This window comes from Schistocerca nitens, chromosome 3, assembly GCF_023898315.1.
Source record: "Schistocerca nitens isolate TAMUIC-IGC-003100 chromosome 3, iqSchNite1.1, whole genome shotgun sequence".
Classification (NCBI taxonomy): Eukaryota; Metazoa; Arthropoda; class Insecta; order Orthoptera; family Acrididae; genus Schistocerca; species Schistocerca nitens.
In genome coordinates, this window is record NC_064616.1 from 710873085 (window position 1) to 711017263 (window position 144179).

At 40.8% G+C, this 144179-nt stretch overlaps 1 protein-coding gene across 2 annotated transcripts; it reads left to right on the forward strand.

Moving 5' to 3' along the window:
* Positions 1 to 30668: 30668 nt before the first annotated feature.
* LOC126248685 (uncharacterized) lies at positions 30669 to 118929 on the forward strand. 2 transcript variants are annotated; one of them, XM_049949961.1, is made up of 7 exons: positions 30669 to 30757; positions 41283 to 41438; positions 59280 to 59402; positions 78403 to 78519; positions 91700 to 91839; positions 116602 to 116781; positions 118371 to 118929. In XM_049949961.1, the coding sequence occupies exons 2-7, from the start codon at positions 41289 to 41291 to the stop codon at positions 118480 to 118482; spliced, it is 822 nt and encodes a 273-aa protein (XP_049805918.1). In that variant the 5' UTR covers positions 30669 to 30757; positions 41283 to 41288; the 3' UTR covers positions 118483 to 118929. The 2 variants fall into 2 exon arrangements, with proteins under 2 accessions (XP_049805918.1, XP_049805919.1); XM_049949962.1 differs by having other exon boundaries at positions 118376 to 118482.
* Positions 118930 to 144179: the final 25250 nt, after the last annotated feature.

Genomic DNA, 144179 nt, shown 5'->3' on the forward strand with positions numbered 1-144179 from the left:
ACGACGAACTTACTACGTGCATTACCTATCTGACGTAATAATGAGGGTGGTGACATTTCAGGTATGTCATTTATTGTACTAAATGTGAGCTTACAAGCCTTAAGGACAGTCTTACCTGTGATAAGGTGTTCCCTGATATTTGTAGTATCGTAGTATTACTTTACATCTTGAGTTATTGCGATACAGAGCAGTGTTTTCTAGTGGTGACTTGTTGGAACCATTTTCAATAGTCAAACGACTGTACCAAGGAGCGATTAGAGGACCTACTTGACAGCTGCGTTATGTGGGTTGCATGCGAATCAGGCGAAATGCAGGTCATTCGGATACTTTTGAGCACGACTGTAGATGCGTCGTTCGAAGAGCACGAGAATCAGTTTACTGTGCTTCCATGGCCACCTAACACTTCGCATTTAAAACCAATGGAGAATCTGTGTGACCATCTCGATCGGGCTGTACGCTCTATGGATCCTCAACAAAGAACCGTAGCGCAGCTGGGCAATGTACTGGAGTCGGCATGCCTACGCACCCCTGTCAAGAACCTCACTGACTCTCTTCTTGCGCGCTTGCAGTGATCCGCGCTGCAGAAGGTGTTTATGCAGGGTTTTATAAGATTGTAACATGTTTTGATTGGACAGTGTATATATGCACTAAAACCAAACATACAGCTCGAGAAGTATCGCAGCAGTTTGAGTAGTCTACTCCTTAAATTTTTCATCAGTGAAGGAAAGAATTCTTAGTACAGCATTGTTAATCAGAGAATCGTAACAAAGAACGTCCTAAGTAAGTTACGTTTTACGTCCAGTACCCAATACAAAATTGTTTCATTACCCGCACTGGAGAGTTTAAATTAATAATGTTAACGAGATTGCCGATTAAGCAGGTGGAGTAAGAGACCGATAGAAAACTGAAAAATCTTGTGCAGCGTCCATACGTACTCAAATTTGAGGTTATTTCGCGAGCTGACAGACCACAAGCGCCATTTATTAAATTTTGCATCTCGACTTCCCCTGCACCAATGTGGTTGTTGTAAACATTTATCGTTCACACCCTGTATAGCTTGGTATACACTTTTGCACATGGAGAACATTTGAAGAACTTTTTATGTATCAGACATAAGTCCGCGATAATGGAGAGGACAAAACTATCCAACACTGAGATTGTCTTAAAGCAAACACTGAAACGTTTGACTGTACTAAAAAGCAAGAGAACACTCGCCCCACTGTTACTGATGTACTTTAAAGACCGATCCAAAATGTTTATCAGAATAAAAAATCAAACTAAAAATCCATAAGGAAATTCTTTGTCCTGAAGAATAAAATGAGGTAGAGACAAAAAGCAGTCATAGTGTGTTTGCTTGATATTAACAAAGTCTGCTCCTGAACAAGGACACCTCTACCACACTGTATTACCAAATTATTAATATGACACCGACTCACGGGACTAGGACGATTAAATGTATCAGTGGGAAATATACTAACTGATTCTGCAAACTGAAATAACACTTCTAACAGAGTAAGATGAGTCACTTGTGATTAGTATGTAGACAACAACATGACATGTGGTCTTTGTGATAAGGAAACACGCGCTATAGGAGCGTAATACGTATAATATGGAGAGAGTGAGAAACCATGAGACCAAGCAGACTTGCATAAGATGATCTGCAGACAGCCATCAGCGTCCTGCAAATTAAGGGCATACACTATCGGCTCATAAATATCCGTACACTTATTAGTGCCTCTTAATGTGAGGTGTGTCCACCATTGGTCCTCACGACTGCTTGAACTCTGCCGGAGACGCTTTTAGTAAGGTGTCTGGATGTCTGTTAAAAAATGGCGATCCATTCTTTCTACTGGCTCGTAATGATGGATCCATGTTCCGTCACCAGTGATGATCCTGTTTAAGAATTTGTCCCCTTCGTTACCATAGCGATCCAAATGTTTTTTGCACATGTCCAAGTGCGTTTGTTTATGCAACTGTGTAAGTTGTTTTTGGACGCATCTTGCACAAACTTTATGAAACCCAAGTCTGTTGTGGATGATCTCGTAGGCAGAACCGTGACGTAATTTGCAAACGATGTGCCACTTCGTCAGTAACTAATCCTCTGTCTGTCTTCATTTGTGGCGGTAAACGGTCGTCCGGCTCCTTCATCGCGTATAACACTTGTGTTTTCAATCCATTCGTAGACACTCCGTTGTGGCAAAACACCGTTCCCGTGCTGTATCGAAAGTCTTCGATGAATTTCGGCCACTGATACGCCCTCCGACCGCAAAAAAGAGATCACTGAACGTTGCTCTTCTTTCGTGCAAATAGACAGCGGAGCAGCCATGATTAACAGCACAGCAGCGATAACGAAACTAACCTAGCAGCTTGAAAATTGCAAAGATATAACAACAAATAAGCAAAGCATGCGTCATCAACGTAAGACGACAGTTTCACCCAAATAAACAAAATATAACTAAATTGCGGATAATAATTGACTTACCCTCGTATATGACGTACATTCATTTTCTATGTGGGATTCTAGCAACTGCTTATCTGCTCTTCGTAGTAAAAAGTACGCTCCTAGCATTCTTGGCGGGTTTATTAACTTTAGTAACCGTCGACGCTATGACTGAAATCATCTCTGTCACAATAGTGACATTATCGCTAAGGTCAGGACTGTCCCTAGCTGCAAGATCTAAAATATTTTCATTGCGTGTGGGCTGCCGAACTAACAGCTCTACGCAGTTTCCGGAAAAGTGTTCAAAAGTACTTCGTAACACTACCTGTCTTCATCACCAGCATCACCAGCAATGAATTCATAGACGTCGCAGATTATAATTGGTAGGTTAAAATCGCCTTTACCTAATATGCTCTTTGTGTTTCCGCCCTACCAACGGTTAATTTTCATTGACTCATAATGTGCATCAGATCATAAATGTAATAAGGAAAAGAAGAGACGTTTCTTGACCGGCACACAAAATGAATGCCTATTGGCTAAGATAGCCCGAGAGCAGCTCGATAACGCGTGGCGAGGGCGTGGTCTGGGCGGCGCCTCGGTTCGCTCTCTCCTTCAGCTTTCTGCTCTCCTAACACCGCCGGGCGAGATCAGTTCCTGCACACCTCGCCGGCAGAGATAAAGTTATAATTATCACCTCGAAAAAATAAGGGTAAGTAGTTGTTCGTTTGACTCATGTACGGTGACTGCAGATTTACAAACAAAATATTCACCACGTAACTATTATTTCGAGATGATAATTAAAATTTTTGAGTGGCTGCCAGGTGTTCGCGGTCGATTGCGCCCGGTCGGTGTTAGGAGAGCAGAACATTGAAGGAGAGAGCGAACCGAGGCGCCGCCCAGACCACGCCCTCACCACGCCTTATTGACCGCCCTTAGCCAATAGCAATTCATTCTGTATACCTGCCAAAAGCACCTCTTCTTATCTTTATTTCGGTTATGTTCTGTTATGTATCATCGTTTTCCGGTGCTTTACAGGCTTCTCTGCTCTTTATTAGACAAAATTTTCCTCTAAATTTCAACAAGTTTGTTTAATTTATAATTCTGGGAGTCAATATACAAATTATCGCTGTATACCATTGCGACAGCCACTGTACCATCCAGATTCAAATCAATGAGAACTTCCTTCTGTTCATGGAAATCATACCGGTAACATTTGCCTTTGGCGTGACGGATTAAAAATATTATTTCGTAAGTTCCACTGTTGTTACAGAAAAGTGGCAGACAATTTTAAGGAAGAGCATTGTAATGAATGGGACTACACGTTATTTGATGGACAATGTAACTAAAATACCATATTATCAGTCGGCACGTACACAAAAGAAGAAAATCAGTGGAAGGAGGTTCTACTGTATTAAACAGACTGGCCTTGTATGAGGGATAATGGAAACTCCCATCTCCCATCCGACCATTCTGATTTAGATTTTTCCTTTTTTGTTAAGTCACTTCCGGTAAATGCTGGTATGGTTCCTAGTATGAAGATACTGCCAACTACACGGGCGGTCATTGCGAAAATAGATATTTAATACTGGATGTGATTGTATACACAAATTACGTATTTTGGTTCTATAACTAATACTATGAATGCCCACTATCTTTGTAAAAGTGATGCATGGTTGAATAAAACTATTACTACTGATATCTTTCGTTACCTACTCGGCGACCGCGAGTTCACGGTCACTGCACACTAAACAATGAAATGCAGATTAGCAGTCATTTGAAAGATCATTTATTCGAGTAGCTCCTTACAGAGGTCTACGTGTAATAACAGTGGAACACATCTATTTAATATCCCGTTTCTCCCTTTCTTGAACGTAAAGATGACAGTTTTACCACTCTGTTTAGTGCTACAGTTCACCTAGTCGTGTAATCCATTCGGTGGACTATTGTGCTAGTAGAAGTACGATTCAAAAGACACACGATGTCTACGAGCCATTAGTAACCGCCGACGACAGCAGTGCGGGTGTCTGACACGTCTTTTTTTGTAATTTCACCTCAAAAACTCTCGTAAATTATGAAAGAAACACAAACGCCAGTCGTGTCTGCTCAGATGACGCAACAGACAAAGGGTTGGATAACGATCATCAGTTCCACGTCATAATTTTTTAAGTGTTCGTCGACATACCTGACCATTTATTAAACTTTTCCGATTTCTATGTTAAGGAGGCGGCTTTGCTTCTAGTGAATGACATGTATCTCCTTTAAACGAAACCGTTCAGATTACAGGAAAGAAACGTGTGCGCAGTGCACTGACGCTGAAGTAAGATGATGAAAACGTTTATGATCTAGCAAATGTAATTCCCAAACTTGTGAAATGAATTATTTTAATATCGTCACTTAACTATGACACATTAGTTTTCTAAAGTTCCTGTCTAAATTACAGCTTTCAGTTACAGGAATTAAGGTCAGGAAGAATATACGTTTTACTGATTACAGCGGCAGCAAATTACACTGACAAATTAACACATTCTACCCAAACGCTAGAGAAACACCACTAAAAACAGGTATACAGCTATTGTTCACTTCTGCTCAGTGATAATAGCACCGCGAAACAAAATTCTGCCTTTTGGAGCCGACAGTGTTCCCTTAAGTACTTCAAACAGATCGTTAAAAACCATCACGTGAGGGCAGCATCTTAGATCTCTTAGTACCTAACAGACGCGAAATTTTCGAATCAGTTGTTTCTTTCTTTTTAGGCCGGGTGAAAGTTTGATGTTCTCTGAAGTAAGTTGGCCAGTCGATTTGGAGAGAGCGAAATCAAACTGCGCACAAATTAAGACGGTCCGACTACCATAATTTTAACGGTAAATTGTCGAAGCATTCGTAAAAAAGTTCATGAATTTTATTTCACCCTGGAAAGTTTTCAAGCTTAAATGTTTCCCAGAACAGAGATATAGAATCAGAGAGCTTCAAAATATATAGCGAGGCACCGAATGTATATGAAAAAATACGGATTAGACGCCATAGAAGAGGGAGTATTCCTGCTAGTCAAAACAGAAAATTGTGTTTGTCGAGGTTGAAAATGTGTCTGACTATGAAGTTTCCTAGAAGTGTGGAACACGTCTAGGTGAACGCAAGTTAATTATCGGATGTTTCCGCCGGCCATCCGTTTGCGCCGTGACATTTATAGAACCATTCAAACAAATACTACCCTCTGTAGCCCAGAAATACACAGAGCATTTAGTAATATTTGTTGGAGGTGGCTTTAACTAACCGAGCGTATACTGGGACGTCTATGGATTCATGGAGGTAATACAGACGGGCAGTCTTGTGGAGTAATTTTGAGCAATTGTTTCGAGTTACTTGTTCAATAGCCCACTCGCAATGAAAATATTTTATACCTTACCGATAGTGTCGGTATATAGGCAGTGATTATGATGTCATCATAGCGACGATAGTTACTGAACTTAATAAATCCATCAAGAAGGCTAGGAGCTTATTTCTGCTAGAAAAGGCATATAAGCAGTTGCTAGCATCCCACTTAGACAATGGATGGGCGTCATTTAATTCCAGTATGAAGCAGAGAGAGCAACTATGCACAAAATTTAATCGAATTGCAAGTCGCACTCAGCAGAAGTCGGCAAGACAAGGTGGATTAAGTACGGATATGACCCACCGTGGTTTAACATCGAACGTTGGAAATTACTGAGGAAGACGAGACTGTTGCAGTCCCAGTTCAAAAAAGAGTGCGCATACGATGACATGGAAAAGTTAGTAGAAATTCATGCGTTTGTAAAAAGGTGAATTGGCGTAGGATATAACAACTTCCACCGTCATACTTTAGTAAAAGATGTTGCAAAGCTCGCGGGAAAATTCTGCTCATACATGAAATCACTAAGTGGGTCGAAGACTGCTACCCAGTCACTCGCTGACCTGTCTGGACCGGCAATAGAAGACAGCAAAAGGAAAGCTAAAGTTTTAAATTTAGCATTTAAGAAATAATTCACGCAGGCGGATAGTACCAACATTCCGTCGGCTGACCGTTGCAGAAACTCCCATATGGAGGACACAGACACAGGCATCCCTGGATAGAGAAGCAACTGAAAGAGTTGAAAACATATAATTCTCTAGGTTTGGATGAAATACAAATTTGGTTTTACACATTGTGCTGTGCGGAATTAACTCCTCACTTCCCTTGCAACTATCGCGAATCTCTCGCTCAGTGACAAGTTGAAAGCGATTGGAAATAAGCGCAGGCGACTCCTGTATTCCATATCCTCCGATCTCTGGAAAGCTTTTGACACTGTGTCCCAATGCAGACTGTTAACGAAGATCCAAGCATATGTATTAGGTTTCCCGATATGTGAGTGACTCGAAGACTTCTTAAGTTATAGAAACCAATACGCCGTCCTCGATGGCGACTGTTAATCAGACACAAGTGTTACATCAGGAGTGGTGCAGGGAAGTTTAACAAGCTGACTCTTTATTTTCTATATACATAAATGATCTGGTAGACGGGGGAGCAGAATTCTGCAGCTGTTTGCTGATGATGCTGTGGTGTACGGGAAGTTGTCGTTGTGTGAGTGTAGGGCGATACAACATAAGTTAGCCAATATTTATTGTTGGTGCCATGAATGATAGCTTGCCCTAAATGTAGAAGAGTGTAAGCAAATGTAGATGAGTAGGAAAAACAATACTGTAATGTTCGAACACAATATTAGTTGTGAGCTGCTTGATACAACAAAGTCGAATAAATATCTAGGTGTAACTTTGCAAAGCGTTATTAAATGGAACAAATCCATTTGAACTGAAGTGGAGAAGGCGAATGGGCGAGAGTGTTTTCATTGGAAAACTTTAAGAACGTACAAAGGAGACCGCATATGGAAGACTATTTGTACCCATTCCCCACAGTTTTTGATTAAAGAAAGGCATCGAAGTAATCCAGAGGCAGGCTGCTATATTCGTTACCGGTAGGCTCTAACAAGACACCAGTATCGCGGAGATGCTTCGTGAACTCAAATAGGAATCTCTAGAGGGAAGACGACATTCTTTTCAAGAAACATCATTGAGAAAGTTTAAAAAAAGTGGCATTTCAGGCTGTCTTCAGAATCATTCTACTGCCGCCAAGGTGCAGTTCGATTCACGTATTCATTACGAAGACAAAAAAATGGTTCAAACGGCTCTGAGCACTATGGGACTTAACTTCTGAGGTCATCAGTCCCCTAGAACTTAGAACTACTTAAACCTAACTAACCTAAGGACATCACACATAACATTCATGCCCGAGGCAGGATTCGAACCTGCGACCGTAGCGTTCGCGCGGTTCCAGACTGTAGCGCCTAGAACCGCTCGGCCACCCCGGCTAGCTCACGAAGACAAAATACGAGAAATTAGGGCCCGTACGGAATCATATAGACAATTTTTCTCCCTCGTTCTATTTGCGAGTGGAACAATGTTGGAACAATGGGAGTGGAACAATGTTGCCTCCGCCATCCATCAGGTGGTGGCATATGGTATATAAGTAGATGTAGATGTAATTACTGGATGTCTCCCTAGTACCAAATTCATCAGGGAATTTCAACACTCCTAAGCTGTCAAAGCTGACTGCTAATAATGCGACTATCAGCGGACGAGCTAACACCATCACTGTGTCCTCGATGGTGAGTGTTAATCGGAGGTGAGGGTATCATCTGGAGTGCCCCAGGGAAGTGTGGTAGGTCCGCTGTTGTTTTCTATCTACACAAATGATCTTTTGGATAGGGTGGATAGCAATGTGCGGCTGTCTGCTGATGATGCTGTGGTGTACGGGAAGGTGTCGTCGTTGAGTGACTGTAGTAGGATACAAGATTGATTGGTGTAAAGAATGGCAGCTAACTCTAAATATAGATAAATGTAAATTAATGCAGATGAATAGGAAAAAGAGTCCCATAATGTTTCAATACTCCATTAGTAGTGTAGCGCTTGACACAGTCACGTCGATTAAATATTTGGGCGTAACATTGCAGAGCGATATGAAGTGGGACAAGCATGTAATGGCAGTTGTGGGGAAGGCGGATAGTCGTCTTCGGTTCATTGGTAGAATGTTGGGAAGATGTGGTTCATTTGTAAAGGACACCGCTTATAAAACACTGATAAGACCTATTCTTGAGTACTGCTCGAGCGTTTGGGATCCCTATCAGGTCGGATTGAGGGAGGACATAGAAGCAATTCAGAGGCGGGCTGCTAGATTTGTTAATGGTAGGTTTGATCATCACGCGAGTGTTACGGAAATGCTTCAGGAACTCGGGTGGGAGTCTCTGGAGGAAAGGAGGCGTTCTTTTCGTGAATCGCTACTGAGGAAATTTAGAGAAGCAGCATTTGGGACTGACTGCAGTACAATTTTACTGCCGCCAACTTATATTTCGCGGAAAGACCACAAAGATAAGATAAGAGAGATTAGGGCTCGTACAGAGGCATATAGGCAGTCATTTTTCCCTCGTTCTGTTTGGGAGTGGAACAGGGAGAGAAGATGCTAGTTATGGTAAGAGGTACCCTCCGCCACGCACCGTATGGTGGATTGCGGAGTATGTATGTTGATGTAGATGTAGTTAGAAGAATGAGGTACAGTGGTCGAGCAGTTCTTCATAAGCCACACATCTCCGTAGTTACCGTAACGGAATCGCGCTCCAAAGAGAACGCGTAATTGACGACGGGCAAAAGTTAAAGGAGATTCGTGCGTCTGTGAAAAGATGTAAGCGCGAAGTATACAACAGACACTGTCACATATTAGCAAAAGTTATGGCCGGGAACCAGAGAAAATTCTGGTCCTATGTAAAATCATTAAGTGGATCTAAGGCTGCCATCTAGTCAAAGAAAGATGAAGTTTTAAATTCTGCGTTTAATAAATCGTTCACGCTGGAGAATCGTACAAACATACCAGAGAAATAACTGAAAGAGTTGAATGCAAATAAATTGCTAGGTTCGGATGGAATAGTTCCGGATGTAATTCCGATTCGGTTTTATAAAGAATACTCTACGGCATTGGCCCTTATTTAGCTTGCATTTATCGAGAGTCTCTCGCCCAGTGCAAAGTCCCAGGCGACTGGAAAAAAGCGCAGGTGACTGCTGTATATAAGAAAGGTAAAAGAACGAACCCACAAAATTGCAGACCAACATTGTTAATATCGGTTTGCTGTAGAGTGGTAGAATCTATTCTGAGATGGAATATAATACATTTCCTAGAGACCAAAAAGCTTATGTCCACGAATCTACACGGTTTTAGAAAGCAATATTCGTGCGAAACTGGGCTTGTCCCTTTCTCACATGGGAACTACGGATGAAAAGGAACAGGCAGATTTCAAATTTCTAGATTTCTGAAAATCATTTGACATGTTACCCCACTGTGGGCTGTTAACGAATGTACGAGCATATGGAAAGGGGTTTCCAGATATTTGAGTGGCTGGAACACTTCTTAAGTAATAGAACCCATTATGTTGTCCCCGACGGAGGCAAGGGTATCGCCAGGAGTGGTCGAGGGATGTGTGATAAGAACGCTGTCATTTTCTAGATATATATAAACTATCTGGCTGACAGGGAAGGCAGCAATCTGCTGTCGTTTACTAATGATGCTGTGGTGTACAGAAAGGTGTCGAAGATGAATAACTTTAGGATGATACAAGATATCTTAGACAAAATTTCTAGTTCGTGTGATGAATGTCAGCTTGCTCTAAATGCAGAGAAATGTAAGTTAATGCGGATGAGTAGGTAAAACAAACCCGTAATGTTCGGTTACAGCATCAGCAGTGTCGTGCTTTACACAGTCACATTGTTTAAATTTCTGGGCGTAACGTTGCAAATCGATACGAAATCGAACGAGCGTGTAAGGATTGTGGTATAGAAGCCGAATTGTCGACTTCGGTTTATTGGGCGAATTTTAGGAAAGTGTGGTTCATCTCTAAAGAGACTGCATATAGGGCGCTAGTGCGACCTTTTCCTGAGTACTGCTAGAGTTTTTGGGATCCGCAGCAGGTCGGACTGAAGAAAGACACCGAAGTAATTCAGGGTCGGGCTGCTATATTTGTTACCGATAGGTTGGACCAACACTCAAGTGTTGCAGAGACACTTCGGGAACACAAATGGAAATCCGTGGAAGGAAGGCGAAGTTCTTTTCGAGGAACACTTTTGAGCAAATATAGAGAACCGGCATTTGAAGCTGACTGCAGAACGATCCTGCTGCCGCCAACATACTCTCCGCGTAAGGACCGCGAAGGTAAGATATGACAAATTAAGGACCGTAGGGAGGCATACAGATAGTCGTTTTCTCTCGGTCTACCTGCTTATCGAACAGGAAAGCAAACGACTAAATTGGAAATTTGTGCTAAGATCTTATGGGACCATACTGTTGAGGTCATCTGTGCCTAAGCTTACACACTACTTAATCTAACTTAAACTAACTTACGCTAAGGATAACACACACACCCATGCCGGAGGATGGACTCGAACCTCCGACGGGGGGAGCCGTGCGGACCGTGACAAGACCGCGCGGCTACCCCGCGCGGCGCAAACGACTAGTAGACGTACAGAGTACCCTCCTCCACGCACCATAAGATGGCTTTCGAAGTATGTATGTAGATGTAGAATGTGAGTGTTGAATAGGTACGTTCCTTCTATTATCGCTAACTTATATCTAACGCCTAATACGTCCTACAAATTAGCCGGCCGTTGTGGCCGAGCGGTTCTAGGCGCCTCAGTCTGGAACCGCGCGACCGCTACGGTCGCAGCTTCGAATCCTGCGTCGGGCATGGATGTGTGTGATGTCCTTAGGTTAGTTAGGTTTAAGTAGTTCTAAGTTCTAGGGGACTGATGACCTCAGATGTTAAATCCCATAGTGCTCAGAGACATTTGATTTTCGTCCTACAAATTGACCTGCAAATGCCAACTAGGCTAAAGCGCATCCGCGCAATATAATATTATTCAGTTTTCTGCTCCTCTCTTACGCCACCTATATAGTGGTCTATTTCGTTAACATTATTAATTTAAACTCTCCAGTGAGAGTAATGAAGTGAAACAGACTTGTGTAATCGTTATGCAAAACTCATTACGTTATCAAATAGATCTAAACCTAGCTCTTAGAAGCGCAATGGTTTCGCGGTAAGAAGGCCTGACAAACAAACCCATTTACTTGTTAATTTTATACTGTTAAAATTCTTAATGTTTTGAGGCAAAGTCTACACAAACGTCATTTTTCTGTTTTATAAGTTTAAGAACAAGGTTCTTTTAACATTCAGGTACGATTTTAGCCAAAATATCGCGCACCGTGCATGCGAGGTAGCTTGAAGTGGCTTTTGAAGGCCAGTTTAGTCTGTTGCCCGCTTTGGTTGACTACAAGTGTCCTGTGTAGGTTTGCTCATTTCGGCGTCACCTACATTACTGGGGTACGTGGTAAACAGTTATCGTTTGCATAATGTATTTCCCACTGCAAGTTTCGAATTGGGTACTGAACGTAAAATAGCATTTTCTTTGTTGAGATTTCCTAACAGTCTTGTACGAAGAACCCTTCTCTTCGCCGATGAAATATTTAGGGCATAGATTGTTCAGAACGTTGCCCAAGTCTCTTTCACCATATTTTTTTGCGGTGTGTTTGGTTTTAGTACCTATAGAGGTTCCTTGTAAATTATTTTTGTGGTTATTCTCTACTGAAAATTTATTTCACTGCACATGGGACCGACACTGTTCACTAACGCATTTATGTAGTTTAGGTTACAGTGAATGTTGTTTAACCTGGTGGGGAGATATATGTGATAGCAAAATTCTATTAAGTAGACTAACTGGAAGGCACCTCTCATTTCTCACTAACAACGCATTTGCTTTATTTTTCATATGAATTATGCCAATTGCTCCTACTTCTGTGGGTAATAATGTGGTCTTTGTTTTTATTCTCTGTAGGTTTTCATTGCAGAGAAACCATCCCACGGCTGACATGAAATTTTGGCTGTACGTTGTATTACTGGTAACAGATGAGCAATAATTTTTCTAAGGGGACGTTTCATATGTGGACCCCTAGCCGAGGATACCTCACTGGAATCTTCTGATTTTTTCTTGTAGTTTGTGTAATTAGTGTAGCTATTGTTTATTTCTAGCGCGTAATTTTACGGAAACATTCAGTGCAACATGTGAATGCCGTCAGCAAAATGTGTCGCGAATAAATATAGTAATAAACAAGCAATAAACTAAACCGTCATGACCGATTAGGCAGTTTTAGTAAATGACCACAGAATGTGTAGTAAACGGTAAACTTTTTCTCTTTCACCATTTTGCGGGCTTTGACAGCGAGAAAAATTTTCATAACAGTTCGAAATGACGTGTAAATTTTTTTGCAAGTCACTAATTCCATTTATGGTCGGATACTGGATGAATGAAGTTTATTCATTCTGGCGTCCTGGGCTACAATAGGTTTTCACCCTCACCCCTTTGACAGGTAAGTGATTTTACCCCACAGCGATTCTTTCCAGTCAGTAAGTGATATGTGTACCGAGATTGGTTGAAATCGATCCAGTGGTGAAGGAGGACATGTGAAACATACATACATCCATTCATACATACATGATTAAAACTAGCTGAATACCTGCCATTTCCCAATGTTATGAACCTTGCCTTATCATAACTTTCAAATGTTAACCGAAATATTCGATTCTGTATAAATTGTGGCCAGGCTGGGTTTAATTTTCTTGCCTAAATTTTATACTTCTCATCTGAATATATTTTATTGTTAAAAGCTACTTTCCTGATAACATATTTTTATTGTTCATATCAATCCATTTTGTATATCGATCGTGTACCATGAAAATTAGTAATCACAATTGTCAACTTAAATGATTTAAAAATTAATTTACAGTATATTACGGCTTGAAGTCAAGCACCGGCACGTCAGTCTGGAACGACAGAGAAGAGAAGGCTGTGAGAAGACATCAGCCAATCGCTCGCTGACCGACCCCTCTACAGGACGACAACGCGACATCAGTGGCCTCTATGTGAAGAGGACATCGCGCCGCGACCAACTGGCGACGCCCAGTTCAATAGCAGTTTCAAGACTAGCGACTTGGATAGAAGCGTCAACGCTGGTTACTTCGCTTGTATTCTTTATGCTGCACAGACTTGGAATTTTTTAATACTGAAGAAGTTTGGTTATTTTGTATGTCGCCCTTTGCTTGCGACACATCTGTGTAATTGCAAAAGTTAAGTGTTGTCTATTTCCTTTTTGTAATAAAACTCATTAATACGACTTGTTTGGCTTGACTGTCTAGCAAACCGAGTATGAAGGAGTCCTAGACACGCCAAATTTGACGACAAGGCTGAACGTAATATTTGACGACGAGCACGGTGACATAATAACGTAAATAAAATATTTTTATGCTTCAGTTTTAACTTAAACAAAATTTCTGTCTTCGTTTATAACTTTTCTAATTTTATTATCGCTGCGCGGGATTAGCCGAGCGGTCTAAGGCGCTGCAGTCATGGACTGTGCGGCTGGTCCCGGCGGAGGTTCAGGTCCTCCCTCGGTCATGGGTGTGTGTGTTTGTCCTTAGGATAATTTAGGTTAAGTAGTGTGTAAGCTTAGGGACTGATGACCTTAGCAGTTATGTCCCATAAGATTTTACACACATTTGAACATTTTAATTTTACTATCGATAATGAAATCGATTTAATAGAATAACAGGAAGTTATTATTTTAAATATTGTCAAAATTTGTAACCTTTGTTATTAACCATTAAGCCTATAAATCTTCACTTAAATAATTATTTTCTGAAAATAGTATAAAAATTAAATTTGAAAAATAGTTTCACTTAAGACTAATTTGGCCTAAAACTCTGTTATAGAAGGTACTGAAGCTGAACTCGTAATGTATCAGGTATTTTGGCGACAGGTGCGCCAGAGTAGAGTCAGGCTTGTTCAAAATTGGGTCAGATAGCGAAACAGTGAGTTTAGCATTTATTGAGTTTGGTACATGTTGTTCTCTGATCGATTACGTTCTTTGTATGGTTCAAGCAAGTTGCACAATGCGTATTTGAAAAGTGCCAAATATGTGATGCTAAACTGTGTTTCTAGAACATGCAAATAAGCGACAAAAATGATTAAAAACAACATAATGTTCCACTGGCTTGTGACTTAAACGATCCTGGATGAAATCTCTTCAATAGGTCGTACAGGAACAAAGGAACCAGCCCTGACACTAGGACCAGCTTTGCAAGATAAGTACTAATTATCTGCAAATATAATGCATTTGCTCTTACTAATGTGAAGAGGATGGGAGAGGGAAGAATACCAAGAAGAATGATGGAGTTCAAGATTGAAGGCAACAGGCCAAGAGGAAGACCGAGAGCAAGATGGATTGATACATTAAAGATGAGTTTAAGGAGGAGAAACCTGCTATGGAAACAAATTGTGGAAGAAGAATGGTGGAAAGACAGAGTAAATTGGCGAAGTACCATTGATACCCCAACCTGACCAGATGTTGGATAGAGGAGAAACGAAGATGGTGATGATGAATATATTTTAACGTTGTTTAAACTATGAGATAGTTATTACTGTGTAATAATTGTGCTTCATAATATGGACAGTTAAGTAGATGGGATTTACATTATAACGGGTATGCATATACTCCAACCTTCTATTGGTCTAACTCCTCTCCCTCCTTCTTCCTGTGCATCTGCTCCATCCCCCTTACTATGTCGAGCTCTCTTCCCTTTCTGTCCACCTCCTCCTTCCCCCAATCTGTTTCCATCTCCTGCTTCGCTCTCGAGCCGTCACTCCATCTGACCATCCCCATTCCGACAGGGGTTTCTGGTTCTTACCCCACAGTATTTCGTCCCAAATAGTACGTAATATGGCTACCAAGTTTCGTTGAAATCTATATAGGTGTTTAGGATGAGCTTTTCACACGTGACCTTGCCTGTATATGAATATGTTACATTAATTTAACATATTTTACACATATTTGTGGACATATTTCACTTGCATCTCTAACGAATGTCGCCCTGCAATTTCGTTTTAAGGCAGTAACAAAGAAGTAATAAATTTAAACGTCATGAAACATGTGGCACTTATTCACGGATGTCAATCTTTATGATGTCATATCTCCTAAACTGTGTGTCGTACTATGATATATTTTTGCAGGTACAGACGGTGGTACATCTGAGTAATGTTTGCGAAATGTGTTGTAAATACAGTTAGTAAAAAAATGGCTCTGAGCACATGGAACTTAACTTCTGAGGCCATCAGTCCCCTATAACTTAGAACTACTTAAATCTATACAGTTAGTAGTAAAGAAGTAATAAATGAATAGGTCACGCCACATGATGCAGCAATTTTACTGCATGAACAGCGACAATGTGGTAAGCAATAAATTTCTTCCTTTAATTACTTTGTGGGGGTGTCAGCGTGGAAAAGTCTCGTAAAAGTTTGAAATTATGTTTAAATTTTCTTGGAAGTCACTAAGTGGTCTCATTCTCAAATGCTATATGAATGTAGTCCGCCTATCTGCCTGTCGTGATCTACGTTTCTTTTTCACCCACTGGGTCGCCTCTTTAAGATGCAGGTGGTTATTACCCCAACAGTGGTTGTTTCCCAAAAATAAATATTATGTATACCAAGTATGGCTGAAATCGATTCAGTGATTTAGGTGGAGATGTGGAACATTCATATACACATACATAGAATTTTATAATACGTATGGGTATATATTGTCAACGGCCTAGCCGCGGTGGTAACAGCGGTTCCCGTCAGACCGCCGAAGTTACACGCTGTCGGGCTGGGCTAGCACTTGGATGGGTGACCATCCGGTCTGCTGAGCGATGTTGGCAAGTGGGGTGCACTCAGCCCTTGTGAGGCCAACTGAGTTGCTATTTGATTGAGAAGTAGCAGCTCCGGTCTCATAAACTGGCATACGGCCGGGAGAGCGGTGTGCTGATCACATGCCCCTCCATATCCGCATCCAGTGACGCCTGTGGGTTGAGCATGACACGGCGACCGGTCGGTGCCGTTGGACCTTTCGAGGCATGTTCGGACGGAGTTTAGGTTTAGGTTTATGGGTATGTATAGACTTGCTCTGTTCCAGTTCAGTCCTTGTGTCCATTTATGTCATTCATCTTCTGATGAAAATAGATTTTACTCCAGCAGCATATCCACAAATTTGTGTATCCTTTGTTTCAAGTGGAGTATGGAATGAAAGAATAAACATTACGAAACTAAACAGAAGAACAACAAATGTAAAAGCCGTCTGTTGTGGCGTTATTAGCTTTATCTAGGTGACTGTAACAGATGTTCTCCTCCACATTCTGTCTATCCTACAGCCTTCCAGCATGTGAATTAATGACTATCCTTTCACAAGGCAGCTAGTGATGCCTTATACAATACGTTCCTCAGCCGAATTTGCGCTGCTCCTGGCACACGACCGTCCTATAACAAAATGCAGCTAAGAGTAACGTCACGTCTCACGGTTTTTAGCTGCGGGCGTCTGTACTGCACCCAAATGTTTGATTTCGAAAATAGGCGATTGTCAGATCCCTCAGAATAAGCGAGTCTCTTCAACATGTTTCAGAACCAGATTAGCACGATGCGATGAATGGCTGTGTATGCCCCAAACATACCCAACGATCTCGTTTATCTTAGACTCTTCTAACGTGTGAAATCAAAATCTGATGCTGGGTATCACTCAAAACTGTTTTGCTTCACCCCCTGTACTTTAATATGTTTGGGCCCTCTTTGGCATGCTGTTCACGAGGAGGTCGAGAATCTGCTGCACAAGTCTCTTCCACTTTCGACAGCCACTCTCAAGAGGTCATTCAGTGTGTTCCTGGAGTAGCAGACTGAAAGTTTAAACTGGTCTCAAGTACAGTCGCTTGTGTTCTTGTTAGCAAATATTGCAGGAATTACATTCGGGTGAACCCTGCCACCTGGAGGAAGCTATTTGTATGAAATTAGTGGTGTACTTCTGCATTATCACTTTGAAAGTACACACTTCACTGAAAGTTTCCCTGTAGGGATTTTGCCATCATTTAATATTCTATTGTCTATGGGATTACGTTTCATATTTCTCATTCGACATACGGTGTGTTTAAATGATTTACACCTACAGGAATTGTGGTATCTTTAAACGAAAATTAGAGCTATGTGAAATATTTTGTGAACATTGCACGTCGTAATTATTCGTATGGGTAATGTTTATTTGATGTCACTTTATTCATTTATTTATTCATACAGGGATCATCTCACAATGAAATAGGATTCGTTATCAGGATACAACAAAAGTATGTAGTTCCATTATACATACATCCGGAATATGCAAGTATGTTCACGATAAGGCCTTATTGAAAGAACCATCCAAGTATTTGCCTGAAACGATTTGTAAAAATTGAAGAAAACTTAAATCAGGATGGGCAAACAGAGGGAAATCCATCCTCTCGAAAATGAAGTCAAGTGTCTTAACAACTACACTGCTTCAATCCTTTTCGTCCCTATTGTACAGTGTTCTTCGACCATACACAATTCGCGCCAAATGTCTGATACTTTGCCTGCCAAAAAAATGAAACACGGAGAACAAAAGGAGGGAACTAATGAAACTTCACAGATAAAGAGTTTATGAGATGTTATTGCGGTGATTACAAAATCGAGTTAGATTTAAAAAGAACTTGGCAATATGAGCCCACCTATCAGTCAGATGTATCATCCCCTCTGACCCCGATGCATGCATTAATTCGATTAAAAAGGTTGTCATAATGTCGTTGTAACTCCTTCTGAGGCAAGCTGTCCCACGACTGCTGTAAATGGTTCTTGATAATATGGATGTTGGCAGTGGAACAGAATAGACATCGGAGCTGGTGCCACACATGTTCTACCAAGGACAGATTGGGGACCTTGATGGCCATCGGAGTAGCTCAAAATCACAGTGACAGTGTAAACAGGCACGTCCACTGTGTGGACGATCATCGTCCTTTTGAGAAGGCTCTAAGATACTGTCGCAAGAGAGAAAACACATGAAGATACAAGATGGTCATGGCCTACCGTTGTGGCATCAGAGCTCCTTCAATCACTACCAGCTGTGACCTGAAGTCATACCCAAAGGCTCTCCACACCATGATTCCATGAGTAGCATCGCTATGTAATCGAAAATAATGTGTCCATGTGGCCCCCAGACACGAATACATTCTTGTATTCGTTATTGCACGAAAGCATACAGCTTCTGAATGACATCTTGAGGAATTACTTGCCACGCTTGAATCACATACTGTAATAGATCATGAAAATTGGTGGCTGCTGGATTGTATGAAAGTGTCTTCCCAATACACCATACACATTCACTGTGGATACCAGATAAAGGGGCCAGGCAGACCAAGCGTTTCGTGTGTGAACTACTGCGTTGAGTTTGGCACTATCCTGCTGCCATTTGATATCCTGATCATGACATGACAACACGGTTTGCCATTATAGCCCCATACCGGCGATCATTCAACCTCCCGCCAACATTAACCAAATAAATTCTATTTTCATATCTAAACGCTGCCCATACTATAATTCTAGGAGTCGGGGAGGTATGGGTTTCGAGAATTGCTGTTTTATTTGACCTTTCACCACATCGTCTACGAACACGTTAGCGTCTATCAGACCGAAACAAACACAAGCGAGAGTCTTCGCTAAACGCCACAGAATCTCACGCAGTGTCCCAAGTTCACTCTGGCTCTACATCACGCAAGTCTATGTGCGTGTGATGTGGTGGTAGTGACAAACGACTCATGCTAACTACAGATCCAATCCAGTTTCAGGTAATCTGTTTCCGACGGTTCATATGAACACTTTACTTTCAACCTCTACCCGGATTTCAGCAGTTTTCATCCTTCTATTCGTCAGACCCGAAGAATAATCCTGAGATCTTCTCGTGGTGGAGTCGTTCTGGAGGGACCAATTCCTGCTCTTCTTGCCACAATGTTGTCCTAAGTCCATCTTGTAACCACTCATTCTGCAGTCCTTCTGTCGGTATGATGCTCCCATGTGCGTCATGGAATGATTCGTCCTTTCGATACGTCCTGAACTTGGCGGTCGCCGGTACGTGCACGTCTTCTAGGCATGCCGTGCTGCTCTATCCACCTCAAAAGTTCAAATAATGTTAGACACTACATACAGCCATCATTCATTCACGTCATTCTTCATATGTAGGGATGGTTCGTTATGGAATGAAACTCAGCTCACGTAACAATGAAATTTTTAACAAATCACACAGAAATGGAAGTACTGGAGTTTCATTTTGGTTGCATCCGATCAAGGTATTCACAGTGTAACCTTTTCCTTTATCGTCAGCGTATATTAGAGATTCCGAGGAAAGGAAATGAAGAAGGGCAAATATGCTACAATTATTAGCACGTACATAAGCATAAATAAAAGTGTATTGGAAAAGTTTAGCGTTTGTAAGTATTGATAGTAACCAACATTTTGTTCATCTCTGGACTACCTAGCGAGGCATTATTTCCGCAGCAGGTGTCTTCACTCTTTTATGTGGTGCACCTCAGAAAAATGAAGCTGTTGCCCTGAAATTTGTAGTTGGTTCATCTCTACACACTCACCCTTCAATACGATGAATTTTTCCCAGAACTGTATGGCCTTGGTTACAGAAATGCCTGTGTATTTTGGCTTTTCACGAAACTTTCTTCTTCAAAAGTACATCGTCATCATTCTGGAAATGCCTGCTCCCCGTCGTTTCATCCAAGGAAAGCGAAAGAAGAATGCAGAGAGCGCAGGGGGAGGGGGGGAGGGGGGAGGGGGGGGCGGGAGGGAGGTAGTGAAGTACTTGTCAGTAAATTGCAGTAGTGTGTTCCCATGGCGGTTCGCACTTAACGAGCATAATCCGTTACCACCATAGAATGGTACTTCAAAAACCACTCAGCCTCAATTTGCCCGATGATGATTGACTCTCGCAGTGGGCTGCGACTTTTTTGGTATCCTAAGTGTTGTCTAAAAGTAACTCACAACTGATTTTCACGTTTCCACTGTTTCTTCTATTAACATACGCCTGTCACCTTGACTGATATACGCCGGTCTTCGAACACCAGAACGTCCTCTACTCTTGCGGTCCCGGTCTCATCACAGAGAGGTGGCCTGCCACTTCATAAGACTAGTGTGACCACACTGGAAGCGCTTGCGATAGCTAACCAATTTGTCATATGATGGTACATTTTTAGTGCACACTTCCATTAACATAGCATGGATTTCTGCAGCGTTATACCCCTTCATATACAGAAAAAGAATTACCACACGGTACTCACTGAACCATGAACCATGAACCTTGCCGTTGGTGGGGAGGCTTGCGTGCCTCAGCGATACAGATGGCCGTACCGTAGGTGCAACCTCAACGGAGGGGTATCTGTTGAGAGGCCAGACAAACATGTGGTTCCTGAAGAGGGGCAGCAGCCTTTTCAGTAGTTGCAGGGGCAACAGTCTGGATGATTGACTGATCTGGCCTTGTAACATTAACCAAAACGGCCTTGCTGTGCTGGTACTGCGAACGGCTGAAAGCAAGGGGAAACTACAGCCGTAATTTTTCCCGAGGACATGCAGCTTTTCTGTATCATTAAATGATGATGGCGTCATCTTGGGTAAAATATTCCGGAGGTAAAATAGTCCCCCATTCGGATCTCCGGGCGGGGACTACTCAAGAGGACGTCGTTATCAGGAGAAAGAAAACTGGCATTCTACGGATCGGAGCATGGAATGTCAGATCCCTTAATCGGGCAGGTACGTTAGAAAATTTAAAACGGGAAATTGATAGGTTAAAGTTAGATATAGTGGGAATTAGTGAAGTTCGGTGGCAGGAGGAACAAGACTTTTGGTCAGGTGATTACAGGGTTATAAATTCAAAATCAAATAGGGGTAATGCAGGAGTAGGTTTAATAATGAATAAAAAAATAGGAGTGCGGGTTAGCTACTACAAACAGCATAGTGAACGCATTATTGTGGCCAAGATAGACACAAAGCCCATGCCTACTACAGTAGTACAAGTTTATATGCCAACTAGCTCTGCAGATGATGAAGAAATTGAGGAAATGTATGACGAGATAAAAGAAATTATTCAGGTAGTGAAGGGAGACGAAAATTTAATAGTCATGGGTGACTGGAATTCGTCAGTAGGAAAAGGGAGAGAAGGAAATATAGTAGGTGAATATGGATTGGGGGGAAGAAATGAAAGAGGAAGCCGCCTTGTAGAATTTTGCACAGAGCATAACTTAATCATAGCTAACACTTGGTTCAAGAATCATAAAAGAAGGTTGTATACCTGGAAGAATCCTGGAGATACTAAAAGGTATCAGATAGATTATATAATGGTAAGACAGAGATTTAGGAACCAGGTTTTAAATTGTAAGACATTTCCAGGGGCAGATGTGGATTCTGACCACAATCTATTGGTTATGATCTGCAGATTGAAACTGAAGAAACTGCAAAAAGGTGGGAATTTAAGGAGATGGGACCTGGATAAACTGAAAGAACGAGAGGTTGTAGAGAGTTTCAGGGAGAGCAAAAGGGAACAATTGACAGGAATGGGGGAAAGAAATACAGTAGATGAAGAATGGGTAGCTCTGAGGGATGAAGTAGTGAAGGCAGCAGACGATCAAGTAGGTAAAAAGACGAGGGCTAATAGAAATCCTTGGGTAACAGAAAAAATATTGAATTTAACTGATGAAAGGAGAAAATATAAAAATGCAGTAAATGAAGCAGGCAAAAAGGAATACAAACGTCTCAAAAATGAAATCGACAGGAAGTGCAAAATGGCTAAGCAGGGATGGCTAGAGGACAAATGTAAGGATGTAGAGGCTTGTCTCACTAGGGGTAAGATAGATACTGCCTACAGGAAAATTAAAGAGACCTTTGGAGAGAAGAGAACCACTTGTATGAATATCAAGAGCTCAGATGGCAACCCAGTTCTAAGCAAAGAAGGGAAGGCAGAAAGGTGGAAGGAGTATATAGAGGGTTTATACAAGGGCGATGTACTTGAGGACAATATTATGGAAATGGAAGAGGATGTAGATGAAGATGAAATGGGAGATAAGATACTGCGTGAAGAGTTTGACAGAGCACTGAAAGACCTGAGTCGAAACAAGGCCCCGGGAGTAGACAACATTCCATTAGAACTACTGATGGCCTTGGGAGAGCCAGTCATGACAAAACTCTACCATCTGGTGAGCAAGATGTATGGGACAGGCGAAATACCCTCAGACTTCAAGAAGAATATAATAATTCCAATCCCAAAGAAAGCAGGTGTCGACAGATGTGAAAATTACCGAACTATCAGTTTAATAAGTCACAGCTGCAAAATACTAACGCGAATTTTTACAGACGAATGGAAAAACTGGTAGAAGCTTATTTTAGAAGCTAGATTAAGAAAAGGCAAACCTACGTTTCTAGCATTTGTAGACTTAGAGAAAGCTTTTGACAATGTTGACTGGAATACTCTCTTTCAAATTCTGAAGGTGGTAGGGGTAAAATACAAGGAGCGAAAGGCTATTTACAATTTGTACAGAAACCAGATGGCAATTATAAGAATCGAGGGGCATGAAAGGGAAGCAGTGGTTGGGAAAGGAGTGAGACAGGGTTGTAGCCTCTCCCCGATGTTATTCAATCTGCATATTGAGCAAGCAGTAAAGGAAACAAAAGAAAAATTCGGAGTAGGTATTAAAATTCATGGAGGTTCGCCGATGACATTGTAATTCTGTCAGAGACAGCAAAGGACTTGGAAGAGCAGTTGAACGGAATGGACAGTGTCTTGAAAGGAGGATATAAGATGAACATCAACAAAAGCAAAACGAGGATAATGGAATGTAGTCAAATTAAATCGGGTGATGCTGAGGGGAATAGATTAGGAAATGAGACACTTAAAGTAGTAAAGGAGTTTTGCTATTTAGGGAGTAAAATAACTGATGATGGTCGAAGTAGAGAGGATATAAAATGTAGACTGGCAATGGCAAGGAAATCGTTTCTGAAGAAGAGAAATTTGTTAACATCGAGTATAGATTTAAGTGTCAGGAAGTCGTTTCTGAAAGTATTTGTATGGAGTGTAGCCATGTATGGAAGTGAAACATGGACGATAACCAGTTTGGACAAGAAGAGAATAGAAGCTTTCGAAATGTGGTGCTACAGAAGAATGCTGAAGATAAGGTGGGTAGATCACGTAACTAACGAGGAGGTATTGAATAGGATTGGGGAGAAGAGAAGTTTGTGGCACAACTTGACTAGAAGAAGGGATCGGTTAGTAGGACATGTTTTGAGGCATCAAGGGATCACAAATTTAGCATTGGATGGCAGCGTGGAGGGTAAAAATCGTAGAGGGAGACCAAGAGATCAATACACTAAGCAGATTCAGAAGGATGTAGGTTGCAGTAGATACTGGGAGATGAAGAAGCTTGCACAGGATAGAGTAGCATGGAGAGCTGCATCAAACCAGTCTCAGGACTGAAGACCACAACAACAACAACAACGTAATCTTCCTCTCTCGCATCTGGACAGTTTCCATGTGTTAGGGGGTGCACTTGAGCTTTCCATCCAATAGAATCAGAGTTCAAGTGGTTGATACGTTGCGTTTTTTACGTGCACTAAGTGTTTGTCCACTGCATTATTTTCAGGTGTTTAAGCATTGTGAGCGTGTTTGCATAGTGTTACACATGCACTATTTCGGTGATCTACGAGTAGTTTGCACGTCTGTATGCTGTGTACTGGATTATTTCGGTAATTTACGAGCTGTTTGCGTCTCTGCACATCAGTGTACTGCATTTTTACGAGTAGTTTCCAGGTCTGTAATCTGTATATTGTGACCCCAAGCACATCAGGGTGAGTGTTTTGTATCAATGTAATAAATAAACTACATGAAATTCGCCCCAAAATAAACTGTTCCAAAAATAAATAAAGTACACTCCTTGCTCTCTCCAGCAGCCCAGAACAGGCTGATTCCTTTTCCCACCGATTCCCAGGTGGGGTGGGCCCATCAGCACAGCCCTGGAACAAAGAAATTCGCGCCAAAATTCGAAATTCTGCAAAAATTGGAAATTCCCACCAGTAGGCTGGGGCACAGGTGTAGCTGCGAAAACACATGACGTCATCATGATGCTGTGCTCCTATTGTTTGAACTGCACGATCACGTGACCTATTGTGGTGAACTCGCGAACTAGCTCAGTTCTTTGGTCTGCTGGATTGGAGGCAGTTGTCTCTTGTGGGGTGGGAGCTGAGACAGATGTTTCCATGCATTGTGTAATACATTTTTAATGCAAAGCCTTCATTTGCAGGACCGTATTCTTCCTCTTCATATGTTCAAGCATTAAAGCTCGCTTCCATTCTTCATGCAGTGAGCTGTGGATGCACTCCACGGCTGAATGAGTGCATGTAATACAGCTATTAAACTCCAACTGTCTGGCACCAATATCTCACTAATTCAACATATGCTCCTTCCACACTGACAGCTCAACAAGCACTGATATCTCAGCGTCTTGTGGCGGTAACACCACACTAAGCCGCTACTGCTGTAGGTAGATAATAAATTTAAACAGATTTATACAAATTTAAACATATTATATTCGAATTGAATGACATCATGAGCAGTTTCTAGTGGGGGCAACACCATGCTAACTCCCCTCTGCTGCAGTAATAAGCTCTTAGAGCAAACTTCCCTCCAAAATTCGAAATTCCCGCCCATTTTCCAAGAGGATGATGCCCCATCATGCAAAAAAGTCGGAAAAGGGGGGGGGGGGGGCAGGGGACTGCTGGGTGACCTGTAGAAGCACATAATTCAATTTCCCGCCAAAATTCAAACTTCCTGCCAGGGGGGTGTGGGGCAGTGGGTGGTAAATTTTATTTCTATTGTACTGTCATCGTTCTCAACACAAGCTCTCTAACTACAATGTTGGCAACCAGAAAGTGATTAGAAAAAACATTATGCCTGTAATTAAAGTTCACTTTGCCCACTCTGATGGAGAAATAAAGTTATTGATTATTGAAGTTCATTACTCTGAGGATTTAGGATGATGTCTGGGATTCATAGAAAATACAGTTTACTATAACATTTTTCAATAGATTCTGTGAACGATAAAGCATAAAGTTCCAGACACATGTGTACCCTATCAATTCTACTATCAGCTATTGCACTATCAGAGCTTTTCAGAGTCTATTGCTGATCCTATTATCCCCAGATAACGAAACTGTTCAATAACTGTTATCGATGGAAATGTTCAAAGTGAATGCTCGCCAAAATTTGATGTTAATATTCATGAAACGCCACGCTAGTAATGATAGAAGATCTGTCCTGCGGCGACACGTGAAAATACGACATACGAAAACTGAGAATAAATCCCTGAGGTCGTTCCGCAATTAACACTTTACTCCAATGCGAACTCATTGTTATGTGCATACCGAGTTACGTAATACAGCATCCAAGGCTGTTCCTTGCAACTGCACAAACGTGACGCGGCTTCCGACACGGAGTGCGCACTGATACGAATCTAGAAGAGAACTGGGGCCTTACTGGCTCGCAGTGCTCTTATTTATACACTCCTGGAAATTGAAATAAGAACACCGTGAATTCATTGTCCCAGGAAGGGGAAACTTTATTGACACATTCCTGGGGTCAGATACATCACATGATCACACTGACAGAACCACAGGCACATAGACACAGGCAACAGAGCATGCACAATGTCGGCACTAGTACAGTGTATATCCACCTTTCGCAGCAATGCAGGCTGCTATTCTCCCATGGAGACGATCGTAGAGATGCTGGATGTAGTCCTGTGGAACGGCTTGCCATGCCATTTCCACCTGGCGCCTCAGTTGGACCAGCGTTCGTGCTGGACGTGCAGACCGCGTGAGACGACGCTTCATCCAGTCCCAAACATGCTCAGTGGGGGACAGATCTGGAGATCTTGCTGGCCAGGGTAGTTGACTTACACCTTCTAGAGCACGTTGGGTGGCACGGGATACATGCTGACGTGCATTGTCCTGTTGGAACAGCAAGTTCCCTTGCCGGTCTAGGAATGGTAGTACGATGGGTTCGATGACGGTTTGGATGTACCGTGCACTATTCAGTGTCCCCTCGACGATCACCAGTGGTGTACGGCCAGTGTAGGAGATCGCTCCCCACACCATGATGCCGGGTGTTGGCCCTGTGTGCCTCGGTCGTATGCAGTCCTGATTGTGGCGCTCACCTGCACGGCGCCAAACACGCATACGACCATCATTGGCACCAAGGCAGAAGCGACTCTCATCGCTGAAGACGACACGTCTCCATTCGTCCCTCCATTCACGCCTGTCGCGACACCACTGGAGGCGGGCTGCACGATGTTGGGGCGTGAGCGGAAGACGGCCTAACGGTGTGCGGGACCGTAGCCCAGCTTCATGGAGACGGTTGCGAATGGTCCTCGCCGATACCCCAGGAGCAACAGTGTCCCTAATTTGCTGGGAAGTGGCGGTGCGGTCCCCTACGGCACTGCGTGGAATCCTACGGTCTTGGCGTGCATCCGTGCGTCGCTGCGGTCCGGTCCCAGGTCGACGGGCACGTGCACCTTCCGCCAACCACTGGCGACAACTTCGATGTACTGTGGAGACCTCACGCCCCACGTGTTGAGCAATTCGGCGGTACGTCCACCCGGCCTCCCGCATGCCCACTATACGCCCTCGCTCAAAGTCCGTCAACTGCACATACGGTTCACGTCCACGCTGTCGCAGCATGCTACCAGTGTTAAAGACTGCGATGGAGCTTCATATGCCACGGCAAACTGGCTGACACTGACGGCGGCGGTGCACAAATGCTGCGCAGCTAGCGCCATTCGACGGTCAACACCGCGGTTCCTGGTGTGTCCGCTGTGCCGTGCGTGTGATCATTGCTTGTACGGCCCTCTCGCAGTGTCCGGAGCAAGTATGGTGGGTCTGACACACCGGTGTCAATGTATTCTTTTTTCCATTTCCAGGAGTGTATAACCGCGATGCGGACCGCCGAAGGCGCAGCCGACAAAATTTGATTTCCTAACTAGCCGCTCGGGCTAGTAAAGCACCACATCAAGTTACTAAATAATTAATTGCTTCATTCGCTGAAGGCCAATGAAGCTCTCAGTTTAATTGTGCAATTAGCGCACAGGTTAAGTGTCTGTAATAAAATTCTAATGTGGCTAGGTTAAATATTTTTGGCGAGAGAATTATTTTAATTACACTTCATGCAATAGATGAGCTCTGAACTTGCCCTTTGGAGAGACGCTACAGCTATAGTTTTATAGCTACCTTTTGGAAACTTCTCACATCTTTGTTACTATAATGTATCTCCATTGTACCTAAATCTAAATAATCCTAGCTTTATCTTATCACTTACTTAATCTATCTTGCTTCCATACTCTTAGGACACAAAAACAGAAAATCCTGAATTTCAACCAAAATATTACTTTGTGAGATCCAGCATGCTGTTTCCATTACATAACAATGAAAAAGGAATCCAAATATAAATTTTGAAGTTTCTAGCTCCTTCCTGTTGCGCCGATGATTTTTATGTAAAAGTCCAAATTTCGAAAACTAAATTGAAACTTAACACATTATTATTTTAGCATCATCCCTGACATGCTATTAACTTTTCAGATTAATTACTTTACTTTTAAGGTATTGCGCAACATTTGTGACGTCATAGCTAGTTACAGCAGACTAGGATGGCACACAATGGTAAACATATGAATTCTATATGGCGTGAGTAGGCTGCTTCCCTACAGGGGGCGTGGAACTTTCCCACCAAAAGCCGCCATCTTGGATAACGGTACCCACGTCATCAGCTGACGTCACACCCGCCATCTTGGATTACGTCATGCACTGTTGTCAAATCTACAGGCCGCCATCTTAGTGACGTCATCGCCGGCATCTTGCATAAATTTTTCAACAATGGAGAGTGGGTTGACACGAAAGTTGTCCCGCTACTTGGGTGCTTCAGTAACAAAGGTAGCCCAATGGTTTGGTGTTTCAAGACGCACCATATCGAAGGTTTATAGTACATACAGGGAAAGCGGAAAAACGTGATGCGCTAAATCATAAGGGGGACGGAAGTGTGAGTGTATGTAAGTGAGTGTGTGTTTTTTTGAAAGAGAGAGAGAGAAGGGGAGAGAGAGAGAGAGAGAGAGAGAGAGAGAGAGAGAGAGAGAGAGAGAGAGATCTAGACGGACAGTCATTGAAGAGGATTGTGACAAAAAATAAGTGTATGGCAGCTGCAACAGTCACTACAGAACTGAAAGTCTCACTTGCAAACTCTGTCAGCACCAAAACAACACGGAGAGAGCTCCATAAGCTGGGGAATTCCACAGGGTAACAGGAAAACGTGGTGTCGAATCCATAAATTCTGGACTATGGAGCAATGGGAGAATGACATCTGGTCAGATGAGTCTTGTTTCACACTGTTTACAACGTATGGCCGAGTTTACGTTCCAAGAGTGAAACATGGAAGGGGGGGGGGGGTCAGTGATTATTTGGGCAGCCATGTATTGGTTGGTATTCCATGGGCCCTATGGTTACTATGCAACATCTCATTAGTGCCAAGGATTATCTCACCATTTTATCTGATCAATTCCATCCCATGATACAATGTCTGTTCCCAAATGATGATGCTGTATTCCAAGAGGAAAGGGTACCTGTTCACAAAACTCGCATTGTCCAGGATTGGTTTTGTGAGTGTAAGGATGAATAGTCACATCTCTACTAGCCGCCACAGTCACCCCATTTCAGTATTATGAAGACTTTGTAGTTTATTTTGGAGTGAATGGTGTGTGATTGCTATCCACCGCCACCATCGCTATTGGAAGTTCCCACTATTTTGCAGGAAGAATGGTATAAGATTCCCTTGAGAACCATGCAGGACTTGTATGTATCTATTCCAAGACAACTGGAAGCTGTTTTGAATGCCAACAGGTTTCCTACACCGTATTAGGTATGATAATATATTGTGTTTTTAGTGTTTCCATGTTTTCGTCCACCCCCTTTACATTTACACTTGACATCTGAGAGATGATCCTCAAATGGCACTGCATTTCCTCAGTAAATTCTTCCATTTTCCAGCGTAGTATAAGGTTTGTTACGAATGCTGCTGACTGCAGGGGACAGGAAACCTTTATGCTTGCTTATAATTCTGTCTGCGAAAGTATTATTTTCCCTGCAGAATTAGTATTCGAAAATGGCGTGTATGATGCTTGCGACTTAGTGACATCACGTCCCTGTGTGAGTTACCTGCCCATCACATAAATCTTTGCAGATTGACATGTTCCGTAGAAAATTTCATCCAGATCTGATCAAAATGCCGAAAATACGATACGCTTATGATATTGGTGGTTGGGGTTTTGAAATCAATTTTTTAGATATCATCATCAACTTAGTAACGAAACTGGAAGCTAAACTATTCCTGGCACCTCTTACTATTATTACATGATTCTGTTCATCAAAGTCTTTCTCCAGTGAATTGAGATCACACATAACATCAGTCAGTCCAGCACCTGACTTAAAAATACTAGTGACTTCATAATCGTCACCCAGGGAATAGTGTAACAACTCTAACATGCCTTAGCATGATTGCTGACAAGTACAGGATCGTTTTGATCATTTTCATTGTCTTTCTGCCTCGCATGTTTTTCATTTTATTGCCTTGTACATGAGACACAGACTGTTCTATATTTGATCTTTTGGGGAGATTTGCTAATTCTTTAGTACAAGCATAAGCTTAAAAGTTGAGGCTTTCACACTGTCATTCCATCACGAATTTTCCATTACATTACATAGAGCGATCCATCTTGTGACTCCGAAAGTGAAATGTTCTGCTATCGCTGACATTTAATTCCTGATCGTACAATTAAAGAGCACTTCAGACAAAGTTGAAAATCAAAAGCAGTGTCTTCGATAGATGCACTATTATTCTAAAAAAAAACAATAAATACAAAACAGCAACAGCGTAGTAACAGCAGTAAAGAACAATGAAAGAATTACAACAGCAATAATTAAATAACAGAGCAAAGAAAGACTTCGATAGAAAGGTAACATAGCAGAGAGACTAGGGACTAGAACTAGAATGGAAGGTCAGGTGGTGTCAGATTCCGATCTGCAAACCTGTACTTAAAAATGTATAGAGATAATTGCGTAAGGCACTTGCGCTCTCTCTTTGGTTTGACAGCAAGCGCACAATCTCTGTATTTGGTGGACATGGGCATGTGTTTATTATCTTTGACATTTAGTGTAGAGTGTTTTTGTTTATGTATGTCGCAATGACTGAAGTATAAGACTTTGCCGAACATTTGCCGCTTCACACTTGTACGTATGTAGTAGTGTTTAGCATGTAGGAGAGAAATAATCAAGAAAATCTGCATAGATACTGTACTTTTACTGTTTCAGTGATAAATCGAGTGTGTTCACTTTTAATGAGTCTTTGTCCTTTTTTGTTACTGTTTTCCAGTTCTGCATAAACCTGTAGCGCAACAGGTATTATTTTTATCCAAGAGTGAGAACAGCGATTCGCACCTAAAAAACATTTTCATATACATAAGATTGTCTCGCATATAAAATGTACCGCCGAATACCGTTACTGCCGTGTGCCTTGTTGCGCCCGTAAAAGCATGCAGAGTCTTGCACACATTAATGTTAATATAAATTTGTATGAGTTTCACTAGAAAGTGTGAGAACGTTCACACTTTTAAAAAAAGGGAAAATAGTATTAAATATTTCTACATGTAAATCTGCTCGTGTACGAAGTTTTTATAATGCCATGATGATCGGTGTTATTACACCGATCATCATGGCATTATAAAAACTTCGTACACGAGCAGATTTACATGTAGAAATATTTAATACTATTTTCCCTTTTTTTAAAAGTGTGAACGTTCTCACACTTTCTAGTGAAACTCATACGACAACTTATTATGTGATACATATTTTTATGAGACGTGAGGTATAGGATCCAGACAGCTAAACACAATGTGCGCGCTATATTTTATTGGTCTTCAGATTGGATCGACACATTCAATGAATGTTTTATTAAATTAATGATTACTTATAGAGTGGAATATATTACCGTGAGCTGTACATTGTCGGACACCTAGATAACTGTGAGAGGCCAGTTGTTTTCATTTATCGAAAATCATTTGGTAAACCTATGGGGTAACATTAGATACAACTAAAATTTACTCATTATAATATAAGCCTAGAGCAAAATCTTAAAAAATCTTCGAAAATATCTTACCAAAATATAAAAGTGTTGTACTTTGATGCAACCATTTGATCAAAAGTATACAGTTCACTTCCTTAACTGTACAATCGTAGAATACCGTAAATGAACAACTATATATAGGATAAAGCATTCACAGTTAACTCTAGATGTACTTGTGTATGGGAAAACAGTCATGCAATACTCAGCAGTGGATAAGACAAGATCTATGCCATAGACTTATATGTGATATTGAAGACAGTAGCATGACTGCAGCTTTCAGAATATGATATACATATGGCTTATTATTGAGTGCTGTTTGGATGTGTGTGGTTCCAGACAGACTGAAGATTCCACCTCTTCCTCTCCCATCATCCAGCCATAACTCAAAGGAGATCTCTTCCATGATTTCAGACATCACTTAGCTGTTTTTACTGTGTTCCATGCATCCACTTGATATCATTGAGCCCTCTCCTGGATTCTTCCAGTGCAGCTTTTGTGTTGCCAAGGTCTCCAGTGAACCAAGTTATTCGTCTGTATGTTTGAGTTTTGCCTTGCCATGTGAGTAGTCTATTTCCATTCTAGCTGGTAACTCTCTCAGAGATATTTTTTATCCAAAGTCTTCTGATGACCTTGTTCATAATCTGGTTCCTGGGGCAGATGCCCAGTACCTGTCTCTCCATTGACCTTTGCACACACGATACATTTTTAGCACTCCTTTTACAGAGCAGATGTTTCTACATCATAAGTTATTACTGGTAGGACACAGGTATTCTACACTTTAGTGCTTAGGTTCAGTGGAATGTCCTTTTTGGTCTGGATGGAGTGAAGCTTTGTGAATGTTATTATTTGTGGAATTTCTGGATTTTTGTTGATATTCCATAGCTAAAGTTTATGATGAAGGCAGATTTCTTCAGGAAGACTTCAATAGCTTCATGTTCAATTTTAACTGGTTGGATTCCCAGATAAGGTTCTTTTGTTGTCCGTATACCCATCTCCAAACCAGCTGCTGCAGAGGCAACTTCCAGTTGTTGAATCACAGTTGTTCATTCTGTTAAGTCTTCAGTTATGACCATGATGTCAATAGCAAATTAGAAATGATTCAGTGACTGACCATCGATTTTGATCCCTCTACAGGCCCAGTCAAAATTTTTGAATACTTAGATCTTCCTCGGCTAGAGTAAGCAGTTTAGTTGGTATCTTACCCCATAGGCAAACACCTTTAGCTACCGGGATTTTGCCAGTTAAAAAAATCACCATCCACTGCTACCATGGACATTGTTTGTTCACAAATATGTTTTAAGAGATACTTAGTAATTTACACTGCCATTTCTAAGGGCTTTCATTACTGCCCACTTCTCCACTGAATCAAATGCCTTATAATAATAAACTAATGAAAGATATGTGTTGTTGCAGTAGAAATAGAGATCCAGTTGTTGTTCTTATGAGTTGATTGGCTACAAACTTCATTAGTTGCTTATAAAGATGTGCGAAATGACTCACGGGATGGTAAATCTCAAGATTTTCTCTCTCTCCCTTCTTCAATGGTATTATTACTTTAATAGCACAATTCCGCATGTTTGATATCTTCCGACAAAGTCAGTACGCTTATTTGTGAATATGTTTACATCTTCTAGCAGATCTTAATCTCCTAGTTTCAGCATTTCACTTGTTATTTTATCTTCTTCTGGAGCATTCTTGTTTTTAATTTGGTTTTGGGTAACAGATGATATACTTGTACAGATTGGCTACAAACTTTGTCAGTTGGGTTATAAAGATGTGGGAAGAGACTGACAGGATGGTAAATCTCAAGATTTTCTCTCTCCCCCTTCTTCAACAGTATTGTTACTTTAATAGCATTTTGCCACATGAAGATTTTTTTGAAGATCCTGTTTTGTTTTCTTTTTTTATGTACTTCATAATGTTGCTGGCATGAGTAAAAACACTCAAGGATGGATTTTATTTGTGTTTTATAGTTATCAGTGATATATGAACAACTACTTCTAATGGAAATGCTGGGACTGATGAAAGTCGCTATTCCACGAGTGTGCATTGACCTGTTTCCTCATCAAGGTGGTGAACACCTTTATTTCAAGCATATACAATATGGTGACCATGACACCATTCATTACACTCACAAACAAATGTAAATAACATGATGTTGTTGTTGTGGTCTTCAGTCCTGAGACTGGTTTGATGCAGCTCTCCATGCTACTCTACCCTGTGCAAGCTTCTTCATCACCCAGTACCTACTGCAGCCTACATCCTTCTGAATCTGCTTAGTGTGTTCATCTCTTGGTCTCCCTCTATGATTTTTACCCTCCACACTGCCCTCCAGTACTAAATTGGTGATCCCTTGATGCCTCAGAACATGTCCTACCAATCGATCCCTTCTTCTAGTCAAGTTGTGCCACAAACACCTCTTCTCCCCAATTCTATTCAATACCTCCTCATTAGTTATGTGATCTACCATCTAATCTTCGGCATTCTTCTGCAGCACCAAATTTCGAAAGCTTCTATTCTCTTCTTGTCTAAACTATTTATTGTCCATGTTTCACTTCCATACATGGCTACACTCCATACAAATACTTTCATAAACAACTTCCTGGCACTTAAATCTATACTCAATGTTAACAAATTCCTCTTCTTCAGAAACGCATTCCTTGCCATTGCCAGTCTACATTTTATATCCTCTCTACATCGACCATCGTCAGTTATTTTGCTCCCCAAATAGCAAAACTCCCTTACTACTTTAAGTGTCTCATTTCCTAATCTAATTCCCTCCGCATCACCCGACTTAATTCGACTACATTCCATTATCCTCATTTTGCTTTTGTTGATGATGTTCATCTTATATCTTCCTTTCAAGACATTGTCCATTCTTTTCAACTGCTCTTCCAAGTCCTTTGCTGTCTCTGACAGAATTACAATGTCATCGGCGAACCCATAAGTTTTTATTTCTTCTCCATGGATTTTAATACCTACTCCAAATTTTTCTTTTGTTTCCTTCACTGCTTGCTCAATATACAGATTGAATAACATCGGGGAGAGGCTACAACCCTGTCTCACTCCCTTCCCAACCACTGCTTCCCTTTCATGCCCCTCAACTCTTATAACTGCCATCTGGTTTCTGTGCAAATTGTAAATAGACTTTCGCTCCCTGTATTTTACCCCTGCCACCTTTAGAATTTGAAAGAGAGTATTCCAGTCAACATTGTCAAAAGCTTTCTCTAAGTCTACAAATGATAGAAACGTAGGTTTGCCTTTTCTTAATCTAGCTTCTAAAATAAGTCGTAGGGTCAATATTGCCTCAAGTGTTCCCATATTTCTACGGAATCCAAACTGCTCTTCCCTGAGGTCGGCTTCTACCAGTTTTTCCATTTGTCTGTAAAGAATTCTCGTTAGTATTTTGCAGCCGTGACTTATTAAACTGATAGTTCGATAATTTTCACATCTGTTGATGCCTGCTTTCTTTGGGATTGGATTTATTATATTCTTCTTGAAGTCTGAGGGTATTTCGCCTGTCTCATACATGGTAGAGTTTTGTCATGACTGGCTCTCCCAAGGCTATCAGTAGTTCTAATGGAATGTTGTCTACCCCCGGGCCAGAGGTCTTTCAGTGCTCTGTCGAACTCTTCGCGCATTATCGTATCTCCCATTTCATCTTCATCTACATCCTCTTCCATTTCCATAATATTGTCCTCAAGAACATCGCCCCTGTATAGACCCCCTATATACTCCTTCCACCTTTCTGCTTTCCCAACTTTGCTTAGAACTGGGTTTCCATCTGAGCTCTTGATATTCCTGCAAGTGGTTCTCTTTTCTCCAAAGGTCTCTTCAATTTTCCTGTAGGCAGTATCTATCTTACCCCTCGTGACATAAGCCTCTACATCTTTACATTTGTCATCTAGCCATCCCTGCTTAGCCATTTTGCACGTCCTGTCGATCTCATTTTTGAGACGTTTGTATTCCTTTTTGCCTGCTTCATTTACTGCATTTTTGTATTTTCTCTTTCCATCAATTAAATTCAATATCTCTTCTGTTACCCAAGGATTTCTACTAGCCCTTGTCTTTTTACCTACTTGATCGTCTGCTGCCTTCACTACTTCATCCCTCAAAGCTACCCATTCTTCTTCTACTGTATTTCTTTCCCCCATTCCTGTCAATTGTTCTCTTATGCTCTCCCTGAAACTCTGTACAACCTCTGGTTCCTTCAGTTTATCCAGGTCCCATCTCCTTAAATTCCCACCTTTTTGCAGTTTCTTCAGTTTTAATCTACAGTTCATAACCAATAGATTGTGGTCAGAGTCCACATCTGCCCCTGGAAATGTCTTACAATTTAAAACCTGGTTCTTGAATCTCTGTCTTACCATTATATAATCTATCTGAAACCTTCTAGTATCTCCAGGATTCTTCCATGTATACAACCTTCTTTCATGATTCTTGAACCAAGTGTTAGTATGATTAAGTTGTGCTCTGTGCAAAATTCTACCAGGCGACTTCCTCTTTCGTTTCTTAGCCCCAATCCATATTCACCTACTACGTTTCCTTCTCTTCCTTTTCCTACTGTCGCATTCCAGTCACCCATGACTATTAAATTTTCATCTCCCCACACATTTGTCTGGCCTCTCAACAGATACCCCTCCGTTGTGGTTGCACCTACGGTACGGCTATCTGTATCATTGAGGCATGCAAGCCTCCCCACCAACGGCAAGGTCCATGGTTCATGGGGAAGGTAAATAACATATGAAGTATTTAACTCCAGCAATAAAATGAAACCAACAGGACAACCATGGCAAGTGGGGGGTGTAGAGTGGGAACAAACTAAACAAACAACAACAAGAATAATGACGCCTTTCCAAAACAAATATCATATTAATATTGTCAAATCCATTATCCAAACCTTCACTTATCCTAACAACGTAAAACAAAATACACAGTATAACAAACCAAAACTCGCTCACATAATTAATGTGAAAAATGTAACATAACCAATGATAATAAACCAATACCCACAATATGTACCAACTACAGTCCAACACAGTTAGCAATCACTTACAAGAAAAACCCTGAAATCCATGAAAACTTGGAGTCATTGCTAATTTCAGTATACATAAACAACTATAAACATAAATATACATACCATGCATACTGCTGCAGCTAAGATGGATTTATAACTGTTAAAACAGAATTGATAATGTTCTTAGTGCAGAATATAGTTAAGGATAAATTACATAAAGCAAAAAGTAATAGCTGAAAGGACAACAGTGACATGCTGGATGTCAGAATTGAGGATGATATGGTAAAGTAACAGGCAGACTGTACCATGTAGGCAACAAGAGTATATATGACAGTCAAAGAATTAAAATCTTTAGAAACATATTGCTCAGGATGAAAGAGAAAAAAATGAGTTTTCCAATAATGTAAGCCTTTTTCATTAAACATTGGCATGAAATTGTGGAAGTAATTTCTGAAGCTGTATATCCTGGACATAATGTTGTTTATAAGTAAGGTATGGACACCAGGAAAACTATGAACATTTGTACTGTTGTGGTCCAGAAGGATGTAAAAAATTAAGTGGACAAGTATCGTGCAAAATTGTGAGTTGTTAAAAAGAATAGGGGATGAAATAGTCCTGGAATAGTATACCGACATTTGGTCCAGTATGTATGCAGATATAATAATTTAATAATAACAGGAAAAGGGGGAGAACTGGCATTAAATCAAGTTTGAAGGTAAATTAATATTCAACAAAAGGGAAAAAGGACAATAAATAGAAAGGAATTCTCCTTGTATTCCATTAGTGAAACTAGAATTAAAATTAACATTATTTCTATGATCAGATGTGGCTAAGTGGGTGTCAGACTATAAATCCGAAGGTTGGGGTTCTACTTTGTCAGTCAGTGGCTTTTTTCTGTCATTTATCACTTGTTTCAAGTATGGCAATGTTTTCAGTGTGAAAAATGCTGAATCTTGCTGTGGATCAGAGTCTATATTAGGTTCATTCTCCTGTAATTGGAAGTGAGTTATTGCTACTCACTATAAAGATGTCATGTTGAGTTGCAGACAGGCACAATAAAAGGACTGTTATACACTAAACTTTTGGCGAAAGTCTTCTTAAAAAAAAAAAAAAAAAAAAAAAAAAAAAAAGAAACACACACACACACACACACATTCATTCACATTCACACAAGCAGGCACATCTCACACACACATGACCACTACCTACAGCTGCTCAGGCAACACTGCAAGCCTGCAACTGTTGTGTTCATTGCACCAGTTGTGGACTAGCAGTTTGGCCAGAGTGGCTGGAGATAGCTGTTATGTGTACTCACTTGCGTGGATGTTGTGTATGTTTTCCTTTCTTTTCTGAAGAAGGCTTTGGCTCAAAGCTTAGTATGTAACAGTCTTTTCATTGTGCCTGTCTGCAACTGTGTTCCAGTTCCATCTTCATGATGAGTAACAACCTATTGTTTCCTCCCTCTCCCCCCTTCCCCCCTCTCCCCCACCCCCTGCTTCCCTCTGCCCCCCTCTTTCCATCCCTACCCCCTCCCTACTGTCCATCTTTGCCCCCATGTAGTAACATTAAAAGAATTGGGGAGAAGAGGAGTTTGTGGCACAACTTGACAAGAAGAAGGGACCGGTTGATAGGACATGTACTGAGGCATCAAGGGATCACAAATTTAGCATTGGAGTGCAGCGTGGGTGGTAAAAACCGTAGAGGGAGACCAAGAGATGAAGACACTAAGCAGATTCAGAAGGATGTAGGTTGCAGTAAGAACTGGGAGATGAAGAAGCTTGCACAGGATAGAGTAGCATGGAGAGCTGCATCAAACCAGTCTCAGGACTGAAAACCACAACAACAACAACAACAACAACAACAACAACAAACACAACAGTAACATTAATATAAAGGAGATGGAAAAGCATCAGAGCTTTGTGAGACTTTAATATGTGATTCTCATTTAGAAATTCTGCAGACTAAGAATTTTTACACCATCATATCAATATAAACTACTCAAAATAGGTACCATGTACCTCCACTGTATGCACTGTAGCAAACTTGGATCCTCCTTGGTTTGCTGTCCACAGTGTGGTTGAGACATTAAAGCCTGTTCCACTGTTGGGCAATGGCTGTCCTGAGCTAAACCATGAGTTCATGTCAGCAGATACTGCAAGCCATGTGTTCCTTAGAAACTCCTGACTGGTTCCTGATCTGTATGATGGTGTTTTGACTCATACTTCTAATGGGCACTCTGTCACAGATGTCACAAGCCATGCCCCCTCTGCGGGCCATAACAATGGAGCCGTCCACTTTACGAAACAGCTTCTGCCACTTAACCAAGTACCCAACAACGAAAAATCACTGTGTATGGCTTAGTGTGAAGAAGAATTGTAAGCTCTGGAATTGTGTGTACTTTCTGTGACACAATAGCAAGGTATTATGCCACACTCAGCCACACCTAGGTCACTTCCAAGTCCGAAAAGGACATTTTCAGAATGTGCATGCCTATCTCATGGGTCCACTACTTATCTCCAATGGCTATTGGTAGATCCTGTCAGTGACCAACTGCATCACTTGATGGGTAGAAGCGGTATCGCTTTAGGACATTACAGCAGAATCCACAGACAAAGCATCAGTTACCACATGTATTTAACAACCAAACAAGGTTGGCAGTTTAAATTGGGTCTTTTCCCTGAGCTGCGCAACGTGGGTGACACTCATCCATTTCGTACAGAATATCATCCACAGAGCAATGGGCTCACTGTGCAGTGGTGTCACACCTTAAAAAGTCTCATGTGCCACAGCGGAAGCTGGACAGAGGCACTGGCATGGCTACTGCTGAGAGTGTATATGGCCTACAGATGCAATGCTGGGGCATCAGTTGCTGAAATTTTAAATAGCAAAGTACTCTCCCTGCCCACTGACTGTATTCCAAGAATCATCGACTATGCCTCCTGACTTGCCTGACTTTGTTTTGCGAGTAAACCGCCACATCTCCCACTTTCCTATACCACCTTCCCTTCCCCATTCTGCGCCTAAGGTATTCCACCAGAAGGCTCTAAAAGACTATGAATTTGTGATGTTACACAATGACACAATCCAACCAGCTTGGCAACCTCCGCAACCTCCATACACAAAAATAAATATGTGAGTTAACTGTTCTCTGTTACTGAAATACATAAAGTACTAACTTGTGAGACAGGAAGGTAAGTCAGATCTAATTGAACCCATAATTCAGCAACCGAACGGAATGTAAAACCCAGATATGAATTATGAAAAATACTAGTTGTGTACAGACTCCGCAGTAGAAGCTTAGTTTTTATTGGTTCTGTGAAGAGAATGTAGTGAATAAGAGTATCATTTTGGGTATATGTCACTGGAAGTCTCCTGTATGCTTTTTCTAATATAATCGTAAGGTCTCTAGTTAGTTATTAGTTACATGGATCATTTTGCACGATAAATCCTAGTGATGTGTAATGAGTCATTTTACGTTCACAGCACAAATTAATTTGTAAATATGGCTATGTGCTGAACATTTATAAGATTTATTTATTTTTACAGATGTTAGTAATTCCTACCCACCACCTCTTACACAATTCAATAATAGAAGTCCTACGGAATAGGAGTTGTCAAGGAGAAACTTCTTCAGTTTTCAAATTTTACTTTGCTACCTGTCAGACTTTCACGGGGTAAGAGAGCAAAAAATTTAGTTGCAGCGTTGTGCACCCCTTCTTTTTGCTAAAGAGGTCCTTAAAGTGGAGGAATGAATGTCATTACTTATGTAGATCATTGTTCTTCTTGAACTGCAGAGGATTCTTTACTACAGACTTCATGAAAGAATGAATATATTGTGAAGCAGTAGTCAGAATACCCACCTCCTTAAACAGATGTCTAGCAGATGAATGTTGATGAGCATCACATATTATTCTTAAAGCATGTTCTTGAGCAGTGAAGACTCTTTCCGAAAGATTAAACAATGGCAACTCCAGGTTGGAATATCAATAATCTCGGAAAAGATAGATTGTTACTTACCGTAAAGATGACACGTTAAGTTGCAGACAGGTAGAATAAAAAGACACACATAAGCTTTCAGCCAAAACCTTCATCAGGAAAAGGAGAAACACACACCATTCTGTCACACAAGCAAGCACACTTCACGCACATATGACCACCAACTCCGGCAGTTTTGGCATTTTGGTCTTTATAGTGAGTTTCTTAAAGATGAGCTACCCCCAGAACATTATTCCATATGATATTATTGTATGAATATATGTCAACTTATTGATTTGTGTCTCTCCGAGATTTGCAGTGACTCTTAAGTGCAAATGTGGCTGAACTAAGTTGTTTTGAGTTCCAAAATATGTTTTTTTCCAGTTTGAATTCTCACTTGCATTTCATTTTGTACCTATGAAAGCACACATTGTACTGTAGACTTCTTAAGATAAGCTGTGTTTTATTCTTAATATTACTTATACCCAACACCCTTTGTTAATGTATTGAAAGCAATATTTGTGATAGTTATTAATGTAGCATGAAGCAGTGTCTTTTCGTATCAGTGTTACTAAATATCATGATATCTAATTCTGCTTTTTTTGTATTTCAAAACTAAGTTTTTAAATATGTTGTTTTAGGTGCATATGAACAGTTCTATAACTGATATCAAGTTCAGGGTGAGAAATGCCACGTATAACACAACATATTCCACATTCTCAAGGAAAGAACCAGAGTTTAAGTGTTCTTACAGTATGTACAGCACATCAAATACAAGGCTAAGTCCATCATTAAATGTAAGTTAAGCAATATTCTTCAAACAGAGTAATCTATCTTTTTTTGCCTTATAATGTAGAAGGCATAGGAAATAAAATGGATGCTTTGGAATCATTTATCACAGGAGTGGCTCCACATTTAATAGTTGTTACAGAACACCAGAAATCAATAGATAAATTTTGTACTTTGAAATTAGAATTCTATAACCTAGAAACAACTGTAGAGCATATAATAAAAGTGATGGTGTTGCCATTTACTTGAGAAAAAGTAAATTCAGAAAACTGAATTTGTCCTTTTGGAGATCTAAGCATCAAAACTTTCTTTGACTGTCAGGAAAGCAAATGTTTTACAGATTGTTTCCTACCTTATGGGGCTAAAGATCTACTAGACTAATATCCACTAGAATAGTTAACACACATAATAGTTCAGTAGATCATGTTATAACAAATTATGACCACATCACCTCAGAAGACATAATAAATAATCACTTCTCAGGCCAGTAGTTCAGACACTGGTGCTCAAATGCAATACTATAGTCAAAAGAAGAGAAATGTGAGAGCACAAGAGAATACTATCTGTGCAAACAACATGGCTGTGCTAAGATATTGTTTACATCAGGAATCTTATGAATCAGTAATTACTTCCCTTGGGGTAACAATTAATGGAACGTGTTTTTAGAAGTTCTGACTGTGCACATTAAAAACAAGTGAGTATTCATGAAAATCTAAAATTTAAACTTGTGTGGTTAGATGTTAAAACAAAAGATCTGAAAGAAAAAATCAAAAACATGTATAGCTTGCACAGACTGTCTGACTCTTTGTTAGATAAAGAATTCTACAAGCAGTGCAAATATCAGTTGTGTAAGGAAGGCAGGAGGTTAAAAGCAGAAGTATGAGCCAACAGATCTGAAGCTCAAATAATGTTTCAAAGTCTTGCTGTTCAGCTATAAATGAAATCGGAAACACTGCAACAGAAACCAGAATTAATAGTGTAGAATTAACCATGAATAATGACTTTTCTAATCTCCTAGTTGGTAATATTTTTAGTAATTACTTTATAGAGTTTACTTTAAAGAGACTGTCAAAAATGATGTCTGCATGAACCTGGATGCACAGCTTGCATTTTATTCCACTAACAAACATAAATGGTGTACAGTGCTTATGGTATACATTGATGACATTCTGCAGCTTATTGATAGCCTCTTAAATGACAATTCAATAAGATTAGGCAAAAATTTCTTTGCTACTCTTAAAGAAATGTAAACATAAGAAAGTGAAACCATTAGTTCATCTATTAAACTGTATTCTCTGACAAGGTGAAACTGACTGTAGTCAAACCATTACACAAAAGAGGAAATAAAGTATGCTAATAAATACAGACCTATTGCCCTAATCTCAGCATTCAACAAAAAGAAAATAATGTTAAAAGGAATCTTGGAACATTACAACAATGCTGACATATTAGCAGATTTACAGCATTTTAGTGCTGTATCAGCAGCAGTACAATTTGTACTTCAAAAAATAAATGAAAAGTCCCAAACAGCAGGGGAATTCCTGTGCCTCTTAAAAGCTTTTGATGAAAAAAAAATTGTGCTGGATCGAGACTCGAACCTGGATTTCGCACTTTACGTGTGCAGTCGCCTTAACCACTTCAGCTAGTTGAGGATGCTTTCCATCCAACCCAAGTTCCCAACTTGTCCCACACTACTTATCACCCAATTGCAGTTGATGTCAGAAATTTTTTCATTTCATCTTGTATATGTATGGCTGCGGAATCAAGAATGGTGTCTGTCTTTTTTTTTTCTTTTTCTTTTCCAGATATGCTCGAAAGAACAGACATGTCCAAAGAAAGGACAGACACCACACTTATATAAAGAATACATTTTGACACACACTTACCAAAAATGTCGATGAGTGGTGTATGTGTGTAATTTGAAGAGAGTTGGTCAGTAATAAGAAATATACATTGTGGTGATCTTCAGGGCTCCATTTTAGGTCCATTGCTATTCATATATCCTGCAAATTACTTCTCATGTTCTCTAGATAATAGACATGTGATCACTATACATGCCAATGATACATCTGTTATCCGTCGTGCAGAAAGTGAGTCCAGTCTTACTGATGAGATTAAAAATGTTATTGAAAAGGCAGAACCCCACATTGAAAGGAACAATTGAAAAGTTAGCATAAAAAAAACATTTGTTATCCACTTCAAACTGCATAGTAAAAACAGATGAGGGATTATGAATGATCAGATTCTGTAAAAGAAAAAAAAAACTGTTTGGAATGTAAATTCTTGGGTTTTTATATAGATGACAGACTCTTATGAAAGGCGTAAGTTGACCATGTTTGCAAAAAATAATGTCCAGTCTGTGTATGAGGAGATAATCACCACACCTTAAACCCTAAGGACTGTATATTTTGGATTAGTATATTTTTCCTTGTCTTGTTGCATAGTACTGTGGGGGCAGTATCTACCATAGTAATGTGAAAAGGGCTTTCATACTGCAGAAGAGAGCCTTGAGGATCATAACAAGAGTGAACCAAGGAACATCTTGTAAATGCCTCGTTACCAGTTCCAGTACTGTCACCGATTATGCAGTGTATATGCTAGAAACCTTTATGCAAGTGAGAGAAGACACAAACGTCAAAACCAGGAATAATGAAGTTACTAATAAAGTTCACAACCCTGACATAAGGCATTCATATGGTTAATCGGAACATTAACTTCAACAGCAAAAAGCTCATTTATCAAAGGAGCTGTTGTTCATAATTGGCTACCAAATGATCTTAAGAGGTTGACAAGAAATAATTTTCAAAAGTGACTTATGTAGTGGATTATCCATAAATGCCTGTATAATGTGAATTTAAAGTGAATTATAAGTAGGCAACACTCCTGTTCCGGAAATAAGCATAGTACTAAATTCCATATTAAACCAACTCTGCACTACAGAATTAATTATTGCCCTACTGCTGCTGGTAAACCTTTCAGTGACAAGGTTGTGATCCACAAAACTCTTCTGTCCCTAATGTTTTGTTCAGAACTCCACTGGACATCTTCAGAGGTGTTGCTCCTTCACTGAGTCTTGCCAACTGCTGGATCAGATATCTGAGAGCAACATATATACTGTAGAAAAGGAGGCATGACTGGAGTTACATGTTATAGGCAGGGATGATCCTTGTCAAAGCTAAAACATAACTATCAGTTGTTGTCTTGCCAAAGACAAAGTCCATATGTCACTTAGTTTCATGGTCTCTTCTTTCCTATTAAAATTAACCGTATATTTATATATTTCAGTAGCTTCTCGACGTAATAGTTAGTCATTGTAGATACAATTTTTGTTTCAGAAAACTTCAGTTTGTCATTTCATGACAGAAGAGAGTGCTGTGTTACATCTAACTGGTGTATTTTCCCTAGTTAGCAAATACTTTTGTGTTCCTTCAGCCATGTGTTCTTGAGTAGCATGCTCTGCTACAGCCGATTTGTCTGTTTTCCCTAGTTGGCAAATACTTTTGTGTTCCTTTTGCCATGTCTTCATTCTGCTCTCGGTTGTTCCAATATAAACTTTACCACATGTATACAGAATTTTATATACATCACATGCTGACAGAGGACAACATTTACCCTTTACAGATCAGAGGGCTTTACCTATTTACTTTGTTGGTCTAAAAACCAGTCTAATGTCATGTTTCTGTAAAATCTTTCCAATCTGATCTGCTACGTTTTTAATGTGTTTCATGCTTGTCCTTTAGCTTTCCATTATTTGGTCATAGAATTCTGTTTTCTTCTTTCCCTGAGTAGCCATTATTCTTGAAAGCGTGCTTCACATATGTTAATTTGGTGTCTAGGTATTCCAGCGTGCAAATCCTTTTGGCTTTATCAACAACACTTTTAATGACACTTTCTTTTTGTTGTAGATGGTGATAAGAGTTCTCCTGTAAATCTCTGTCCGTGTGTGTTAGCTTTTCGAAAACCTTATCTTCTCATAACTAAAAGATCCAAGAAAGGTATTTTGTTGTCATTTTCTATTTCCATGGTGAACTGGTTTTTATTTAGAAAACCAAAGAATTCATCCTAACCTTTTTTACCATGTGACTAGACCACGAATGTGTTATCCACAAACCGATACCATCGAGATTGTTTTTTATTTGCATTTTATAAAGCTGGCTTCAAATTTCTCCACATAGAAATTAACTATCGCGCGACCTAATCTGTTACCAATTGCTACACCATCAAGTTGCTCATTAAACTCACCATTGCATTGGAACTAACTATAAGTAAGACAATGTCTGAAAAGAGCAGACAAATCTACTGGAAAAATATCCACTATACGAATCATAATTGCATTAATTGGGATCATAGTGAATAAAGCCTCTATGTCAAAACTTGCAAGACTATCTTCAGGAGCCACTATTAGTCTTTCAATTTTCTCTATAAAATGATGCAAGTCTTACATATATCAGTCAGTTTTCTCAATGTATGGCTGTAAATGAGTAGCCAGATATCTTGCTATTTCATACATCAAGAATTGATAGCACTAATGATGGGTCTCAGAGGAAGATCACTTTTATGAATTTTGGGAAGTAGATTACTTTATCAGACTTTACCTACCTTTTTAAATAAAACCGCCTTTTTTGCTGCAACTTAATTTATTTTTCTCAGAAGCGTTTCATCTTTTTCTTACTCTAAGGCATCTCCATTGGAATCTAGAATGATACAGTTTTGTTATCTTTAGATTATCAAACAGTTCACATCACCTTTTTTATGTAAATAAGTAATTACCTGCCATTTGTTGGTATCTGCGTTTCCTGTCATCTGGTCTGGAGATTGCACTGCCACTTCATTTCTGAAACATAAGCACAATTTTGTATTCCAAAGTTTTTCTTTTACACTGTTCACCACATTTCTCCTCATCCTTTGTGGTGCAGTATTACTCTTCCGCCACTAGTTATACCTATTTGTTTGAACACTGTGCTTTTAATGACATCAGTATTGTGAGTTCATCATGTGTTCCCGCCTGTTTGGTTTGTTTACTTGCATGTTGCCAACCTAACGAAGTGCAGTTGAAAACTATCATCTATCAATGGTGTTATATGTTTATATCTGTGTGTGTTTGGGTGTGGGGTGGTGGTGGGGGGGAGGAGGGGAGGTTGGTTGGTGGTAGTTTGTGTTGTAGTATGAATGTGATAGCTGTTAGAGAGTGATTGAAAGCTTTGGTGATCAGCTGATTTGAGTTTTGGTTTAAATGTCCTGTGGAGGCGATCGTGGACAAGTGAGTGATTGTCATTCAACAGGATTTTACTTTCTGCTTTGGTTTTTGGTAAGTGGTAATTTTATTGTGGGGTTAGGAGGTGTAGTTTTTTGTTGATTGTAATTATTTTCATGTCTTCTTCTCTAGCGATTGGTGTGTGGTTATGTTCTCTTAGGTGTTTTGCAAATGTGGAGTGGTTTGTCCCATACTTCAAGGTTCTCATGTGTTCTTTGTAACTGAAATTAAATGTTCTACCTGTTTTTCCTAAGTAACTGCCATCACAAGTGTTACACTGTTGTTGATTATACCTGCTTTCTGGTATATGTCTCTGTTTTTTGTCAGTTTTTGGGTGTATTTTTGTATAGAATTGTCTGTTGTTTATGATGTGCTTGTTCACTGTTGTTGTTGTGTGGTTTTTTTTCTTTTTTTAATGTTGGCTATTTGTTTCTGAGTTAGTGTCTGTATGCCATTCTACATCTACATCTATATTTATACTCCGCAAGCCACCCAACGGTGTGTGGCGGAGGGCACTTTACGTGACACTGTCATTACCTCCCTTTCCTGTTCCAGTCGCGTATGGTTCGCAGGAAGAACGACTGCCAGAAAGCCTCCGTGCGCACTTGAATCTCTCTAATTTTGCATTCTTGATCTCCTCAGGAGGTAAAAGTAGGGGGAAGCAATATATTCGATACCTCATCCAGAAACGCACCCTCTCGAAACCTGGACAGCAAGCTACACCGCGATGCAGAGCACCTCTCTTGCAGAGTCTGCCACTTGAGTTTGCTAAATATCTCCATAACGCTATCACGCTTACCAAATAACCCTGTGACGAAACGCACCACTCTTCTTTGGATCTTCTCTATCTCCTCTGTCAACCCGACCTGGTACGGATCCCACACTGATGAGCAATACTCAAGTATGGGTCGAACGAGTGTTTTGTAAGCCTCCTCCTTTGTTGATGGACTACATTTTCTAAGGACTCTCCCAATGAATCTCAACCTGGCACGCGCCTTACCAACAATTAATTTTATATAATCATTACACTTCAAATCGTTCCGTACGCATACTCCCAGATATTTTACAGAAGTAACTGCTACCAGTGTTTGTTCCGCTATCATATAATCATACAATAAAGGATCCTTCTTTCTATGTATTCGCAATACATTACGTTTGTGTATTTTAAGGGTCAGTTGCCATGCCCTGCACCAAGTGCCTATCCGCTGCAGATCTTCATGTATTTCGCTGCAATTTTCTAATGCTGCAACTGCTCTGTATACTACAGCATCATCCACAAAAAGCTGCATGGAACTTCCGACTCTATCTACATTGTGTAGCATCTTGTGTTTTCTTTCATATTCTTCTGATTATTCTGTTTAATTGTTATGGTACTGAGTATTTGTGTTTGGTTCTGTTGTATTGTTTGTGGTTTGCTGCTTTCTGCTTTTATTTTACTTTTAATTTTGTTGTTTAGCTGTGTGACTGTTACTATTGTAACCATTGTTTTGTGCTGTCTGCGTTATTGTGTCCAGTTAGTTGTGGTAGTTTTCTTTGGTGAGTGGCATTGTGTTGAGTCTATGGTGCATGTGTAGAAGTGTTGCTTGCTTTTGTGAGAGTGGGTGGTTTGAGGATTGGAGAATGATAATGTCCATTGCTGTGGGTTTATGGTATATTTCAATCATGTGCATATTTTTTGTTTTTCGATTGTTGTATCCAGAAAGTTAATTTCATTATTCTGTTCTTTTTCAATTGTGAATTTTATGTTTTTCTGTACCTTGTTGATATCAGTATGTAGTTTTTCAAATTTTGTTTGTGGTTCGTCTGTTAAGCAAAGGCTGTCATCCATATACCTGAACCAGTATATGTTGTATTCTTTTGCTACCATTTTTGTGAAAATGATCCAGTCAATGTGGTTTACAAAAATATTTGCTAAGGCTCCTGGAACTGGGGACCCCATTGGTAATCCATCTTGTAAATCAAATTCATTATTGAACTGGAAGTATTTTTGTTCTATTATGAGTTTTATTAATGTGCATACTTCATTAATCTGTTCGTCAAGGAGTTGACTATAAGTTTTCAGCTTCTCATCTGTGGTTTCTATTGTTTCTGGATGCTGGTATGTTGGAGTACATGGTTTCTGTATCAAATTAGAGGAGTGTTGCTATGTCTGGGATTTTTATATCTATTATTTGTTATTTAGCTGTGTAGTATTTATAATGGTTCTGTCTTCACGTACTTTGAAATTATCAGACAGTAATTTTAACACTCATTCTGCAAGCTTGTAAGTTGGGGGATTTTGTGAAATCCAGTATTAGCCTCACAGGAAGATTCGGTTTGTATGGATCTTTGGGTGGCGTCAAAGGACAGGTGCAGTGTGATTAATATGTGTCAGCTTTCTTTTCTCTGTGTTATGCGGTACGACGTTTATATTTTTCAGAGTGTTTCTTATTTTTGTCTGGAATCGGTTTGTTGGGTCTCAATTTAATTTTTAATTTTATTTTGTAAGATGAATTCATGTAATTTTTCAGTGTATTGTTCTTTGTTTATAAGTACAACTGTGTTCCTCTTGTCTGCTTTTTAAATGATAATATTTTTATTTTGAAGTTTTCTGAGTTTTGCAGATTGAGTTTTTGTTGTTTTGTGTTGTTGTGTTTTCATACTGGTTATTATATTATGAGTTTCTTTTAGTTTACTAGTTCTCTGGTTAGGAATGAAAGCAGCAGTGTCAACATTGGATTAACTAGAGAAATAGTAAAAAAAAAAAAAAAGGAATCCATAATATAATAACAGGTATGAAAACACAACAAAAAACACAGAATCTACAAAACTCAGAAAACTTAGGAGAAAACATGAAAATGTTATCATTTAAAAACAAGACAAGGGAACACAGTAGTACTTATGGACAAAGAACCATACATTGAAAAAAATACAATAATTTATCTTACAAAATAACATTAAAAATTAAAATCAGACCCAACAAACAGATTCCAGACAAAAGTAAGAAACACTCTGAAAAATATAGACATCATACCGGATAACACAGAGAAAAGAAAGCTGACACAGATTAATCCCACTGCACCTGTCCTCTGAAGCCAACCAAAGACGCAAAAACCGACTCTTCCTGTGAGACCAATACTGGATTTCAGAAAATCCCCCACTTACAAGCTTGCAGGATGCATGTTAAAATTACTGTCTGAAAATTTCAAAGTACATGAAGACAGAACCATTAAAAATACTACAAAGCTAATACAACAAATAAAAGATATAAAAATCACAGACATAGCAATCTTCCTCTCATTCGATATAGAAAGCATGTATTCCAACAAATCAGTACCAGAAACAATAGAAATCACAGGTAAGAACCTGAGAACTTATAGTTAACTCCGTAATGAACAGATTAATGAAATATGCACATTAATCAAACTCATAACAGAACAAAAATTACTTCCAATTCAATAACGAATTTTATATACAAGAAGATGGATTACCAATGGGATCCCCAATTTCAGGAGCCTTAGCAAGTATTTTTGTAAACTGTAATGAACAGATCATTTTCACAAAAATAGTAACATAAGAATACAACATATTATATTCATTCAGGTATACAGATGACAGCCTTTGCTTAATAGATAAACCACAAACAAAAATTGAAATACTAAATACTGACATCAACAAGGTACATAACAAAATTCACAATTGAAAAAGAACAGAATAACGAAATTAACTTTCTGGATATAACACTCAAAAAAAACAAAAAATAAGCATATGTTTGAAATTTACCATAAAACTGCAGCAACAGACATAATCATTCCCCAATCCTCAAACCACCCACTCTCACAAAAGCAAGCAGTACTTCAACACATGCTTCATAGACTCACACAGTACCACTCACCAAAAAAAACTACCAAAAATAACTGGACCTAATAATGCAGATAGCACAAAACAATGATTATAATAGTAACATAGTCACAAAGCTAAATAACAAAATTTAAAGTAAAATAAAAGCATGAACCATGGACCTTGCCGTTGGTGGGGAGGCTTGCGTGCCTCAGCGATACAGATGGCCGTACCGTAGGTGCAATCACAACGGAGGGGTATCTGTTGAGAGGCCAGACAAACATGTGGTTCCTGAAGAGGGGCAGCAGCCTTTTCAGTAGTTGCAGGGGCAACAGTCTGGATGATTGACTGATCTGGCCTTGTAGCATTAACCAAAACGGCCTTGCTGTGCTGGTACTGCGAACGGCTGAAAGCAAGGGGAACCTACAGCCGTAATTTTTCCCGAGGACATGCTGCTTTTCTGTATCCTTAAATGATGATGGCGTCCTCTTGGGTAAAATATTCTGGAGGTAAAATAGTCCCCCATTCGGATCTCCGGGCGGGGACTACTCAAGAGGACGTCGTTATCAGGAGAAAGAAAACTGGCATTCTACGAATCGGAGTGTGGAATGTCAGATCCCTTAGTCGGGCAGGTACGTTAGAAAATTTAAAAAGGGAAATGGATAGGTTAAAGTTAGATATAGTGGGAATTAGTGAAGTTCGCTGGCAGGAGGAACAAGACTTTTGGTCAGGTGATTACAGGGTTATAAATACAAAATCAAATAGGGGTAATGCAGGAGTAGGTTTAACAATGAATAAAAAAATAGGAGTGTGGGTTAGCTACTACAAACAGCATAGTGAACGCATTATTGTGGCCAAGATAGACACAAAGCCCATGCCTACTACAGTAGTACAAGTTTATATGCCAACTAGCTCTGCAGATGATGAAGAAATTGATGAAATGTATGACGAGATAAAAGAAATTATTCAGGTAGTGAAGGGAGATGAAAATTTAATAGTCATAGGTGACTGGAATTCGTCAGTAGGAAAAGGGAGAGGAGGAAATATAGTAGGTGAATATGGATTGGGGGGAAGAAATGAAAGAGGAAGCCGCCTTGTAGAATTTTGCACAGAGCATAACCTAATCATAGCTAACACTTGGTTCAAGAATCATAAAAGAGGGTTGTATACCTGGAAGAATCCTGGAGATACTAAAAGGTATCAGATAGATTATATAATGGTAAGACAGAGATTTCGGAACCAGGTTTTAAATTGTAAGACATTTCCAGGGGCAGATGTGGATTCTGACCACAATCTATTGGTTATGATCTGCAGATTGAAACTGAAGAAACTGCAAAAAGGTGGGAATTTAAGGAGATGGGACCTGGATAAACTGAAAGAACGAGAGGTTGTAGAGAGTTTCAGGGAGAGCAAAAGGGAACAATTGACAGGAATGGGGGAAAGAAATACAGTAGATGAAGAATGGGTAGCTCTGAGGGATGAAGTAGTGAAGGCAGCAGACGATCAAGTAGGTAAAAAGACGAGGGCTAATAGAAATCCTTGGGTAACAGAAAAAATATTGAATTTAACTGATGAAAGGAGAAAATATAAAAATGCAGTAAATGAAGCAGGCAAAAAGGAATACAAACGTCTCAAAAATGAAATCGACAGGAAGTGCAAAATGGCTAAGCAGGGATGGCTAGAGGACAAATGTAAGGATGTAGAGGCTTGTCTCACTAGGGGTAAGATAGATACTGCCTACAGGAAAATTAAAGAGACCTTTGGAGAGAAGAGAACCACTTGTATGAATATCAAGAGCTCAGATGGCAACCCAGTTCTAAGCAAAGAAGGGAAGGCAGAAATGTGGAAGGAGTATATAGAGGGTTTATACAAGGGCGATGTACTTGAGGACAATATTATGGAAATGGAAGAGGATGTTGATGAAGATGAAATGGGAGATACGATACTGCGTGAAGAGTTTGACAGAGCACTGAAAGACCTGAGTCGAAACAAGGCCCCGGGAGTAGACAACATTCCATTAGAACTACTGATGGCCTTGGGAGAGCCAGTCATGACAAAACTCTACCATCTGGTGAGCAAGATTTATGAGACAGGCGAAATACCCTCAGACTTCAAGAAGAATATAATAATTCCAATCCCAAAGAAAGCAGGTGTTGACAGTTGTGAAAATTACCGAACTATCAGTTTAATAAGTCACAGCTGCAAAATACTAACGCGAATTCTTTACAGACGAATGGAAAAACTGGTAGAAGCGGACCTCGGGGAAGATCAGTTTGGATTCCGTAGAAATGTTGGAACACGTGAGGCAATACTAACCTTACGACTTATCTTAGAAGACAGATTAAGAAAAGGCAAACCTACGTTTCTATCATTTGTAGACTTAGAGAAAGCTTTTGAAAATGTTAACTGGAATACTCTCTTTCAAATTCTGAAGGTGGCAGGGTTAAAATACAGGGAGCGAAAGGCTATTTACAATTTGTACAGAAACCAGATGGCAGTTGTAAGAGTCGAGGGGCATGAAATGGAAGCAGTGGTTGGGAAAGGAGTGAGACAGTGTTGTAGCCTCTCCCCGATGTTATTCAATCTGTATATTGAGCAAGCAGTAAAGGAAACAAAAGAAAAATTCTGAGTAGGCATTAAAATTCATGGAGAAGAAGTAAAAACTTTGAGGTTCGCCGATGACATTGTAATTCTGTCAGAGACATCAAAAGACTTGGAAGAGCAGTTGAATGGAATGGACAGTGTCTTGAAAGGAGGATATAAGATGAACATCAACAAAAGCAAAATGAGGATAATGGAATGTAGTCAAATTAAATCGGGTGATGCTGAGGGAATTAGATTAGGAAATGAGACACTTAAAGTAGTAAAGGAGTTTTGCTATTTGGAGAGCAAAATAACTGATGATGGTCGAAGTAGAGAGGATATAAAATGTAGACTGGCAATGGCAAGGAAATCGTTTCTGAAGAAGAGAAATTTGTTAACATCGAGTATAGATTTAAGTGTCAGGAAGTCGTTTCTGAAAGTATTTGTATGGAGTGTAGCCATGTATGGAAGTGAAACATGGACGATAATTAGTATGGACAAGAAGAGAATAGAAGCTTTCGAAATGTGGTGCTACAGAAGAATGCTGAAGATAAGGTGGGTAGATCATGTAACTAATGAGGAGGTATTGAATAGGATTGGGGAGAAGAGAAGTTTGTGGCACAACTTGACTAGAAGAAGGGTTCTGTTGGTAGGACATGTTTTGAGGCATCAAGGGATCACAAATTTAGCATTGGAGGGCAGCGTGGAGGGTAAAAATCGTAGAGGGAGACCAAGAGATCAATACACTAAGCAGATTCAGAAGGATGTAGGTTGCAGTAGATACTGGGAGATGAAGAAGCTTGTACAGGATAGAGTAACATGGAGAGCTGCATCAAACCAGTCTCAGGACTGAAGACCACAACAACAACAAAAGCAGAAAGCAACAAACCACACATACTCAGAACCATCACAAATAAACAGAATAATCAGAAGAATATGAAAGAAATCACAAGATGGTACGCAATGACATATAAACACAAACTCTCACATAAAATCACCAACATTTTCAAAAGGCAGAGAACAAACATAGCATACACAACAGACAATTCTATACAAAAATACACCCAAAAACTGAAAAAAAAAACAGACATGTACCAGAAAGCAGGTATAATCAACTACAGTGTAACACTTGTGATAGCAGATACATAGGATAAACAGGTAGAACATTTGATGTCAGCTACAAAGAACACATGAGAACCTTGAAGTATGGGACAAACCACTCCACATTTACAGAACACCTAAGAGAACCTAACCACAAACCAACCACTAGAGAAGAAGACATGAAAATAATTAGAATCAACAATAAGAAACACCACCTAACTCCACAAGAAATTTACCACATGCAGAAAACCAAGCAGAAAAGAAGAACCTGTTGAATAGTAAAGTACACATGCCAGACAACAACAACAACAACCAACATCCATTCACTCACATGTTCATGAACCCCTCCACGTAACATTTAAACAAAAATTCAGATCAGCTGATCACCAAAGCTTTCAGTCACACTCTAACAGCTATTACATTCCTATTTAACACACTAAAACTCAAACCACCACATAATGAACCCACAATATTTATGTTGTGTAAAGCACAGTGTTCGAACAAATAGCTATAACTAGTGGCAAAAAAATAATGGTGCACCACAAAGAAGAAAGAGAAACATGGTGAACAGTGTGAAAGAAAAAGTTCAGAATATAAAGTTGTGCTTCTGTTTTGGAAATGGATAGTGTGACCTCCAGATCAGATGAGAAGAAATGCAGATGCCAACAAACTGTAAATAATTACTTATTTACATAAAAATGTGATGTGAACTGTTTGATAATCTAAAGATAACAAAACTCTATCGTTCTAGATCCCACTGAAGATGCCTTAGAGTAAGTAAAAGGTGAAATACATCTGGGAAAAATAAAGAAGTTGCAACAAGAAAAGATGATTTTATTTACAAAACAAGTGTTTCTGTGCTTGCTGTGGAGGATGGCCACACAATCAATCTTGTTTCCATTCATAAAGAAGAAAAGTGAGCTTTATTGAAGATTGGAGCTTCCGTCATAGAATGAATTTTGGGTAGGCCATCAGCCTGCCAAAATCTACCTCCGAGACCCATTGTTAGTGCTATCATATCTCCTATGTATGAAACAGCAAGATATCTGGCTACTCATATACAGCCATGTATTGGGAAAACTGACTGATATATAAAAGACTTGCATCATTTTATAGAGAAAATTGAAAGGCTAATAGATATTCTTATAAGTTTTGCATAGTGTCCTTATTAACTATGAGTCCAGTTAATGCAGTTCAAATTTTTGTAATGGATATTTTTCCAGGAGATTTGTCTATTCTTCTCAGACATTGTCTTGCTTCCAGTCAGTTCCAATGTGATGATGAGTTTTATGAGCAACTTGATGGTGTAGTAATGGGTAAACCATTGGGTCCTGCAATAGCTAATTTCTATATGGAGAAAACTGAAGTCAGCTTTAGAAAAAGTAAATAAGAAACCATCTCGATGGTATCAGTTTGTGGGTAACACATTTGTGGTCTGGTCACATGGTAAAGAAGATTTGGATGAGTTCTTTGGTTTTCTAAATAGTATAACTCCAAAAACTCAGTTCACCATGGAAATAGGAAATAATGACAAAATATCTTTCTTGGATCTTTTAGTTATGAGACAGACTGATGGAAGTTTGGAACATAAAGTTTTCAAAAAATTAACGCGCATGGACAGAACTCATATCACCATCCACAACAAAAGGGAAGTGCCAATAAAAGTGTTGTTGATAGAGTCAAAAGGATTTGGATGCTGGAATACCTAGACACCAAATTAATATATGTGAAGCTGGCCTTCAAGAATAATGGCTACTCAGGGAAAGAAGTAAACAGAATTTTACGAACAAATAATGGAAGGCTAAAGGACAAGCATCAAACACATTAAAAAAGTAATGGATCAGATTGGAAAGATTTTACAGAAACATGACATTAGACTAGTTTTTAGACCAACAAAGAAAATAGGTCAAGCACTATGATATATAAATTGTGAATGTTCTCCTCTATCAGCATGTGATGTATATAAAATTCTGCATACATGTGGTAAAGTTTATATTGGAACAACCAAGAGAAGCATGAATGCACAGTAAAAAAAAGAAGAAGAAGAAGAAGAAGAAGAAGAAGAAGAAGAAGAAGAAGTAGTAGTAGTCTTTGCCAACTGGAGGAAATAGACAAATCGGCCGTAGCAGAGCATGCTCTTCAGTCATGACGTGACAAAGTGAAGTTTTCTGAAGCAAAAATTTTATCTATGATGATGAACTGTTATCCATATCTACGTCTAGAAGCCATTGAAGTATATAAATATAGGGATAATTTTAATAGGAAAGAACAGACCATGAAATTAAGCAGCAAATGGACTGCAGCTTAGCAGAATCACTAAGTGGTTTTTTATCTTTGACAAGGATCATCTCTACTTGTCACATGTAACTGGCCACATCCCATTTTCTACTGTGTATATGTCGCTCTCAGACGTCCGACCCATCAGTTGACAAGACTCAATGGAGGAGCGACACCTCTTAAGATGTCCAGTGCAGTTATGGACAGAATATTAGGAACAGTAGAGTTTCGTGGATTACAACCTTATACCCCATGAAGTTCACCAACAGCAGTGTCATCTGGTCATGAAAGCCTTAATTCTATTATCATTGGCCTCTGTTGTTTGAATTATTTAATAATAGAATATTGTAAAAAGGAATGTTGTAATTTGTACTTTGTTGACATTGCCCATGCAGGTAAAATTATGTGTTGTGAGCAGAAAATTTTGAAAACAAAGTAAATTTTACCAAGATTAAAATAACACATAGTTCTGCTGTCACTTGCTGCAGAGAAACTGACATAATGGATGATAAGCTGGTGCATCACACAACTAATTATCTGAAATTAAATAAATATTTGTACTTTTATATACAAAAGAAGTGCATCATTACCTGCCTCATGAACGTAGAAAAGGTAGACATGAAATTCATAAGATACATTTTCTTTCAGAATATTATATTGATCCCACAAGAAATAGATAAAAGGTCTTAAGTTTTTTGAAACTTTGCCAGCATGTTTGTTGCACTACAGGTTCAGAGTAATTTAAAGTCCTCTTCATTTTAAACTAATGTGGTTCACTTTCATGTACTTTTAAGATCTGTGTAGACTAGGTATTGTGGTTTTCTTTCCAAATCATATACTGAGTAAGGTGGCTCTTGTAGTTTTAAACCCCTGGACCCCTCATTCATGATGAGAGGATTTTGTACCTCAGCTGGCGATCCTGACTTACACTGCCCATGGTCAGCTTCCTGTCCTGTTCTCTCATGATTGTATCCTACTCTCTCTCTCTCTCTCTCTCTCTCTCTCTCTGTCTGTGTGTGTGTGTGTGTGTGTGTGTGTGTGTGTGTATTTTTTTTTTTTTTTTCCATATTGTATCTGACATGTCTTGTACGGTTGTGCCAAATGGTCAGAGAACAAATAAATAATTAATTAAATAAATTTCACTATGTTATTCCACTCTCTTTATGTCATTGGTTGTATGTTAATGGTACGTTTTGCCAATAGTACAAGCCATTTAAGATATATGAGTGAATGATTTGCATCGAATTACCGTAAAAGAGGTCCTTGAAAGTATTCCATCATTCATGCTTCTTGTTGCTCCTGCGATGTGTTCATCCAGAGGTACTCCAGAAGTTGATCATCAGATTGTTTCCACCATTCATAACCTCTTCATTTTTTGCAGAGGATCCTTTTGTCCTCTCAAACTGTATTTCCCGACATATGTTCCTCCTCCTGTATTCATTTCTGGTTATGTCTGTTTTCAAGGATCTGCCTATTCTCTAGTTGATTGTCTAGTTGACTTTGTGTCTTATCTCTTCTCATACCATATCAACTGCTGTGTATTAGGAAAAATGCAGTGGTAACAAGTTTCTGTTGTAAGATTCACCAGGAAAAGTTTGACATGCACTGCTGGGTAAAAATCACCTCCGTACTTCACCCTGCATTATGGTTAACAGCCATAGGCATCCATATTGCATTTGTAGATTTATAAAGTCATCTATCCACCTACCACTAAGTTATTTCAAATTTTGCATCTCTTCGAATCTAGCAAATAACATTCTTCATCCATCTACAATGAATTTGCCTCCCTACATGTTTTATGTGACTCTCTCATTTTCATTACGATCACAATTATTGTTTTCCGTTTCAGTCTAATTCCTAATTTATTTGTGATTGTTTACCTGTTTCTGCTAATAGTTCTCATCTTGCATTTCTCCATTCTCACTAAACATTCCTCCATTTCGACTTTTTTTGCATGAAAAGTTTGTGGTGTCGCTGCTATAAGTCAAAACTGGTAACATTTACTGATTGTTAATGTTACTTTTCAGACAAGGGGAAAGTTTTGCTTTGAAAATGCTATGCAATTTATCAAAAGCATTTCAGGCAGTTTTTACTCTTTTGTTTATTTCTTTCACTGTCCATTCTGCTGTTGATCTTCAGCTTCACTAAATATAAATGAGACATCAAGGGATCATGAATTTAGTATTGAAAATTGCGGGGGTGGGGGGTGAATATAATAAGCAGATTCAGAAGGATGTAACTTGCAGAGATGAAAAGGCTTGCACAGGATAGGGTAGTGCATCAAACCAGTCTTCAGACTGCAAACCACCACAGCAAAAGCAGTGTTTCACTAGTAATTGAAGTAGTTATGGAGTCCAAACCATGTTTATTCAGAATTTGGGAGAGACTAAAGGGCCACTGAGTTATACACATTTTAAAAATCTATGAAGGTGCAAACTACTTTCTTATTGTACTTTTTTTATGTCTGAGAGTTAGTTTCAAGACTAAAATCTATTCTGGGCAAGATCCACTTGGTCCGATGCCAGTCTTGCATTCTTGTCATCTTGCTTGGTCCGAGAAACACTGATATGCCAGCCAGTTCTGTGGTTGAATTTTGATTGGATGACTTGCTAATGGCAGTGGTTAACACTTACTAAATTAAGTTTCTGTTATTTAATTTGGATCTATAGAATTAATTATGTATGTAATCTAATCCTACCTACATCATTAAAACCATAATCCTTTCTAAAGTTGATGCTGAATAGTTTCTCAGCTTACATATGCCTCAATCTGTTTTGATTATTATTCTTGTAATTGCATATGTTTGTTGTTCTAGGTGCACAAAAAGGCTGTTTTACCTTTGAAGACGGGCAACACAGAGTATATGGAAAAATACAGATATCCTGTTCCTGCTGAAGCAGCTGTGTATATGGAGAAACCAGTGACATCTGTTTGTAAGGTTTGTACAATGGTTAATAAAAATTTTTCTCTCTTCAAGTGATCTTCTGAGTGTTTTATGCCTTATGGTGTCCGCCCCCGGTAGCTGAGTGGTCAGTGCGACAGCCTGTCAATCCTAAGGGCCCGGGTTCGATTCCCGGCTGGGTCGGAGATTTTCTAGAAGTGGCGTCAAATCGAAAGACTTGCTCCAGACGAGCGGTCTACCCGATGGGAGGCCCTCGTCACACGCCATCATCATCATCATCATCATGCCTTATGATTTGTTTTAAGGTATCCGAAGTGGTAGAGAAAATAAGAGCAATATTCCCCAGAGGTGGATTGATGGATTATGGTGATACCCAAGCAATCAAGAGAGCCAGGGTGGCCAGCCCGTTTGAGAAATACTTGACAGTTAACAGTAACAAAGCCACATCATGTGGTAATTTATTTATTTATAGCTATTGAGGAAAAAGAAGAAACTTTGAAAAATTATATCCATTCTACATCAGTAAAGCTTTGCAAGGTCATCTGACCCACTAGAGCCATTAAGTTGCTCAAGTAGACAGGCTTAAGTGGTAATGCACTTGGTGAGTACCTGATCATCAGCACTGAAATGAAATTATTGTATGACGTTGTTGGCTAGGAGACCGCATCTAGTGTTGATTGTCCACCTAATGCAAGTCTTTTTATATGACCCCACTTTGGTGACTTGCATGTTGTTGTTGATGATGATGATTATTATTATTATTATTATTATTATTATTATTATTATTATTATTACAACACAATACCCAATTCTCCGATGCAGCTGGGAATCAAAACCAGGCCTCCCATATTGCAACCAGCCATGCTGATCACTCAACTATTATAGAGAGAGTGTTTTCAGCTGCAGTGACACTATATACTTGTCTACAAATGAGCTTTTGCAGTTATTAATATCATGAATAAGGTAATGGAGGACTCAAAAAGATAACAGATTTCAAAATAATCTTTACTACTTCACCCCAACTTTCAGAGTACATGTATACTGGCTTCATTCTCCTGAATTTCTGACCTTACACCCCCACCCCCCATACTGTTTTAAGTGTCAAGGATTTGGCTGTGTGCCAGATGAGATTTTCCTCCACTTTAACCAGCTAATCAATGTACAGCTCCATCTACATGTGTCAATTGCTATAACAGCCACCCTGCATGGAATCAAGACTGCTCAGTATTTATTGATGAGAGAGAACACATGCCATACTCAGTTGAAAAAGGCATTTAAGGCAGTACAGCATCTTACTTATGTAAAACTTTCACCTCAGTAGCAAAACAGTCAATTCTGAAGACTTCCATTGGTAAACAGACTATAACAAGTACTGGTGGCACAAGCACCTGCAACTGTAAGTTCAGTTACCAGACCACACCAAAGGACAGACAAACAGAAACAAGTAACACTTAATGGTCAGAAGATTTGGCTGTTGTTTATGCATGACTGGAAGCCAAAGGGAAGGAAAACACTGTGATGCAGAATACAGCTGCAAACTGTCATCGAGAGGTAAATAACTGAAACAAACAGCAACAAGCCTAAAAGAACAGCTCTTAAGTCATCTGACTATGTTTCTCTTGTAGGCCCTGACAATTCACAAGAGAATTCATCAAATAATGAAATGGAGTATGAAATTGTCTTCCAAGAACCAGCAGGCCACAGAGTGGAACAATCATTGTTGGTTCCAGATTGCTGCTATGACTCTTGTCAGCTTGAATTGAAATTAGAAGAAAAGGGCCAAGGGGAAGGTTATTCCCATGGCACTAACCACCACCACAACAACAACCACACCGCAACCACCACCACCACCACCACCACCACCACCACCACCACCACTACCACCACCACTCAGTTCACCCGATTCAAGACTTATGTTTGTAGGTGCTGTACCATTGCAACTCGTGGAGAAATGTGGATTCGGGGTATGATGTACCATTCCTGTACCTGTATACCTCCTCATCTCTCTCCACGATACCCATGGAATTGTAATGGATATTAGAACCACCTCTTTGTACTGCAACAGTTATTGTAATCCTACTTAGCAGTCTGTGTAACCCTTCTAGAAACACAGTTAGTAGCCATCATTACTCTACCCTCAATCACTAGAATACCTATTGCAGAAATGGTGCCAACCCCAAGAAGGCACCAGTTGATGTCTGTATGCTCATCTGCAGTTAAATTTGTAATGAATAAGAACCTCTTCATACAGCTTTAGAAGTGATAGCTGTGCATATTTGGATGACCACTGATGTCATCCTCTGTAATATTTACATACCTCCTGACAGGTAAAAATGTATGCTGGGGAGATCAACTTGATGCAGCAACTCCCCACACCTTTTGTCCTGTTTGGGGATCTCAACATGCAGAATCCTTGGGGAGGGGGGGGGGGGGGGGAGGGAGTATCACACCACCTGAAAGAGGTATCCCGATCGAGCAACCGCTTACTGATTGTGACCTGTGTTATTTCAATGATAGAATCTGTACTCATTTTTGTACAGCTCACGGCATGTTCTCTACCATTGACATCACAGCTTGCTCTTCCAACCTTGTTTCCGTGATATAATCATCCATGAACAACAATTGCTGCAACAGCAACAACTTTTGACTGGTCCTGTTGCTTCAGGCACCATTCATGAGACTGGCCACCCCACTGGACACTTCAGAATGTGAACTAGAAGATCTGTATCTCCAATGTCATCTTTGCTGCTTCCTTGTTAGGAATTGTCCACAATGTCCTCAGGGATGTCAGTGTTGCAATTGTCTGTGCTGTGGAAACAGCTGCTCCCCATTCCACAGCCCCTAGTTGCCACTGGCCTGTCCCATGATGATCTGAAGGAATTGTAGTGACAGTTCATTCTTCAGACTTTTGGCCAACAATGGACCACGTATAACTCAAGGCTTCTTGACTTCCCTTTGCCTCTTTTCCCAGAACCTCTTCATATCTTTTCTTTATCACCTCCTGAGAAATGTAATTTATGGACCTCCTTTTTAGTCGTTTCTCTTCAAATGATTTTATGCTGGTGACTTCGTTTCTTAATTATTCTCTGTTTTGGCAGTTTCTTGTGCATTTGATTTGACCATTTCTATCCACTTAGAGGTGGGCGTTAATGATGTGATGTAATTGAAGTTTTATTAGTTTTCAACATGCCTGCTAGGTTGTCCATAAAATTTTAAACGTCATTTCTGCATTGTGCCTGTGATGTTTTCATGTTCTTAAACAGTACGAGTGACGCTCCTTGATGACCACTTTCATAACCTTTAAGCAGATGTGTGCAAGGGCTCATTTTAATTTAGCACAGGAAGAAAAAATGCAGAGAACACTATTACTCCTCTTTGGGAATCCATGCCTCTTCCTCCCAGACGAGGCCAATCTACGTGGTCTAATAGGCAACCAGTAGCTGACAACCATTCCTGGTGTCTTATTTAATGGTACTGATTCTACCGATCTGTCTGCAATCAAAAAACATTTGTAACCCACTTTACAGTGGCATCATTGTCTACTTCTTGTCCTACCACCTTCCAAACAAGTGAATGGCCAGTGGGAGAGGCCTACCTGTCTTTTACTGTTAACTGCTCCTAATCATATAACAACATTTTAATGACTGGGAATTTTTAGAAGCCTTTAATTGTTCTGTGACATGGCCTGAAGCCCTGACTCAATTCATGATCAAATGATTCATTACCTGGGGAAAAAATGTAAATGTCATGTGGCATTGTTGGCTGGGATAACCAACAGGGTGGGTTCAGCTGCCTGTCAGAAATGGTGTTGTCCATGCGCATTGGCTCCTTTTCTTGTGGATATGAGACAGTTGTCATACTGTAGAGTACACGTGAGGGTTAGAAATGTGTGTATAATGTAGCATAATGTTTCTCTTGTGTGGTGGTGGTGAGGAGGAGGAGGAGGAGGAGGAGGATGAAACCCAGTGCCAGCACATAGCCTACTCCTCTAAAATAACACTAATGAGGCTACCAAAGGACTAACAACCATTAAAAATGTCACAGGTGCACCTTTCTTTCCCTTGCTAACCAAATTCTGGTGTGAAATTTCATCCACCACCAGGATTTGAACTACTTTACCTCCGAGTTGTGCGCCACTGCACAGACATGCACTAACATCCTCATCAACAAAAGAAGGTTAACACCTATGTATGGATCATAAATGCTACCTCATCATAGTTTTCAAATTGTATCTTGCTTAGAAGTAAATTCTCTGTACCCTTCTGGGAGTGTACCATCATTCCAATTGTGAATCCAAGCAAAACCCCACTTCCATCAACAGTTATGGACCAGTCAGTCTTGCAGTGTGCTATGTAAATTATTTATGAGGATGGTGGCTTGTTGATTGCACTCTTGAATCACAAGGCATTTTGTCCACCTACCATTGTGGATTCCAGGAGGAGTTTCCACAACTAACTGCCTGTTATGATTGGCAACAGCCGCCTGGCACCAAAACCTTATCACTGTGTTAACTATGGCGTTAGCATCACCGTATCTTAACCAAACTCCAAGACTGGGATTTCTTAGGTGATTCACTGCTTTTTATTTGCAACTTTTTGTCACCTCCATTGCTTTCACTTAAGAATCAGTACATCTCTCAGCTCCATGTAGGTCCAGGAGACTGGTATCCCTCATAGCTCAATGTTGAGTGTTTGTTTTCATTACAGTCATCAGTGGGCTTGTGGACTCTATTGGGTTTGGTAGCTACTCCTGCTCTTTATATTGATGACTTTTGCATTTGGTACAGTTCCCATTCCATGTCCTTAACAAGATGTCATCTCTAAGGAGTTATACAGAGGGCTCTACTTGGGCTTTCTACCATACCTTCCAATTTTCCCTTGCTAAAACAAAGATCATGCATTTTCATCATCACGCCACAGTCCGTGCAGACAAAGTGCTCTTCCTGGGAAACCAACACCTTGAGGTAGTCACACAATTCTGTTTTTAGCAAACATCCGGTGGAAACTAGGATCCTATCTCTGTAGCTTTGATGCCACCAACTGCAACTCAATTACGCAGTTACCAGTCACCAGTTCCCTAGCTATATGACTAATCAGATCCATTTTCCATATAAGGAGCATTGGACCCCAGAGAATCGATCCACTGCAGGTATCCAAAGAGCTCTGCATCTGGAAATTCTGTGTAGGAATCTTCATCTTCCTCATTTCAAATGTATCCAGGGGGTGACCCCATGTACTCCCCTCTTGTGTGTGCCCAAACCACAGATCCAGTTAGACCTGTTCCAAGGGCCTAAAAATCTCTTACACCAATTTTTTTGTTTTCCAACATAACTTCCTCCTAGTTACATCATATGGGAAAGGATACCTCTGCAGTGTGTTTGCAGTGCTTCTCTTACAGTGACTGACATCCTCTTTGGAGTGACCCTTACTTACAACACTTTGGGAATATAGTGTGTTAAGAATGACTTGTCCTTAATATTGGCTGATAGATGAAAGGCTAGCTGGATGGGTTTTATGATTTTTCCAAGAGAGTGCATATTTTTGTCTGTTTTACTTGTTTGAACATGCTAAGATTGGGGATGGGGCAGTTGTGGGAGGGATGTTAATGTTTCATCTTTATTTTCCCATCTGTTTTTAAGGGTGTCAATTATTATATCACTGTGTTATGCATACCTCTTGTCGACTGGTGTTTGGGAGTGGGAAGGGGTGGGGGTGGCCATTTTTGCAGATGAGCCCTGAGGGTCCTCCGTCTGCTAATGACCTATGCACTGGCCTTATTTTGCACCTTGTTACACATTCCCTGAAATTACTTTTAACTCTTAATGTTATCAATGCTCTGGATGTGTCTGTCTTCTATTTTCCATACCCCATGGTCACTTTTACCAGCTTTTACTTCCGATGCTACATGGGCTTGTTTTACGAATGAGGGACTGATGACCTCTTAGTTTGATCCCTTAATCTCCATACAACCAACCAGTGTGAAGCACAATCACTGGCCTATACCACACAATCTTGTGAGTACCTATGAAGACGCCGTTCACAAATTGCTTATGAGCAACAAAGTGATTTGGGATCTGAAAAAAAGCAAACATAATTGCAGCTGGTATTGACCAAATATCGGTCCAGTGTACATCAGTATCACAGCCGTAAGTCGGTGTATGCGGATGTGGCTCAGAAGAGGAATCACCTTGTATGCTCTGTTGGTTTCATCCAATTGCGTCCTCAAGACTGACCCGCTTATTAATAATCTATGAAAAGGAAGGAAGAGTAGAAATCATTGTCTCATCAATGATGCAGTCCTTAGAGACTGAGGTTGTACTTGGTGCGGATGAGGGTCCTCATCGTTGCCGTCACTGTCGTCAGTGTCATTGTCATCATCATAATTTAGTGTGTTAATGGGCCTTTAAAGCCTACAGCAGAAAACAAAATAAAAACCACACTACAGAAGGAAAACACCAAAACTGTACACTATAAAAAATTTATGAAGGAATACATTACAAAAAGCATAATAAAAAAGGGCAGTCACAACAGGGAAGATATCTACTGCAGATGGTAGTCCATCATTACCAGATTCTAACTTCATATAGCACTGCTGTCAGCTCTCTTTGTTTAAGGATTGTTAGTATTCAATCCTTCCATCATGTCCTTGGACTTTTCCATGTTGAGAATGGAGGACTTGGTTAGAGAGGGATACATCAGCTTGAAAGATGTGGCTAAACCACCGTAGCCTCTTCTGCACTAATACTCAGCTAGTGTGTGGCTTTCCCAACCACTGTTACAGGTCTTCTTACATTCTTTGTTCCCATTATCTTCCACAGCATTGTAGACAGTTCCATAGATCTTTCAAAGTACCTTCCTCTCGAAGGCACAGATTGCTTCTTCAGTTGTTGCTGATGTCGCCGAGGTTTCACAACCATATGAAAGTATCGGCCGTACTAGTGTCACATAGAGCAGAATCTTATTCTTCTGTGATATTAGACACAATTTGAATAAATTGCTCAGACTAAAGAACATACAGTAAGCATTTGTTATTCATTGATGCACTTCTTTCATCATTTCACTTTTATTAGTATAGATCCCACCCAAGTAATGGTATGCTGCTCAGCAACAGTGGAAGGAAGAAGAGCTTGATGGCATGATATAATGAGATATTTTGTTTTATCATCATTCACCACCAGTCCTGTTTTCTTCACATGTGGAGAAACTGGGAAGTATGAGTGCACACTTGTTCCAGGGTGTCACCAAGAATCACAACATCAAGCAATGGTATATGAGCATGTATCTGCTCCCAGTGTCTCCAGTTCTCTGACTTGACTGGTGTCAGGGCTTACTTTTCCCAAGACCAAATTGAATAGTATTGGCACCAATGGATCTCCTTGTCTTAATCGATTTCAAATACTGAATGATGGTGATAGTTGATTGTCGAACTGTACATGACCAGTTTCAAGTAATGAAATCCCTCATTAGTTTGATACTTGTGTAGCACCACCCTTCTTGAAGATTTGACTTATTCTTCAGGAATTATTTCTGCTTTCCAAATGGTAGATATTAGTTTCAATGCATCATGCAGAGTTTGATATCCCAAGCAGACCATCTTGGCTGTGATACAGTACCTGCTGACCCCTTGCAGTACTTGAGGGCCTTCAGCACAACACTGATTTTTTCCTTTGATAGTTCAGAGTCTTCCACTCTAAAACTGGGGTCACATCTGTGTTGTCACCACTATTGGAATGTCATGATTCACAAAGTTCTAAAAAAAGAAATTTTAATAGGTTTGCCTGCTCTGATGTTGATGGAACTACACCAGTCTTATTCATTAGAACTAATGTATGTTGATGACAGACACCTCTGGCACCTCTGGCATTTTTTTAGGCCTGGAAAAAGGAGTGTGATGACTTTGATTCCCATTTCTTTTTCCTTGTGAGCTCCCCCCTGCGGGTCCGGGGTAAGAATAGGCCCGCGGTATTCCTGCCTGTCGTAAGAGGTGACTAAAAGGAATCTCAAATGTTTCAGTCCTTATGTGATGGTCCCCTCTGGGGTTTGACCACCATCTTTCAAAATTATTCCGAAGAGCGAGCCAATTGGGGAAAGGTGCCTTACAGGGTCATTGTGTCCATTGTGCATTCGATCTTTAGCCCACTTTCTTGTCGTCACATTGCCGTCCCGCTCACTCTCCAGCTCTTGGGCGTGGATACATTCGTGGGTGCAGTCTCCGCCATCCACTATGCTGTGTCGGTTTCTGCGCCGACGACGACCATGGACTACTTGTCACCTGATATCCAGCATGGTAGACAGTCTGTTATATTGGGAACACCATGTACCCTGTTGGTTGTAGCCCCCTGACAACACAGGGGTTGCTCTGCTGATACCTGCACTGTTAACTCCCCATGTATGCCAAGGAGTAGATGCCTATATCCCTGGGGCATCGGGACTCCCGGCAATGACCATCCTGCCAGGTGGCCCTTGCTGTGGCTGGGTGGCGCCCGTGGGTCGAAGTGGGTGGCATCAGGGCGGATGACACACAATGAAGCGTGACACATCTTCTCTTGTTGGTGGGCAACCACCAGCAATCTCTTATAAGCGTTCGAGGGCTCACTTCAATGCAAACATGTATGACACCAAATCCTTCCCCTCCCTGGCCACACCATGGGAGGAATGAAAGGCTATGAATGATAGCAAGACGTATTCGCCCCGGTATCTAGTATGTATGAGAGCTGATGGGGAATCCTTTGTGTCCATGAAGCCTCAGTTCTTTGTAGAGCATTTAGAGGACAAGTTTGGGGACGTGTAGGGCTTGTCAAAAATGCAGTCCGGGTCAGTATTGATAAAAACAGCATACTCTGCCCAGTCATGGGCATTACTTGCTTGTAAGAAGCTGGGGGATGTTTCTGTTACTATGATGCCCCAAAAAAGCTTAAATATGGTCCAGGGCATTATCTTCCACAGGGACCTTCTTTTACAGTCCAATGACGAGCTGTGCGCTAACTTAGAGCAACGAGGTGTCCATTTCGTCCGACATGTCCACTGGGGTCCGAGGGATAATCAGGTTTCCACCAGTGCCTTCATCTTAGCCTGCAAGGGTGACACATTACCCAAGAAGGTAAAGGTGGTGGTCTACCGCTGTGATGTGAAGCCATATATCCCTCCCCCGATGCGGTGCTTTAAGTGTTGGAAGTTCGGCCATTTGTCTTCGTGCTGTGCTTCCAGCCTCATATGTCGAGATTGTGGTCACCCATCCAATCCCAATACTCCAAGTGCCCCGCCTCCCATCTGTGTTAACTGCGGAGAGCACCATCCCCCTTGCTTGCCGGACTGTAGGATTCTACAGAAGGAACAGAAAATAATGGAATACAAGACCCTGGACCGACTGACCTACACTGAGGCTAAACGGAAATTTGAACGGCTCCATCCCATGCGCATGACAACCCCTTATGCCACCACTGTCACTCCTGTTACAGCTCCATCCCTTGCACCAAATGCAGTCAGCTCTCAGAGCCGAAAGACCACACCTGCCCCCTTGATGGTGGGGGGACACTTCCCTCCTTGTTGCTCCCGCATCATCTACCTCAGGAGGAACAGTACCCCCCCCCCCCCATCCCTCCCCCAACCATCAGGGACCTCCACCTCCACTTCTTCGGCTTCTCTCACTAGGAAGGGGTCTCTTGGGTCTCTGCCTTCCCAGGTTCCTACCAGTGGCAAACCAGACACCTGGCAGTGGCTGAAGAAGCCCCAGGTAGCTGGTCGTAGGGCTTCACGGTCCTCTTCAGTCCCAGAGACTGAATCAAAGAAGCCCTTCCAGCTAGAGCACCACAAGGAACAGCGCGGGAAATCAAAACTGAAGACCCCTAAGACAAAGGAAATTGCGGAGGCATCCCCACTACTGTCGTTACCTACCAGATCTGCGTCTGAGGATGAGGTGGAGAACCTGGTGTCCGCTGAGGACCTTGATCTTGTCGGTCCCTCAGACATGGTGGATGTCGCTCCCATAGGTACTCATCGGTGGCAACAGGTGATCCAGCAGCGTAATCTGCTTCCTCAGTCCCTTCACACCTTTTTGGCCATGGACAATGTCGTTCTCCAGTGGAATTGCAGCAGTTTTTTCCACCACCCTGCTGAGCTCTGACAACTTCTCAGCCTTCACTCTTTCTTCTGCATTGCTCTTCAGGAAACTTGGTTACTGGCGATGCGAACCCCTGCCCTTCGTGGCTATCGAGGTTACTATGAGAACTGGGAAGCTTATGAGAGGGTACCTGGTGGCATCTGTATCTAAGTCCTTAACTCTCTTTACATCGAGTGTGTCCCTCTTCACACACCTTTAGAGGCTGTCGCTGTTCAGGTGTGGACACCTCAGGCTGTTACTGTCTGCAGTCTCTATCTTCCACTGGATGGTGATGTCCCGCAGCATGTCCTGGCTGCACTGATAGCCCAATTGCCGCCACCTTTTCTGTTACTGGGTGACTTCAACACCCATAACCCTCTGTGGGGTGGATCAGTGGCAACAGGCAGAGGCACTGTCATTGAGCAAGTGTTGGCACAGCTCGACCTTTCCCTCTTAAATAATGGTGCCTTCATACATTTCAATGCGGCGCATGGCACGTACTCAGCCATCGACCTTTCGATCTGCAGCCCTAGCCTTTTACCATCAGTCCAATGGAGTGTGCATGACGACTTGTGTGGTAGTGACCACTTCCCGATCTTTCTGTCACTGCCCCAGCGTCACTCTTCTGAGCACCTCCGCATATGGACTTTGAATAGGGCTGATTGGGACTCGTTCGCCTCCACTGCCACTATTGAGCCACTTTCCCGACGCCATTGATGCGGTGGTTCACTCGATCACCACCGGCATCGTTACTGCTGCAGGATCTGCAATTCCCTGTTCTTACAGGTCCCCTTGGTAGAGGACTGTGCCTTGGTGGTCACTCGAGATCGCTGAGGTGATTAGAGATCTCAGGTGGGCCCTTCAGCGTCATAAGCGGTGTCCATCATTGGAACAACTCATCACCTTTAAACAGCTCTGTGCTCGAGCCCGCCGCCTCATTCGCCGATGCGGACAGGAGTGCTGGCAAAGGTATGTCTCCACCATTGGCCTCTGTACCTCTCCATCACAGGTTTGGGCCAATATTCGGTGCCTCTATGGCTATCACACCTCCATCAGCGTGGCTGCGCTTTCACTGAATGGAGCAGTCTGTACTGACTCCGACACGATTGCAAACTGCTTAGCAGAGCATTTTGCTCAGAGTTCCGCTTCTGCGAATTACTCGCTGGCCTTCCGCTCAGTGAAAGAGTGGTTGGAATGTCGGAGTCTTTCATTCCACACTCGCCATCCTGAATCGTACAATACTCTGTTCAGTGAGTGGGAATTCCAAAGTGCCCTGGCGGCTTGCCCTGATACGGCTCCCGGGCCAGATCGCGTCCACTGCCAGATGCTCAATCATCTCTTGGAGGACAGCCAGTGACACCTCCTAGACCTTTCCAACCGTATCTGGGTTGAGGGTGAGTTCCTGTCACAATGGCGGGAAAGCATCGTAATCCTTATGTTGAAACCTGGCAAGAACCCACTGGAGGTGGACAGCTACTGCCCCATTAACCTCACCAATGTTATTTGCAAGTTGCTCGAACACATGGTGAGTCAGAGGTTGAGTTGGATACTTGAGTCTCGGGGCCTTCTGGCTCCGTCTCATGGTGGGTTCTGTAAGTGCCGCTCTGCCATTGATAATCTGGTGAGCCTGGAGTCTGCCAGTATGACCTTTGCCCGTCATCAGCATCTGATCACCATCTTTTTTGACATGTTGAAGGCGTACAATACGACATGGTGACATCACATCCTCAACACGCTTCATGGGTGGAGTCTTCGGGGTCCGCTCCCGATTTTTATACAAAATTTTTTGTCGCTTCGTTCCTTTTGCATGCAAGTTGCGACCTCCCATAGTTCCTCCAGAGTTCAGGAGAATGGGGTCCCGCAAGGATCTGTCTTAAGTGTCTGCCTCTTTTTAGTTGCAATTAATGGGCTCACTGTGGTGGTGGGAACGTCTGTCTCAGCTTCCTTGTATGCTGAGGACTTCTGCCTATACTATAGCTCCACCGGCATTGCAGCTGCTGAACGGCAGCAAGGTGCAGTCTTGGGCTGTAGTGCATTGCTTCCAGTTTTTGGCTGACAAGACCTGCATTATGCATTTCTGCCGGCATCACACTGTCCACCCTGAGCCATGGTTTTATCTTGACAGCGTACCTCTTGTTGTGGTGGAGATGCATCGGTTTTTGGGATTGGTGTTTGATACCCAGTTGTCTAGGCTCCCTCATATTCGGCAGATTAAACAAATGTGCCGGCGGCATCTTAACATTCTTTGTTGCTTGAGTCACACCAGCTGGGGTGCTGATCGGTGTACCGTTTTACGGCTGTACTATGCGTTAATTCAGTCCCGTGTAGATTATGGTAGCCTGGCGTATGGTTCAGCATCCCCTTCTGAATTGTGGTTGCTGGACCCTATCCTTCACAGTGGGAGCCACTGGAGCTTTCCACACAAGCCCTGTCACCAGCATACTTGTGGAGGCTGGTGTCCCTCCATTGCAGTTCCGGTGCCAACAATTACTGGCCGCTTATGTTACACGCGTTTGTAGCTTGCCCGAGCATCTCAGTTACCATCTGCTGTTCCCCAACTCAGTCGTCCATCTTCCAGATTGATGGCCCCATTCAGGGAGTACGATCGTGGTTCGCATCCGGGCTCTTCTCTCTGGGCTTGAGTTTTGCCCTCTCCCACCTGTTTTCCAGGCCCACATACGTCTACCCCCGTGGTGTGTGCCCTGCCCATACCTTCGGCTTGATTTGGCACAGGGCCCGAAGGACTCAGTCCCTCCTGAGGCCCTCTGCCATCGCTTTCTTTCACTCCTTGCCACTTTTCAAGGCTCTGACGTGGTCTATACTGACAGTTCAATGGTTGCTGGTTGTGTTGGTTATGCTCTTACTCTAGGAGATCATTCTGAATGACGCTCATTGCTGGCTGGCTCCAGTGTTTTCACTGCCGAGCTGTTCGCCATCTCTCGTGCCATAGAGTATATACACTCCTGCCCAGGTGAGTCCTTCGTTATTTGTAGTGACTCCCTGAGTGGTTTACGAGCTATGGACCAGTGTTTCCCTCGCCCTGTTCTGGCGATGGCTATCCAGGAGTCCCTCCACACTCTTGCCCATTGCAGCTGCTCCGTGGTCTTTATGTGGACCCTGGGTCATGTCGGCATTCTGGGAAATGAACGTGTTGACATGCTGGCCAAACAGGCTGTCAGTGCCCCAGTCCTGGAGATCAGCCTATTGGAGTGCAATCTTCAGTCAGTTTTGCGGTAGAAGGTCCTTGGTACCTGGGGTGATGAATGGCGCACCCTGCCTTCACCCAACAAACTTCGGGCCATCAAGGAGACTACCGATGTGTGGCACTCCTCCTTGTGGGTCTCTCGCAAGCACTCTGTTGTACTCTGCCGGCTGCACATTGGCCACACCTGGATGACACATGGGTTTTTATTGCGCCGCTAGGACCCACCTCTCTGTCATTGTAGTTCGGCTTTGACGGTGGTCCACATTTTGTTGGACTGCCCGCTTTTAACTCCACTCCGGCAGACGTTTGTGCTGCCTAATATGCTTCCTGCAGTTTTATCAGATGACATTGCAATGGCAGACTTAGTTTTGAGTTTTATTCGTGCAGGTGATTTTTATCGCCTGATCTAAGTGTTTGTCCTTTTTTTGTGTTGAGTCTGGCCTTTGGCTGACGGTTTTAGATTGTGGTTTTTAATGTGTCACTTGGTGGTTGGCTTTCCCTTTTTGTTTTCATGGTCGGCCAACCACTGTCACACTCTGTGTGATTTTAATTCCTTTTGGCTGGTCTCTGTCTGTGTCTTTCTTGTTCTGTGTCATCCCTTGTAATCTCCGTTGTTTGTTTTCATTCTTTGTGGGTGTTTAAAGTTCATGGAAAAAGGGACCAATGGCCCTTGTAATCTGGTCCCTTCAATCCCACAAACCAACCAACCTTGTGAGCTGATGTGTAAAATAAGCTGTATTTGCATCTTCCAAAAGTTGTTCTAGCTGTTTTAACCTCTTCGCTGATGTGGTCTTCACGGCATTTGCACTCACTGACACTGCATTCCATAAAACCAACAGTGTACATTCCACATTGTTAGGATCCTCTGATACTGAGAATTATTCTGTTGGTTTATCTTGAGAGTGCTCTCTTACTTCTGCATCTTCCAATTTATCCTTGTCAAAGCAGGCCATCCTTTCACCATTACTTTGCTACTTGGTAAACAGCTACAGATGTAGTTTGACTACCACCAAAAATGATTGGCATTCATATCTGCCCCACTGATGGTTTGTACATGTTCGACACTTCTATGACAGCCCCAATCAACTAGAACATGGTTGATCTGGCTTATTGTACTCCCATCAGAGGAGATCCAGATAAATTTATTTACTACTCTGCAGGGAGAGTCATTATTCTTGTTTCGGCAAATTTAATAACTCTGATACCATTGTCATTGCTTGTTGCATGGCTACTAAAAGAACCGGTTGTTGGATGACACTCATCTTCTCTTCCCACTTGGGCATTGAAGTCTCCTATTACCAACTATATTGAATGTCTTGGTAGTCAGCCTACTACTACATTGTGTAGCGCAAGTTAGAAATTGTTCGTTGTTTCTTCATCAGCATCCTCTGATGAAACATAACAATTGACTAAGCAGATTGTCTACGGTTTAACATTTTAAATCATCCAGCAGATACAGTCATTTACTGGAGACCATTTATTGACAGCCAATATCATTTTATTGTGGACGGCAAAAGGAACAACCCGACAGATCAGAATATTGATGAAACTGGATATGTGAATAGATTCTCTGGACTTAGAATTCAAATGTGGAATGTGAGGTCAGTCGTGACCATGGAAATGAAACAACTTGTGAAATACTTGGTGAATATCGATGCCTAGTGACACCAATTCCAGAAAAAAGACTGCCTTAGTAAGTTATGAGTATTGGAAATGCTCAAAGGCTCTTCCTTAGCAATGAGCCAAGTCAGTCCTAGAATTCAGCAGCTGCATTTGCAGCCTACAATAAAATAATATCAGCTGTCAATAAAGGTGGAGAAGAAAATTAAGTTTGTCATTTTCAAGGAACCCATTCTAGATTTTGCCTATACTGATCTAGGGAAATCACGGGAAACCTAAGTTAGGATTGCCAAATGGTAACGTGAAACCCTCTCTTTCCAAATGGAAGTCCGTGCTTTAGCCACTATACAACCTCACATGATCAGTGTGATCTGAAGGCAGTGGAGCAGATTAGTTGCAGTCAAGCTGTGAAATTAAACAACTCGGATTCCACGAGTGCACTAAAATCCACCCAGTGCATGTACTCAGCATAGAAATTAGTCTGATTCGTCCCTCATTCATCTGCCACATTTGGGGAAAAAGATGATGGTCTACTGGATACCAAGTCTTGTAGGAATTTGGACAAAGAAATGATAAGGAGGCTACTTGAGGTCTACAGTGCCATATTAAAAAAAGGACCTACAGTGACATAGTTTAAAAGTGCCCGTATATGCAGAAAGGTTGCTGCTGAAGCAGAGGACAGTTCATCGATAGAAGGAAGATTGGGTAGCAGAGAGGGGCAACAAGCTATGGGCAATTACACAAACCCCTTAGCTATGGCATAGCTGCTTCCAGCCACAGAGATGAAACAAGGCCATTCTAACTCTGAACACTTGTTATTAAATTTGGAAGAGTGTCGATGCGACTTCAAGCTCAGTTGAATAGTGTTATGTATTCTATTATATATTTATCCAGTGCTTGGTTTGTCATGGTACACACCAGCACGCTATATGGGTACCTCTCACTATATTCCTAAAATTTGCAGAAATCATATTTGTCCAGCACCATTACCAAATTGGAAACTCAAGCTGATGTTAGCTAATTATTTTACAGGTGCTGCAGTCCATTGGCTAGCTTTTAAAATATCATTTATTTTATATGTTCCCTTATATGGGCTGTTTGAAAAAAGTGTCGTGTATTCTTATACGAGATAATAATAGTCAAAATTAGAGAAAAAGGGTCCTCCAGACATCTGCCCAGAAGGAAATACTTGAGATGTGGCTCATTTTACTTCTGTTAAACGGTCAGTACTCAGTGGTATGGGCTGTCTCCTTGTTGAGATTCATTGCTCATTTCTTATAGGTTGTTGCTCCGTCCTCTGACTGTGGTGCTGCTGTCAGACATAGCAATTACAACCGTCTCTTGCATGGATGGACAAAAATATGAAAATACTGAGAACACCACACGTTACCATACCTAATATGGTCTAGGAAAACCGTTGGCATTCAAAACAGCTTCCAGTCAGCTCAGAAGAGATGAACACAGGTCCTGTATGGTTTTTAATGGAATCTTATACCATTCTTCATGAAAAATAGGAGCAAGTTCAGGTAACGATAATGGAGGTGGATGGCAGTCACAGATCCTTCTTTCCAAAGTAAACCACAGAGGATCTGGTGACAGTAGTGGCCAAGGGAGATTGGAAAATTCATTGACATGTTCACAAAACCAGTCCTCTATGATGCATCTTGGAACACAGTACCATCATTGGGAAACAAATATTGTTCCACAGGATGGACTTGATCAGCCAAAATCACACCAAATCCTTGCCAGTAATGTGATCTTGTGGAGTAACCATAGAGTCTGTGATATAGCATGATATGACCACACACATCATCACTGAACCCCCGCCATGTGTCAGTCTTGGCAACAAGCCATCAGCAGTGTAGGCTTGGGATGGCATACGCCAAACCTTAACTCAGCCGGAAGGTGGAAACAGTGTCAAAGAAGACTCATCCAACCAAATGACTTTCTTCCATTTCTCCATAGTCCTTGTTTTATAGCTTCAGCACCAAGTTATTCTGTTATAAACATTTGCATTACTAAAGTATGGTTTTGTAATTGTAGCTCACTATGCAGTTCCCAGCTTGGAGCTTTCTTTGTGCTGTTTCAGTGCTGATAGGGTTCACGAGTGCAAGACTCAGTTCTGTAATGACTTTTGAAGCTGCCATCCTCTTATTTTCTGTCACAATTCTATTCAGTTACCATATAAGCGCACACTCCGCTGCAGAGTGAAAATCTCATTCTGGCTCTATTCAGTTACCATCTGATACAGTCGGTCAACACACACTTCTGTCTGCATTGTGACTTAGCGAATTATGTTTCTCTGCTTTACCTGTATGTTGTATAAAACTTCAATACAGTGCCTCTTGAAACACCAAACACTTTGGCTACTTTGATTATGGAAGCACCCACCACAAAAGCATCAACAATTTGCCCATGTTCAAATTCTTTTAACTCTGACGAAATGCACTCCCAACTACAGAGAACGCTGTTCTGGCCATGACTGATACTTGCAATGTATTGAGGGCATTCCACAGGTGCCATTTATTCTCAAAGATAATAGTGTCACCTTCGGGCTTGGCTAGCAACTGCATTTATGTTCAAGCACAAATTTTGTAATGTGTCCATATTTTTGTCCAACCACTGTACACTGTGAGGTTGTGCTGGCACCTGAACAAGGTTAATGTTACCATGGCACGTGAACAATGTAAACAGTGAAATGGAGCCCCTTTATTCCACCATGAACTGACAAACTAGGTATTCTGCTTGTCAGAACCAACAGCATTAACAAAAAGGATGTGTGTCACGTAAGCAGAATTACTTCCTATGAGCTGCATTCCAGCTGAAAAATATGTTCAGCAGATTGTTTCAGTGACTTACAAGCACAGGATCATATGCAACAACAATAAGGGATTGTGGTGCCTTGCAGTATGTATGCCACATGTGTATGGAGGACTGATTATTGTAATGAGTAAAAGATGATCTTGGAACAAGTTTATGAAGAACTGGACCTGCTGAAGGCATAGACTACACTCTCATGTGTTCAGTTACGCTTGAACGATTACTTTCTCCATATCACTTACAGTATGTTGAAGCTCTGAGACCACAAGATCCCTATATCACATAACAATTCTGCAATTGTTTTCTAAGACAGAGCTCTGAAGATACCAGATTCACCATTTGTTTTGTTTGTGGATGAGGCACAATTCAGAGTGGGGTAATAAGGTACCATAACAACTACATGTGGACAGATTGAAATTCTTGAACAATCATGGCAGCAGGATATCAGATTCATTTTAGTGTCAACATACAAGTAGGAATTGTGGGTGACAGATTTGTAGGGTCATACACTTTACCAAAAAATTTAACTGGTGTTGTCTATCTCCAGTTTCAGCATGACAGATTATCCATACTGTCAGAAGACGTCACCTTGGCAGAAAGATAACAAATGTGCTTTATGTATAATGCAGCACCTTGTACAACAGTATCAAACCTAAACATTTAATGAATGTTTTGTTGAGAAGGTTCTGTAGCCTGGGTTCCCCATTCACTTAACTTTAATAGGTTTCTGGCAATGGTGATACGTAAAGTCATTGGTGTATTCCACACCTATCAGCAACATGCACACGTGTCTCCCGTGCATTTGATCAAAACCAGGGGTAGCCAGATGTGTTTCCACAAGTTCATGTTGCTTTGAAAATGGCTGAAGGACACGTAAGAGTTAGCGCTAACCGCATTGAACACCTCCTCTTGTGTCAGTAGACAGATAGCTATCATAAGATAGGATGGTCCATATCTCAATGAGAATTGGTTTCCAGACGTAAGTTTATAGAACCTGTTTTCCTAGTTTTGACTAGTACTATCTCTTGTAGAGAGATGGAACATAAAAAAAAGTGAGTTCTTACGTTTCTCTTGTTTTGTCATGTAAAGTAACCAGCCTGCCTTTCTCATACCAAACATTTTGTGTTTTTTTTCCAACTGACATTTAGCATTTAGAGCTATGTTACTCATGTCAAAGAAATATTATGAATAATTTCCCAAGCTTTTAGATAATCATTTTTAGTAGTTAAAAAAATAATCATTTGTGTTTGTTTCATCTTGTGTGTGTTTTAAATCTCAGTTTCTGTTTTTAAGGGCAATACGATTCAACGAAGTGAATTAAATCCATTTGACTGTAGCATTGTAAAGCACATGGATCCATACATAAGTGTGTCCCGTCTCATGATTGAAAACTCTACACCAATGTGGAAGGTATTTCTCAAAATTATGTAATAGTTTTTGGCATTAATGATGTAAAAAAATACAATCCTTGTGTGTTCTCTAAAACTTTGTTTAGCAGCTGTCTCTACATAGCATACTGGTGGTCTACTTGTGATAGTAACTAGTGACTGGCCATGAAGTGTGTGCTCAGTATCATGTATAATCTAAGAAATGTCTTGCCACTTGAATCTTTTAGTGTGTTTTGGTGGTAAGAATTTGTTGCTTACTTGTGATTACGTGGTTGGAAAATAGTTTCCTGGTTATGTGCTTAAAATTACCTTTCCTTTTATGAAAATATAAGTAAGATTTTTAGTGAGTTTTGTCTGTTAGAAACTATGCTAGTTTCTAAATGACTTACCAAGTGCTCAGGAGTAAGAAATCTGTGCCAGTGAAAGTGGAAGTCATTTGGCAAAGCTCCTCTTCATTATATTGTCAGACATGACTTCAGCGCTTAATGTTCAAAATGAAACAACAGTAAGCTGAAAGTCATAAAGAAGAGATTAATACATTTGACAATATTAAGTGCAAGATGTTGATTTTTATCATGGGCTATACAACAATATTATAATGTTTTAAAACTTCAGTGGCACTAAATTGTCCAGTTACTGATTGTGCCACTTGATGTTCCAGAGTGACCAGTTTCATTTTAAACTTAACAGAATTATAATTTGCGAATATTTCTGGATTAACCATGTTTACATACACTAGATACCCAAAACATTATGATCACCTGCTTAATAGTATTTTGGTGCACATTTGGAACCCAATACAGCCACGATTCTGCATGGTGTGGATTCAGCAAGTCCTCAGTAGGTTTCCGGAGGTACGTGGTACAAGATGTCACACATGGATCACGCAATTTCCATAAATTATGGTCGGGAGTTTATGAGTGTGAAGCAGGTGTCCAGTAGTATTCCATATTTGTTCCATCAGGTTTATATCAGGCAGATTTGATGGTCAAGACAGCAACACAAGTTTACTATCAAGTTCTTCAAACCATATTGGCATGATTCTGACCTTGTAACAGGGATACAGGTACTCCACAATAATGTTCACATAGTCCACAGCTGTCATGGTGCCTTTGATTACTACCACAGAGCCCAGGGAAGCCCTGGTGAATACTCACCATAGAATAATATTGCCTCCACTGGCGTGCGTCCATGGTATGGTGAATGTTTCAAGCGGCTGTTCACCTGGTTGACAATGTAGCCAGAAACAACCATCAACCTGGTGTTAACATGATTTGTAATTCATCCAACCGATTCCATTGATCCAATGACCCATGCCCAATGCAGTCATAACTGACAGTGTCATAGTTAGTGTCAGCATGCAAATGCATGCCGTTTCTCAGCTGCTGAGCCCCATATTCAACAATATGCTCTGGACTGTGTGCTCCAAAACTCTTGTGCTTGTACTGGCTTTGCACTCAGTCATCAGATCTACCACAGATTGCTGCCTATCCTATTTTCCAGAGTGGAGAAACCCCTGATCTATTCATTCTGGGATGAAGCTTAGACACCCAACACCTTTTGCCTACTGGTGTTGTCACTATCCTCTAACTACTTCCCATTGGTGTTCATGACAGTAGCTTATAAATAGCCAACCAGCTTCACTGCTTTTGAAATGCTTATTCCCAAGTGCCAGGCCCTAACACACTGCCCTACATCAAAGTCGCTTATGTCAGTGGATTTCCCCATTTGCGGCCTGTAATAGTGCTAGAATTACTTCACATTTGTCTCTGTTTCACTGCATGGCAGAGGGTACCTTGTACCACTACTAGCCATTTCCTTTCCTGTTCCACACACAAATGGAGTGAGAGAAAAGTGAAAGTTTATTTGCCTCCATATAAGTACTGTTTCTCATGTCACTATGACCCTTAAGAGAAATGTACATTGGCTGCAGTAGAAGTGTTCTGCAGTCAGCCTCAAATGCTAGTTCTCTAAATTTTCTCAATACTGCTTCATGAAAAGCACATTGTCTTCCCTCCATGGATACCCATTTGAGTTCACAAAATGTATCCGTAATATAAGTTACATTTTTTCTATATTTAGAGTGAACTGCCAATCACCATACCAACCAGAATTTTTGTGTAAGTATCTTGTATCCTCCTACAGTCAGTCAATGATGATACCTTCCCGTATACCACAGCACCATCAGCAGATAACCGCAGATTAGTGTTCACCCTGTCCATCAGATCATTCAAGTGTGTAGAGAAAAAGAGCAGTCCTGTCACACTTCACTGAGCTTGTTGTATACCTTCTTAGTACTAGATGGTCATCGTTTTTCCTCCCAGTGTATCATACACTTTGGGATCCTTTTTTATTTTTCTTTTATTAATCTAATTATTTATTTTTGCATTCCTTTGACATTTTCATGCTATTGTAATCATATATGTTGAATAAAATCAGTAACTGAATTTTAAACATTCACGCTGCCTCTGATTACTTAATTTCTGAACTTTTCTTTTCTTGATATCATTGCCAAATGTATCCAGAAATTCATCTCTGCAGCTAGTAATTTGAATTTAATTGCCATTTTGCTGGCGAAACTTCTGAATTGTATGTAATAATGCTCCTAAATATTGTTTTTCACACTCTTGTTTCAGTATCAGTTCTTATGTGCATATGACAGAGATTCCCGTTTCATAGATAAATAGTCATCTTTGCCACATTTAAATTGATCTGATTACTTTGTCTTGTTTTCCATCATTTGTAATTTTCAACAGTATGCATTTATTTTAATCAGTAAGTTGTCGTGTTTCCATCACTTCTTTCGAAACCAAATGTAAATTTATTCCACCAGTTATCATATATTTCATTTTATGCTGTAGAATTTTATCGGTGTATATCATATAGTGTGGGTGCAATGCAACATGTAAAATTACTGCTGTAATCATTTTATAACTTGAAACCTAGGTAATTAGTATTTGTCAGTTTCAGTCTTTTTATATAGAATTTTTGTATAATGTTTGAATTCCCTTTATGATTTTCTATTTATGTCCTTTAATTGTAAAGATTTCCACAGATTGGCTGAAAGTACACTATAATGGTCTTTTCCTTGTATCTGCAAACACCAAATGAAGAGATTGTTCTCAAATTGTTTTCTCCTCAATTATTTGAGTTAGAAAAAAAAAAAGAAAAGAAAAGAAAAAGTGATCAGTTGTTATATACCAAAGGCTGCTTGTTCTTCATCCTCCATTTCTTTGTATTCTTGTTCTAGAAAATGTTAAATAATGTTTCCACAAAGTTACTTACAATGTTGGTAACTATTATATCCCTATAATTTTTACACTCATATTTTCATCTTTTTGTACAGGTTATTGAAGTATGTGCTATTTTCCATTTACTTGGTGCAACCTCCATTTTAAATGTTTCTCAAAAATATTTGTTAGTAGTTGATATAATTTATCATTACAAAATTTTAATAATTCCATGGAAATGTTTGAAGCCCATCTATTTTTTAAAAATTTTACTGCCTGTTTTGTTATCCTATGTACAAATTGTTGAGCGTACGTATTCGGTAACTTATTGGTCCAGTACATTATCAGAAATTTTCTCAAATTTTGTGTTGTAAGTATTAAATTGTTTTTCAAGAGTTATGGGTAATATACTTAGTGCGGTTTATCTCTTGGAATCCATTTTTTTAAATTCCTTATTGTTTCCTGTACTTTCTCTCCATGTAAAGATTATATTTTTTGACAGTGCTGTTCCGAAGTTCAGTTCTTTCTTCCCCAGCGTTTTCTCGATTTTTGCCTGTTGTGTGCTAATCTCTATCTTGCCTTGAATGTTTCTATGTTTCTATACAAAACTCCCGGTTTAAAAACAGACAGATTAATGTCGTGAGATGCTTTCTTGTGATGAGAGAAATTTGGAAGAGTGTTGTATGTGATTGGTATGTTGTCCATACTGGCACCATACTCAAGAAAGGGAGGCAGCATACAGTTTCCATCCACGGCTCAGGTGGTATTAACAGGAAAAAACACAATGGCAGCCACAGTAGACCTGCACAAGGACATCAGGACAAAAGTCATCCAACTGTGCAGTAAGCTTTCAGCAACTGTAATGAACACAGTGATGCCAAGGAAATATGTGCGAACATACATTTATTTTCAATATAGGCACAAGATTCATTCCTACCTGGAGTGGCTGAAAGTTGCTATTGGTGCAGGAAGAAACATAAGGCATATTTTTATGTTAGATCCTAATGCCAAATCGGTACTCTGACAGAGCCATGCAACGGGTGATATATGCATTTAACTGGTTGACATTATTGCCAAATTGAAACTCCAAGTGCTAAACAAGCCAGGTTAGACACTGACATACCACAACAGAACAGAAACAGAAATAAACATTGATGTAACTGTTGTGGTGGTGGTGATGTGGCTTTGTGGACTATCACTAATATTGTGTCAACAAATGACCATGACCTGTTACTATTTCTCCTGAAAGTTGATAATACAGAAGTGAGTTAGACCTTCCCACAGAAACCAATTCATGACATCAGGAAAATGAGTTAGGTGTATTCAGTGTGAATTTCAACAATCAAATGCTGGAAGGTACAAGTTACAAAGTATACAAAAAAGCATTTGGTGTACAGAAAGCCATTCAGGACACTCAGGAAAAGTCTATTCCCATTAAAGTTTGCAGTTTGAAAGATTCACTGAAAAAGGATGTTCACTACATTAAGACAGAAGATTTGTGCAACAGAAAGGTCATATCAGAGAGCACTTGGAGTCTTAGAGTAAACAATATATCTTCAGACCTACTAGGATTTGAAAAATGTAGTCTAGATTCAATCAGGTACATGAATCAGCAACTACATGGAAATGAATGGGGAATACCATGTAAGGGTGTGATGAAACGCTCACTTCACCTTCTGCACTGTCAAGTATACGAAGATAAGATGACACAACAGGATGGGATGACTCGACCAACCACCTGATGGGTTCTTTACTGCCGGAAGATGAACAGGAGGAAGGTAACTCTTTAAAGGGACAATTAAGAAGAGAGATAAATGTGCTCTACAGTAACAATGGAGTAGTTTTTCCCATTTCATCAATAGGAAGTTTGTGTGGCAACAATGTAACAAAAGCAAGGAAAAACTCCCAGTCCTGATGATTTATAGTTTTAAGTGCGTTATGAAGTTAAAGACCAAATGGTGCCCTACCTTTAAATAATATGTTTGATTCAGGGCAAGATACGAACTTGGAGCAGTTTTCATTAAGGAAGGTGACAATAGAGATCCCAACAGGAGCTAAATCATATGTAACTATTTGTCCGCTGAGTGCTATGAGCAAAATATAGAAATGACTGTTACAAGATCTGCTAAGGACACACAGAGGGCTGATGGGTCTTAATCAAACAAAATATGGTTTCAGGAAGGGAAAGTCAACTGATGACACTGATTGCAGTTGTTGACAGTAGTTGTGACAAATATGCTGTAGCCATTGGTGGCTGTCATTGTTTGCAAAGTTTAGATAGCTGAAATTACCCACATGTTTGATGTAACTCTTTCAGAGACTACTGTCATGATAGAGTAGTGGCATGGGCATCTCCTGATGGGACAATCAAATGAGAAATAGCAAACGTATGCTGTCAGGTGCCTATATGGAACACTGTCATTTGGGATTTAGTGATTGAGTCTGTGTTGGGAATAGTAGAGGAGTTAGCAATAGTTGCTGCCACTGCTGCATGCGTGAATGATATCCTCATAGTGCTTAATGGGAGGCCTAGAGCTCAGACAGAGCAAAAGTGTGACACAACTCTATCCATGATTCAGCAATATGAACAAAACAAATTGAAGACTGCTGAGAACAAGACTGCTACTGCAGGGAAAGCTGTCAACAACTAGAAATCCTTATATTAGAATTGCTGGTGTTCTGATAAGTAGGAAAGTGGTAAACTAATGTTAGAAAATGTATGTGGTTCAGGGTGAGACATACAATGCCCACAGTTATGAAGTCAGAAAAAGTGTCTAAGGTCATGCACAAAATAGCTGCTACTGTAAAAAAATTTTAAAAACCTAATTCCTTTGAAGGGGATGATCCACATGCTGACAGTACACAGACCTCATCCTAATTATCTTTACAGATTCAATATAAGAACCAATGGCAGATGCATTTGTGGAGAAGCTGGGACATCTTATCTTAACATGTAGTGATAGTGCCTCAATCAGTGAATCACAGATGTGATAGTTTGAGGCTACAGTTTGTATCATACTATACATGACAGGGAATCAAGTGCTCCTCTGAGCAAACTATCAGGCATATATTATAGGAAAAAACAAGAAAAATATCTTAAATCCTCAGAAAGGAAGAGACTGTAAAACTGCACTCCACAGGGCCTCCACTCATAACATTGTAAATTGACTGTTAACATAACATGGAGGAGAGCAGTGTGTGGTATATTATTTACTATTGAGGGTGTAATTTATATTACTATCTGACAAAAGTGACAAATCAAGGATTTTGTATTATTTTACACCATTGATTTTATATTGCTTTGTAAGGTGTTGTAAATGTTTTATGATAGTCTGTTGATTGAAATTGGCTGTATAATGAAGAAATTTTTATCAGGAGCTCTTGACAGCAAATTATGAAATTCTTTAAATATTTATGAGTTATGGGGCACCCCTTTCTTAAAATATATTACTTTCTTTAGCCTTTAGTAATCCCATACCTAACCTGAAAGGTAGAAATTACATTTACAGAATTCTCCAATATTTGATACAACAAACCGAAGATGAGCTATGGAAAGACTCTTGGATGTTTAAATTTCAAATATTTCATAACTGTCTAAATTTCAAATGTTTCATAACTTAAGACTAATAAAAATTGGCTACTAATGTGGATTACAGCTAATGAAGATGGTTGTTTCTTAATTTGAGAGATATATAGAGGTGAGATTAGTCCTAGTACTGAGAATGCGTTTGTGAAGTGGTAGTCAAAACTCTGACTTTAAACCTGTAGTACCAAGAAGTGTTCAACAGGTTTTTTCCTTCTGTACCAATGAAACATTACGTGAAAGAACAAGGTTGTCATCCTTCCACCCATGTATCCATCCATACATCCATTCATTCATCCATTTATTGAGTCACACATGTGCCTTCATAGATTTGGACAGGTAGGAGGAACCACTGCAGGCTACTCCTGTAAAGTATGCAAACAACAAATTATGACTAGTGCTAATCTACTCACATTAGTGATTAATGGAATTACTTGTAGCTTACTTTCTATATACAGGCTGTAATGAGACTTTAAAGGACATGCCCCTCACACATAATTGAAGAAAAATGTTATAGTATTTGATCCAAAAATGCTTTGTTTGTGTGTTTCAACCCATTTGCCACAACTCTCCGTATAACATCATGGGAAACACACAGAAACAGAACTTACCAGCATCTCACAAGTAACACTTTCTAATTTGAAAAATGTTTGAAATACCCTCCATTACAGGCACTTTGTTTATTGCCGTATGTGTTTTGCTTCTTTTATTTGGGAAGCATCTTCAGTGGCGATTTCCAGCGCTGTTTACTCAATCGTGTGATCCTGCAAATATATTTGTTAGTTTCTATGCTCCAGCTGGCCAATTTCAGGTGTTCTGTCACCTACATTTGTGACATTGCATATATCACTTACTCTTTCCATTGTGTGATCAACATCTCATCTAAGAAGGCATTATAACTTTGTCTGTTTGGTCAGGATGGAAGAACATGAAGTCTTAAACAGTTATCAACAGTACTGTCACCAACACTGGCCAAAGATATTTATTGATGATGTGCTCCAACAGTTACAAGAGGATTAACATCTGCCAGCATGCGCCAATTGTGAAATTTCACAATCTTATCATGTTGAAACAATACTTCATCTGCAAGTAGCACTGTTGAACTAAAATAAGGGTTTGACACATACTTTAGTACTTGATTAAGAGAAATGCACCTGTGCTGGAAAATCAGCTGCTGACACTGTCTGTACATGCTGTTAATGTTATGGATACAGCTAGAATGTTATATAACACTTCCCAAGCTGTTGTGGCTACATAACTTACACTGACACAAAAGTCATCATCAAATGTATGTCCTGTTGTGTCATCATTCATCTAGACCTCCCACAGTCACAAGTAACAGGATGAAACGTTCCATGCTCCCTAAGATGATTAGTTGCTTCATATTTCCTACTGTTGGGAATCATCTGATTGTGGAAATCTCTGCCATTATTATAATATGATAATCCACATATCGGACGGGCATCTTTTCTTTGTTCGTTTGCACTCCCATTTCACTGTACTGGAAAACAAATCTATGATGAACACTACTATTCACACATGGACATGCAAAACCCATGATTATCACTTAAAAAGTTGGTGCTACATGTAAGGAAGTTTGAGACACGAGTCACATGTTGGTACAGACAATTATATTAGTTGTATGTTAGTATTGCCTTCAGTGAAGTGATATACTAAACACTGACGGTGAACTTAAGAATTAAAACTTAACCATGCATAACGGGCTTTTTGAACATTTCATGCAAGAAAGAGTTTTAATGTATTATGCTGGTATGTGCTAATCGTGTGGCTTCTCATGGTTAATTCACCATGTGTAGTTGTTGGAAATAGGAAATTCAATATTTCTGGGCACATATCTGTTAAAAAAATTATCAGTTGTCTGTGTACTGAAAACATTAAAATCTGTCTTATATAAACGTTAGTGTTAACCAGAATATATTTCTTAGAGTCCAAATATTTTGATAAATTATAGGACACACTATTAGTTTGCTATTAACTATCTGGGGATTTACAATTCCCTGCATGATGTCTTGTTCATCGAATTGTGAGAAAAGGTAGAACTGATTTTTTGCACATGAGAAGCTTTTGGAAAGAACAATAGTTCAGGATATATTATCACAAGATGATGTAGTAGCACTGCTTTTGAACAGAGAAAATATACTGTTTTCCTTCAAAATTTTTATGGTGGTAATGAAACATCATCATTTATAAAAAGGAACGAAGTGTGCCTTCAACTAAGCATCTCATGTCCATCAAAAGTAACTGTGGTGTGTGTACTGTAAGACCTTCGGTACACACACCATCAGATTATTTGACTTGTCGCTCTAACGAAGTAGGCGAGTGTCGGCAATATGTCTCGCGGTCTTATCGTGGCGTGTTTATCTTCTGCCGTTAGGTCAGACGATAGAAATGCCAATTGCACGCTTAGAGTAGCAGATTGACAGTGACCAACTTTAAACAGAACTTGATTAATTTTCACACACTTTTATTAAAATAATAACAAGCCTAAAACCTACTTAACTTGGTTCTGGATGCTATTTACAATTGACAATCTGAAGTTCCTTTGGTCTTGGTACGTTAATCTTATTCTCACATATCTCTGATACTTGACAAAGTGTCTATTCATTTATCTTCATGGCTATGTACAGGAATATCGTAATCTTATTAGGCGCAGACTGAAACTGGACTATATACTGGTACAGACTAATGCAGACTCGTAGACTAATGCAGACTGACTAATCGGAGGTCTGTACACTCGTTATAATACCTTGCACGTTCAGGTATCACTGCGCGAGTGTGATCCACGAGTAGAAAAGGTTTTGCATTAGCAGCAATCTCATTGGCTGCATTACATATTAATACGCGGATCGGCGGAAGCAGAATTTGGTCCGTCTCTAAGACAGCGCCATCTCGTAGTGCGGAGACGGACGAGCGCTGCGCCTGCGCTGTTGTGCTTAGCGGGGCGCGCTCTAGTGGGAAAGTTGTGTACGCACTGACTATGCGGAGCTGTGTACACAACAGTAACATATAATAATAACCCTATGGGCTGCATGGACAAAATTATATGTTCAAGTCCAATTTGAAATTGTGACCATAAAAGCACAAAATACTCAATTTGTGCCTTTTTCTGTACATAAGTGTAAACAGTAGCAGGATAATTTTCTGTCGGGTGAATCCTGAGGATAGTATGGATTTGAAGAATGACTTTTTGGCACATAGATATATTGCCTTAAACCTTCAGCAACGAAAGCTATGTCAGTATTAAAAACATAGGTTCCAGAAGAGAAACAGCTAAATCAGTCAGCATGTACTCTTATGGAGGATTTATGTAAAAAGTGTGTACTAGATGTCATTGCAAGAAAAAAAAAGAACTGTACCAAGTGGATGTCCCAAAAATGTAGACTGGTGTACAAAATTAATGGATAAAAGTAACTTTTGCATAATGTGTCACTACCACGTAACATCGCTCAATAAAACGTGGACCCTACATAGAAAGAATGATTGCCGTGGACAGCAGTGCTCGCTGCATGTTACAATGTTAGCAAAGAGTTATTGTGGTAGGGAATTACATTCCTCTGCCAGTGTGGTTGACAAGTGCTGGACAGTCTTGAGTGCATGTGAACATGCTGCAGTGCATCTCCCCAATGCATCCCACACATGCTTGATAGAATTTAAGTCAGAAGAACAGACAGGCCAGTTTATTTGCTGAATATCCTCTCATTCCGAAAGCTCTTTCACCTGTGCTGTTCGCTGCAGTCACACAATGTCATCCATAAAAATGGTCGGGGCCAAATGTCCCCCTGAAAAGATATATGTGGAGAAAGAGTACAGTGTCACAATAACGTTGACTGGTGAGTGTATGATGTTCAAAGATTTGGAGGTTATTACTCCCATGCAACATTATGCATTTCCACATCATAACACCTGGACCATCAAAATGATCATGTTTCACAATGTTTGTGAGTGCTTTATATGTTCCCACCTCTAAGCATATGAGGGTATATCCAGAATCCCTACTCAGACTGAATCTGCTCTCATCCTAGAAGAGCGCACGACCCCTCTCATCATTTGTCCACTCCCTATGCTCTTGGCCCCATTGCAAACAGTGCCACTGACATGCAGGTGCCCCTGACGTGCAGGTGTCAATGGAACACAACATACTGGTCTTCTGCCAAGGTGATGACCCCCACGCAGTCTCTGTGCAACTGTGGAACATGAGGTTGCATGTCTTGCAGTCCTATTAAATACAGGATGAACATAAAGTCCAGGAACACTTTCACTTATTTGTTGCACAAGAACTAATCATTGTACATATGTCATACATATTGCATTTTGAAGAGAAACTCTGAATGATTTTTTTACTAACATTCGATATGTGAACCATGAATGACCCAGCAGATGTCAATACAGTAATCGAATTCTTGCCATACCCGTCCCAGCATGGCATCGTCGACTGTGGCAGTCGATTCACGTATTTTCTCCCAGAACTCTGCTACATCACGTGGTAGAGTGTGTATGTACACACCAGATCTTTAATGTGTCCCCACAGAAAAAAGTCACACGGAGTGAAATCTGGTGATCAGGGAGGCCATTTCATGAAGCAGCTGTCCCCTTCTGTAGCACGGCCAATCCATTGATGCGGCAGCTCCGTGTTCAGGTGCCCACGAACTTCACGATGAAAATGGAGTGGAGCCCCATCCTGCTGAAAGATGAATGGAGAGTCTGATTAAATTTGAGGTGTCAGCCATTGCTGCAACATGTCAAAGTAGGAATATCCAGTGACAGTTCTCTCAGTGAAGAAGAATGGCCCGTACAGTTTTCGATGTGACAAGGCACAAAAAACATTTACCTCTGGGGAATCACGCTCAAATTCAATGCGTTCGTGTGGATGCTTTGTACCCCAGAGTCAACAATTGTGTCTGTTCACTTTCCCGTTAGTGTGAAAAGTGGCTTCGTCGCTAAAAATTAAGCGATCAGCAATACCAACTTCATTCAGTTGTTGCTACTGCGAATAAAACTCAAAATGTTTGTCTTTGTTGTCATCACTGAGCTTCTGCACTAGCTCCAGTTTGAATGGTTTTATAGACAGCTTCTGTCGCAGGACTTTCCACACTGTCATTGGAGCCATTTCGAGTTCACGGGATGCACGATGCACTGATTTCTTTGAACTCCTTATGAATGTCTTTCGTATGCGCCCTACATTCACTTCACTCACACTGGGCTGTCCGCTTCTCTTTGCCAGGCACAAGCAATCCATCGTAATAAATTTGTTGTGACAGCGGTAAATGGCCTCCCTTGTTGGTGGCTTCTTACCGTACTTGGTTCTAAACATCTGTTGAACAGCTGTAGCACACTTTTTTTCGAACTCCAACACATAAAAAGCTCACTCCACACCTGAACTCGCCATGTTTGCAACTAGCACTGACTATTGACAAATTACCAAACTATGCTGTGGCAGTATACATGGAAAAAAAAAAAACTTTCAGGGTTTCTCTTCAAAATGACATATGTATGATATCTGCACAATGTTTGGTTCTTGTGCAGTAAATAATTGAAAGTCTTCCCGGACTTCATGTACACCCTGTATGGTTGCAAAAGCACCCGCTGTGCCACATGGGTCCCTTCTTGCCTGTTGCTGTAGTTGACTGTGGTCGACCACTGCTGCTCCTGTGGTTCGTAGCACTTGCCAAGCATGTGAAACCATACAGTAAGCAATACCAAACCGCTGTGTTACACTCATGACACTTCACTCTCAGTTTCTCGATGGTTCTTCCCCTTGTGAAGTCATCCAAATGTCTCCAGGCCATGTTGTAGTGAAGAACACTACCACAGTGCACTGTAACTCTTGCTGATTGATACATACTATCTTTCCCTATTTCTTTGACTGCCTCACGTTGCGGGGTCAGCCTCATTTTGTGCTATAACTCACACTGACCTCACACCATATGATGTCCAGCTTTCTGTACATGACTAGGAGATCTCTGGCGATATGCTCCCACACTTTCATTCATTTGCACCGAGTTGTTGTTAGATTGCTTCATATATCTCATTCTTAAGTTTTCCGGAGCAGTGTATTTGGTTTTCTTATTCAACTAAACAATGAACAAGCCTTAATTTATTACATGTTTCGCTGAGAGATTGTGTGCAGCATGATGAGATGATGATGATGATGATGATGATGATGATGATGTCAGTGTTTTTATAAAAATTATCTACACAAAGGTTAGGCTTACTATAATGCAAAGGGTTAAAATGATCCCTGATTTTGGGTAGTGCATTTTCTCACTGTGATGTAAGGTTTTTTCGCACCATGTGAATTATAGTACACACTAGTAAATTTTTAAAAATGTTGTATGATATAAAATCTTGATATTATGAATTGTATACAGGATGATCACATACTTCCTACTCGTGAAGGTTACACTAAAGTTTCAAGTAAGTTTCATCAGCCTGTATATGATCGCTCGATCCTTAGCTCCAAACCGACTTACAGAAACTGGGTTGCACCTCCTCGAAGTCTCAGGAATACGTAAGTGATTTTTATTCCTAAATAATAGGGTAAAATTGTGCCTAGCAAATACAGACAGAAGTGGTATTACTGTAATCAGTGGGCATTTTGGAAAACAGTATTGGAAGTTACTGTTATCTTGTGACCCACATTTTGACAAGATATCACTTGATCTTACTCTTCTGCACATAGATATATTTTTATGTTATATCAAGAAAACTTCAAGGAAAAAGATTTCATATAGAATGTGTGGTGCTAGGTACTCAGGGTCAAAAAGAAAACCTGAGGATTTCATGATCCAGTAATAAAATGACATAGGAATGAATAGCTGAAAAGAAAATGAGTTTGCTGAGCTCACTAGTTTGAGTAAAAAGTACAATTTCAAGAGCTCATCATTCCATGGCATTTATCCTGATCAGGTGTGGCTAATAATTAAAAACTCTGAGATGGAGCCATCCCAGAGTATATATTAAAATAAATTTCTCAGTAACCTATTGCAGCATTTAAATTATCAGAAAACATGTTGCATATTTCCCACACGAATTTAAATAATGCCAGTTAACGTTTTTGGAACTGTTGATGTGTGATGTCATGCGATTTATTTGAGCACGTAATAGCCAGTCTTAAGGCTATGCCTCGAAATCCTGCTTATCTCTATGTAGCAGAGGGCGTGATTTCCTTGGGGTACAGCTCTTACGGGCTTCCTGAAGGTACTGCTGTTAGAGCCTAAGGGTGTCCTACCAACCTGCACCCAATTTTCACATTCCACTGCCCAAAAAGAAATGAACAGTGTTGCTGAAACTTCGCTATCGAATCCATGTTGCTGCATTCTCTATTATGCTTTGATGCATCCTTAATCGACATTTAGTATTATTGTTTTGACAGTTCTTTTGTTTCTGTTGTGACTCGCCGATCTTTCAAAGTGCTGCCGCGCAGTTACGCGCGTCCTCTACATGCGGCGCTGTCTGCCAGCCATGCAGCAGCAGCAGCAGCAGCACCACCTAAGCGGCCAGCCAGCCAGCAGCTGCTAGACTCGGACTCAGTTATGATTTGACTGTTAAAGTGACACACGTTTTACTCTGTTTACTTGATCTGTGACTTTCATGTATTGCGTCGTCCTTGAAATATATTTGTTCAACTTGAAGTTATAACAATTGGCGACGAGGTAGTGAATTTTTCTTTTTCATCGTTGACCCACGTGTTTCTATGGCTACTTTAGAGCAACTATTGCAAGGTCTCATAGAACAGCAAACACTTTTCACAAAATGCGATTCGCGATTTCGTCGCAGCATCAAATGCAGGGCATCTCTCGTCATTGTCTCTACCTCCTTTTCCTCCTTACGACGAGACGGGGAAGACTGGTCTTATTACAAAAAACGTCTTCGATAGCACTTCTTGGCATTTCATGTGGCGGACGACCAAACATGTAAGTCTCTGTTCCTTTCATGGATTTCACCTCAAATGTATCGGTTGTTGTCGCAGTTGGCTCCTTTGAAAGATCCCGCGTCTTTGTCCTTTGCTGAAATGTGCTCACTTCTGTCCATTTATTTTCAAAAGCATACGCATGTGGTAGCCTCTCATGTTGCCTTTTCTTGTTGTCAAAAACAACCGAATCAATCCTATCGTGCTTGGGCTGCTGAACTTCACGGCCTCAGTAGAAAGTGTCTATTTGTTACTGAAATTCACAAAGAATCCTACGCCAATTCCATGGTATGGGATGCTATTATCCGGTCGGCACCCGACAAAGAAGTTAGGCAACGTGCCCTTCAGTTGGCAAATCTGACTCTAGATGAAGTCCTATCCATTGCTCAGTCTTTTGAAATTTCAAGCGCCGTTGGAGCACAAATAGAGGCATGGGGTGACGTCGGGGAAATACAACCTCTGTGCACTGTTGACGAAGCGTGTGGCGTGTCCCCGCCGGCCAACTTGGCCACGGTATGCTCCCAAGCGCAGCCTCAGCCTAACAGTAAACAAACCTCTAAGAAACTGCAGCAAAACCCACGGCAACTTCCTTCTTGTCTGCAGTGTTTTACGAAACATTCACGAGAAGATTGTCCACAATGTTGGGCCGTGTGTCACAAATGCAAAGAAAAAAAGGGTCATGTGTCATCCATTTGCAAATCCGACCGCATACATGATGTTCATGAACATGGCTCAGACTCTGATTCTGTGTTGTCTGTCAATTGTACTTCTTCCCTTTCAGGGAAGCTATTCCTTACTGTCCAAATACTTGGTCGAGACGTTCGCATGCAGGTGGATACTGGTTCTGCTGCCACTATCATCAATTCTCAGACGTATCTTCAGTTGGGTTGTCCAATTGTGTCACCTGTCACTAGGCAATTACGGACTTACAATAAACAAAAGATTTCTCTCTTGGGACGATTTGATGCTGAGGTATCTTACAAATCTGTCGTTCGCACTGTTCCCATATTTGTGGTCAACCATAGTAACGCATAGAATCTTTTTGGTTTCGATGCCTTTCGCATTTTTGGGTTCTCCATAGATGACTCTGTCAATATCGTCTCTGATGCTATTCCTTATGCTCAGTTGGATTCCTTGTCAACAACATTTTCGTCACTTTTTTTCTCCTGAGTTAGGCTGTGCAAATGACTTTGAAGCTCATATCACGCTCAAACCCACTGCTCGACCTAAGTTTTTTCGGGCTTGCCTCATTCCTGTGGCCCTTCGTGATCAGGTCAAATGGGAGCTGGATCATCTCACTGCTTCAGGGGTCGCTTCCTGTCACTTCCAGTGATTGGTCCTTTCCTGTCATCGTCGCTGCTAAGCCAAATGGTGCTATTCGTCTCTGTGGTGATTTCAAGGCCACTGTAAATGCTCAGTGCCTTATCAACACTTACCCTATGCCTCGACCTGAAGAATTGTTCACTAAACTTGCTGGATGCCAGTATTTTTCTAAACTTGACCTGTCAGAAGCATATCATCAACTTCCTCTTGATGCTGCTTCCCGGCAGTTTCTGGTCCTTAACACACCTTTCGGCCTCTATCAATACCAACAATTGTCATTCGAGGTTGCCAGCACCCCTGCTCTCTTTCAGCGATTCTTGGAACAATTATTGCTCACTGTCCCTGGGTGTATAAATTACCAGGACGACATTGTTGTCACTGGCTCCACCACTGACGAACATCTTCAAAATACCTTACAGATTGCCGGTCTTAAGTATAATCTTCAGAAATCCAAATTTTTTCAGGCATCTATCACGTACTTGGTGTTTCAACTCTCTCGGGATGGTATTCATCCACTTCAACAAACTGTCGCTGCGATCGATGCCTTTCCTTGCCCTACATCTGTCAAGGAACTGCAGGCCTTCTTGGGGAAAATAGCATCCTATCACAGGTTTTTACTGTCTGCTGCTTCGGTGGCTCAGCCGTTGCATCGCCTGTTGCATAAAAACGTGCCTTTTCACTGGTCCGCATCATGTGATGTGGCTTTCCAGAAATTGAAGACTATGCTGAAACAGGCCCCGTGCCTGGCTACTTATTGAGCTGGCCAACATCTTGTTCTTGCCATGGACGCCTCTCAATACGGGGTTGGTGCAGTCCTTGCACACCGTTTTTCTGACGGTTCTAAACAACCCATTGCTTATGCCTCCAAAACGCTCACGGATGCCCAAGAAAAGTATTCTCAAATTGAAAAAGAAGCTTTGGCCATTATTTATGCTCTTCATAAGTTTGGTGTTTTTTCTCTGTGGATCCAAATTTCATCTTGTTACGGATCACAAACCACTTGTTTCCTTGTTTCATCTATCAACGTTACTTCCCGACAAGGCTGCACACCACCTCCAGCATTGGGCTCTTTAATTGTCTCGTTTCAATTATGAGATTCATTTCCGGCCGACGGCTCAACATGCGCATGCTGATACTCTGTCTCGCCTTCCCATGGGTCCTGATCTGGCATTCGATAGGGACGAACTTTTGTGTTTCCACCTGGATGTTGCCGAGCAGTGGGTTGTGGACAGGTTCCCCATCACCGGGGACCGGCTGGCAGCTTCTATGGGTTCTGACCCTACCCTTTCCCGGGTTTTACGCTGTATTCAGAAGGGTTGGCCAGATCGTCCGTCCGCTAAGACTTCTGATCCATTGCGGAACTACTATGCTTTGCATTACCGCCTCACGGCTAGGGATGGTGTTATCCTCCATTCCACCGAAAATACTTCGCCGCGTGTTGTGGTACCTGCGTCTCTGCGTGCTTCGGTTTTGCGCCTCCTTCACCAAGGGCACTGGGGTGTCTCTCACATAAAATCTCTGGTGCGCCGTCATGTGTACTGGCCCGTCATCGACTGAAATCGCACACATGGTCGCTGCCTGCGGCCCTTGTGCGTCACAGGCCACTGCCCCGAAGTCATCTTTGTCAACGTGGCCTTGAAGGCCTTCCCTCTACTCTTGTTACTTATAATGGTCCGCAATTTGCCTCTTCCAATTTTGCGGATTTTTGTGCCCGTCATGGTGTCATGCATGTCACGGCCCCTCCGTTCCATCCACAGTCAAACGGTGGGGCTGAACAACTGGTCCGCACATTTAAGGCTCAGATGAGGAAACTCCTGACTTCTTCTGCTGCTGATGATGCGGTTCTCCAATTTCTGGCTTCTTACCGTTTCACCCCCTTGGGCGACCACAGCCCGGCTGAGCTCTTACATGGCCGACAGCCCCACACGCTACTTCATCTTCTGCGGCCTTCCACCTCACGGCCGTGGGTGCCTTCGCTTGGCCGGTTCACTGCTGGCGACCTTGTATTGGTACGGGGATATGGCAGGCGGCCAAAATGGAGTCCTGGCCACATCTTACGACACTGTGGCCGATTGAAATCCAGACGGACACGGGTGTTGCAGTGCGTCATTCCGACCAGCTTCGGTCTCGTGTGCCGGCAACCCTGTTCCAGATGCCTCTACACCACCTTCGGCTCTACCTAACGCTCCGGATCCTGGAATCTCTCATTACTCACAACGCAGTCCTCTCACCATCATATGAGTTCCAGCACAAGAACTGATGCCAACAGGAGACGTGCCCATGCATGAATCAGACGACCACCATCTGTCCAAGCAACTCTACTTGCCTCCTTCTCCTACAGACGCGGACACATCGCCCATGTCTCCTTTATTACAACTGGACTTGTCGCAACGGGCAGATTGGTGCACGGGGCCCCAGTAGATTCGACCACCACCTCTCCTGTCATCTCGACCTGTTATCATCGGGGACACTTCCGTTCGTACGGGTAGCCTCCTCCTCAAGTCTTTACAGCCAGTCAAACACCTATGGACTTTAGCAATCTACAGGCCACCTCCATAAAGACCTGTGCAAAAACTTCAAAGGGGGGAAAAGTGTTGTGACTTGCTGATCTTTCATATTGCCGCCGCACAGTTACACGCATCCTCTACATGCGGTGCTGTCTGCCAGCCAGCCAGTGGCCACTAGACTCGGACTCAGTTATGATTTGACTGTTAAAGTGACACACGTCTTACTCTGTTTACTTGATCTGTGACTTTCATGTATTGCGTAATCTTTGAAATATATTTGTTCAACTTGAAGTTATAACAGTTTCTGCCATTGGCTATTCTATCCACCCTTGGAATAAGTTTGCAAATGTCTCGCCAGAAAGCACTAGAGCACAGTAACATAAGTATCACCACTTAGGGAGGGTGTCACGAACGATAGAGGAAAAAGCACGCGAAATATACCACTTGTGTGAAATGTGCTCATTGCTTAATACCCCTTGCACGAAATACACCCCATCACTTAAATGCCCCCGTAAACAATTGAACATTTTGTCAAACTTAACTATGCCTGCCAAATATGTGACTGTGAATGGTGCAGTTTGACGTGTTTGTCAACCATAGATCGTGTTTGACAGTTTTTGTGAGAAACTTCGATTGATAGAAAGTTTGACAAGATGGCGGACATTGTTTGTGTCAATAGTTTGTCGCATATGTTTAATGAAAAATTGTTTTGTTACAATTTACCTCACTGTACTTTCAATTTCCACTACTATGAAAACATACATCAAGTGTAAAAACAAAATATCACTGACAGTTACCAAAATGGTAGAGGTACCACATCTGTTCCAGCCATGTATTACGCATGAGGAGATCATGAACAAAATCAGTATTTTACCCACGCAATGATATAGAAGCGGAGGGTTAGCTGAAAAGCTGGAAGGTACAAAGACTGTGGGTGCATTGGTGAAATAGAGGGCTGTGTAGTACCAGAATTGGAGCAGGGAAGGGGCTTGAGGGTAAGGACAAACACTAATGAAAGATGATGCCAGAAGGGTCACGGGAATGTATGATGTGTGATTGGAAAGTCTTAAGAATGGATCCGCTACTGCTTACTGGTTTGGCAGGCAGGTACACGGAGGGTGGGGAGTGAATCTTTGCCTTTTCCTTGAACACCCTCTGACAGGAAACTGTGTTTCCTTTATTCAGTTCATTGTGCAGCTGGTTGAGTACAGGTCTGTTAGGTCTTGTTGCCAGATTCTGTCTGCGTGAAAATGGACGTATAAATGGAGCAACGAGTTCAGTTTTAAAACCAGGAAATCAGCTTCCGAGACTTATGAACTATTAAAAACAGCTTTTGGAGATAATTGTATGAGCCAGTCAAATGTTTTTGTCTGGTTCAGCAGATTTAAAAATGGCTGCAGATCATTTGAAGATGAACCACAATCCGGCCGTCCTTCCACCTCAAAAACAAATGAAAATGTTGTGAAAGTTTGCGACTTAGTGTGCTATGATCATAGACTTACAGTTAACGAGATGGCTGATGGACTTCATTTAAGTTTCTATGCAGTTCAGGCAATTTTAACTGAAGATCTGAACATGCGTCGAGTGTCCGTAAAATTCATTCCAAAAGTGTTGTCAAGTGACCAGAGACAATACAGACTTGAAGTATGCCAGGAACTGATTAATCAGACTAAAAATGACCCAAATTTGTTAAATAGGGTAATTACAGGTGACGAATCATGGGTATATGAATATGATCCTGAAACCAAAGTGCAGTCTTCGCAGTGGAAGACTCCAATTTCACCATGACCGAAGAAAGCGCTGCAAAGTCGGTCGAAGGTGAAGACAATGTTGGTGATTTTTTTCGATTCTACTGGTATTTGGCCCTTGCGAACTTCTACCTGTTTCCCAAACTGAAATTTTCACTGAAAGGGAAGTGATTTGACTCGGTTGAAGTCCTCAAGGCAAATACGGAGAGCATCCTGAACACACTTCAGCAAAATAATTTCCAGGAATGTTTCCAAAGGTGGAAACACTGTTGGAGTCGGTGTGTTCAGTCAGAAGGCGACTATTTTGAAGGAGATGCATTACAGTAGCATGTAAGTACCACCATTGTACAATTACAAGCCCATTCTTAAAACTTTCCAATCGCACCTCATAGGATATACTGCAGGAAGACTTTCCACCTGTGTGGGAAGGGTGCAGATGGCATAGGCTGTGTGTGAAGCACTCATTAAAATGAAGAATGTTGTGTAGGGCAGCATGCTCAGCAATGGGGTGGTTCAACTGTTTCATGGTCACAGTTTCTTGGTGGCCATTCATGTGGACAGGCAGCTTGTTATCCACGTAGAATACAGCACAGCAGTTGCATCGTAGCTTGTAGATCACATGACTGGTTTCACAGGCAGCTCTGCCTTTGATGGGATAGGTGATGCTTGTGACCAAACTGGAGTAGGTGTTGGTGGGAGGATATATGGGACAGGTCTTGCATATAGGTCTATTACAAGGATATGAGCCATGAGGCAAGGGTTGGGAGCAGGGTTAGTGTAGATATGGACGAGGATATTGTGTAGGTTCGGTGGGCGGTGGAATACCTCTGGGGTGGAGGGGAGGGGGGGTGAATGATACTGGGTAGTACATTCCCCACTTCAGGGCATGACTAGATATAGTCGACACCCTGGCTGAGAATATGATTCAGATGCTCCAGTCCCGGGTGGTACTGAGTCATGAGGGGGAAATCTCCTCTGTGGCCTGACGGTGGGACTTCAGGAGGTGGTGGTTGACTGGAGAGACAAGGCACGGGAGATCTTTTTGTGTAAGAGGTTTTGAGGGTGATTACAGTCTGTGATTACAGACCTCAGTGATACCCTCAGTGTATTTTGAGAGGGACCACATGTCAGTACAGATGTGACAGCCACAGGTGGCTAAGTTGTATGGAAGGGACTTCTTGGAATGGAGTGAGTGGCAGCTGTCGAAGTCGAGGTGTTGCTGGTGGTTGGTACATTTGATATGCATGAAGTTACTGATGTAACCATCTCTGAAGTGGAGGTCAACATTGAGGAAGGTGGTTTGTTGGATTGGGTAGGACCAAGTGAAGCAAATGGGAGAGCAGGTGTCAAGGTTCTGGAGGAATGTGGATAGGGCATTCTCCCACTCGACCCAGATCATGAAGGTGTCATCACTGAATCTGAACATGGTGAGGGTTTCTGATTCTGGGTGTTAAGGAAGGATTTGTCTAAATGTCCCATAAATTGGTGGGCATAGGGTGGTGCCATGTGAGTGCCCATATCCATAACCCGGATTTGTTTGTAGGTAATGCCTTCAAAGGAAAACTTATTGTGGGTGAGAATATAGTTGGTCATGGCACTTTGAAAGGAGGTCGTAGGTTTGGAATTTGCCGGGTATTGGGAAAGGTACTGTTCAATAGCAATAAGGCCATGGGCATTAGGGATGTTGGTATAAATGGAGGTGGTATCAGTAGTGATGAGCAGGGCACCGTGTGGTAAAGGAAAAGGAATTGTGAAGAGTTGTTGGAGGTAATGGATGGTATCTTTTATGTAGCAGGGCAGGTTGCAGGTGATAAGGTGAAAGTGTTAGTCTATGAGAGCAGAGATTGTCTCTGTGGGGACACAGTAACCGGCCACAATGGGTAGTCCAGCGTGCCTGGGTTTATGGACTTTAGGAAGCAAAAGATGAGGCCTTTGGAAAGGACTGCTACTTCAGTGGAGCTAAGGCTTTTGGAGGAAAGGTGCCTGACTGTGTTTGAGGTCTGTTTAGGTCGTGGATTCTGTATTGTGGTGTGAGGGAGTTTTTGAGAGTGAGATAAATGTAGTAGGTCTGTGAGGCAGGGTTTGTCAGCTATTAGGGGGCATGAGGGAGGTTTGGAGGTTGTTGTAGAGAGTGGTAGTCTAAGGTGCAATAGGAACTGAATAAGGTGGAGAGTTTTTTGTGTTGATGTTGTGCATGTTGCTCTAGTTCCTGGAGGCAAGGGTTTCAATGTGTAACGTGGGGTCCAGAAATTTGGGATTGCATAGCAGGAGAATTTTAGGGAAAAGGAGGTATTGCAAGGAGATTTTGGCATAATTTGTATGGTTTTGCAGGACTTTGTTAGTGAGAGTTAATGACTGGTGTGATCTGAAAAGATGGAGGTAACTGTGAGAGGAAGAGTGGCAGCCGAAGATGGGTAGTTTGTTGGTAAGGCCATTTGGGGGGATTCCACGAGCCAAGCAGCAATGCAGGAACAGTATGTGGGACTGGGTTCTGAATAGGGATAAGGAAACTTTTCTCTGTTGGAACAGATGGAAGGAGCAAGGATCCATGGTGGAGGATAAAAATACACAAAAAGGACTCGCATTTTGCCCTACTTACAAATTAAACCATGCAGGGCTTGTTAAAGGCTTTCTCTCCTTTTCCCAATCCCTACACTGGAAACACTTTTTCGCCACCAACCCTACCAATCAGACTCGCCTAAAGACGAATGTTGAACCCAGCCTGACTCAGTTCACTCCTCTATCCAACTGTGATCCTCCCCCCCCCCCCCCTTTCATGCTCCCAAATCACCCCCTACTAACTTTCCAGAGTTTCTTAATCTCAAATCTTGCGTCACCATTATTCCCCACATCCCTCAAGATGCAAACTAACCTTACATTCGCAGAAAGAACCACAAACTTATCCCAACCTTATAATCCTACTGGCTAACAAAGGTTCCACCACTGTTGTTTTGAACTGCAAGGATTACGCGGCAGAAGGGCTCTTGCAGCTGTCAGATTCATCCACCTACAAACTGTGCCACAATGACCCCATTCCAGAAATCCAGCAGTATCTCCAGTCTCTCAAATCCTTAGGCCCATCCCAGAACTTCTCCCCGGAGTCTATCTCTCTCCTCACCCCTACCACTCCCCACACTCCTACCTTCTACATGCTTCCTAAAGTTCATAAACCCATGCACCCAGGACCCCATTGTGGTCAGTTACTGTGCTCCCACTGAGAGAATGTCTGCTCTCATAGACCAACACTTTCAGTTTATTACCCACAACCTTCCCTCCTATAGAAAAGATACCAACCATTTTCTCTACCAACTCTTCAGTTCCTGTTCCTCTATCATATGATGCCCTGCTCATCACTATTGATGCCACCTTCCTAATGCCTTTCCCTTCCCAATGCACCTACAACCTCCTTCCTAATCACTAGGACCAACTATATCCTCTCCTCACCCACAATTACTTCCCCTTTGAAAGCATTACCTACAAGCAAATCCAGTGGACGGCTGTGGGCATTCACATTGCACCATTCTATGCCAACTATTCATAGACCACGTAGAGGAATCCTTCCTAAACACCCTGAACCCTAAACCCTTCCCTTTGTTCAGATTCACTGATGGCATCTGCATGATCTGGATCGAGGGGGAGGACACACTATCCACATTCCTCCAGGACCTCAACACCTTCTTCCCCATTTGCTTCACCTGGTCCTACACAACCCAGCAAGCCACCTTCCTCAGTGTTGACCTCCACTTCAAAGGTGGCTACTACACCAGTACCTTCATCCGTATTGAACATACAAACCACCAGCAATACCTCCACTGCAACAGTTGCCACCCATTCCACTCCAAGAATCCCCTTTCATACAGCCTAGCCTCCTGTGGCTGTTGCATCTGTAGAGACAAGAGGTCTCCCTCGAAATACAACGAGGGTCTCATTATGTCCTTCACAGACTGTAATTGCCCTCCCAACATTGTACAAAAACAGATCTCCTATGCCTTATTTCATCAGACACTTACCACCTCTCAAAGTCCCACCGTCTGGCCACAGAGGAGTTTTACCCTCATGACTCAGTACCACCTAGGACTAGAGCAACTCAATCACATTCTCTGCCAGGATTTCAACTACCTCTCATCGTGTCCTGAAATGAGGAATGTCCTACCCACTATCCTTCCCACCTTTCCCACAGTGGTACTCTGCTGCCCACTAAACCTGCCCACACAACTCCTTCTCCCAACCCCTTGCCTCATGACTCATATCCCTGTAATAGACCTAGATACAAGACCTGTCCCATACATCTTCCCACCACCACCTACTCCAGTTCAGTCAGAAGCATCACCTATGCATTTGTAGACAGAGCTTCCTTGTGGAAACTAATGAAAGCATCTCACTTTGGGTCCATGCAAAATTACTAGTTCCTGTAAAACATGGCCAGTCCTGGATATTTTGCATTCTTTTAAATCTGTGCTTTTTTCATTGCTTTTACGAGTGTCCTGTTGGTGTACCTTGGGGCATCTATTCCATCTCATATCAATTTACCTGGTATGATACTCTCAATTGCCGTGAACACTGTTTCTTTGAATTTAAGCCACATCTGGTCTGCACTTACATAGTTAGTTTGAAAGGAATTGAGACTCTCTTAAAATTGTCAAATGAATTTTTGTGTGCTTTATTTTTTAATAGACACAATTGGCATTTATTTTTGGTGGATTTGGATGTTACTGTACTTAGTCTCACTACAACGATCTTGTGGTCACTAATACCTATATCTGTCATGATGCTATATTTACTCAAGATTGCCAAGAGATCTAGTATGTTATCACAACCATTTATACTTTGTTTGGGCTGATGAACTAACTGCTCAAAATAATTTACGGAGAAAGCATTTAGTACAATTTCAGATGTTTTATACGTACCACCATCTTTAAACATGTATTTTCACCACATATCGGGGAGATTGAAGTCACCTCCATCTATAATTGTGTGTGTCAATTATTCAATATGAGGCTCAAATTTTCCTTGAACCCTTCAGCGACTATATCATGTGGGGGCCAGTGAAAGGAACCAATTATTAATTCGTTCTGGCCATCGAGTAATCTGTACCCATACTAACTTGCGTCAACTATCTGCATCAGTTTCATTATAAGGTAAACTACTTCTAACAGCAACAAACATGCCACCACCAACTGAATTTAATCTATCCTTTCTGAGCACCATTAAGTCCTTGGTAGAAACTTAGGCTGAACATATCTTCCGCTAGGCAGGTTTCAGTGCCTATAACAATTTCTGCTTCAGTAATTTCTAGGAGTACTTGGAGCTTTGATTTTTTTTCTCCCAACACTATGAGGAAGCTGACATGGTGGTTAGCACCCTGGCTTCACGTTTGCAAGGAAAAAGAGTTAAAAACTTCAGCCGGAAATCCTGATTTAGGTTTCCTTAAATCACTCCCGGCAAATGCCAGGATGATTGCTTTGAAAGGGCACAGCTAATATCCTCCCCCATCCTAACAAGATAATCTGATCTTGTGCTCTAATGACCTTCTTGTTGAGGGTAAGTTAAACTTAATCTTTCTTCTTTCCTTTTTCTCAAAACAGTAACAACAGTTTACCACTGTAATACCAATATTTCCTACATTTCCCCTCGTCCAGTGTACCTGTGCCCATTCAGACTGAAGCCCTGTTTTTGCACTTCTACAACTCTGTAACCTAAAAGTGAGCAAGGTGGTTCAGTGATTAGCACACTGGACTTGCATTCAGGAGGACAATGGTTCACTGATGTGTCCAACCATCCATATATAGGTGTTCCGTGGTTTCCCTTAATCACTCAGGCAAATGTCACAGTGATTCCTTTGAAAGGGCATGGCCAATTTCTTTCCCCCTTAGCTTGTGCTCCGTCTCTAATGACCTCATTGTTGACAGGACATTAAACCGTAATTTCCTTCCTTCCTTCACCTAAAAGACCACCCAGTCCACTCTACACAGCACCTCCTGTGTATAATGAAGCCCTTTCAGACCCTCCTTTCGGCTCTGTACTGAAGGTCTACAGTTGGCCTTGTCAGTAATTCTACAGATGTTGAGCTCTGCCTTCATTATGCAAGTATGACGGGCAGTCTTTACCTATTCATATAGCCACCAGAAACCAAAGAGAATCTTTTCTGATCCAAAGCTCCACATATTATACCAACATCAACCATCACCTGCAGTTATCTGTACCCCTTACTCTTCATGGCATCTGGAAGGACCTGTTCCACATCTGGGATGACTCCCCCCCCCCCCCCCCCACACAGTGCATAATGGACTTCTTCCCCTCCTTGATAGCCACATGCCTGATGGTTCCATCGTATGCCTTACATTGGAGCTCCCAAGTACCAATAATCCCAGCCTCTGAAATTGCCCAGACCTTGCAGGCCAAGAGGATTCCTCTGAAAGAAGGCAAACAACTGCATCTGCCTCAGGATCTTTATCAGTCATGGACAGCACCAGGAACCAGTTTGTCAGAAAAACTGGAGAGGTCTCTTTATCAGTCTTCTGGAATGTCTCACTGCCCTCCACACTTCAGTGCAGGCAGTAACCGGGACAACTACAGTAGTGGACTGATTGGGATACATGTGGGATGTGCTGGACATCCCATGGTTCACCACTTCCGGCACCCCACAATGATTACCATTGGCAGTAGCCTCAAGCTGCATGACAAAAGCCAGCACTGCATGGAGCTATGAGCAAACGGTCTTGCATCCAAACTCAGCATTCACAGTCCCTATCTATACTAAAGATGATGTAAATCTACACTACACAAACATCTGAGAAATTTAAGAATTAAACTACAAAAGCACCTATGAAAAACTAAATAAATAGCTCTGTTATAGTTAAAAGCTCATAAAATTATAATAATGTACTCTTCTGGTGCTACTGCTGGAATGAAGGCTGGTACCCGACTCCTTTCTTATGCTGCAGTCTCCCATTTTCAATTATTCTTGCTTCTCCTACTTTTTAACCATTAGTGACGGTCTCCTGTGTTGACCTGTGTCTCCTCTAGACTGTTCTTTCAGTTTCAGATGAAGTAATTTTTGGTTCCCATTTTTGAGTTTCACCCCGTTTTCCGTAAATTTCTTCCTGTAATATGGACCAGTTGAGGAAGGATGCCTTAGGGAGTGTCACTTGCAGTGTAAAAGATCTTATACACATAATAACTATATAGACATAAAATGCACTTAAAAGCTATTGATGTACACAATCAGACATGGTGGGGTTGTCATGTACCCTCTAGTTAAAGTCCACTGGAAACAGAGGGATAGCACTTCTGATGACAGAGCTGTTAACTTCCTCTGCGTGTCAAGTAGTAGCTGCCCATGTATTGGGACACTAGGACTCCCAGAATGGCCAGATGACCTGTGGTGACAACCATTGAATCTGAGTATGTGGCATCAGCAGGCATTTCATAGATGAACCAATTAAATTAAATCAGCAACATTGACTGTACTAATCTGACTGTCACAACAGGCTGAACAATTCTAATGCAGAACATTAGCTTTTCATACCATGTTTACCTCATGGGTAGATGGACAAGCCAGAAGACAAGGGATGAAATAATTTATTCAGTACATGATGTGTACTAGAACTGTGGAGTTTCTTTTACAGCTGCTAAGTGGTTATTTTTAGTGGAGCAAATATGAGATAAATTTGGAGAAGTTTCTGCATTGGAAAAATTCAAAATGCTTCACCACTGATCAAACCATCCACCACTGCACAGTCTCGAGCATTTCAGAACTGTGGACCCTACCAGTGGATATTGCTCCACATAAAACTCTGCATAGGAAATTCTCTCTCAGAGAATTTACACTCTAGAAAGATGAAGAGCTGCAAGCTAATCTGGAACAGTGAATAGCCCATTTCATTCATTGTTTTCAAAAAGGTTCAAAAGATAAATGAACAGATAGAAGCACTTTCTTTTTAGCTTTTGAAGGAATGTCCACCCAGGAAAAGTTGAACTTAGGGTGAGCAGATGTGATGGTAAACCTTTCATCCCACCACTCATGAGGTGTTATCGATGTTTATGGTTTGGCCACATCATCCCATTGCACAGCACACCCAAAATGCAGAGCAATTCATGCCCACCAACTTTGTGAACATCATCTCATGTGGCCAAACTGTCATCATCTCATATGATTAGAGTTTGCAATTGGAAATACGTTTTAGCACCACTGTGAATTGAAAGCAGTATTTTTTTATTTACAAGAGATTTATGAAACAACATGCCAATGTAACAGTTTATCAACCACTCACATGTGAGATTTGGAGGAAATCTGTCTTTCCTTGTATTAAACTTATCACTTTCATTGTTTTGAGTCAAGATAAAAACAGTTCTCAATAACCAATACTTGCAAGAAAATGGAATTCCACATGGGTCAGTTTTCAGTGACACTCTTTTTGTGATTGTAATGAGAAGCATAGTTAATGCAGAAAGACCTTGTTGCACCAGCATTTTACATTAATGATCTTCATTTATATTGTACTTCCATATCCTTAATGTTTATAAACAGCAGAATGCCAACTCCAGACAGCTGAACAGAGACACAAAAATGTGGGCAAAGCCATGGAAATAGCTTTCTGCCAACTAAATCACATGTTCATTTTTGTAGAATATAACCTGCTCGTCTTCATCCAGAACTATGCATGGAAACTCAACTGCTGAAAGTACAGGACTAGTATTGTTCCTTTTAGGTATTAAACTTGAGTGGCTACCACATGTACAACAACTCAAGCTGATAAACATGAAAAATACAATACGCGTTTTCCTCTGCTTTTTCCTCTGCATCACTTCCTGGGGAAGAGGTAAAACAATTTTACTAAATTTTTTTTAAAGTCATGGTTTTATTCTGTTTTGACTGTGGAACCATTGTTGACATGTTGGAAGCACTGCCTGCCAGACAATCTTCCCTCCATTGCATCTTCATTGACCAGCAGCAAGGATGAACTTATGTTGTGGCAACAAAGACAACATAGATCCTAATTTTTATTGCTGTGTGTTTTATTCTGTCTTGCAAGAATATTCCCGTTTTAGACTTCTTTACACTGGCAATTTTAAAGATAAGGAGCAAGTCAGCTATCCAATATGTCCATGAATGGAATTAAGAACAATATTCTCTACCAAAGGAATGTAGTGTTTATACAGCAGAATTGACAGCTACATATAGAGCCCTAAAACATAACAATTATTACTCAACAAAATTTCATAGTAAGCAGTAGCAACTTGAGTACATTGAAAACAACAGATTAGTGTTACAAGACATCCACTGGTCTCTGCCACCCATGATTGACTATATTCCCTTCATAGTATAGAGACATCCACTGTCATCTTTGGGACATACACTCCATCAGCATTTCAGGTAGTGAGGTGGTTGAAAAACTAGCCAAAGAATCACTGGGGATGGAAACACAAGAAGTAGGCATTTCAACTGCTGATGTAAGGATGGATATGCAATGCCACAAGGAAGGCTGAATGACAAAGTACTGCAATATTCAATAAACTATAAATAATGAGAACCATCACCAAGGTCTGTCAGACTTCACTATGAAGATCAAGGAAAGAACGTATTGTCTTATGCCATCTGCAAATTAAAGTACAAATGTATCTCATGAATTTATACTGTGGCATCCTCGCCCCCCACCCCTCACACACATGCACAAAAAAATCAATGCATCTGTGGAGCAGTCCTAACAGTTCAGTGCATTCTTGAAGATTGTACAGCTACCCAAGACACGCAGTGTCATTTGGAACTAGAAAGCACCTACCACAGATTCTAACAGATGATGAAACAGCTATAAGCCATGTACTACTCTTCTTATGAAGGAGTAGCTATTATGACAAGATTTAATGACAAAGTAAGCAACATTGGATTTTGACTCCAATCTTCATTCCTGAATATGACTTAAAAAATAAAATAAAATGCTTTTGTTTATCTATTCTTTGACATAGTAGTGTAGTTCTAGTTAAAATAACTATTTATTTAATACAGTTTTTGCTACACAGAACTACATAACAACACAGAATTACAATGAATGCAGATATATTTTTTGCAGCTGCATTGCAGTGGATATGATAAACAGAACAACTAAAGAGTAACTACTCCAATGTTTAGCAGTATGTTTTACAGAGTTTATATTTCATGGCATCAGTTACAGCCACGTACCACACCCTCCCAGTGATAGTGTTCAGGTGTTTCTTTGGAAAGTGCATAGATATGACGAGAATATATAGTTTATTGGATTATTTACTGACACTCTGGAGGTTTTATGACTGGAGCTGATTGTTTACTTGAAGTGGGCGATTCAGGATCAACAGTCTTCAGCAGGAAGGACGGCTAGAGTCTATCGATGGAGATGATCTCCTGAACAATGTGTTTAAACGGCAAAGCACTTTTCAGAGTGTGAATGTACCAGGGGTGGTCCACTGTAGATAGATTGGAGACGTTTCCTCTGTGCATTGTATTTCGTGAATACATGTGAAGACTTCGTGAGTTCAGGATGGATGGAGACAGATGTTGTGGCACGATGTCAAACTTCATTGGTTTAACTGAGGCATTGAGCTGCTTAAAGTTGAAACTGAAAGTCAAAACATTTCATTCCACTGGTATAGGATAAAAAAAAAAAATCAAATGGAAGTTTAGTCATCAAGCTGTAAGTCATGTCTGCAGTGATGGCATTATATTATGGAATTACATAGGCGTGGAGACCTATTGACACTGTTGGTAAGTTGTTGATCCAGAAATCTGAAAGTCTAGCTCTTAAGATACGTAAATATTGCAATGCCACTGTTAAACTTTGCCATTTGGTACTGGATGGTAAGTGGTGGTTATGATGTATACTCTTACGCCTGTCTCAGGTGAGTGAACAAGTGACAATCAAACCACTGTCCTCTGTCAGTGGTGCTGATTTTAGCAACTGCAAAATATACAATTCATAACAAGCAGAGATGTCTTAAAGTGGAAGTGCCTCTGGCCAACATGTAAACCTGTCAGTCATTGTCAAGAGATCGGCAAAGTCTTGAGATCAAGGTAATGCTCTCAGTAGATCAACAGGGATATGTGGAAAATGATTGCCAGCTTCACTGATAGTTCCACAAGCACTAGTTGCATGTTTTGCAACTTCAGTCGTTAACAGCGAATACATGTTTTTACCCACAGCTTTACATCTTGTTTCAGCAAAGACCAAATGAAGTGCTGTCAGATCAAGTCTACTGTGCCTTTGATGCCAGGTTGAGCCAAGTCATGTAGTGCATGGAAGACTTTTTGTTGTTAGGATGGCAGTACATATGGCCAGAGTTTACCTGTAGAAGTATCAGAAAGAAGGTGTGATCCATCCTGTAACAATACTGTTACAACTGCTAAGGAACAGGAGTCTGAATTCTTCTGTCTGGCCAGTTCTGGAACATTATTGTGTGCCTTAGCAATATCTTCATATAAAATGCTGGTTGGCAGCATTATGTCTTCAACTCTGAAACATGTATCAGTCTTCTAAGACAGTCTTTATTACATGTTATGAACTGACAGAAATTCCAGATGGCACAGTTGCCTTGGTATTGCTTTTCTGATTCCTGTTTAAAGGCAAATGTTCATGGCTTGTGGTCTGCGAACTGTCTGCCTTCCAGACGATAAAAGTGTTAGACTGCTGAATAATGCTGTCAGCAATTCACGATCATAGATACTATAGTTATGTTGTGTGTTGGTGAGAGACTTGGAGAAAAATGGCAGTGGTTCAGGTGTTCCTTCTCAGAGTTGGAGTAAAGAAGGACCTATAAAGTAGTCCAAATGAAGACCTGTTGAGAGATGAGCAAGCAGAGTTCCATTAGGTAGTTGCTCTTGTATCTTCTCGAATGATTTGAGTGCTCAGTCAGTCCATTTAATAGGGTGATTGTCCTTCCTCTTGATATTCTTGTACAAGATAAACAAAGGTTGCCAGATTTCTGCAGCATGTGGTAACAATCATCTCTTAGAAATTCACCTAACCTAAAAAATGGTGTAGTTCTCTTATTTCTGTAGTATTGGGAAAGTCTTTGATTGTCATCATTTTTTCTTCTAATGACAAAATTCCTTGCTGTGACACACGATAAGCCAAGAATGATCTCTCTCGAAACTGAGAATATCATCTGAATATGAATACACAAAAAGAACAACATTCAAAATGCTGTGAATAAATCATTGAAATGTTTTTGTTCAGTTGCTGAAATGAAATTCTAAGGTTCAAATGGTGTAAAGCAGCTGTTTTAGGCACATCTGGTGCAACAGAAATGAGGTTTGGTAAAATCAGTTTTAAAGAATATCTTTCTGTTGGAGAGTTGGAAGTTGAAATATTACAAATGAAGTATGAAAAGTGGTATGGCACTGTGAGAGCATTTAAAGCTCTCTAATCTCCACAGGGATGCCAAGTTCAATATTTCTTTGAAACATGATGGAGAGGACTAGATCAGCAACTTTTAGAAAGATGACATATGCCAATATTGTTCATCTCTTGAAATTCAAGTTGCGCTTGAGTTAATTTTTCTGGTGACAAGTGTCTGGGTCGTGCATGCACTGCAGGTCCTGTAGTTGTGATCATGTGTTCACATTAACTTCAAGAAAACTGTAATTAGGTTTATGCATGAGAATGTTATGATATCTGTTTAGAAAGTCTCAATATTTATGCTGTGCATCAATAAATAACACCAATCTGTCAGTAGGTGCGTCTGTAGAGACGGTACTAGTGATTAATGTTTGTTGGTAAAGCAACATTTTGGACGTAACATCAAGTAACAGATCGTAGTACCCCAAAAAATCGTCACTAATAATTTGCTGGCAGACATCTGACTATACAGGGTGGTCCATTGATAGTGACCGGGCCAAATATCTCACAAAATAAGTGTCAAACGAAAAAACTACAAAGAACAAAACTCGTCTAGCTTGAAGGGGAAAAACCAGATGGCGCTATGGTTGGCCCGCTAGATGGCGCTGCCATAGGTCAAACGGATATCAACTGCGTTTTTTTTTTTTTTTTTTTAAGTAGGAACCCCCATTTTTTTATTACATATTCATGTAGTACGTAAAGAAATGTGAATGTTTTAGTTGGGCCACTTTTTTCGCTTTGTGACAGAGGGCGCTGTAATAGTAACAAATGTATAAGTAATTGGTATCACGTAACATTCCGCAAGTGCAGACAGTATTTGCTTTGTGATGCATTACCCTCGTTAAAATGGACCGTTTACCAATTGCGGAAAAGATCAATATCGTTTTGATGTGTGGCTGTTGTGATCAAAATGCCCAATGGGCATGTGCTATGTATGCTACTCGGTATCTTGGATGACATCATCCAAGTGTCTGGACCATTCGCTGGGTAGTTACGTTATTTAAGGAATCAGGAAGTGTTCAGCCACATGTGAAATGCCAACCACGACCTGCAACAAATGATGATGCCCAAGTAGATGTTTTAGCTGCTGTCATGGCTAATCCGTACATCAGTAGCAGACAAATTGCCTGAGAATCGGGAATCTCAAAAACATCAGTGTTGAGAATGCCACATCAACATCGATTGCACCCGTACCATATTTCTATGCACCAGGAATTGCATGGCGACTACTTGGAAAGTCGTGTACAGTTATACCACTGGGCACAAGAGAAATTACAGGATGATGACAGATTTTTTGCACGCGTTCTATTTAGCGACAAAGCATCATTCACCAACAGCGGTAATGTAAACTGGCAACTATTGGGCAACGGAAAATCCACGATGGCTGCGACAAGTGGAACATCAGTGACCTTGGCGGGTTAATGTATGGTGCTGCATTATGGGAGGAAGGATAATTGACCCCCATTTTATCAGTGGCAATATAAATGGTGCAATGTATGCTGATTCCCTACGTAATGTTCTACCGATGTTACTACAAGATGTTTCACTGCATGACAGAATGGCGATGTACTTCCAACATGATGAATGTCTGGCACATAGCTCGCGTGCGGTTGAAGCGGTATTGAATAGCATATTTCATGACAGGTGGATTGGTCATCGAAGCACCATACCATGGCCCGCACGTTCACCGGATCTGATGTCCCCGGATTTCTTTCTGTGGGGTAAGTTGAAGGATATTTGCTATCGTGATCCACCGACAACGCCTGACAACATGCATCAGCACATTGTCAATGCATGTGCGAACATTATGGAAGGCGAACTACTCGCTGTTGAGAGGAATGTCGTTACACATATTGCCAAATGCACTGAGGTTGACAGACATCATTTTGAGCATTTATTGCATTAATGTGGTATTTACAGGTAATCACACTGTAACAGCATGCGTTCTCAGAAATGATAAGTTCACAAAGGTACATCTATTACATTGGAACAACCGAAATAAAATGTTCAAATGTACCTACATTTTGTATTTTAATTTATAAAACCTACCTGTTACCAACTGTTCGTCTAAAATTGTGAGCCATATGTTTGTGACTATTACAGCGCCATCTATCACAAAGTGAAAAAAGTGGTCCAACTAAAACATGTATATTTCTTTACGTACTACACGAATGTGTAATAAAAAATGGGGGTTCCTATTTTAAAAAATGCAGTTGATATCCGTTTGACCTATGGCAGCGCCATCTAGTGGACCAACCATAGCGCCATCTGGTTTCCCCCTTCAAGCTAGACAAGTTTCGTTCTTTGTAGTTTTTTTGTCTGACGCTTGTTTCGTGAGATATTTGGCCCAGTCATGATCAGTGGACCACCCTGTATATGTGTGTTTGTAGTGTAGAGTGTCATTTCTGAATGTTTTTGCAGTTTAGCATTGTTGCTGGCAGTACAAAAACGTCTGCTGCAGAATCTATCAAAAACTGAAGATTTGTGCTTGATCAGTTATGATCAGACAGCGAATGACTTAGCCTCCTCACACTGCACTGCACCAAGTAGAAAGCATTCTAGTTTTCTGTCTGAGTGTCAGAGGACTGTTGAGAAACAAATAAACATGATAGTACAAATTTCTTCACATTCTGCTTGAATTTATGATGATACCAACTTATCGGCTGTTTGTACGCGATGATTTCAATCTGGTTCTCAGTCATTTCTAGGTTTGTAGCTTAAGAATCTGGTTCATTAGTTCTGAAAGCATCTTCTCCAGATGTGGAAAGTTAGTCATCTTAAGATGGAGGTGAAACAGTTTTAGCACTGTATGCAAACTGGCTGGGGTTCATGATGTCTAAGATTTTTTTTTTTTTTCAGCCACAGAAGCCATTGTATTGAGGCTTACATATTGCTTAGCTGCTAGTATAGAACATGCATTGGTTGGTAATCATTGTAGAACTATAGTTTTTAAAAAATTGTTGGTTAATTGTGTCCCAACAAGAATACACACATTTCTTGAGCGCAGTAGATAATTTTTTGTTTCCTAGTTCTAATCCACTTATCAATTTTTTTGTTTTTATTTTTGTATTTGACTCTGACTGTTCAAAATCTGAGATAAGACGTGTTTTGAAGTCTGCACGTGGGGAAGCTGGTAATGGTTTGCATATGAAATCTGAAATTAGCTCCGCAACTTTGCTATCTACCGATCCCAAATATAATGACAATTTGTCACTTAAGTGCTTATATTTGTGATAAAAAATTGAGATTCCACTTTTTAAAACCATATTTTCACCTTTTTCCACCAGAGAGGTGGTATTTTCACAGTCATGCATGATATTTTGATGCCGCCATTGTTTAATCGCGGGTTTGCCATGAAATCGTGTATTTAAATCAATACAGTAAAATTTGAAAAAGGTTTTTGATTTTTACATACTCTGGTTTAGGTTGTAGGGTCACCAGTTGTGGTCATAGTTAAAATAAGTATTCATTTAGCATCACTTTTGCCACATAGAACTAAAATTTAGCACCACTTTTGCCACATACAACTAAATAACAGCAGAAAACTACAGTGAATGTATGTATATTTTGTGCAGTCATGTTACAGTGGATATGATAAACAGAAGACTTAACTACTTCAGTGTGTAACAACATTTTTAATAGATTTTACATTTCACTGCATCAATTACAATCACAATAGATACACACGGCATACTTTGCAGTTTTATCTTTTTTACATAATGATCTTAGCTTTTATCTTAATGACAGTTACATTTTATTATTTTAATTTACCATCCATGTACAAACTGCAATACATATGATAGCTTTATTACTATGGGGAAAAAATTCTAGTACCTACATCTTCAAATGCTATAAGAGGAACTGGTAACCATGTAGTGAAGGCCCTTGAAAATCACAATCATCGAAAATCACAATCATCATCATCATCACCATCATCATCACCATCATCATCATCATCATCATCATCCATTTGCTACACTCCAACCAGCACAACAAATGTACTCCATAGAAATGATGATTCAGAATGTTCATATCATTGTCTTAAACATGCCTGGCAAGAAATTGTGCTCCCAGAACTCTGTGAACACAGCCAAATGTGCTCAGCTCTGCAGCTTTGCCCCATCACTGCACCATTATGAGAAGGTGTGTGGATGAGACAACTCTTTACCGAACTCTGCACACATACTTGGGGCAACATGTTTGAAACAAAGTGTGGCTACTTCTGAGAGCAAAATATTGCAGCTTATTTTCTAAGCAGGATTTGATCTCTCTGTTTATTTTCAACTTTTTATTTTTCTGCCAAAGCAATAACTTTCATTACCTAAATAAGTATAATAGACACTGCTAATACCTGAGCATACCTGCAAAAGCTTTACACACAGGTAGCTTTACATACAGTTGTGATCTTAAATTTATACACATTAAAATAACTTAAGTGGTTTGTCTGTGCTGTCGAGGTTATTGCTCGTGGGGTAAAATTTTGTGAAAGAATTGTAAATTTCTTGTTTGGACAACTAGGTCATTGAGCTGAGAAGTTGGAATAATGAGGTATATCAGCAGCCAAAAGTGGGAACAGTTTGACAAATAAATCTAAATCATTCTTCAGTCACAGTGTTTTCGAATCTTTGATAATTAATGATGAAATAGTTTCAGTTACTAAAATGTAGTCAGTCTGCTACTTAATTTTTAAAAACCATGCTGTAAGCAGGATATTAAATACCATTTTTTTAATATACTTTTTTCTAGAGTAGGTGTGTGAGTTACAGCACCAGAAAACATAGACGTCAATTGAATCTTGCATGTTACATCCTGTAGCATTTCATTTATCTAGGATATCTAAGCATGCAGGCACATAATTAAGAGCAGAGTACTAAAGAAATTGATTTTAATTGATGGTATTTAAAAGTAAATAATTATTTAAATTGCAATCAAGACTACCCACCACACACACCATGATGTCGTGCCAAGTAGCAGACAGTCACACACAGGTCACTGCTTCATAAACAGTTCAGAGAAAATTCTACTGACTAAAAAAGTAGTAATAACTACTTCTTACGTGCCTGACCAGTAACCAACATTTCTTCTTGCGTGTTAGTGGTTACCTAGCCCTGTAATCATTGTTTGTTTTTCATTTAAGACTTTCCTTCATCATAACAAAAGCCTGTATATTCTCCTTTTTAATACTTGCCCACACAATTTGATAGTGTTTATTTAGATATGCCCAAAATAGTTTATGTTTTCTTCTGTAGCAGACGTTTTAGTGGTTTCTGTCAATGTATCTAAAAGACTTCTGAATGAGAATTTTACTCTCAAGTATCTGGATCATTTGCTTGATTTCTTGTTGTTGAATATAGAGCATAATATTGTTGCCATTTCTATCTTTCTGTTAAAATATAATGCTTTCTCTTTTTCCAGAGGTGTGCAGTCTGAGACGAATTACCAGTACAGTCGGCTAACAAATGTCTGCAGCAGAAGCAGTCAATATCCAGTCAAGTGTGACATTGCTGCACCACGCATCATGAGTTCTGTGAATTATGTTACTGAATATGACCACATTGGTCGCAAGTGGCCTGTCAGAGCTGTTGTTGATCCAGGGTAGATTATGTTGAGATATATTTCTTCTTGTAGATAAGTAAGATTCTTAATATGATACATTCTGCATGATTATAGACTTTTCAGTAGTATCAAAGATAGGAAAATAGATCTTTTGTTCTTAAAAGGCTGTATAACAAATGCACAAAAGAACACTGAAATTAGATTTTAACTTTGTTTCGAATCATGTTAACCAATTTATCTGTGTGTCGTTTTGGATACAAGGGCCTTTATGAGGAGATGCTTAATGCAGTGTCTGGCGACATATTTATTTTTATTGTTAGTGAGTTGAACTCTGTATATAAAAGAACAGTGTGGAACAGAAGGGAGAAACTGAAGCAAACCTAGCAAGGAAAATGAATCTTATTATTAAGAGCGGTTAACACACGTCCAAGTACCTCAATAACAAGTTGATATCAGTTAGATATTTGTATAAAAATAAGGTCTCAGGAATTTGTGGAATGAAGACTGGAAATATTATATATGAAATATGTAATCCAATTCCAAAGGAATGTGTTTTAGAAAGGTGATGTATGTCAGTAATGAAACACTTGAGCGGTAAAGTCCTGTATGTTTGGAAAACTCAAAAGTAAGAACAGTAAATATGGTTACATAGGAAATATAAAGTTATACATGCATAAAAAGTGAAGAAAAGAGTGATGTCAGTATATTCTGTCTGCAATAGTAAACAGTACAGGTAGTGTTGCTGCAGGAAGTCAAAAGACTAGAAAGATGTGCCTAAGAAATAAATGAAAACTTAGGGAATATATGAATTTTATACCAACATGATTTTATACAAGTTGTCTTGATTCACAAGACATGAATAATGTGGAAAATATTACAAATCATTTTGAGGAGGAACTTGTACCATAAGTGCAGTTGTTGTTTCACACCAAAGGAACTCTGAAGAGAATTGTAGTTGATTATATTAAGTGGGAAGAAAACTGAATGGCATAAAAATAAATTCAAAACCAACCAAGATAAAAAGGATGAGATGCCTAACTCGTTCAACAAATTTGATTTGTTAAAGATATTTGTATTCTCTGTCTCATTCTTACAATTCCATTAGTCACCAAGATAGAGGCATTTTAAAAATTAAACAATGGGGTGATTCCTCGCCCCCCCCCCCTTCTTATAGCAGATCTGAGAGACAGATTTTGCTTAAAAAAGTCACATAGTAAATATACATTGAATATATGAATTTTTTGCTGTTATGGTTGTCTGAATGGCATGCCACCCAAAAGTTTACTGCAGTATCCTTGGAAACTTGCACATGGCTTAAACATCACATATCACTTGCCTTGGCAGTGCTATTCCAACATCTAGGTCTATAGAGTGTGATAAGATGGATGGGAGCATTGTCAATTTTGGGTTTCAGATGATAGTTTATCAAACATATGCAGTTAATGCGAGTTATAATTTATCACTTAATGTGTTTCCAGTCCAGAGTCATCAGTCCCTAGAGCTAATGAGTGAGTTGGCACTATCAGTTACCAAGATATTTGAATTCTGCCACGTTGGGTAGATCTGTGTTGTAAGTGTGGATAATCCCAGGCTCTAATTGATTCACTTACATGTTTTTTTTTTTTAAGCACAGGCCAAATTGAATTAGTCAGCCACACTACATTCAGAATTTCTTTTGGAGAGCAAATTGCTGCTCATGGTCAACATGACACCATCAACTTACAGGAGAGCCAATGGTAGTGGCTTTTGCAGGACTGATGTAACAGTGTTCATCACAAGACTGAAGTGAAGATTATCAGAGCCTTGATGGAGTCCTTGATTGTGCTAAAGAAGTCATTTCACTCTCCTGCTGTGGTCTGGACATCACTTCTAAGTTCTAAATACACCAGATGGACCTACCTGACAAAGTACGCTGTGGGATACCTCATGTCGAGCTTGAACATTGAGGTATGCTGAAATATGATGTGTGGTGCTTGATACTTTTGTAAAAAGAAGTGTTTGAAATCCTTCATTGTGTCATTCAGAAGCCAGGTTGGACAGGAACTTAGAAAACAATGGAAGAAGTTTCATACTTATTTTATTTTATTTTTATTTCTTAGTTGCATTCAGTTGCTAGTAAGCAGATACTGTAATATTTTTGGAAGTATCGTTTGTTATAACAGAATATTAGGGGATTGAAAAATAAGGTAAATGATCTGCTTGTATACATAGAAGAATTGTAGAGTTATGAACTTATCTGAACATTGTGTAATCAGATGGATAAATGAGGTAAATATAAGTTTTTATGGGCTAGTATCGTTTTCATGTGGAGTCAGTATAAGAAAAGGAGGAGTTGCCTCATATGTTACAGTCAAACAAAAAAATATTGAACCAAGTAGTTTTTGTCTTCATCAGAACATGGATGCAAGTGCCTGCGATTGCCTTTTGAAGAAAAATTGACTTAAACAGTCTAAAAGTTTGACTGAAGAAATGACCTTTAAGCGTTATTTGATTGCTACAATTTTATTTCAGTAGCTATTTTTCCAAGATTCAAATACATATGTAAAAAGAAGGATAACATAAGCAGTTAAAAACCCTTGTGAACAGAAAAAGAAGTTGATATAATTGCCAAAACAAGTAAAGATTCATTACTGTAACCTTTTAAGAAATGTTGAAAAAATCCAGAAATCTGTGCATCTGACCAGAATTAATAATTCCAGAATGAGATTTTCACTCTGCAGCGGAGTGTGCGCTGATATGAAACTTCCTGGCAGATTAAAACTGTGTGCCCGACCGAGACTCGAACTCGGGACCTTTGCCTTTCGCGGGCAAGTGCTCTACCATCTGAGCTACCGAAGCACGACTCACGGCCGGCCTCACAGCTTTACTTCTGCCAGTATCTCGTCTCCCACCTTCCAAACTTTACAGAAGCTCTCCTGCAGGGAAACTGTCCGCTGCCCAAAATATTTTCACCATTAACCTTCTGTCAGGTGTGGTGTTTTTCACAAGATTGGATGTGATGTATGAAATTGATCACATTTTCAGAGCAGCCATAATATACTATATCACCCATATAGAAGAAACATGTAGACAGAGTGAGGTGGCGCAGTGGTTAGCACACTGGACTCGCATTCCGGAGGACGATGATTCAAACCCACGTCCAGCCATCCTGATTTAGGTTTTCCATAATTTCCCTAAATCGCTTCAGGCAAATGCTGGGATGGTTCCTTTGAAAGGGCATGGCCGACTTCCCTTCCCATCCTTTCCTAATCCAATGGGACCGATGACCACGTTGTTCGGTCCCCTCCCTCAAACCAACCAGCCAGCCAGCCAACCAACCAACCAATCAACCATGATGACAGCTCCAAGTATTAACATTGTAACTCCATATTGTCAGTTTTACAGGAGAAGCAAAAGAAGTTTAAATTGAACAGTATAAACCCACATTTATTTCAGTTTTGTCAAAACTTCACAGAGAAGCAGATACAAATGAAGGGATATAAATGCCCTATGCTGATATGCCTTACCTGTTTTTGAAAATGGACTTATTTCTTCTCTGGATAAAGCTACAACATATTTTCATCATAAGTTGCTTTATGATGATAAAAAATTGAGGAAGTAATGTATTATGAGGTTCTTGCACACTATTCATTAGAGATCCTCATTCATCAGCACGTGATACATCACAATCAATATGTTCTGGTGTACCAGCTTGTTTTGAAAGCACGCTTTGATAAAACTGATGATGGGCAATTGGGATGCATTTGCTGTTGTATAAGGACAAGAGATCCTTCAACTTCTTCTCACTGATCAGCAGGAACCCATGACATCCCTGTTGAAGGATACCACAGAATGATAGCGGCCTTCCTCTAGATTGCTTGTGGACAAAGATACATTTTGCTTTTTCTTGGTAAGTGTACTTGAAGTACACTTCCTATGGTCATCCTTCTAAGACAACAGTTTCATGTACTTTACTCCACATCACCTCTCTTCTCTTTTCTCTCTCTCTCTCTCTCTCTCTCTCTCTCTCTCTCTCTCTCTCTTTCTTTTACTGGTGTTGTACATCTGCTGTTACTTCTGCACCATTTTCTTGAAGTCATATATTAAGTCCTGTCTCATTTTGTTAATTGTTCATGGCTTGCTGTTGACATTCACCATTCTAAACAAGGTGACCACTAATCTGGAATATACACAGATTGGTTCTTCTTTCGATCAGTCTGCACTGAATCACCTTCATCCTGCGAGTGCCCCCAGCAATACCCGGTATCCTGGAGATAACCAACATGGAAAGCCAGGTAGCATTTAACATATTTATTCACAGTCTGACAACTGACACAGTCTTATGGAAAAAAAGTAACTTTATAGCAACAGAAATGTGGCTTACATTCAGTGGAGAGTTACAGAAATGATTTACACAACATAAGGTTTCTTCTTGGCTTAAACTTATCTGAAAGAACGCTTTTGGAAAAGTAGCTTGTAAATTTCATTCCACAACTTAGTGGTAGCAGTTCCTTTGGAATGTGGAGTTATGTCCTTCTGAGCAAGTAGTGAAATATTTTGAAGTCTAATACCAAGTTAAAGTTTGGGTGAGCAAGCAGCAATATATTTCTTAATCAGAAATACAGTTTCGACAGCCTGGATGAAATATGGAACATTCACAAATTACCAATCTTCAGGGAACCAGTCAGAATGCCATCACGGATCCACATGTTGCAAATACCGGAGCTACGAAGTCCCGAGTGATGTCAGTGGTGATCCTCCGTCATCAACTGTGGCGATTGTGTCTTCAGGGGCCGCTGCACCAAACTAAATAGGCCGTGGTGTAGAGCTACAGTTTTCGATTGACTGCACTTGACTGCACGGCGTGGCCATGGCCGCACAGATTGCACAAGCTCGTAAGGTGGTGTTGGTGGAGCATAGCTGTCATGTCATGGATGACATTACTCTCCCCCCTCCCCTCCCTCCCAGGACAGAGATGGCGAGGTGGCGATAGTTCTCGGAATTGTCTGTGAAGTCAGTGTCCTCCATCCCTGGGGTGGGATGGGGCAGGCTGGCTGAGCTGGGGTCCACTTCCATGGACTGACTGGCTGAGATGGTCTGCAGTCTTTAGCCTTGGGTGTGATGTCCTCCAGGAATGGTGCAGATTGTGACATCCTCATTGGTGGACCACCTGTTGCTCGCAGTTCTGTAACAGAGACCTTAGTCAGGTTGTCTGGTGGTGGAGCCGGGGTATGACAGGGACATACTTGGTTAATGTGTTTTTGGCACCAGGTGCCATCTATGAGTTCCAGTGCCACCATGGCTCAGCCTAGAAGGTAGAAGGTGAGTGACTTTTGTTGGCAACTAGCAGGTGTGCCCTTGCGAAAAAGTAAGGGTCCACACCAGGTCTTCGAGAGAATATCTGTGTCGCCTGTTGCATCTGAGATGCATCTCCTGTACCGGGTGGATGAAGGATTGAGAGCTTGGAGGGATGGGGTGGCCATGGAGTTTTCCAGTGGTGAGGTTCCGTCTACAGGTGTGCTATGATATGAGGCCAAGAACAGAGTTACTACCTCTTCTAGATGGTGATGCTGACACAGCTTCACCGGTTATGTTTTAAAAGCACAAACAAATCTTTCTGCTAATCCATTAGAAACCAGGTGTACTTGTGCAGTGTGGACCAAAGAAATACCATGAGACTTGCGAAAGGCCTGGAATTTGGCCAAAGTGAATTGAGGACCATTGTCCATGCAGTGAACTCAGGCAGCACTTTGAGGGCAAAAATCTTTGTCAGTGTTTGTATTATACATGCAGATGAACTAGAGGTCATTCATGATACAAATGGAAACCCCCTGCCAGCATCTACCACTATGAGCCAGGTACCCCCAAGGAATGGGCTTGCAAAATAAATGTGGACGCAGGACCATGAGGTTGTTGGCCAAGAGAAATAGCGTTGGGGTGGGGCACCTTGCTTACTTTCATAAGTTGTACATTTGGCGACAATAGCCACAATATCAAAGTGAATACCTCAACAGTAGATGTGATGTCTTGTGAGCTGCTTCGTGAGCACCAAATCCTAATGTCCTTGGTGCGATAGATCCAGGGCCTATTGCCAAATGAGGACCCTCGTGTGACCGTTATTGCCCTGATGAGAATGATGCCTTTTCTAATGGACAGGTCGTAGTGTCATGGCCAGAATGTTTGTAGATCTGGGTGGTGTAAGGTCTTTTTATTCATTGGCTAGTCTCTGTTGATGTACCTGAGGTCTCGCAGCACCTGGCCTGAACCTACGTTGTATTGGATGAGGTGTGCAGCCAGTGGGAGATTGTCCAGGGCTTCTTCAGTGGCTGCATCTGTCTGGAAGCAACCCTGAGGTCAGCTTCAAACTCAGGGTCCTGATCTATGGGCAACCGAGATAACAAATCGGCATTGGCATGCTGTATTGTGAATCAGAAATGAAATCATATGTATAGGCAGAGAGGAACAAGGTCCGCCTTTGTAGGCATCTTACTGTTTTGGTTGGTATGGCTGCTGAAGTCTTTAGTAAGGGTAGCAGCAGTTTATGGTCTGTAAAGAGGGTGAATTCCTGCCCTTACACACTGTCATGATGATCCTATTCAATTTGGCTGTAGTTGCACTGAGCCGAATTTAATATGTTAGATGCGGATGCAATGGACTGTTTTACTCTATTAATTATATAGGAAAGAACTGCACCCGCACCATAGTTGGAGGAATCAGGCACCAGTATAAGGTGATGTTTAGGATTATATGCCGTCAGGCAGGCTGATTGTAACAGCTCCTATTTCAGTTCCCAGAATGCCTTGTCACAAGCAGATGACCATTTCCAGGGGATAGTTTTGTGAAGTGAAGTGGCTGATTGAGGGGTTCGGAGAGTGCTGCTGCCTGTGCAATAAACCAACAGTTAGAAGTTGTGATCTGTCCTTGGTTACTGGCAGCTTTTGAATGGAATCCAGATACTGTGGGGTTAGGCGGATTCCTGAGGCACTAAATACGTGTCCAAGATAATCGATTTGGTGCCCAAAAAATTCACACTTGTATATGTTACAGTGGAGATCCACATGTGAAAACACTGAAAAAAGTTTCTTCCTGAATTCTGTGGCATCCATACCTGCAATGAGGAGACATCCAGGTAATTCACTATTCTCAAAATGCTCTTGATTGATTTCTCCAGGTACCTTTGGAATGTAGCTGGTGCACTAGTTATTCCAAATGGTAGGTGATTATACCAATACAGACCAAATGAAGTTTCAATGACTAACATCGAGTGTGATTCTGTGTCCAAGGGCAGATATAAATATGCATCTTTAAGGTCGACCTTGGCAAATACACTCCTGGAAATTGAAATAAGAACACCGTGAATTCATTGTCCCAGGAAGGGGAAACTTTATTGACACATTCCTGGGGTCAGATACATCACATGATCACACTGACAGAACCCCAGGCACATAGACACAGGCAACAGAGCATGCACAATGTCGGCACTAGTACAGTGTATATCCACCTTTCGCAGCAATGCAGGCTGCTATTCTCCCATGGAGACGATCGTAGAGATGCTGGATGTAGTCCTGTGGAACTGCTTGCCATGCCATTTCCACCTGGCGCCTCAGTTGGACCAGCGTTCGTGCTGTACGTTGTAAATGGTCCGCCTTTTTCGTTGATATTGCTAATTGCAATAATCGCACTATTTCACTCCAATTTACGGAGCTTGTTAGCACTTGATGTTAGGTTGGCGCCATTAAAATGCATTGTATTGTAGTAATCGCTGCTGCTTGCTGGATCGCTGCTGTGTCTTGATTCTGATGCTGGCTCTAAATCTGGTTGTCTAGGGTAAACACATGAGGTCCCGTGTTTTTCATGTGCTTTTGATGATAAAGGACGAGCGAAACCAACACATATGTAAACATCAAACATTTATTACTTTGGTGGCCATATTAATTCCACTGTCCACCAAAGACCATAACACAACACAAAGTAGTACTTCCTTTACATGTTCTTTGCATTGTTTTTCCATCCCAAACAATAACACAGAAACACACTTCACCAAAGTGACATTCCGACTGCCCCGACTGCCCCCGACTGCCTGTATTTACAACATTGTCAAAGAACTACTAAAAAGAGATATAGTTTATAAGTCACATGTACATCTGTTATCATAATTTGTGCAGAAAAGTTATTAATTTGCATCGAGTGACATAATTTAACATGTTATTAAAATGACAGACAGATTTGTTGACTTGACAGAATAATTCTTTGTTACAAAAAGGTCGTTTTTTAGAAGTTTGTCAATTGACTTCTCTAATTTGCATAAATAAGTAAGTAACATGAATTATTAAGATTTACATTGGTTTTCATCTAAAATAGGATTGATTACGTGAATACTGAGTGAAAACGCTCCTAGTGAACAAATAGGTTTCACTGGGTGATTTTTATTTAAGGAGATCCAAAATACCTATGTTGGCCACTATTTTTCGTACTTCATATTAATTATTTAAGATGAACTTAGTGTTTTTACATGATGACATTTGCTGTATCAGTGATCAAGTGATATTAACTTTTGTGTGGGTCAGTTATTCAGTATAATTTAATGGGTTGACTGTTTATGGAGACATGTTATGCAATCATTGTTAACATACACAATAACTTTTCTATAATCATAAATACTCATTAAACTGGTTGAATTTGGAAGGGATCGCATACTTCATTAAAGTAAAGCCTTTAATATGTTCCGTTACAATACCCCCCTCAGGTAATATCATTTACAGAATGTTAATGATATTAGCCGACTAGGACAAATGTGTCAATTACTATGCATAATGTGTATGTATACAACAACCGTTAAACCGTTTCAAAATGACTTTTTCCTGCAAATATTTTAGTTGTGTTGTTTCAAATGCACTTTGTGTTATGGCTCTCAGTATGACAGCATAATAAAAATATTTAGTAATATATGAAAGTAAAAAAATTGTTAATCTTTGCTCCCAGTGAGCCACATGGAAAATGATCAAAAACAGACACAAATGTATCACATGCGATGTTAAGATATATAAAAAAAAATATGTAAATTTTTTCAAAGTCAGCTCTCATTGAGTCACAGAATAATCAAGATAATAGAAGGAACATAAATATATTACATAGATGGACAGGTCAGATGTCCATAGGAAAATATTGCAACTGTCTGCTCGTTTTGAGCCACATAAAGGAAATGAAAACAAAGAACATAATTATAAGTATGGACATGATATATAACCACAAACACTAGAGAAGTCACATGTATGAATGCATTTAAAAAAAAAGGGGAAATATTTAAAAAACTTGTCTCCCATTGAGACACATAGTCAAGACAGTACAATAACATATTAATACTAAAATTGGACACTTAAATTGGTCACAACATAACACAAACATCAAACTTGGTGAACATCTGATTAGCTGTAGAAAATTGTGCACAAATCTTATGCCTAAGAAAAGAATAGTAACAAAATGATGGGTCTTGCACAACAATTTTTTTTTACATTGTCTTTTACATTTGGTGCAAGTATGTCCCATATTCAACAATACAAAAAGAGAGTAATAAATGTTTGTCACCTCTTTGGGTGCATGGTTAAACTTGCCCCTTGCAAGTAAAGAAGAAGTCTCCAAATTTAATATTCAATAGTGACAATTAAAAATATAAAAACATTCTCTCAGAGATCTGGAACTTTTCCAGGGTCTATAGGATGAGTGGTAGTTGCTATTTGACACACCCAGTAAAAACTTTGCTGATAACATGCTTTATGGAAACTGGGGAAGTAATTGTATTCAAACAGGGAAATGTGCTTAATCATGTTTATATGGTTTCAATTCAGTGATGTTTCTTAATCCAAATAACCTTCTTGATCTGGGAAAGATAAGTCTATACGCATTAGGATGTGGGCTTTCTTTTATTTCAAATGGACAAATGTCAATGTTTACTTTAACATATGGATAACCTAGCTCAACATCTTTGTCTATTTCATGTGTGGGAGACCATTAGGAGAATTTCTGGCAGAGGAGGGAGGTGCCCCATAGCTGCTGTAATGAATAACGGCACTCTCCACACAGATCCGCGAGACATTGCCCAGACTATGGCAGCGTATTTTGCGACAGTTACTGCCACAACCAGTCAGGATCCAGGTTTCCAGCGCCATAGAGCGGTTGCTGAGAGGTGTAGTCTGAACTTCCAGCCCACCTCTCATGAAGTTTACAACTGCCCTTTTTCTATGTGGGAGCTGGATTCTGCATTGTCTGGAGCTCGTGACACTTCCCCTGGTCACGACAGGATCCATTACAGTATGCTATGGCACCTCACAATGCGCAACAAAGAAATCCTCCTCGCACTTTTTAATGCCATTTGGGCGTCGGGTCACTTTCCTGACGCGTGGCGTGAGGCAGTTTTAATCCCTTTTTTAAAACCTGGGAAAGACCGCACGAGCCCAAGTAGCTACCGTAGTATTGCCCTCACTAGTTGCATAGGGAAGACCTTGGAGCGGATGGTCAACCGCCGCCTTGTCTGGATGTTAGAATACCGGCAACTACTTAGTCGCTTTCAGTGTGGGTTCAGGAGGTTTCGTTCCACCTTCGATAACCTTGCCCTCCTGGAGGCGGCTATCTAACAAGCTTTCCTACGCCGTCATCACCTTCTAGGTGTATTTTTCGACATCGAGAAGGCCTACGATACCACTTGGCGGCGTCTCATCCTGGAGCAGCTTCACGAATGGGGTTTTCGTGGTTGTCTTCCTCTTTTTATGCAGTCTTTCCTCTCGCCACGATATTTTAGATACCGAATTGGTGACATCCTGTCTGATCGCTTTGAGCAGGAGAATGGTGTCCGTCAGGGTGGCGTTTTAAGTGTGACACTCTTTGCCATCGCTATTAATAGCATTACGTCCATAGTGAAAAGTCCTGTCCAGTGTTCTTTGTTTGTGGATGATTTCTCTTTGTTCTGCTCTTCTTCAAGCCTTGCAACGACAACTCGTCAGTTGCAACTTACGATTAGGCGTTTGGATGACTGGTCGCTGAAGAGTGGCTTTAAGTTTTCCACCGAGAAGTCTGTATGTGTTCTTTTTAACCGTTCTCGTTCGGTTTTCACCTTTCCTGAGTTGCGCTTGAGGGACACTATTCTGTCTTTTAAAGACACGGTGAGATTTCTGGGGCTCATTTTTGACTCGAGGCTCACGTGGTTACCTCATCTTAAAGACCTGAAACGGCGGTCGCTTCAGGCTTTAAGTATTTTAAAATGTCTTAGCCACAGTACATGGGGAGCTGACAGGACTTGTCTGCTCCAGTTTTACAGGGCGTTTGTGCGATCTCGGCTCGATTATGGGTGCACGGTGTATGGGTCTGCGAGGCCTTCGTACTTAAAGATGTTGGACGTGGTGCACCATGAAGGGCTTCGGTTGGCCACTGGGGCATTCCGAACTAGCCCCATACGAAGCCTCTGTGCAGAGGCTGGTGAACCGCCACTTCATATGCGGCGACGGCTACTTACGGTCCGCCAGGCGTATAAAACTTTATCCACACCATACACACCTGCATACCATACCGTTGCTCAGCCTCCTCTGGCACGGTTATTTCATAACCGGCAACGTGCGACGCAGCCCTATGGGATTCGCGCACAGGATTGCCTCGCTGCAATGTCTATGGCTGGTCTTCGTGTTTTACGTCGCGGTTGAAGCAGATCTCCACCTTGGCTTCTCCGGAGACCCAAACTTATTTTAGATTTGACTCGTTTTAAGAAGGATGGCACGCCAGATTTTACATTCCAGTCACTGTTTTTTAACATTTTAGATGTGCATCACGGTTTCACTGTCGTTTACACTGATGGCTCCAAACAGGAGAATTTCCTTGGCTGTTCTGTGGTGTTCCCTGATAATGTTACCCGGATTCGCCTCCCTGCTGACTATACCGTTTTCGCAGCGGAGCTCCACGCGATCCTGAAGGCACTGGAGCAGATGAATCGTGTTCGGGGCGATCGATTTCTTCTCTGCTCCGATTCTCTTAGTGCCTTACAATCACTGCAGAACCTATACCCGACTGAGGAGATGGTCCAGCTGATACATGGCCAACTGTACTTGCTCCAACAGCGGGGTAAAGAGGTATCCTTCTGCTGGGTGCCTGGTCATGTCGGCATATGGGGCAATGAACAGGCTGATCGGGCTGCCAAGGAGGCCTGCAGAGAGCAGGATGTGGTCCAGTGTCCTATCCCCTTGCAGTCAGTCATCGCTGCACTCCACAGGAAGTGCATGGAGTTGTGGGAGGACGAATGGCTGGCGGTGACGGCCAATAAACTGCGGTCGGTAAAGTCAACCACTCGGCCGTGGCGTTCCTCCTGCCGGTTGCTCAGGCGGGAAGAGGTGGCCCTCACACGTCTTCGGATCGGGCACTGTCCTCTGACGCATAGATATTTATTACGGCGGGAGGATCCTCCGTTTTGTGATGCCTGTGGTGTGCACATATCTGTCCGGCACATTTTAACAGACTGCATTTTATACCGTGATGCAAGGGCAGAAGCACAAGTTGATGGGGATCTGCCTTGTGTTTTAGCAAACGATGAGACGTGTGTGTCTAGGGTTTTTAAGTTTTGTGATGTGTCTGGACTCTGGCCTAAACTTTTAGGCTGGAGGTTTTAGTGTATTGCAGAGTGGCTGACTCCTCCCTTTTTTTCCTTGCGGTTAGCCAGCCACTTCCATCTGCTACATTGTTTTAGCTCCCTCTCTCATTTTCTTCCTATGTTGTCCATGTTTTACTGCTGACGCCCTGCTTCATCCCACGCTTCGGTGTGGGTGAGCACATATTTTCCAATGATTGTTCCCCGTGTTTTATGTTCCGTTTTATGTAAATGTTCTGAGCTTTTTTTCTTGACACCCGTCTCACTATGATGCTGCACGGGCGCTGAAGACCTTGCTGTCGTGCGCCCACAAAACCCCTCTACTACTACTACTACTACTTTGTCTATTTCAGTATTTTCAAACAATAGATCATTTTCAATTTCTTTAGTTCCTAAGTCTAATGTCTCTTTCCTACACTTAGACACATCCCTCTCTGTTTGCAAAGCATTGACATTTAAACATAAACCTTTGTTTTCATCTGTTCCTCTTAACACTGTGTTGCCACTCAACAAATTATTGTTTTCACCCCATTTTTTATAAAGTCCGCTATGGATTCTTATCCACCATATAGGATACAAGGTTGCACTTACCTTTGCTAATTCTTTCCAAAAGGCATCTTTCTTTATACAGTTTCCATAGTTGTTCCACAAAACTTCTAAAAACTTTTCCCCTTTTTCTTGAAAACACACATTTACATTCCATCCCTTTATATTTTCTTTAATATTATTATTATTGTCATTCTCATAGATTAGTGTTTCATAGTTCCCAATAGGCACTAGCTTGTCCTCAGATACACATTCCCTAGTCTTCATTTCACTTAAATTAACCTCATTATTACCCATGTTTGTCACATCACTTACCTTTACCACATAATCACTTTTCAATTCTACAAATACTTTTATTTCTTCCTCCACACTCTCATCAATAACATCACTTGATTTAGGATCATTATTTAAATGTCCCTCTATTACTTCTTCCTCCTCCTCCACAACAACCCCATCTTCAGTTTCCCCCCTAAGTATCTGAATCTCAGCAATTGAGTCTTTGGCTCCATTAAACACTTCGTCATCCCCCTTCTTATCAAATAAACCCCCCAAAATAGATTCTACTTGTGGTGTGTCTGACTTGTTATTAACACCAGTATCTTTTTCAGCCCAACTATGGAACTCTGCAATACCTTCAACTTCTGCACTTTCACTAACTACCTGTGCTTGAATACTGTTTTTATTAACTGTATCACTTTTACTCATAGTATCCCAAAACCTTTTATTAAATTCTAATTTGTTCATTCTAACAACATCAGTATTTTCATGGTATTTACTCTTTACATTGTATCCTCTCCTTTTCCAGTTTCGGTTATGTGTTGTCCTGTCATAATATTGTCTAGCCCCAAAACTACGGACATCTAGTGGGACTGTCCACCGTTTCCCGGCTGGTTCCCTCGGTCTGTCTGCTTGTAGTTGTCATTTTGTTCACTAGTTTCAAGAAACCCCCTTCTATCTGGTTCTCTTCCCCAATACCTATTTCTATCATTCCTGTTATCTCTCCTCCATCCTCCCTCCTGTGTATTGTTTCTGAAATCATTTTCATATCTCCTATCTCCCCTATTTGGAGCATCTCTATTTACATTCCTGTTCCACCCCCCATACTGGTTGTTGCCAGAGCCAAAACTTTGGTTACTTTCTCTTTCCAAGGCCCTATCTAATCTATCTACAAATTTCAGGAACTCTTCCATTGAATCGTCTGGTCCATGGACCAATTCCCACTGCAGTCTCTCTGGTAATCTTCTTTTTAAACCATCAATTTGTGTCATAATATCAAAAGAGTTATTTAAGTGAGCAAGTTTTTTCAATTGATCTCTGCAAAATTTTTGCATTCCCCCTACTTTCCCTCTATACACTGGTCCATTTAGAAATTCTGACTTTAATCTGGCTTGTATGGACTGTGACCAAAATTTACAAATAAATTTAGCTTCAAACTCTTCAAACGTATTCCAAGAATCATTATTCTCATTTGCCCAGGATAGGGCCTCCCCTTCTAGAAACCGTTTTACTAACTTAATTTTTATGTTATCTGACATTCCTACAACAAACATATCCTTACATTGGTGAATAAAGTCAATAGGGTGCAGATTTTCACCAGGAAAGCATTTCACTTGGATGTGTCCATACATTGTATTTTGATTGTAAATCGTTTGTTTGGACATCAATGCGTCCTCCAATTGTGTATATTTAGTGTGTATATTTTCTACTTTTGTATCTACATTAGTGGTGTACGGGTTGTATTCCTGTTTAAGGTTTTCTGATGTTTTGTCTATTCTCTGATCTAATCTTTTAGCTTCAGTATCTACTCTGTTGTAGATGACAGCAATGCTGTCTGTGTTCGCTTGTATGTTTTCATTTAAACTTTCAACTTTAACTTGAAATTCTTTTCTGAAGTGTATCAACTGTTCGCTAGTGTTCTTCCTGAGGGTAGTTTTAATTTCCTCACACTTCTCATTGAGATGAGTACTTAATAGATCAAAATCCAAACTTAACTTATCCAGTCTATCTGTGTTTTCTTCACTTGATTGTTTAAAATCCAAACTTAACTTATTCAGTCTATCTGTGTTTTCTTCAAGTTTCAAACTTACTTGTTCACTCGATTGTTTAAGTTGCGAGCTTATTTGAGTTGCAAACCCTGCTAGCCACTCTGTTAAGTTTAATTGTTCGCCATCCCCTGGTTCAATTTTTACATTTCCTACGATCTCATCACTCTCAGGTAGAGACATGTTCACTATTAATTTTCTAAATGACAACAACAACAAAATACCTTGCTTTATGGCTATGCTATGATGTCGTGGTCGGTGTTCTTGTTGGCTTTCTTCACTTATATTCGGTTTTATTGAAGCTGAAGTCTTGATTGATGAATTCCATTGACATAATCCAGACGTTAATCTTCCGAGCGGTGTGATGATAGTTTTTCGTAGTCGCACAAACACACTTTATTTATTTATTTTTGACATATTTTCACTGTTGCCACAATGCACAAATAAATTTTTTTTTGGAGTGCTAAGCACTTACGAAATTTATCGCTGCACTATTATCATCGATGCACTTAAAGATCCCGGACGAGCCCCCACTTTTGGAAATGGTCCGCCTTTTTCGTTGATATTGCTAATTGCTATAATCGCACTATTTCACTCCAATTTACGGAGCTTGTTAGCACTTGATGTTAGGTTGGTGCCATTAAAATGCATTGTATTGTAGTAATCGCTGCTGCTTGCTGGATCGCTGCTGTGTCTCGATTCTGATGCTGGCTCTAAATCTGGTTGTCTAGGGTAAACACATGAGGTTCCGTGTTTTTCATGTGCTTTTGATGATAAAGGACGAGCGAAACCAACACATATGTAAACATCAAACATTTATTACTTTGGTGGCCATATTAATTCCACTGTCCACCAAAGACCATAACACAACACAAAGTAGTACTTCCTTTACATGTTCTTTGCATTGTTTTTCCATCCCAAACAATAACACAGAAACACACTTCACCAAAGTGACATTCCGACTGCCCCGACTGCCCCCGACTGCCTCCGACTGCCTGTATTTATAACATTGTCAAAGAACTACTAAAAAGAGATATAGTTTATAAGTCACATGTACATCTGTTATCATAATTTGTGCAGAAAAGTTATTAATTTGCATCGAGTGACATAATTTAACATGTTATTAAAATGACAGACAGATTTGTTGACTTGACAGAATAATTCTTTGTTACAAAAAGGTCGTTTTTTAGAAGTTTGTCAATTGACTTCTCTAATTTGCATAAATAAGTAAGTAACATGAATTATTAAGAATTACATTGGTTTTCGTCTAAAATAGGATTGATTACGTGAATACTGAGTGAAAACGCTCCTAGTGAACAAATAGGTTTCACTGGGTGATTTTTATTTAAGGAGATCCAAAATACCTATGTTGGCCACTATTTTTTGTACTTCATATTAATTATTTAAGATGAACTTAGTGTTTTTACATGATGACATTTGCTGTATCAGTGATCAAGTGATATTAACTTTTGTGTGGGTCAGTTATTCAGTATAATTTAATGGGTTGACTGTTTATGGAGACATGTTATGCAATCATTGTTAACATACACAATAACTTTTCTATAATCATAAATACTCATTAAACTGGTTGAATTTGGAAGGGATCGCATACTTCATTAAAGTAAAGCCTTTAATATGTTCCGTTACAACGTGCAGACCGCGTGAGACGACGCTTCATCCAGTCCCAAACATGCTCAATGGGGGAGAGATCCGGAGATCTTGCTGGCCAGGGTAGTTGACTTACACCTTCTAGAGCACGTTGGGTGGCACGGGATACATGCGGACGTGCATTGTCCTGTTGGAACAGCAAGTTCCCTTGCTGGTCTAGGAATGGTAGAACGATGGGTTCGATGACGGTTTGGATGTACCGTGCACTATTCAGTGTCCCCTCGACGATCACCAGTGGTGTACGGCCAGTGTAGGAGATCGCTCCCCACACCATGATGCCGGGTGTTGGCCCTGTGTGCCTCGGTCGTATGCAGTCCTGATTGTGGCGCTCACCTGTACGGCGCCAAACACGCATACGACCATCATTGGCACCAAGGCAGAAGCGACTCTCATCGCTGAAGACGACACGTCTCCATTCGTCCCTCCATTCACGCCTGTCGCGACACCACTGGAGGCGGGCTGCACGATGTTGGGGCGTGAGCGGAAGACGGCCTAACGGTGTGCGGGACCGTAGCCCAGCTTCATGGAGACGGTTGCGAATGGTCCTCGCCGATACCCCAGGAGCAACAGTGTCCCTAATTTGCTGGGAAGTGACGGTGCGGTCCCCTACGGCACTGCGTAGGATCCTACGGTCTTGGCGTGCATCCGTGCATCGCTGCGGTGGTCCCAGGTCGACGGGCATGTGCACCTTCCGCCGACCACTGGCGACAACATCGATGTACTGTGGAGACCTCACGCCCCACGTGTTGAGCAATTCGGCGGTACGTCCAGCCGGCCTCCCGCATGCCCACTATACGCCCTCGCTCAAAGTCCGTCAACTGCACATACGGTTCACGTCCACGCTGTCGCGGCATGCTACCAGTGTTAAAGACTGCGATGGAGCTCCGTATGCCACAGCAAACTGGCTGACACTGACGGTGGCGGTGCACAAATGCTGCGTAGCTAGCACCATTCGACGGCCAACACCGCGGTTCCTGGTGTGTCCGCTGTGCCGTGCGTGTGATCATTGCTTGTACAGCCCTCTCGCAGTGTCCGGAGCAAGTATGGTGGGTCTGACACACCGGTGTCAATGTGTTCTTTTTTCCATTTCCAGGAGTGTATGTGGTCCTGCGAGTTTGGTCCTAATTACTTCCAATCTGGGAATGAGATATGGGTCCACCACTCATCATGTATCCTCTTAAAAGTCCCAACAAATACAAAGTGCTCCGTTTGGTTTTTTCCATTATCACAATTGTCATTCCAATAATACAGTACCAATCACCGTTATTTAGGTTTTATTTTTAGGTTACTAATTTTTACAGTACATTATGTCATCTTCAGGCCTGCTTAAATTGAGTAACCTTCATGTTAAAAAATATGGCAGCACTTTTAACTTGTCTCGTGAAGATTATTACGGGCATGCATGCTCCTTGGACAGCTGTCAGCACTCCAGACAGAGATGGAATTACATTCACAATTGTCATTACCCATGAACGGTTCTTAACTACGGTTATTACACCTTGGCCATGGAGTCATTATAATTCACTGTGTAGCTTCTCCCTAAACGCAAATGGCACATTATGTGATTCGAAGAATTTGGGTCTCGCCATTGGTAGCAAGTTAATCTGTGCCTCAATGTGCGAGATGAGTGAGTCCTGTCATGAAAAGATGGTCAGAAATTTCTCTGAGAGTCCGTGGTTTCTCCAGCCACCCTCACAGTCTCCTAAGTGTCATGAATTTCCAGTCCTAATGTATTAAACAGATTCAAAGCCAAGAGGTTTGGAAGTACCCTGGGGGCGATCACCAACATCTATGCTGTGAGAGTGGTGGCACTGTATTGAACTTTTGCACAGAAAAATACGGACACAGATGTGAGGTAGTTGCTAAAACTGTGAAGTGGGGTGTCGAAAAGATGAAACTGTGGTAACCCAACTTTCTGATACGTTTTCCAGTCAGTGTTGGTGGCTGAGGAGGTGGCATCAATTTGAAGGACAACTGGGACTCCATTGAGAGACACCATAATTGATATGATTTGTAGTGAATGGATGATCACTGTTTGCATTTAGGAGACATCTGGCCAGATGATGCCAGCAGTGGGTGGATTGGAGAAAGTTCGATCCACCTCCATAGGTGGGGCTGATTGGCTCATCTCCACATTATGGCCCAATTTTCCATGAGATGCACTCTCAGTTCTATGAAAATGGAACTGCTGGTGTTGGTGGCTGATTAAGCACTGAGCACACGACTATTAAGGATGGTGTAGTTTGTGTATGTGTCCGTTTGTTTTCCATTCTTGCTGCCTATCGTGTGGGCTGGTCCTGACTGGTAGGGAAGCTGACTATCACAGAGATTGTTTGAATGCCTGTATAATTGGTAAACAACCATGGGCAGGATCTTTTAACTTCAGAAAGTCATATCTCAAGGCTTTGCCAGGTGAGTGAACTAGTTTGGGGGCATACACAGTGTGGATTGGAGCATTTAAATCTGCATTCCTGGGACAGTCCATGGAGCCTTGCAATCCATTTGTGGTATGATTGTGAGGCCTGTTTATTACAGCTGAAGAACTTGTTGGGTGACTGCCACATGAACCTGAGAGTCAAAATAGACTACAGGGTGGCATAGTGAAGGTAGTTCAAATTGCATTTGGGTGTAGTTGCTGTATAAGCTGGTAAATGGCAAGGCCTGCATTTAGCAGTAAGAATGCGCATTGCTGTGTATCACCTGTTATGTCATGAACCAGGAAGTGTTGTTCCATGCATGCAATGTCACACAACCAAGGTTCCAGCTCTCAGTTGAAGCTTTGGGTAGGGGGGAGGGGGGCAGTGTGCCTCTGATGTACCACACTGATGAATTAATTTGGGCCTGCTGGCATTGAGTGTGTATAATTGCTGTCAGCCCTTCTGCCACAATCTTGTTCATCTACTGCATCCTCTGTAGCACAACAATCACTGAGTGTGTGAGGTCCACAGTGTTTGCTGCTTTTGTCATGTCAACAAGTCCAAATCAGAAAATTGATTACCTGCAATGGTGCTTGGGCACAATTTTAACTTCTCATCTCCAATGCTGTATCTGGTACACCATAGATAACTAACATGGAAAGTCAGGTAGCAGTTAACACATTTATTCAGTCTGCCAACTGAGACACAGTCATGAACATAAAGTAACATAAATGTGGCTTACATTCAGTGGAGAATTTGCAGAAATGAGTTACACAACATAAGGTTTCTTCTTGACTTACCGTATTTACTCGAATCTGAGCCGCACTTTTTTTCCGGTTTTTGTAATCCAAAAAACCGCCTGCGGCTTAGAATCGAGTGCAAAGCGGAAGTCCTGAAAAATGTTGGTAGGTGCCGCCACAACTAACTTCTGTCGTCGAATATATGTAGCGCTTCGCAGGCACAAAGATAAATACTGGCACCAAAACCTTTGCGTCAGTAAATAAATTAAAAAAAAAAAGGTGGAAGACAAGCTTTTTTTTCCGCCCTGAGTTTCGACCACTGCATTTTCATACATTATCCAACGAAGTAAATACAAATTCCATATTTTTCATCTTCGAATGTAGCAGCATTTCAATGCACTACGAAAATCTGACTGGCAAGACTGTTTGGGATGTTTATCAAAATTGCCAACTCCGCGTTCTGAATTTTTTCCTACCTGTGAGAAGAGATGGTTGCTAATAGGAACTTTTATAAATTGTGAATCACATGCAGTATTCTCTTCACCATAATAATAATAACGGATATAAAGATTTTGCCATGTATTCTTTCATGTTTGCTGCTATCTCATTTAAATCCTGTCTGCCTAATAAACTACGAAACTAGAGTGACACAACAGCAAACGCGGAAGAATATACATATCATGTTATGTTTATATTCGTATTATTCTCATGCCGAATAGTGATACAGTCAGAAATGAAGCACGGCAATTGATTAGATTTTTAAATCTATAATGACTAATTTCTGTGCAGAATGTAATGTACTAAAGAGGCGTCTGCAAAGATTTTCAACCGAGAAAAATTTTCGCTAAACTATCGTTCAGAACATCTATCACACGCAGTCTCTTATTTGGTTCTTGTTGATCATTATCAAAGAAAGCGGCAGTGTAAGTAACAACAAATAGCAGTCTCTTGCCATTGTTTCGCTAATAGGACAATTCCTCTCTTTTTTTAAAAACATTATAAGCAGCGGCAGCGTGCACAAAAGCAAGCCATGCCGCGAGCGGTGACAGGTCGTAAACACTCATTATCAGAATGCAACAAACAATGCATGACACAGTACAGTAATGCATTTCCAGCTTTTAGTGATGTAAACACCTATAACAAAGAGAACGGCACTTATCAGATCAAAGAAAAATAAGCAATCAATTCAAACCAGACGAAGCACGTGGAAAAGGAAGGGTACCAGTATAAATACGGACGGACCGCCTCACGCATAGCAACAGCTACCTGGTAAAGCTTAACTGCTAAGCTTACGACTCGAACCAAACTACTATAGCTGTATCGTCATTCATTTGACCTAAATTGTGTCTCATATTACAATGGACCAACTTTGTTTCGATTTGGAGGTGCGGCCTAAAACTTTTCTCTCCCCTTGAATTTCGAGTCTCAGATTTCTGGTGCGGCTTAGATTCGGGAAAATTTTTTTGTCCTCTATTTCGAATCTCATTTTTCAGGTGCGGCTTAGATTCGAGTGCGGCTTAAATTCGAGTAAATACGGTAACTGAAAGAAAACTCTTGAGAAAAGTAACTTGTAATTTTTGTTCTGCAACTCGGCAGTGTTAGTCACTGTGGAATGTGGAGTTGAGTTCTGCTGAGGAAGCAGCAAAGTTTGAAATACAGTTTCTGCAGACAGGATGAAGTATTGAATAGTCACCAATTGCCACTCTTCAGGAGGGGAATGCTGTCACAGATACACTCCGTCAGGCGATTACCGGAGCTGCGAAGTCCTGAGCAATGTCAGCTATGATCTTCGAACATAAATTGCGATGATTCTACCTTCGAGGGCCACAGCATAGAGCTACAAGTTTTTGATTGGCTGCCCTTGCGGCTTCAATGGAAGAAGATAGTTACGCATACGTGCATCATGTAGGATGTGTATGTCAACGAGTGTCCTGGACAACCCATAGCTGCTCCTTTTTGTTGGCTTTGGTGTGAGGCCAGTCTTACAAGCTGCCACAGCATAGCCGCAGCTGCGCAGAATGTTCTGGCTCATGAGGTGTCATTGATATGGTGTTGCTGTCACATCACATCACCCCCTTTCTACAAAACAATGTGTGATAAGTCATTGCATTTATTACGTCTGGAATATCAAACACACAAAATACAAATCTGTTCCTATTGTGCCCTCCGCAGCTGCCTGAGTAGAGTTTGAATGTTTTGCCACCTTCACCAGCTTGCATCCGCAAGAAATGGCTGTTTCATGTGGACTATGACCTCATACCAATTGTAACATTACCCTTCCTTGTTTCCCATGTTGCAGACTGTATAATTGTGCTCATATCAGATTGAGGAGTTGCCAACATTTTCTGCAGATTAAAACATCTGCTGATAATGGACTTACCAGAGATTGAAGTGATTTTGTCTTGTTCTTTGATTTCCATGACAGTAGCTTCATTTGTGCAAAGTGAGAGATGTATTTGTCTGCCAACATTGATTTCTGCTCTCCAGAAGAACTATTGTAAAGTTTGCATCATTCACTGTTGTCCTTTTTAGGCCAAAGGAAGTACAAATTATACACGGTGTTCCAGTTTAATCTCTACCAGCCAATATCTCTGGAGCGGCACAATTCTGCAAGAAAAGTCTCTGGCATAAGTTGTAAGGCTTGATGGGGGTCATGGAGTGGTTACCCCAAAATGACGTTAAACCATGTTTTCAAGGTCAAACCAAGGACAAGTTCATTTTTACTAATGGTAACCCCTATTTTTTATTCCATGTTCATATTCTACGTGAAAAAATACACATTGTTTGTACGGAACATTTTGTTTTTAAACCAAATGGTTTGTCGCCAGGGAGTACTTCATTGTAACTTTCCCGGGTTACCATTATTATCGGAACCCAATGTGCCCCATGTGGAGGTTGCACAGCGGACTTCACACATTGTTAGCCCTGAAAAGAGCTGATTAGTAGGGTTCTCACTGGAAATTTAGGATCTCAGATGCTCGATCAACTGCCCATTTTACCTAAGGCACATTTGCAATCTCTGTCGGAAACTGGTCTCAACATCATTCAATGTCTGATACGTGATTGCCTGGAAAGCTGCCACAATCCTTTCTCTGATATCTTGTGGCATCATCGCAGGAGTGGAGTACACCTTCTTCTTCACAGCTCCCCATAAGTAGTAGTCCAATGGTGTTAAGTCTGGTGAACTTGGCAGGAATTCACGACTTGCACTACCAATACCAGTCCATAGATTCTGGTAAGTTGCATTAAGGTACCTTCTGACAGGTAAGGCCTGATGTGCAGGGGCGATGTCATGTTGAAACCACATACGTGCTCATATGTCTAGGAAGATATTTTCTAGTAAAGGAAGCACCTGATTCTGGAGAATGTGAAGATAGTGCAAGCCGTTCAAAATTTTGCCGTAAAAATCAGGACCTATCACGTAATCTCCAACTATGCCAACCCAAACGTTGATTGACCACCATCTCTACATTCAGTGATCTCGTTTCCAGCAAGGATTTGCTTCTGCCCAGTAATGTGCGTTATGGAGACTGACACCTCCAATGTTGTCGAAATTTCCCTCGTCTTTAAAGAGAATGTATGTGAAGAAAAATGGATCGAGACATATTTGCATATCGGCCCATCGAGAAAATGCCAGGCATCCCTCAGGATCCCCAGGCTCAATTGCTTCAGTGATATGTAAGCAATATGGGTGGTATTTAAAGTATCTTGAAACACGAGATACCGTTGATTGAGGCATGCCATGCATTCGCTGAATCTGATGAGTCAAAAGGTGTGGATCATCAGCGATGATAGCACAAACTCCCAGTGCAGTCACCTCTCTTGGGCCCATCTTTCATCTCTGCCTTTTCAAGGTCTCCCTTTCATCTCGTCTTACCAGAGACGTAATTGTAACCTTCATGGGGTGAAGGGCATCGGGGTACCATTTGGCATACAACCTTTGTGCTGCTGCATAATTATTGTGACACTCACGAACAATTGTTATCATTCTCACTATTTCTTATGGCATGTAATCAGTCATTTCGGAGAGATTAGACTCGAAAAATAAATTTTACTTATCACTTTTACTATTATTGGTTTTCTTAGGTTTTTCCTTCAACGAAACATCCGGCAAGCATGTTGCAGGACAATTGATTTGTTACAGTTCATGCGACCCATTTGTTTACACATGCTCGCTGTTGTTTACACCACAACATGAAGCCAAAACATACAGTATTCAAGTGCAGTCTTTCAGAAAATTACTTAGGTGTCTAATGGATGTTTGTCTTTCAAGAGAGCACCTTTACATACCTCGATATTGATGTAAATAATAAAATAATGAAATACCCCGTGGAATCCATCCTTTTCAAATATGGAAAGAAGGCAGAAACAAAAGATGGGCCCGAGAAAGTCAATTGCGAGACAAGGTGACTCAGATAAATTTTTCTCTTATGGGCTCCAAACATTCGCGTTGAGAATAATTTTGCTTGTGTAGATTTGGAAAAATTTCACTTCGCAGGAACTCATTAGAGTCTCGCTAGATGAGATTGTACTGAGTCCCACAAGGCGAAATTCATCAGAGTTTGACAAGGTAGAATTTTTCTAAATCCCTTAACAAACATTTTTTCTATGTCCATAAGAGAAAAATTTATAAGTCACGCCAGTCAAGAATCATTCTAAGTGAGCACAGCACAGCACAGCACAGCACAGCACACAGCACAGATTTTCAGAAAAGGTAAAATTTCTCTGAACCCTCAGGCATGATTTCAAATTCCCCAACAATGACACTTATTAGTTAGCCTCAAAGCTCCATCCTTCTGTTCTCTGATTGTGCCTACACAAGCACAATACTGGTCTCTAATTCGACACCCCTCCAAGTGGTGCAAATTGGGTTCCGCTAATGCCGACAGTATTTGCTTTCAGGTTAATCCCTACTGAAGATTTTCAAGGCCACTTCAAGTTCACAAAAATTTCACCAGTAGACAGAGTTCAGAAACCATACAAGATTTTCATTGAAAATTTTTCCCGATCTTGCTTTGTGGTGACCTGGAAAAGTTACAATGAAATGTCCCCTGGCAACAAACTATTGGTTTCTCAAAAAAAATCCTTACATACAATGCTTTTTCATGTAGAATACGAATATGGAATACAAAATAGGAGTTACCATTAGCAAAAATGAACTTGTCCTTGGTTTGACCTTGAAAACAGGGTTTAAGGTCATTTTGGGGTAACCACTCCATGACCATCTTCAAGCCTTACAAGTTTTACTACAGACTTTTTTTGCAGAATTGTGCCGCTCCAGAGATATCGACCAGTATAGATTAAAATGGGACACCCTGTATTCTTGGTTGAATATATCAGTGTATTGCTTTAATGTGACAGGATTCTAGGAGACATATTTACTTCTACAGATGTAATGAAAACAGTATAGACTGCATAAGATATTTTATTTTAGAAGATGGATCAATGTTTGATCATCCTCAAACCATTGCTTCTTGCTGACTGCTGGAGCTGGTGGTATGGAGCACCAACTGCTTTTGGATGGTGTGAAGAACAGTGGCACCAGCTCCAACAATCAGCAAGGAGTCGCCATTTTCAAAAAAATAAATAAATAAAAATAAAAAAGATGTGGTCTAAACTGTTTTATTATATTTTAATAGTATTTCATGACCACTGATTTTCCACAAAAACTGTGTTTCAAAAATTTTACGTATTTAATTCCCTTGATCCATTCTTGGTACATTCTGTGCATCTTTACAATGCTCTGTTTGGCATCAAGGTATTTTCTGCCTGTTTCTTTCCTTGTTTAATGTGACTCTACACATGCTCTCACACTGACTCCATTGCTTCAGGTGTATTGTATTCCCCTTTTGGAATGCTTTCATCTCAGGTGACAAAAATTCCATCTGCTCCCAATTTTTTCATGGCAGTCCTCACCCTCACCCTCATCTACATCTACATCAACATCAACATCAAAATGGATACTCTGCAAATTACATTTAAGTGCCTGGCAGAGGGTTCATTGAACCACCTTCACAATTCTCTATTATTCCAATCTCGTATAGCACGTGGAAAAAAACGAATGCCTATATCTTTCCGTGCGAGCTCTGATTTCCCTTATTTTATTATAATAATAGTTTATCCCTATGTGGGTTGGCATCAACAAAATATTTTCTCATTCAGAGGAAAAAATTGGTGATTGAAATTTAGTGAGAAGATTCTGCCGCAGTGAAAAATGACTTTGTTTTAATTATGTCTACCCCAAAGCCTGTATCATTTCAGTGCCACTCTCTCCCCTATTTTGTGATAATACAAGACATGGTGCCCTTCTTTGAACATTTTTGATGTACTCCGTCAGTCCTATCTGGTAAGGATCCCACACTGTGCAGCAGTATTCTAAAAGATGACAGACAAGAATAGTGCAGGCAGTCTCTTTGATTTGATTTTGACAGGGAAGCTAAAACAGCTTAGGTATAACCCACCACTGCCTGCACTGAAACCGAGTTTATTGTGCAGTATCACTCCCTGTATATCTAGTTAAGCCAACCAGTGCCCTTAAATAGTGCAAGGAGTCCCTTTACCAGTTTTTTATTAGACACAATTTCTTCAGGTCTAGTTGTCCCGAAGATTTACCCTATTGCTTCCCCCTAGCTCCAACAGAGCCCTGTGGCATTCTGCAACAGTCTTCGATCTCATCGCAGGAGCTGCTAGGGATTTCAGGGCTGCCTGGCTGTCTGAATAGATGTAGATTCTATGGTCCTTGTAACACCTATGCATATTCTCCTCCACACATGCCCTGATTGCAGTTATTTCAGCTTGGAATACCAAGGCCAGTTTTCCTAGAGAGACAATGCCCTCCAGTCTTAGCTGAACCCCGTACACCCCTGCCCCAATGTCTTGGTCTGATTTCGACCCATCGGTGAACCATACGGTGTCAAACTGTTTTTTCCCACTGCTTCCTGCTTCCAATTATTATATTGTAAGGCTTGTTGAAGCAGTTGGGAGTTATTATATAGTCGGCCGGCATTTCCCCAGCCATTCCTATATTTACCTCACTCACTATCTTAGTGTGTATATCTCGATGAGATTGAGTTTTTATCATGCCCCAGCTGCTGCCTCCATCATGACCCAAAGGTGTAGTTGGAGTCATGTCCAGCATGACTTCCATCCCAGTGGTTGGTGTGCTGCTAATTCCACCTGTTGCGGCTAAGCATGCCAGTCTCTGCACCTTAACAAGCTCCTTAGCTGCAACCCGCTATTCTACCTTCTTCCATCACACTACAGCCCCATAGGAAATCCTAGGTCTAACCACCGTGGTCTATATCCAGTGCATACCTCTGGGGCTTAGGCCTCAGTTTTTACCACAAGCCCTATTATCACTCACTAGAGTACTTTTTGCTTTGGTGCAGATACTCTTAATGAGAGGGGTCCATGTTAGCTT

Excerpts from the sequence above, each read along its gene's own strand:
- LOC126248685 (XM_049949961.1), top strand. The coding sequence starts at position 41,289 with ATGAACAGTTCTATAACTGATATCAAGTTCAGGGTGAGAAATGCCACG. Across the intron at positions 59,403-78,402 it reads CAGTGACATCTGTTTGTAAG|GGCAATACGATTCAACGAAG; the intron begins GTTTGTACAATG and ends TCTGTTTTTAAG. Across the intron at positions 78,520-91,699 it reads ACTCTACACCAATGTGGAAG|GATGATCACATACTTCCTAC; the intron begins GTATTTCTCAAA and ends AATTGTATACAG.